Source organism: Rhipicephalus microplus, unplaced genomic scaffold (genome assembly GCF_043290135.1).
Source record: "Rhipicephalus microplus isolate Deutch F79 unplaced genomic scaffold, USDA_Rmic scaffold_15, whole genome shotgun sequence".
Taxonomy (NCBI): domain Eukaryota; kingdom Metazoa; phylum Arthropoda; class Arachnida; order Ixodida; family Ixodidae; genus Rhipicephalus; species Rhipicephalus microplus.
In genome coordinates, this window is record NW_027464588.1 from 13,922,856 (window position 1) to 14,067,034 (window position 144,179).

The 144,179-nt window shown below is 46.5% G+C and overlaps 1 protein-coding gene across 7 annotated transcripts; it reads left to right on the plus strand.

The window, feature by feature from the left end:
- The first annotated feature begins 11,306 nt into the window (after positions 1–11,306).
- Positions 11,307–107,929, plus strand: LOC119185596 (uncharacterized). Of its 7 annotated transcripts, XM_075883168.1 has the most exons (16): positions 11,307–11,596; positions 12,185–12,269; positions 15,032–15,211; positions 25,526–25,696; positions 29,174–29,242; positions 30,605–30,665; positions 35,227–35,391; positions 41,270–41,455; positions 55,994–56,063; positions 68,342–68,410; positions 71,303–71,493; positions 75,871–75,966; positions 77,405–77,537; positions 85,273–85,526; positions 91,534–91,751; positions 106,868–107,929. In XM_075883168.1, exons 2-16 carry the CDS (start codon positions 12,252–12,254, stop codon positions 106,976–106,978), a joined length of 1,992 nt encoding a protein of 663 aa, XP_075739283.1. In that variant the 5' UTR covers positions 11,307–11,596; positions 12,185–12,251; the 3' UTR covers positions 106,979–107,929. The 7 variants fall into 7 exon arrangements, with proteins under 7 accessions (XP_075739283.1, XP_075739284.1, XP_075739286.1 ...); XM_075883169.1 differs by lacking the exon at positions 68,342–68,410; XM_075883171.1 differs by lacking the exon at positions 41,270–41,455.
- The last annotated feature ends 36,250 nt before the right edge of the window (positions 107,930–144,179 follow it).

Below are 144,179 nucleotides of genomic sequence, written 5' to 3' on the forward strand. Positions count from 1 at the left end.
GACGAAACGGCCTTATTGATGTTTTTTTTTTTTTTGCTATCAAAATGGTAAGTATGCAGACGTTTCGGGACACGACTATGATAGGAAGTGTGCAAGCTTAGACGAAGCATAAGCAGCTTTATTTCTTGCAGTAATGCACCCAAATGCATTGTGGCATTTACTTTCTGAAGATAGTTTTTGTTTAAAACGTCTTATGTGTCTATTTTACTGAAAACCTAGTTTCGCACTACACATTTGAATTTCGCGCGTAACCTGCCCTCTTTGTGGAGAGCGAGAATGGCGGGCTATCATTTTGACAAAGATGCGCGACCCGCCCGAGCATATTTTCGCGAGAACATTGACTGGTTTCTTTCTGTTCTTAAAGCTGCACCCAAGCCACCTGACTGGCTCCCACGGATAGAACACCTCGTGACTATGCCCAAATTTTAACTTGACGACACCAGCACTAAGCTGGTGGACTAGAGATACTTCCTGTGTGTATTGTACATTGCATGGTTTTTTTTTTCTGTGTGTCTTTTGAGTTATATGTGAGAACAGAAACCAGGTAATAAGGGAAAAAATCGCATGAAAGACCGCGGTTTTCCCTTTGGCTTGCGACAAAGTAGACTCACTGCTTTATTTTAGGCACTGTATTACTTTATTGATGCGCATCTTTGAGTACGGCGTAGCGGGTGGAACTGGTGCTTAGAGGACAGTCGATTGAAAGACAGGGCCTTTGAGATTTGTATTTTTATACAGGACACTGGAGAGAACACAGAGTTTCATACAATAATACCTAGAGGGGAATCTGGCGATAGTGTCTACGCGGGCCCCTTCAGCGGCGCTTGTACCCCCATGGGAGTAGTGTACCAGAATATTCTAGTACACTATAATGGGAGTTATGGAAAGTACAGGCTTCGGATCTGCTTCCAGTGGATCACGTTCTCAGAATTCGCGACACTTGTTTGCTGTATGTAAAACCAAGTGATATGAAGGTATGTCTAACTGAAACCTACTTAATTTCCTTCTACGCAAACTTTATTGTAAAAGGTTTTTTTGTGACTAGGTGGTCAAAAGTAAAACCTGGACAATTTAACCACTAGGGTGCGCATTGCTCTACCATAGCTAGAGGTGTGCGCCAAGGCGATTTTGACCGGCGGCGGCGTGGGGGTCGTACAGAGTCGGCGGCGGCGGCGTTGTCGGCGCACGCCGGTTTTTTCATCGGCGGCGGCGTGCGGCCAATTTTCGTCGGCGGCGTCGGCGGCGCAGAAACCGAAACTGAAAATTCAAAAGGCTCTTCCGCCACAGAATTAGTTGAAATTCGGGAACTTTAATCCAAATAGCATAAATGACAGTACACAGATGTGTCGACATCCCGATGAATGCAAAGCGTTTTGTAAAATAGTTTTTATTTCGCTTTCATGAAAAAATAACGCGTATTTCAATCTATGTCCATGTTCTACGGTAAATGTGCAGCACTTTGCTTTTTTTACTTTAAGATGTTGTTTTAAGTTGTTGTTGTTGTTGGCAACGTCATACTTCATGAAACCTTTTTTCATTGAACAATGAGCAAGCAGTGACGCACGTCACTCATTTCGCTTTTTCCGGATCTGATCTTACTTTTACATTGTACGCTGCGCAAAAGAAGAAGCACCTCTGCTTCGAGTTTTCTTATTACGATTGCATGAAACCGCTTTTTTGAGTATCTGTCATGCTTTGAATGTAACTTTCCTTCAAACGAATCAAAATACCTACTTTTCGCAATGTGAGAATCTTTTATGCAGCGGTATAGGATGCGGAAGGAAACAAATCTGCACATTTATTCAACTAGTTCTCAGCGCGGTGTTCAATGAATGAAGTGTAGACATGGGCGAGGCGGGTGGTGCAAAAAGGACACTTGAACCCTTCAAGCTCCACCAGCACTTGCTACCCACTCTAGCGACACCAACACGACCTACTCCCTCAGTCATGATGCAAGTTGAAAGAAGGGTTTGCAACCCCCCAAGTCAAAAACCTGTCGATGGTCATATGTGCAGATGAGAGCAAATGCAATATTTGCTCAGATAGACAGCCCATACTGGTCACGAGCTGGGCGTCCGTTGACCATGCACGCCTGCAGAGAACGTTGACTCCCCGAACCCTTGGTGTTTGGTCAGGGGAGGGGAACACCCCTTGCAAGTGGGCCCCATTAAAATTTCTCTTAAAAACGTCACAAATAAAAATGCTTGATAAGTATGTATAAAACATTCAACTTTTCAATGCTTTTTTGTAGCGTGTTCACGTGCTCAATACCCATCAGATGTGTGAGAAATCGAAATAGCAACTGCCACTCTCGACTTGTTCCGGAAAAGACACAGTAGAACAATGCAATGACGAGTGCTGGGAACCTTTGTTCTTTTGTATATTTGATTTCTAGGCATGATTTGAATTCTTATATAAACAAAAATAAAACCTGCAACATATTAAAAAAAGGCTGCTATTGCAAGATGTGTGTTGCAAGACGTGATTTTTCTAGACTTAAGTCTCTGCAAGGCACATCTGGTGTCACAAACTTGTAAGTGTCCCCCCCTTTTCCCCACGACATCTCCCGATCCCCCCCCCCTCTAATAAAAAGGCACCAATGTAGGCTTCCGTGATTGCCTACTGGCGCGCGGCGGGCCAATCCGGTGGCTAGATCCAACAGTGGCGATTTCGACTTGCTTTATTGGAGGTGCTGAAGGATCAAGAAAAGGCCGATATTTGTAAATTTCTTGAGAGTTCAGTGATAGTTTCTTCATGAATACCGTGGGTTATTGGACCTCACTTTGTGTATAATGCTCCAATGAAAAAAAATGGTTTCATCCTGTGTCACTGCAGAGTCAGAAGCCATCACATGTGCAGGCATCAATAAGCTTCTATATGACATTGCTAAGGTTTAGTACATTTGTACAAATAATTCTCGTTAATTGAACATTTTGAGTATAATCCCTGCTTGGGTTAGTATGTGTGAAACATAAATTTAAGATTTAAAATTATCATTGTGTGTTTCTGCAGCAAAGACACATTGATTAAAACTGATGACTCCGGAGCTACGGCAGAGGTAACTATCGTTCTGTTTTTTTCGGTTACGGTAACGGTAATGCGTTACCTTTTTATGTATCAATATAACGTGGAGCCGTGAAACGTTCCTCTTTTTCTTATTTGAGTAACTAGTGAGGTATTTAGTTACTTTTTATTGTAACGGATACATCACTAAATAGACTTACAGGAGTGATGTCGGCCCACACCTTTAGTTGTTGCGGTCTACAGGCTGGCTGTAAACATAAATGAATATATTCCTTTCATCCAGAATGGTTGCTCGATCATTGATGATCTCGACCTTTGAGAAATACACAACAGCTTCTTAATGATATGATTATCATCCCACCGAAGCGTGCACTTCGTTTCGTTAATATTTACAGTCAACGTGAGTGCTGTCGTCACGCCGTATGTTTTAGATAGAAATTTAGCCTACTCAAAATACCCAAAGACGTCGATCCACCGTGCAACGCGTGGCCACGCGATGACGGTTCTGTATGAAAATGGCATCCACAGTGAAACATGTTGCATCTGCTGAAATTTTATCGCAACATTATTATACTGCCACGCTCGCTTGTATTTTTATGTCACAGTCTTGCGCAAAGGCACTGCCGTAGTGGTTCAGTAGCTAAGGTACTCGGCTGCTGACCCGCAGGTCGCGGGATCAAGTCCCACCTGCGGCTGCTTTATTTTCGATAGAGGCGAAAATGCTGCAGGCCTATGTGCTGCGATTTGGGTGCCTGTTAAAGAAACCCAGGTTGTCAAAATTTCTGGAGTCCTCCACTACGGCATCTCTCATAATCATGTGGTGGTTTTGAAACGTTAAACACCACATATTAATCAGTTGCCTTGCGCAAAGGACGCTTGGCTGTCTGCGAACACTCTAGATTATTTTAGAATTTTCTGATAAGCTTGAGACACCTACGATATGGATGCTACGTGTATAAATGGCGACGTACCTTCGCGCAGATCATATTACCAACGACCAATGCTCTGATTACCGCTATCTGTGTAAAGCGCGAATTTCGAGCACTTTGCACTTTCCTATGCACATGTTCACTCAATAAAAAGTGTCGTCTTGAGCAACCCACGTACCATCTTCTTTGACGTCGCAACCACGCGGCAATACCGTAAGTGAAATGAGAACGGTGAAATGATGGATACAAAACAGTGAGATGGGGCGTAAGTGCACGGCCAAGTTTTGTTTAAGATGCGTATACCACAAGCTATTTTCTTCTATAGAACCAATATGATGCGGATTTGTTAAAATACTGTGAAGTTGAATGTCAAGAAAGGAAGAACATGAACTTAGAAAGAGACAGTGGAGACGAAAAGTGATAGGTATCCACGTAAAGTTTGATCGGTCGTTCCCCGCCAAACGTCCTAAACGTTTTGTCGACTATCTCAGGTGTATTCGAAAAAAAAAAGTCGGGCTGATTTACTCCAGTGAAATCAGTCTATCGCGAAAACTCTTTCGAGAGAAAAATATTTTTAGTGGCCTATATGTCACTGAAATTTCAGCTATAGGCTGGGCCCTATATTGAGTCCTAAGATAAAAGCCTATTTACTGAGAGTCTATGTATAGGCTCTATTTATTTTGCCGACCTATGGTTTCGAATATTTAAAACCTCTCACTATGGCGTGCCTTGGTGTCGTATTGACGTTCTGGCTTGTAAAGCCGAAAATTTTATTTTTCAAATTATAAACTGTTCATATCTCCCCCCCCCCCTCTCCTCCCCGGCACTCGTTCTAGGGTTGGTCCTTTGATAAACACTATTCACATAGCTTTAAAAAAATGCTTGGATAACAACTATTCATAACTCTCCTTTAAATATGTGGAAATGAAATGACGTCACTAAATTACCGATGAGGTGAAATATTAACTCTAAAAGCACAGTAAACGTGCCTAAAAAGCTAATTCAACGCTAAAACAATGTAACCTTAACTAATAATGTCACCACACTTCTAAAACCTCATGCAATGTATATTGCATACCTGCAAGGTGCAGTTATTCAAGCGCTTTTTGCAGTGAAATTTGGCCATGGAGTTAATCTCGTTCATGGCAGTGCTATTTCTAAATTTGACGTTTGAATATCTAATGAGGTTTATGAGTTTCTTTCGGTGAAATCCGCGTTTTTTTGTGCAATGTAATTGAGCATTTTATGCATTGTGCTGGCACGAAGTTTATTGTAGATGATGCGTTTATAGAGTACACCGTTCAACAACTGTGGTGAAATAGAAACAGCAATTTATGTTCATTCATGCTACACAACTCTCTTGATATGCTCCCAGAGAACAGAAAAACGCATAACGAAGTACATTACTAACGAACGGAAGAATTAAATATTTCTCGGCCTTTTCATGTTGTTTCTGTAGTCCAATCTACAAACGTTCGTATTTAACGAGCATGACGGTACGAAGGCATGGAATTGGGTTTTGCAGCCTGTTGTGACACATGTGCCACTCCAGGTCACCTTTAATACATGACATCGGAATCCACACTGAGCTTGATCTATGATTATGTACCTAATCAACGGAGAATAAGAACTAAGCTCCGGATTCATTATTAATGTGGCTTCAAAGACGAGAAAGCAGCACGATTCGCGAGCAATCGAGCACCCGTTCTCTCTCTCTATTTTGTTGAACTGCTTGTGCCCTGAGATGCCACTTCAACTTCTTTTTGAATTAATGTGGCGATCTGGAAAGTTGTGAGCGCCAAACAAGGCGCTAACAAGAATGAGAGAGACAGGATGGGTGCTTGTGAACGTCGCATGGAGGCATTAGTTAGCGCTCGAAATTTCCCGATAGCAATGCGCCATCTGGCAGGATTTCAAGTTTTGTTAAAATGTAGCGATGACACAGATCATGGGTTTTGTCATGTCATTTGCTACCAATTAAACAGTGGCTGCGTAATTTAGGTTACCATGAAAATTGTCGCGGCCATATTTCAAGAAGGAAGGAGGCAGAAACGCACCGTTCATGCCATACGTGATCCTTCATCACTCGTGGAAATCAATTTATTCAAGCTGTAACGTGATTGAAGAATTCAGTTACTTCTCGGCAATCAGAGAGGCTTTTAAGTCTCCCGTCTCTTTATGAGATATTGCTGCCATTTTTTTCCAACAGGCTTGCAGTTCTGTTGCACGGACATAGCAACACCAATGTTTTTGATGATTTTTTTTCATTCCCATTCAAAAACTTTTTCATTCATAGTCATTTCTGAAGCGCATAAGAACTGAATTCCTGTCGTTCGTCACCCGTCGCTACGTTCGTCCAGTACACACTGCAAAAGGCTTGATGGCAAAGTCGTTTTCTATGTTCATGTTCCTTGTACCCAACCTTTCGCGCTCTTTGTGCACTTCAAGGAATTCAGAAAGACTACAATACAACCCAACCAGCTGTACACCGTGCCGTCGGGACTGGTATGCATGACGCAAATATGTTGCGAGTGGTCTCGCAGTGTTCTGCCATTGTGCTTCGTTCCCTGTTCCGTGAGCTCAAGTTTGGTCGACACGTGGCGTCGTTGCCGCGCCATTGGTGTCGTGTTTCCCGTGTCTTTTCTTATACACAGTGTTCTACGAAGAAATGCCTCTGTGTAGCCGCTGGTGCCGAGGTCGCGGATTACGTTTTTGCTTCTTTCCTTCCGCAGCTGTGGTGACAATTGGTGGTTAGATTATCGGTTATTTCTTTACTTATTTTAGTTTTCTCGTTTAGCTAGCTTTCTGTATTCTAGCCCAAGAAAGGTGATCCAGATTTTTTTTCTCTCGTGGGATGGACCATAGGTATCTGCGTACATGGTTGCAACTCCACATTTCCAAGTTGTAAGACTAGGAGTGCCCTGCCGACGGCCTCTATTCTCTTTCTGCTCTAGCAGCCATGACCGTCACGTTCTTCCAAACCTTCTCCTCCTACCTACTTCTAAACTATTTTCTCCACTCTCCTTTTTCCCTTCAATGGACTGAGCCGTGGTCTAGCAAGGAAAGATAGTGTCTTTTTCTTTTTCTTCAACCACACATTCATCCATTCAGGGGAAGCTTGCATGCAGTAACTGGTTTGGAAAGCAGGTAAGGTTCGCGGAAAGTCACCTCACCTACCCTGATTTGTTCCGGGTCTACGCTCTCGAGGTGCGCCAAAAGAGGCGACAACACGAAAGTCATACTTCGAATTCTTTAGGGCTGTTGGCTCCCCTCGTCAAAAACTCTTTGGACACGCCTGGCTGACTGACGGCCTAGGAAGAGCTGTCGGAAATCGAGGCAGCTTGATTTGTTCGACGTGCCACGAGACGCGCTTAATAATTAGCCGAGAGGTTGGGATTCATCGTCAGGTATGTTTACCACACTCTGTGGTGCTCTCAAGTCTTCCACTTCCCCAGGCCCTAGCCTGCCTAGCGCTGCAGGCCCTATTCTGCACGTGCGATGCAACGTTATTGCACTGTGCTGTGTTGTGCGTATTATTGCATTATGACCTACGTTGTGTTTCTCTCTCGCCGTGTGACGAACTGAACGTGCATACTTTCTATTTCCTGGGTAGAAAAGAAGGCAGTGTTTGACTTTCTCTCTCTTTCTCCTTCTCGTTTTTTTATCTTTATTCGCTGCGCCGTGCTCCCTGCTGGGCTGCAGAAATTAGGCGCCTTCTTCTAACCACTACCCCCACCATTTGGGGGACGGAGATGAAGACGGCAATTTCTTTGGACTGCCCTTGACTAAATGGACATGCAGTCTGTCCGTTTACAGTGATATGCAAGGCGGCTTTCCTAAAGGTTTATTTTTTAACTAAAAACTCTTGTTCACAGATTGCTTTTCTCCCTCATTGTGCCTTTACCTTTTCGAATTCCAGCGAGTGCACGCGAGCACGCGAGTACAACAAAATGTCACCTCTCCGAATTCCAGCAAAGGCACGCGAGCACAAGATCTCAAAAAGGTGAATGGCAAAAACAAAATGAGCGAGAAAAGCCGTCTGTGAACGAGAGTTTATGGTTGGAAAACTAACCTTACAGAAAAGCTGCCTTGCAGTTTATTGCAAACTGTCTATTGTTTTCTCCTGCAGAGAATTTTAGGAAGACCACGGCTTAAAATTCGAGCACCGAGACGCTCTGAACCAGCTCTCAGAAGCTCTCATCAAGCTTCCATGATGCTACCTTTAGTGCGTAAATAGTGAACATAAACGTTGCTCTTATCAGCCCCGGCTACTCTGCTTGACTTCTACCTAAGACTTGGCTAGCTCCTTCGAACACATCACGAGCAAGCAAAAGGGCACGGAGTTGTAAAGATGAAAATGTGCAACATCACATCGCTTTTATTACGTGACATATTCGTTCTCCGCCGCATTCGCCCGATCGTGTCCACATATAACTTTCCCGTTTTATAGCGACGACACACCGTTGATTGCGGTCACGTCAATGAATGTCATTTAAACAGCGGTTGCATTATTTATTTGCAAATTACTTCTTCATAAAGTATGGTGAAGTAATTTATTATTTGGCCACCTGGGGAGCTTTCTAACTTGACTTATTTTTTTATCAAGACTTGAATATAATGTTAAGTTTTATTTGGTTGACTCTGAGCATTACCTTCGCAACAGAAGTACATCTGTCAGCGGCAATCATTCTTAACCTTTCCCAGTGCCAGTAGGTCCGTTCAAGTTACGTGATGAAAACCAGTTTGCTGAACTATGTCATATATGACATGTCGCTCAAATGTCGGTCTCTGCATTTTTGATGAATCCAGCCGTCTTTTGTAAATTGTCTACTGGCAAGTTTTTTAAAATTTTGTTTTGTTCTTTTTAAAACTGGTGGTCTCAGACAAGCTTATTACGCCTCTTCTCACCACTGGATAGCCGTTGTTACGCACGGCGCCTGGGCCGACGGGGGAGGGCCGCGTTCTTTGTTCATCAAACAAGTCACCGAAGGGCTGCCAGCCTGCTGTCCGCCGTGTACTGTCCATCTTAGCCTGGAAGTGAGGTGGCATTCCGACACCATAAGACGTTCCACGAGACGACCACAATGGTTTCTTGGTGTCACAGGTGCAGTGTGGTGGCCACGCCCCAATCAAAGACCTTGACTTGAGCGAGTGTGAGCGGCACCGTCAGAAATGGTGTGTGTGTCTCGTGATTCAACAGCGCATTCTAGACCCATTCCCTGATTAAGTCAAAACGTACACTTTATAGTGAGCCACCCAGCTCATTCGCAAGAGACCTCTCGCCCTGTCTGTACAGAATGTAATAAATACTCTGTTAAGTTTGCCATCTTACTCCTGAGTGCACATGCGTTTTATTTTCTGTCTCTCTACACGCCCTTTCTTGCCCCTATTTCTCAACCCTCGGTGCTAGGCAGCAAACCGGATGTCAAGATATGGTTAATCCCCCAGCCTTCCTTTCTCTCTCTTGCCATCTAACTGCCTTGACATCTTCATCCCGGGTATCCAATGTCTTAAAAGGCCGGTACAAACAGACAAGTTAAAAAATAAAGCAGATGGTGAATATTTTCTGCAGCATGTTCAGACGCTGCGTATAAGTAGTCATCCTCTAAAATTATCAACTTTAACACCGCGGACAGGTGCTGATATACCCTGAGTAGGTTCGAGCATGTATTATGCCTCGACGCTTTTAATCTTCATTAAACTTCTCCCTTTTGATTTCATCCTTCGGGGTTTTGTGTAGTTCTTCATCTAACGCCTAACCTCCATGTCCTTCCTCATTTATTCCTCCTCCTCCCTTCATCTAACGCGCTGCATTCGTGCTGCACTGCTACCACTTCATTTCTTCTTTATGTACGCCCTGTTTCGGGCACAATTATAGGCTGCCATCTTGGACTGATAATGATGCCGTTTTCCATCCGTATGAATATTCGAATTGTGCTATGGCGAACTCGCACGCATCAAAACGCTGGGCCATTACATTCAACGTCGTATCACCATAATCATAGTTAATTACGACACAAAAAACAGGTAAATTGCTTCTAAGCCTAAAATGGCAGTGTCTATGCTTTACTGTAACTGTTACATTTATTTTTTGTCAATTTGTTCAATATGTCATTTTATGCAGCGGCCGCCGAACTCGTTCCGCTGTTCATAGTGGTACTCTCTGTCTCTGAAGGTGGATGAAGATAACTAAGAAGCCTGGTTTTTACTGGCTACATAAAATGTGAAACGAAGCTATAAATCACGATGAAAAAGAAGACAAATCTGTGAAAAGTCAGTACTGGCGCATAAATGGCGCGTCGATTGCGCCGATGAAAAACGTCGGCGGCGGCGGCGCGCCGATCAGTTCGCGTCGGCGGCGGCGGCGCGGCGAAAACTATTGGCGGCGGCGCGCCGACCAGTCGGCGCACACCTCTAACCATAGCGTTCGAGATTTGGCATCAACAGGTGTAATGAATTATTCTTTAAAACATTTCAAAACGAACAATTTTGTTTTGCCCTTGAAAGTACGCAATATTTATTTATGTAAATAACAGCGCAGTATTAAGTGAGAAACATTTAACGTTTTGTCTGCTGCGATGTCAAGTGGTCTGCCCCCAACGCACCTCTCGTTTTGTTGTGAAGTTGAATCGGAAGAGAGTGGTGGTGCGTCCACTTCATGTCGCCATTGTTTTGCAGTTTATTTCAACGAGTTTTGACCAGACGCACTAACAACAAACGTGAACGCGATGTAATAGCCTGCACTAGCATGGGACGCTACATCTATGCACAGTAGTGAGTAGACGACGCTTCACTCAAACTGTCAATCCAGCGTTGCAGTAAATTGAGAGGCCTAGCAGTTTTCAGCTTCTTTTAACAACAAAAGAGCAGATTCAGTCAATCGCACCCATACCACTACCAACTCCACACAAAGACCGAAACTGAAACTGTTGAAAAAGATTCGTAGACAGTTTGCTGCACGGAGGAAGTCCTCCGTGTTTTGCTGGCTAATATGATCCTATCCGAAGCCTGTACATAATTCCTCTGATGCACGGAGGTTTCCTTCCTCCGTTTTTTTTCCTTCCTCTGTGCTCAGAGGGTACACGATTGCAGCGCCAGATTCCTCTCTAGGTATTATTGTATGAAACTCTATAGCAGAGAACGCTGTCTCAATAAAAAAAAATTAGAAGAAAAAGTACAGCTTTTAAAATGTACACCTTCTAATATAAAATATTGGTATTGTAGGCACATACACAAGGTTACTTTTTTTTAAACTAAGAGAAGTTTTGGTTTTAAAGATGACAGCTAGCGCCAACATAACGTCACTGTAAACAATAATAGAGGGCGACACCTGCACCTTGTGGGCCACCGCGCGCGCGCTGCAAAAACGGAAACTGGTAGGTGTTCTGTGGTGTGGTCGCCTGAAGTATCGCTGTTCAAACGAAATATAAATCAGCCGCTGGCTTCCGCAGGCATTACCTCGGTGCCTCAGAAGTGACTAGGTAGCCCACAAACTCCTCATTCTCGTTTAGGTTCTTCAGCATTCGATTCCGTTGTTGTGTTGCTCCTTGGGCCAATGAAACCAAAAAGCGAGCACAAGTGGTAGTGTATAGGTGTTCTGTGGCGAGCAGTGAGCGACCACTTTGCAGCGGCTACGGTGCAAGGTTTGTCAGCTTTCTGTTTTCTCTTAGTTCATTATTTTTTCACCAATCGATTGATTGATATGTGGGGTTTGCTCTCCCAAAACCACCATATGATTATAAGAGACGCCGTAGTGGAGAGCTCCGGAGTTTGACCACCTGGGCATTAACGTGCGCCCAAATCTGAGCACACGGGCCTAGAGCATATCCGCCTCCATCGGCAATGCAGCCGCCGCAGCCGGCATTCGATCCCGTGACCTGCGGTGCTTTTTCACCGATTGGCAGGCGTTTTTCTGCGCGCGAAACCGCTATCATTAGACATTGTTCGGAGTATGATGCCCTACAAAATTATCTTCGCCGGCCAAAGCCGAGTACGTATGGCAAAGCCCGTCTTTGCTGTACGTTCTCGGCTCTCCAGAGTGGAGAGAGGGACTAGTTGGGCTAGATCACATCGTACTTTGCAGAGAGTGCTCTAAAAAGTGCTCTCTGGCACTGAGTCCCTGTCGAGCTCGAAGGAGCGACCTCGACAGTCTTGTGGCTCACTCGGCCGCTGTACTTAGTAACCTTGCCTGTGCTCACTGGTGCTTGTTTTCTTGGCGTCTGTTGGCGCAGTGACCCGACTGTACTCGGACCATTTCGGGCTTGCAGCTTGCCTTGGTCGCGACTTGATCTGCCAGTGATGCCGAGGACACACCGGGTGAGCTGCTTGAAAATTCCAACTTTTCTTGCTCGGTTGTGGTAAGCATCGCCGGTTTGACCTCATGGCGAAATGTTTGCATAATAGTGGTTCGCTTTGTTTTCATTTTTCTAACACAACGTGAGAAATTAAATCAGTATACGATTTCAACTGTGTTACTCATTCGACAGTAGTATGCAAAGCATGCAGCACATTAGGGCACCGAATGTGAGAGTGGAACAAAATTTGCTTTAGGAAATATGGTATGATACTAAGAATTGGGACGCTACATCTATGCGACCATTACGTAAACATGAAATAGATATGTTCCCTTTCAACGTGAACTTGGTTTACAGCACGACACCAGAAACACAGACACAAGGAAGCAGGCAGGCAAAAGAGAAAGACTCCAGAGTCCTCCACTATGCGGTCTCATAATCACATGGTGGTTTTCGGATGTTAAACCCGACATATCAATTAATCTATCGCAAAAGAAAAGACAGCATTTTGCACTAACGAGCTCATACCAGTGCCGTCCTGTCTTCTCTTTTTCTTTTTCTGATGTTTCACTATAAACCAAGTTCACGATAATTCCCAACCAACTGGCCCAACTTTCGGTCTTACCAAGATATGTCCCTAAATGGACTGATTTTCTGTGGCTGGTCTATCGTTGCTTATATGTTGCTTTGTTGCTTATTGTTCTGTGTATACTTTCTGTGTACTTTCTTCTTAACTATTAGCATTCTTAAATGCATCTTGAGATGCGCAACATTACTGCCTCCACAGTAAACCGGTTCTGCGGAAGCTCACAAGGCCAGAAGAGGCTCATTTTAGGCTAAAATGAATTTTCTTAACACCAAAGCTGCTTAAGCCTGCCATAAAAGCTTTGGACGGCACAAAAAGCTATCGTCCTCGTTAACCATTGACTCACCCAAAGATAAATACCGTGGATGCACGTTTCAACTTTGCTGAAGCATCTGTGCGGAGCGCTTCAGCGGTGCATACGAGAGAATAACTAGGGAACTGGAAAGGCAGCGGCCACTGTGTGGAAACATCTTCCACTCCCCCCCGAAGTGATGGAAGCCCTGAGTGAACGACGACATGCCCATAGATTTATGGGAGGTGCGAACACTGTATTTCAGTGAGAGTTTCTGTCCCTGGAGCTAGGGCATTCGTTTTGTGTCTGTGACTCACTGTGATTTAACTCGCTCAAGCCTCTCTTCGTGGAGAAGCAGCCAACAACACCTAGCTTTGCAACTACCTACAAGGAAGCAGATCAAACTTAAAAATCGGCCAGATTCACTGTTTCAGGCCTTGCATGACTTAGCGGTAGCTTTGCCACTTTTTTACACTCCCAACTTTTATTTTTCTGGTGGGATGGTGGTCATCGTAGCTTCATGCTGCGACTGGTAGGTCACAATCTTATTCTTTCTGGTTAAAATATTTTCACGAACTTTCAACAGAGGAACTTTTGTACTCTGCCGCCCGACCCTTGGTTTAATTGAAAAGTCCTGCTTGAGATGGTTTAAATACTCGCGGTGGCTGGTGATCTTCATATAGTCTGCTAGAACATGTTTGTCATGTGACAAACCTTTATTCTTAATGGCAATGCGAGATGGATTTGTTTAGTATGTGTAGCTTGTACACTTAAAATGTTGACAAATAATGATTTCTTGTAAATACTTACTTCATTCTCTCTGTGGTATTTTTCTTTGTGATGCAATGTTGCACATAAATTTTTTCATTTTGACAGTGGAAAAAATCGTTGTACTCGGCTGTGATTGGGGACAAGATTCTTGAAGTCAAGTTTAATAAATTTTCAGCCTGAGGATTTCTCGTAGCACCGACATTAGCATGTTCATCCATTAGGCTTGCCTCTCATGACGCCAAATATATGTGATGTATTAATGTAGTTTACTAGCAGCATTGCAAGTTGAGAGCCCCGCAATACCGAAATTCATTCAATTAGGTCCGCTAAACATAGTTGCACATCTTTTATTTTCCACCGTGCATTCTGAGGTAATGTCCCTGCAGCTGGTTTGTTATTTGTCGATAAATCAACCGCTCCACATTGACGAGCCACCGAGACAACCTTGTGACTTGCGCGGACTTTCACTGCAGTCTGAGAAGCTTAATACATTAAATTTGTTTAAGTCGTTATTGGTGCTAAATTCATAATTGGCCATCGTAAATACTCTGTAGAGTGTGGAAAAAAGGCTTCAAGGACGGTAGAGCTTCCTATTCACAAGTAGAACAAGAGAGATAGCATGATGAGTCTCTCTTTGCATATTCTCCTCATTTGCCTTGGCTTTGCTTCTCATTTTACGCCACAGTTGTTGCTACTAGAAAAGGAACATATGTGTGGCTGTAAATCATAAAATCACAAACAAATTTAAGAAATTTCTGTGGGCTTTTGTAGGTACAAGCTTGACTGCTGACCCGAACGTGGCGGGATCGTAGCCTGGCCGCGGCCGCTGCATTTCTGATGGAGGCAAAATTGTTTGAGGCTTGCGTACTTCGATTTAGGTGCAGTTTAAAGAAACACAGGTGCTCGAAATTTGTGGAGCTTTCCGCTACGACACCCCTCATAATCGTATAGATTAATACTTTATGCACAGATGCACTTCTAGCTGATTTAAGCGCATTGTAATCAAGGACTGCTATAACGAGTGTCTAGCCACTCCGGGTTAGACCAGACACCCTCAGTTCTGAACTGATTCACCGCCTTCTGAGGGCACGTTCCTGAACATTATGGACATGCCATGCCCTCTCAATCGCTGCAGGCTCCCCAAGGTGCTGCTGCCTCCAGCTCTGCTTCAAACACGGCCAACTACCAGCACAGCCCCGCACATCGTCGTCGCCTGGCAAACGAGCCAGTTAACTTGTACGTCGCTTCAGCGTGGCCACTGCCGAATGGCTCACCTCATGGCCTGGAAGACTCCGAAAAAGACAGGTTAGGTCACGTAAGTAAACGCAGTTTGCACTAACAGCTTCTGTTCAGGTACTACCAGTTGGCTTTGCTTTATGAGGTTTCTCATGTCTGCATCTGCTAGTTGGCAGTGTCGACATGAGGACTCAGTTCGTTTCTCTATTCATGAAGTCAAAGTTTTTCCTAAGGGAAACTCTTTAGTTTGTTTTAACTTCCAATGCGTGTGTAAAAAAACTCTCTCGGGCAGTAGAATTACAGTGGCATTCCAGAATTCTTGTTTAGATTGGTTGAGAGAAGTTGCTACTGGGGGAGTGTTGCAGTATGTGAATGTGCACAAGCTGCTAACCTACAGAGTAATGCCCGAGACCCAGGTTATTGAGGGGTTCTTTTTATGGCAAGTTAGTTAATGTGTGATGTCGGTGATCCTACAAAGCAAATGGGTGTCCAATATGATGATCGTTTGAGAGTGCTTTTTTTATCCCGCACAATACGTTTGAATGAACTAGCGGGGGTTTTCCTTTATGCTGTTCAATACTCTGATATTTGTGGTGCATTAAATTTTCTCTGCTTGGAACTGTAGTATATTCGTTTTATTTGTAGCATTTTTTTATTTTCCACTCTGCTGCCTTGTAATAAAATCTGTATCTTGAGTTTTGTATTTATCATTAACCTTTCTTTGTTCAGTGGGCTTTAATACTCGGACTGTGTGCTACTATATTATGGGAACAATGCACATAAATCTATCATTTCCTTGCAAAGCAGTTCTCCTTCGGGTAAATAAAACATTATTTTTAGGCTTGTGCGAATTTTCAAATGCTTCGAATATTCGAATGAATAGTAGAGTATTTGAATTCACTTCGATTGGAATTTAAATATAGAATGTTTCGAAATATTCGCCTTGCCGTTGACCTGCCTTACCAGAGAAGACGTCCATTCGTATGGAATGAAGAACAGCAAAAATCGTTCGACGAGCTGCGGCAACACCTTCAGAAGCCACCAGTCCTCGCACACTCCGATGATGACGCCCCGACAACAGTGCACACCGACGCTAGCAATGTCGGCTTGGGAGCTGTACTCGTGCAGTGGCAGGGTGGCGCTGAACGAATAATTGCTTACGCGAGCAGAACTCTTTCACTTGCGGAAGAAAACTATTCCACCACAGAAAAAAGTGACTTGCGGTAGTGTGGGCCGTTATGAAATTCCGCCCATATCTGTATGGCCGTCCTTTTAATGTTGTCAGCGGCCATCACTCCCTCTGCTGGCTGACAAATTTAAAGGAACCTTTAGGACGGTTTGCGCGCTTGAGCCTGAAGCTTCAAGAAGTTGACATGACGGTGGTCTACAGATCGGGGAAGCGACACTCAGATGCCGATTGCTTTTCTCGTGCGCCATACGAACCTGCAACGGCAGATGATGACGATACAGTCTTTGTCGGGTTGTAAACACTGCTACTATCGCACAGCTGCAACGAGACGACCCGAAATAGGACCCGTATTTCGTTTTTTGGAAGGTCACACTTCAGCTGTACCTAGACTGTTTGCGAGAGGGCTTTCATCGTTTTGCTTGCGCAGCGACGTCCTGTATAAAATGAACTTCACGTCACACGAAAACGGCTACTTACTCGTCGTGCCAACATCTCTAAGGAGTGAAGTATTACAGGCATGCCACGATGAACCAACATCCGGCCACTTGGGTTACATGCGTGCGCTGTGCAGAGTGTGGCAGAAATACTATTGGCCAAGACTGACGGTGACCGTTCAACACTATGTTCGGACGTGCCTTGATTGCCAGCGCAGAAAAGTCCTACCCGTCAAACCAGCAGGCCTCCTCCATCCTATTGACGTGCCTGTTACTTCATTCGCTCAAGTCGGAATGGATCTTTTGGGCCCATTTCCCGCCTCATCGGCAGGTCGCAGATGGATTATAGTAGCCACCGACTACCTCACTCGTTATGCCGAAACCAAGCCTCTGGAAAGGGGCACGGCAAGTAAAGCAGCCCGATTTTTCGTGGAGAATGTGGTGCTGAGGCATGGCGCTCCTTCAGTGGTAATAACTGACAAGGAAACTGCATTCGCAGCCGAACCATTACGGACAGTTTTAAGACTTAGTGGCACATACCACCGGCGAACAACGGCGTATCATTCGCAAGCGAATGATCTTGCGGAGCGTCTTAACAAGACACTTGCGGATATGCTCTGCATGTACGTTGATGTGGAGCATAAAAATTGGGACGAGATCTGGCCGTATGTCACGTTCGCCTATAACACGGCTTATCAAGAAACAAGAACGCCATTCCGCATTCTTCATGGTCGTGAAGTCACCACTATGCTGGATGCTATGCTGCCGCACGAGTGCAAAAAGGTTGAGACGGATGCTGATTATATCACCCAGCTTGCCAAAGAAGCCCGACAACTTGCACGCCTACGTATTAGTCGCCAGCAGGACTACAATTCAAGATGCTACAACCTTCGTCACCGTCTAGTCTCATACAAGCCAAGAGAGAAAGTTTGGATATGGACTCTTATTCGGCACCGTGGCCAGTCGGAAAAAAATGTTAAGACGGTACTTTGGGCCCTATAAAGTTCTACGACGTCTCAGTGACATTAATTATGAGGTTCTTTCTGATACTGCGCAGTAATCCTTAAGGCGTCGAAGATGTGCTCCAGAAGTTGTGCACGTTGTTCGGATTAAACCTTATTTCTCTGAATGAACTCATCCGTTTCCAATGAGTACAAACCACTTTGATCATAAAGCATTGGGACGATGCTTTCTTGAATGGGAGGCTAATGTCACGGCTAAAGGCCAGGCAAGAAGACGGAGGACTACGAAGTGGTGAGCGAAGACAGCACCCACGGTTGCTCCAAGGAAGACGACGTCGAAGCGGCTGCTTTTTTGATCTGTTAATACAGACCTCGTTTCTCGTGGTCGCACCGTCCTGTATCCTGTTATTTTCACGTCGCGACAATATGAACAAATAGATCTATATTTGTCCCCTTGTAACCGCCTGTAATGATAGTTTCACTGCAATGTAGTGGTGTTAAGCCGTGAAATCGCCTTGCTAGGGGAATTTAGCTTTGCCGCGTAGTCCTACTTTAAATTTACAGGGGCCCTGCAACACTGGTTAAGCATGGCCAGCTGACGCTGCTAATCGGTAGTCGAGGCAACCGAGAACATGTGAGCTCAATATTATTGCGCAGCACGCGACCTGGAATTCACAAATTCTCAATCGGATAAAAATTGCTCTCTTCTTTCAGCAAATGATGCCACTATGTCAAAAATCACTCGTCACAGCCATTGTACGAGCCATTGGCTGATTTGATCATGGTTGTTATTGGGGCTGCCGTGGGTAGCCACGTATTCAAAGAAAAGAAGAAGAATGCACAAGGTCACGACACACACCCGACATATTTTCTTTCCCTATGCCATCTCTCGCGACTTTGCTTCAAGCGCTTTCGTCAAGACAAGAAGGGAGAATGAAGTTGTAGCATGTGGGAAATCGCTAAACTCCGTTCGTACTGGACAGGCTCTGGAAGTTTTTGCAGCGGTTAATTCGCGAGGCAATAAGCTTCTTTAGTGAATCCATTCCATGGCTACTTGAAAAGTTGTTGAAAAACCCTTTAAATGAACACATGATCCTTAAATCGATTGAGCATTTTTTTTAAGCTTAAAAGCTTGCTTTGTTGACTTATACATTCTAACTGTAATGAATAATGTTACGTATTTTACAGGTTATCACTTGCATCCTACTGAAAGTCAAATCCTGCTACTTCTCTAAGTTGTCTCGACTTCATTTGAACAGGAAAGAAAACAAAACACTTTTGCATAGAGGCCTTATTGATATTTTTAAAAAAATTGTGCAGGACAGTTAGGTCATGATAAATATGCCCATTTTTCTTTATACATCGTATAGTCTATTTGATTCGAAATAATTAGACCAAAATCGCTATTCGCTTCAAACCTACAATTCACTATTCGCACAAGCCTAGTTATTTTTGTTGTAACACCTTTTACGGAGGTACTCTTGGGCAAATTGTAGGCTACAAATGAATGCATGACTCATGCGCTAATGAGTGCAAAAAAAATTAGATGCCTTGTCTCTAGGTCTTAATTGCTGCCACCCCAATAATCCTCTGTTAAACAAGGCAACAAGAATCTCTTAGTGGCAGCTAACACTTCAAATTAGGAGGTGTGCATATGATTCTTATTAAAATTATGTACTTTATCCAACTTGTAGCAACACCCCTCATCTTGGCACTTCAGACCGAAGTTTTTCTAGACTCCGTTTGTAGTACGGCACGTGGAAATGAGAAATTTATCTGTGAACCCTCGTTTACTTGTGCTAATTGAGTGTACCGATTTGTGTCGTGATATTAGAGAAAAAAAACTGCATTCCATTATTGTAACAGTTTCTGGGGACCGTCATGCAGTCAGACCTGGCCTGTTGAGTCAGACGCGTGTGGCCATCGGAATATTGGCATTTTTTTGCTGCCACTGTTAAGCATGGTGGCTTACAGCTTGCACAATGGAACAACCAGATTGTCTGAGTGCATGTCGAGACTGATTTCTTTAGTGCTTTTAGCCGCTTAATGGAATTCACCACCTGCCCCGATGACCTGGCCAATAACGAGGGCTTACCGTAACTGCGTAGCTGAGCCAAACCCAGTTTAAAATTTGCACGTTCGCAAGAATTGTTGGTCCAAATTGCAGTTTCTGAATTTAAAATTGAGGTTGTCACGTGCTTGCGTCGGTGATGAAGGAAATACTCAAACTGGTGCAGATGGAACTGCATATTTTAAAACCTGTGTCCAGAAAATGAGGCAACCTGTGCAATGAAACGATAGTTAAGCATAGTTGTCAGTTTTTGTCCGTTATCTTATTATCGATGGAACATTTCTTCTGTGCATGCATGGTCAACTATTTGCAGTGTTATCGCTGGAATGTTCGATAATGTATATATAATTGCTGAACTCTTGTTGCTTGCATACATTGGAACAGTATAAGCAATGAAAGGTTCCAGAATATTTTGGTGTGACCTGTCGCCATAAGCGGTTAGAAATGTATGCTTTAATAATACAAGAATAGCTGCACTCTAACGTCCCAAAACGACGATATGATTATGAAGAACAGTGTAGTGGGGGCAAGTTGGGCCAGTTGGATTACGTTCATAATTGAAAATTTTGTTGAAGTGCACTGAAGTACGGACGCACAGAACGCTGTACTTGTCAGCCTCTTCTGTCCGTCCGTTTCTAGTGCGCTTCAACAAAATTTTCAAATATCAACGTAGTGGGGGCTTTGAAAATTTTGACCAGGTTCTTTGATGTGCTCCTAAAGCCAAATACATGAGCCTCACACATGTTTGCATTAATTGAAAGTGTGGCCAATACCGCTGGTATTCGGTCCCGCGACCTCAGAGTTAACATTCGAGCGTAATCGTCACTACACCATCATAGTGTGCATGTGTTGATTTTGTGAAGGAATTTGACTAGAGCAGGAAAATACAGATGCACCTGTGACAATATTAGGAACTGTACATTAGTCAAAAATGCAGTTAAATGTACATACAGTTAAGGGCAGTTAAATGTATGTACAGTGAAATGTATGTGCATGACACTCCAGTGAGGTTACTACAGTAATCTCTTAACTCGAAGCCGTGAAATCCAGGGAAAATTTCGAGATAAGCAATATTTCTACTTAAGGGGGGACGCGGCTCTTGAAAACCGAAAAATCGCGAAAAAGTCGGTTTTTGAAAAACCACATTTTTGGGTTGTATGTCTCAAACTACCTATTCTGTAATTATCAGCACCTAATTCAACCGCAAAGTGCAAAAAAAATACTATTTTCGAGGCCGCCGCGGCGTCCAAAACAGGCGCAAATCCCGAAATCAAACCAAACTTCGCCCGCGCGCCATTCCCGGACCATGCGGTCGTCCCGTGCCATCTTGGTGTTGTTTTGACCGTGAATTCTTTCTCTCTCGTTCGCCGCCTTGCAAAATGGCGTCGGCAGCACAGTTGAGATGCTATTGGCGTTTTCCCGCAATGCGATGCGGAGCGCTGATTGGCTAGAGCAGCGCATTCATATCTCGCAAGAGAAAGCGTGCCCGCCATTGGCTGCTGTGCAGCAGCGGGGGTGGTCGCTCCTCTCGATGGCGCGTCCAGCGCGCTCGCTTCGTTGTTGCTCTCTGCTCCGTCCGCCTCGAAAGACGTCTGCTTACGAGCCGCTCTTCACCTTGTGCTATCTTTTCGATCATTTTCTCTCGTTTTTTTTTTCTTTTTGCACTAGTTCTGTGCCTTTCGTCTTTGTTGTTGCGGGCGATGCCGGCATCGAAGCCGAAGTCAGTGCGGAAGTCCGGTGCGCAGAGGCGCGCTATGCGGCTTGTATGATCATCGAAATTCCGCTATTCTGCTGCGGGTGCCGACTGCGTAGACGCTTGCAGCGACGGAACTGTGTTGTCGGCTGTCGCCAGTCGAGAATCCGACACATCGAGTGTGGCTGGAGCCGCAAATGCACCGAGTGTTTCCGAGATCGCCGGGCTCGACACGTGCTCCGAATCGATGCCATCCAGTGTGACACCGAGTGCTTCTGATATCGTCGGACCCAGCACTTCGTCTGAATTGGTGCCATCGAGTGTGACACCGAGTGCTTCTGATACCGCCGGACCCAGCACTTCGTCTGAATCGGTGCCGCCATCGAGCGTGAGTGGACCGTCGCTTCATCTGCGGACGCGTTTCCTAACGAAGGAAGAAATCGATGCGAATGCGAAACGTCGTGACGCCGTTCGCGCTGAACTCGAGTCTACGCCGGCGACGCAGAAGAAATTTCAACTGATGCAGCCGGCGCTTGCACCTGCAGTGACAAGTGAGGGCGAACATTTTTCGCTCGTTCAAATGAACATCTTTAACGTCGTGCTCAGCCGCACAGTGTGCAAAGAATGTTTGAAAGGTGCTATGACTGTCCGAGAGAGCACCAAGCTTGGACTTGCAACAAAACTTGAAGTCGTGTGCGCCTCTTGTGGCACCGTCGATAAATTATGGACATCACCCCGCAAAAAGGACACCCAGGCCTTCGATGTAAATGTCCGCGCCATAATGGCTATAAAGCAAATAGGCAAGGGGCAAACAGCTCTTAATGACTTTTGGGCTGCCATGAACGTCTCTTACAGAGGTCTTCACCACAAGACGTTTCAAAAGCACTTGAAAGAGACGTTCAGGAAGCCAGAGGCCACCGCTTTGGAGAAGTTTTATGCTGATTCTGCCACAGCAGTGATCAAAACATATAAAGAAATGGACCCCAGCTTCTGCAAGGACATCACCGTAGTGTACTATGGCACATGGCGTAAGCGGGGTCACACATCGGAGTGGGATCGGCAATTGACTTCTTTACAGGTCTCATCTTGGATGCTGTAGTTCTTTCAAACTGCTGCCTTGGATGCCAAACAGGGCCCAAACCTGGAGATGCAGCATACGAAAACTGGCAGAAGCACCACATTTGCTAGAAAAACACAGACGCAAAATCGGGAAGCCTGGAAGTAAAGGCAGGCTTGACTCTCTTTGGGCGGTCTGTATCCAAGCATGGCCTGCGGTACACCACTCTTGTGTCCGACGGAGACAGCCGTACCTTCGCTGCCCTCACAGAAGAGAATGTGTACGGGCTAGTGCCAATTGTAAAAGAAGAATGTCTGAACCATGTTCAGAAAAGGATTGGAAGTGCTCTTCGAAACATTGTGCAGAAAAGTGATAAGCCACTGAGTGGGAAGGGGAAGCTGACTAAAGCCCTCATTGAAAAGCTGACAGGATATTATGGTTGGGCCCTGAGAAACAATTCAACTGACCTAACAGCCATGCAGCGTGCAGTGATGGCAACATATCACCACGTCACATCGACTGACCAGGACCCTCACCATGAACTTTGCCCAAAGGGGGCTCAATCGTGGTGCCGCCATAGAGCTGCAGAGGCAAAGCGTGAGCCACAGCCAAAACATAAACACAGCCTACCGGACTATGTCGCTGCAGCTATGCTGCCCATTAACGAAAGACTGTCGCAAAAGTCGCTTCTTCAGCGCTGCCTGGGAGCGAAGACGCAAAATGCATCAGAATCATTCCACTCCATTCTGTGGTCTCTGATGCCGAAGGAACAACACTCATCCTTGATCGCGGTAGAAACAGCACTGCATGAAGCAGTGCTGCGCTACAATGCCGGCTGCTGCAAAGCAACCTAAGTGATATCGGACTCCATTGGACTTCAACCAGGTCATCTGGCCATCCAGCGAGCTCGTGAAAAAGACGCTTTACGCCTAAAAAAGAATTCTAAAAGACACTAAGAGAAGATGGAGGCCAGGCAAAAGAAGAAAAGAGTGCGCCAGGACACTTCTAGCTACTGTGCTGGAGCTTTTTGAAGAAAACACGTGTTTTGAACTTTCTCGCCCTGTTTTCTCAGAACGGATTTTTTTCGCTAGTTGTGGTGCTGAGGAAAGCAAGAACTCGAAAACCGTTCATCAGATTTGTGTGCCGTTTTTTTATTCTGTTCTTGAATGACCTTGCAAGGGCGTCACAAGCTCCTTTTTTTGAAAATTGGTGCCGTTAATTTATAATAAACAATTAAATTTTGATGAATCTGGTCATTACTGGTTACATCAAATTCAAAGTTGCGTGAAAATTTTTGGGGGGGGGGGGGAATTAAAAGAAACGGCTTTGTAGCGCCATGGGATAGCTATCAAGGAATGACCACAATGAATTTCAGCTTTCTACTATGTCCTGGGATTTCTCACGACTCTTCCTCAGGCACCTATGTGAAGCACCCAGTTAAACCTCAATAACTCTGGAACTAAGAAACACAGCTTCGTGAAACTTAGCAGTTGTGCTAGTTTGATTGTAGTGAACAACCCCTGAAAGTTTCATCCAGATATCTTAAAAAATAAAAAAGTTCGGTCTCCAGGGTAGCCTCCCCCCTTAAGCAAAACGTCGAAAATATTTGCCCAGGTCACTGCAAAAGAAAAGCCAGTGGTGTTGGGAAAAGCCCCACTGCACGAGAGAGCTACTGTAATAAAGGCACAAGAATTCGTAGGGAAAAAGAATTCATCACCGAGGACCAAAAAACTGTGTAATTCTCGTCTGTTTGGCGTTCTTACTCAGTCCGAGAAAGGCAATTTACAGTTGCTCAACTCATCGTATGAGCCGTTGCTCGCCACCACTGCATTCGGCCTTGTTGCGGAGCAAGTGTAGTATGTCACGCGTTTCTGTCGTCGTAGGCACTTCTCGGGGCTCTTCCTCTTCTGCGTGGTCATCTGCATTGTTCAAGGCCATCTCAACGATATCTGCATCCGACAGCATACTGGTAACGGGGACGTCCGCCTCGTTAGAAGCTTTGCTCGAAGCCTTCCAAAACCGTTCGCTTGTTCTTAAGCACTGTCGAGAGGATTGACAAGGGGGTGCCGAATTCTTTGGCGATGCACGACTTGCTTCGACATGCTCTTTCCACTTCGTTGATTAAAGCGGCTTTTCTCTCCAACGTTAGCGATTTGTACTGCTTTGGGGGGCAGATCTTGGTTGATATTTGGAAGCATTCATTGCACAGACCACGCATTGAAGATTCGTCTCGCGCAGATCGCTGGGAACACAGACAACTACCTCGAACATGCAAGGGCTAGCTTACGTTCTGACGGTGCTGACGGCACGCTGCACACCGTGCAGAAGGCGTGCACAGGTGCACACACTTGACCATTCCCATAGTTGCTTGAGAAGGCGAATAGCAAACGGCTGCGACAGCGGGAATTTCAAATTCACCCTTCACAACCGCGTTTAGCACGTATAGTAAGAGCTAAGCGTTTGCACAATGCCCTCGTTTCCTGTTGGGAGTGGACTTTGCCTTCTTCCCTCCGGGTTAAGATTTGGAGATATACGCTGTCCCCTGCAAAAACCTTTCAAGAGGGGGCAAATACATGCCGCCTATGGTGGGCATGGCGAAAAAAAGTTTCGACTTGACCGAGATTTCGAGATATGCGAGTTCGAGTTAACGAGTGTTTACTGTACACCCAGATATAACAAAATATCTCTTATGACGAAGTAAATAAAAATTGTCTTGCCGTAGACATACTGTTAGAAATGAATTTCTTAACAAACTTTCGGATATAGCAAACTTAGTTTTCGTGTAAGATGCAATTTCGTTATGATGAGATTTGAGTGGTTTTGTTCGCATGCAATTTAGGTAATGTATACTGCACACAGGCAGCACCTTTTACCCAAGTTAAAATGGCACTGTTGTCCTATGGCTTGCTTCAGATGTTAAACGCCTTTTCAGCTCTGATCAGGTTAAAAGTAGCGCATGCGCCTCATTGACCTGCCTGTTGCTGCAGGCACATGCGAGCGGTACAGTCAGCCCTGTATCCAAGACCACCAGTACCCAATTAAGCGAAGTCCATGCTGTGGGCCAGCCCAGGAGCTTTTTTGGGACCCCCGCACGGCCCCTGCCAACAGCTTCGCCTACTTCTCATAAAAAGGGGTCCGGTAAACAGAGGCTTCGCCAGGTGAGTGGCTCATAAATGTACCTTAATGAAACGAAAATAAATTGCTATGCACTCGATCTGTAGCACTCACCTGCAAAAACGAATGCGCACTTTCTCAAACCAGGGTGTCCCAGAACTAGAGCCTTTACTTAGGGGAGGCCCCCTTTTTTGGGAATGTAAATAAAGGGACACTATAGAGAAAAGCGATTCTTTGCATATTAAAGAAGTAAAAATTTCACTATCTCAAAAACGCCACTCTTGCTGTGACACGACGCTTGGTAAGTGAGACAACTCGCGAAAAGAAAATATGGGTAGAGACGCGGCAATGAAATTCATGCACCAGACCGGGGCGTTGTAAATCTCGAAGGCTTCTACTGGGTCCTACGTAGGTTCTAATAGGTAAAAATGAAGCACATTGTCATCTGCGAGTGCTATAGACCTAGCGTACGAAGTTTCAGAATACTTATCTAGCCCATGTCTTGAAATTACGAAAAATACACTTTAAAATTTCTGACATCACCTGCCAAATTAAAAAATAATACAATCTTGATTTTCTCCTCTAATAATGAACTTAGGTTAGTGAAACATATGGCATTAGAGTTCTTTGAGTGCAGTTTGTCAATACAAACCAACCCGTCGCTTCTCTTTAGTGTCTCTTTAAAATGAAATGTTTAGAGTTGCTTTTAACTTACGCATAGCATTTGTCAACGCGAACTTCAAGTATTTAATCTTTCTAGTGCAACATGTAGGTTTCGCAACATTAATCAGTTTATTATGTTAGGAGCAACATCTTTTTTTCAGAACTGGAAGTTGCAGCAAATTGACAGGCAGTGTTTTGACAATGTGTAATTGGTACTGACTGAAAAAAAAAAGAATGTTCAAAGTGCTCTTGAACAGAAGTTATATTGCGAACTCATCTTGATGTCGAACAGAGATCGGGTTTTTGAAAGTCGAGCAGATTCAGCACCGCCTCCGTGCACCCAAACATCTGTGAAGCAGTCTACTCTTAGCTGAAAAAGCTAAAAGGTTGCAATTTCTGAAGTAATCATTCAGATTTCACAGGTTTGTGCTACAAATAGGCTGATGCAATTCTTTCTTCCTTCTGTGAATCTTTTGCCACAATGCATGCTTCTTTAAAGTTTTACATTTCCCGATTATTTTAAAATACTGGTCAAGCCAGCTTAGGCTTTGCAACAGTTTCGCAAGCTGGCTGTCTGGGCTTGCAGCTGTCTCAAACCTTTCCCGTGCCGGATGAGGTTTGCTACACTTGCAGTAAAGCTTGACATGGTGTTAAAATCACAGTTATGCAATGAAAAGTGTGGCTCTAGCAAAGGCCACGCTTAGTGGGTGTACTGTATTTCTGCTGCTAGATTCGTTTACAAGTTCAATCTCGACCGTGGCATTCCCATTTCGACAGGGGGATGCCACGGCCGAGATGGAACTTGTCACTGGATGTAGTTCCAGAAATGCAGCATACATGAAAATACAGTATAACATAGAAGCACTGAGGCAGCTTTACATTTTTTTTTTCTTGAAGGCAGATGAACATAGACTTGCACCCTACACCGACATGTCAATCGCTGTGCTATCTAGCTCATGAGTGGGACTAAATCTACATTCTACTTTAATCGTGGAGGCGATCTCCAGTTGCTTCTATCATCTGTTTGGGGCCTCTCCGGCCTACCAAAGTTATTTCAGACTGTAATGTAGATTGTTTATGTGCCTGTTTCAATTAAAGTCCTTCCACTGCAAGCTTTGAAACTGGTTTGCATGTTTTGCTCGTAAAATTCCAGAACTTGAGGTAGCAGGGACTTTACTTGGGCTCGTCTCTTGGTAGCTCTGTTTAGCACATAGCTTGTGTGCTAGGCTTTGTTGGATTGTTCACTTGTTGTTATTTCAGTTTAGTTGACAGGGCTTATCTTTGCGAACCGTGAAAATGCTCTAGGCATGTGATTCAAAGTGCCATACCTATAAGACCAGGGCACGCCATTATGTAAACATACCCCGAGTACTTCTTGTTATGCTAGTTGGTAAAAACATGGCTGAAAAATAAGGAATGCAAGGCAGAATACGGCTTAGGTTTTACTTGTATAGAGTTGAACCTGCATATATTGAGATCTCAAAGATATTGCAACTATACTCTGTTTCGGAAGTTCCCTTCAGCACTGTGAAGGCTGCAGGGTCCCCAGCCAATAAGAAAGGCGATCAGCCCCTCTACATGTATGCATTCGCGCTGTGTCTGCTCATTGAATTGTCCTTCCACGCTCATTGCATGTAACGTGGGTGGTTTATGAACTTTAAAAAGTAATACTGTCAAACTGGCCATTACTCTTCAACTTCAAGAAGTTTGGCAACTTAACTATATGATTTGTGGCTCTACGGAAGATCGGTAGACGCTCGTGCCAGCAGATATCTTCTCTTTGTGGCTCTCTGACGCTGCTCGTGGCTCTGGTATGACTGCTTCTCTTTCGACGCGTTCCTTCTAGTCTCTCGCTGCAATGTTTCTTTTCTGTCTTTTTCTGTTTCACCGAAAGAGCATCTGACACGCGCGGAACGCTGTGCGAGGTCGCATGTCTGATATTTGGCGATGCAGTGTTTTTCGCCTGGCGGCACAGCCCTGGCATCGGCGCGTTAGGCTTATCAGATATGGCTACACAAGCAGCACATCTCACTAATAACAACAAAATGTACCTGATGCTTCATCCTCAGAGTAATATCAAACAAATCGATGGCTCATTTGACCATTTATCTGTTGCTGTCAGTGCGGTGGGCGTTTAGCAAGTGCAAGTTGAAATCAAAGCGGGTGGTCGCTCTGCATGGGCGCTGCCATGTTGATTTGTAACCATAGTTACTGCCGGTAACTGATACAAAAAATTAGATGCTTAGGAAATGAATGCAATGAAGCAACATATTGCACACACCAAACAAATGTCAATTTTAGACAACCATGCCAATTTGAAGGCACCTGTATGAGGGGCTACGTTTCGCTACGCAAGCATGTGGCTTTCTTACACCCCGTAGCCTTGGTAGTGCTGAACCAAAGTGGTGTAACAGAGTATAGTTCAATATATTATATGATTCAATGGGGAACTTTAAAAAGGATTAGCCATATTTTCAGTGCGCAAGCTCATTCTACCGCACTGCTTTATGTTAATGCAAGAAAGGTAGCTTTACAGCAGTGTGTGAGGACTTTTTAAGCTCTTATTTTTCAGCGTTCAGTAGTTACATGTGCAGATTATATATGAAAGCAAGGATCATGTACAAAAGTAATACAGCATCTATGTAAACAGCACCACTACCCACATGTGCAGCTATGTGAGCTCTTTCGGCGCCAAAAAGCCATTAGTCTGCCTCGGCCTGAATTTTGGCCTGGTTCTGTTGGTATCACTGAATGTCACTCTTCGACTTGCTACAATTTCGCATTTGGCATGTCTTGTCACATAGTATAACATGTGTTTAGTAACTCAGCCCTGCGTTCTTTTTCGTGTGCACTTTCAGTTCTGGGCACAGGTCTTGGAGAAACCTGACACAGCACTTCTCTTGTCACCAAGCTGGCAACGACCTCAGGTGGGTTCCTGCTCCTTGTGCTGTTGCTCTAAGGTTTTGGAATCATGTTGCGGCTCGGTATCGTTGGGAGGGTACAACGCTGTTTGCATTATGCTTCCGTATTTGTGGCTTACGTACCAGTGCCTTGAAGCACTGTTTATTATTCACAGGAACGAGTTCTAGGTACAATAGAATGAAGCTTATTGGAACACATTTGAGAGCACTCAATGTTGTTGGCCAGGCAATCAAGAGCACGCTGTTTGAAGTCATTGTACTTACTCAATCTCAGAGTCGACTCTAATGTAGGTTGACCTTTTATAATTGCTCAGCATAACACACCTACAAAAGAAAATCGTGAGTGCATTTAATAAAGACATTTATGTACCATGTCGCTGAAGAAAAACTGGGATTCCAGTTTAGAATAGTGGCTTCATGGCAGCACCTCAGACCTGTACAGACAAGCTAGCTACACGGCAATTGGCAGGGATTATCTGTAGAAAAGATTCAGCGAATCATTGCTTAAAGTACTGCTTGCATGCAAGGAAATGTAGTATATGTCACAGGCACGGCCGGAAGATAAACTTAATGTTGTAACCATGCCATAGCGTGCCCGATGTCTTGTTAATTTAGGTTTCGGTTGCAAGTCTACCATGGAAACTAAACAGTATTTGGTTTCGATTGAAGTCAATTGCCCACAATGGATTTCAGATTTAGATAAAATGAGTATATCTACAATGGTGTAAATACGGTACTAGATAGGGGAAGGGGAAGAGATGCAGGTAAGGTGGGCATCGGGGTTTTTCGTGCCAGTGCAAAGGACGCAATCGAAAGCGAGCAGCTAAGCTAGAACTAAGCTCTCCACATGGCCGATAACAGAGGCAGCTGGCGCTCCCCCTATTTTGCAGATAACATGAAATGATTGCCAAAGCTGGGCAAAATGACTGGCTACTAAATGTGTGTTGTCTTCACACACATGCTCAATATTGGAGGTGACATGACCGAAAGGTAGAGACATTGTGTATAGGCACTTGAGCTGCCTGTGCAGTCTATAAGCACTACGAAATTCTTTCAACAGCAAGTGTTTCACTTTTTGTTTCTGTATACGTTGCTCGGAACGGTGGCTTGACTGTAAAAGGAAAGTTTGGGGTGCCTACACCATAGGTCGGTAAAACAAAAGTGGAACTCTCTCACTCACTCGAAATATACATTTTGTGTTTTGCACTCGCTCGGACCCAGGCTCGCCAAAATATTACGCCCCGATTCGTAGCTTTATCTGTGTCTGAGTGAGTCCAAGTGACTCGACTTATGAGTGAGTTTGCCGACCTATGGTCTACACCACTATGCGCTTCTTCACATCTGTGCCTACAATTTTTCTTTCCTCAGGTGGCTGATGGTGGTAGAGCTGATAAGAAGACAAGCAAGTGCTCGTCAACAAATATTAAAGGTAAGCTGCACACCTCTGTCAAGATATGCCGCTGTGAAGTGCAGGTTGAAAGGGAGTATAGTTTCGCTTAAATACTGTACGACATTGTAGAAAATAAAGGTGTTAGATAAGGGAAACAGCATGGAAGGCAACCCCGTGTGAGGCTGGCAAAAAGGCAGAGCAACGGGAGAACGTGCAGAGGGCGAACACATAAACCGAGCTTCGGCGAGACTGCTCTCCTGTGTTTATTGCAGGTAGTTTTATGGAGGGGAAAGAAGGGCGATTGGCGAGCGAGGCATGAGCAACATGACTGGCATGCCTTCACTGGGTTGGTAGCAGGAAAAGGGCATAGTGGAGGCCTCTCTCTACCCAGTGTCATGGACAGTGTACTTGCATGACACCAGGGGTCTCACGACACAACAAAAGGGATTTTTACAAACTAAAAGTTTTATATCAATTACGATGCCACATGGTTGGGATGAACAAAAAGAAATGCAGTCGGTAAAGATGGCACACTTTGTTGGCCAAAATTGTGCCCAATGAGAGAAACCAATGCTCAAAGTGCAATGAAAACAGCAGGGATAGACGCCAGTCACCTGAAATCTGAAAATCCGTCATTTCTTGCTCATCAGTGTAAAACTTTCTGCGTTTTTGCAGAGGAGTGGAAAGATTCAGAGACATTCGCAACCTGAGCAGGCCAGTACCTACATGTGTAACAGGTCGTTGCATAAAAATGAAGGGCATGTGGCTTTACACTCTCAGAAAACATAGTCTTGATGTTTGAAACTGAAAATAGAAGCGAACCTTTCTTGGTGGTCTAGTGGCTAAGGCACTCTGCTGTTGACCTGCAGGTCACAAAATCGAATCCCGGCCGCGGCCGCCGTATTTTCGATGAAAGCGAAAATGTTTCCAGTCTGTGTGCTTAGATTCAGGTGCACACTGAGAACCTCAGGTGGTCAAAATTTCTGGAGCCCTTCACTAGGGCTTCTATCATAATCATGCGGTGGTTTGTTTTGGGACATTAAACTCCTACAAGAAGTGGGCAATAAAAAAAATCGCCACCATATCCACAAAGTGAGTCACCTTAAAGGAGCTTACTCGGTGGTGCACGGGGCGTTTCTTGGCGAGACCATTTCTGTAGGAACGCTTGTTAACGATCCAGCGCATGATGGGTACGCTGAAGGCAGCATTGTCGGGCACGTTAACCACCTGTCCCTTTATGCTATACTGGCCGCTGGCTACAGTCGAATTCGTAACGCTCGTAAATAGCAGATGTGGAGCTATCTAGCATTCTTCAATGGGGTTGAGAGCAGGCAAGTGTTTTTCTTTCCTCCCAGTTCGGAGGCGGCGCGAGTTTGCACGCGACCAGACCAAGCACCACTGACACCCTCCTTTTTTCCTCTCTTTAACATTCCTTTCTCTAGTAACCTCCTGAGAGAGAGACAGTTATGACGCCACGCTTTTCTCTTCGCTCTTCTTTCTTACAAAGCCACTTTGTGGAGAAGAGTGGGCAGGTTATTGAAAACCGAAGCCTTGGGTGGCAGCTTGCCATCTAGTGAGCATTTTGGAATCACCGGAGAGGCAACCTTAAGCGGCGACCGCAGAAGTGCACACACTGGCAACACTAGTGTACACGCCGGCAGCCACCGTACATCAAGCCGTGGGCAAAAGGAGCAAGCTCCTAATAAAGCAAATTGTGTCCTTCAATACTCCGCCTACAACACTGCTCAAGGGGGGAGGCTACCACAGAAGGGCAACTTTTTTGTTTGTTGAAATCTCCCAATGAAATTTCAGGGTAGTCTAATTATAAAGCCATTTGAACAACCACAAAATTTCATGCATTTAGGTTCACTGGTTCCGAAATTACAGCCATTTATTAGGGTAGTGCACATAGGTTTTTCAGTCAGGCGCTTGTAAATTTAATCAATGGGCTAGTGCCGTGAAATTCACTGTGATGATTTTTGGATGGATGCATTACACTACGACAGAGACCTTTTTTTCAAATTCCTTGCATAAAAGTTTTAGCAGAGCAACAAATTTGGTGTTTGCCATTGAGATTTTATCAATGAAATTTTGATTATCACAAGTTACAGATGCAACAAATTTAAAAAGCAGTTCTGTCACTGTTTGGGCTATTTATCAGGGTACATAATAAAAGAAATCTGATAGAAATGAGATGAACGGTTGAAGAGGTATCGCCAGACAAAACAGCCTCACTGGCCAAAACAAGTCATTTTGAGAAAATGGGCTTTGAAAGTTTCGAACTCGTATTTTGGTCTAAAATTACCCTACAAAGTAGCTAGAAATGTTTTTTAGGACTCTTTTCCTTTTCCGCTTTTTCTGCTTGTGTTGCAGCCATTTCCGAGTCTTTTTCACACGTAAAGCCTCTTTCTCCGCTGCCCATTGGTTGCCGGCATAGCGCCGAGGTTTGGTTGCAAAACAATCGCTATCTTCCGCGGCTAACTCCTCGAACGTCCAAGATCCTGTTGGCAAATGCAGTCGGCGACACCGTTGCACTGTTCGAGGCCGTAATCACTGCAGTTAGCGAGCGCAACTCGTCAGGCGCACTTGAGCAGGAAACCCCAACACCAGCCTCACTTGTGACGACGGAGCGTTGCGCTGATGGTGTAGCAACCTCGACGTTATGATAAGCATCAATGCAGTCATCGTCTTGAAAAGACTAAGAAGAAGCTGCTCAGCATCTATGTGACTGTCGCCCAGCATTGGCGCATGAACAAGCCTCACCATGCGTACGAGCCTTATCGGACGCTTTCTTGAACAGAACGCGTGCAGACTCTCAAACTTTGCCCTGCCCACTCTTAGCGACAGAACAACAATCAGCGTCCCGTGAACAAGGTGAAAGATCATCTCATAAAGGTGGTTAAAGATTGAAGAGCACGTGTGAGAACCGAGCGAAACGATGGCAAACGGGACACACCAAGCACACCCAGAGAACAGTGGTGCTTGCAAGACCGCGCCGAGCAAGCACCACTGTTCTCTGGGTGTGCTTTGTTTTGCAATTTTTCGGTTTTCAAAGAGCGCGTCCCTCTTAAGGCATTTCTTGTGGACAACTTCAGGTCCTGCATGGTTTCACTGAGAGCTTGCACTGCCATCCGACATGCACAGCCGCGTAGTCTGAAGTGCCGAGGCGCTCTAGTGCTTTGTGTGGAACTAGCGCTGTAGAAGTTTCACGAGCCCACATCTGCATCCACATCCAAACACTTGTTGAGCTTCTATTTCTCGTGAAGTCATTGAAGGTGGTAACGACGGCAGTCAGTCGTTTGCTGGTTCTTGATGTCCAGATGGGCAAGTTGTCTGGCTTCTCAGGCGCGCTGAAGGTACATGGTGATGTCAAGGTTTTCTTCGTCGGTGATGTTGGGTGTTATGACATCGAGCATGATTGTGAGACTATTATCATGAGACATTTTGAAAGGCTCCATCTGGGTGGTTTCTTATAGTGCCGTGTTGCAACCAAAAGTTGCACGGGTTGAGAGTGTCCCAATTTATATATTCGACGTTGACTTACATTACTACTGTCTTGACAGCTGTCTATAGCAATGCAAAAATTTGTGAGAGTTGGTAGAGCTTTGCCGTCGTTGAGGTTTTCTTTTTAGTCTGTGTGTCTGCATTGTTTTAAGACTTCAACTTTTTCTGTGAACCTGCGGCACGTTCTGTACAGGTCTGGCTTTTTTGGTGCAATTAACGCGAATTAACGGAATTTTTGGTGCACTCAATTAGGGTTTCCTCTAGTATTACGTAGATGGCACGAAAGAAAAAAGTAGCCTTTCATTCTTTTGTAGCACAAAGGTACAAGAAAAGCTGTCCGCATTTCTCGAATATGCCTATATATTGAACTAGTTATTTGAGAGTGTCGTGCTCTAGCTAGGAGTGGTCGGATGTGCCTTGGACATTGTAGAACAACATAGTTCTCCTCACATAGTTACTGAGGCATCCTTTTTGACAAGTCAGCTGGGGCTTGCATGGGGTGGGGAGTCCCATTTGTTTGCAGCTCAAGACGTGGTGACAGCTCTGCTCTTGCAGCTCTTGATTTCTCTGTCTAGGGACAGCATATGTGTCTCTGGCACGTGTTTTGCGGCGGGGATTGTGAGCAGGTTCTGTACGGTTTAAAGTCGCTGTTATTGAAAGTTCTGCAGCAGAGGAAAAATGCATACTTGTCCCAGATTTGAACCCGGGACTACCTTTCGAGGACTATCGCTCTTATTATCTGAGCCCGCAAGGAATCTAGTAGATATCGGCCTTAGGGTAAATTAAAAGCCGTAAGCACGGGATGCAGACATTCTAATTTGGCATCCCAGAGTTATGAGTTGACTGTTGATTTTTGCTGATGCAATCAGTACCACTGGTCAGCATAGATAACAGCATTTTCACTTTCGCTCGGTAGTGAAGTGTAAATTAGTAGAACAGAACTGTTTCATATTTGCTTCATATGTCCACTGTGTGTACGGAGGGCCAGAATTTTAGCAGCTAATGGGTGCAATATGAGAATTCTCTTGTAAGCACATTGCCTGTAAGCATCTTGTGCTTCCTGTCAGCTGAGCCTGTTCATGATGGCCATCTGCAGGCCGTGCAGCTGCACTGACAAAAGACCAGTGTCGATCGCCGTTTACACTGGTCCAGCCTAAGGAAATCACCGGCTGCCAGGTTTCACGGTTACCACGTCTCATCAAATCGTCTGTGCGGACAGGTGCCAGCAACGAGTCTGAGCAAGCGCGAGTGCTTCCACAGAGTAAGCAGTTATTGTCGTTGTCCCTAACACGTTGTGGTGGCTTAGTGGTGTAAGCACGACGGTGGCACTTAAACTCTTGAAAGGGACACTTGAATGAAACGGTAAATTGGTTTGGATTAATAAAATTCAAGGACTCTGTATTGCCACGAGTATTGCGTTCGTAAGTTCATCATTAGCAAAAGAAATCGAAGTAGAAGTGTCGTTTTAAAATTTCTCGCTGAAGCCTCCGCCCGTAACTTCACCGATTTCAAAACGATTAACAGCTATGCAGGACCGAGTGATGGTGTTTGGTGTGGAAATGGCAAGGTGGTTCCTACACCTTCACTTTCGTTTCATGCTTTTTCTCACTTGCGATGTGTCGCCTTATGATCAAGTGGTGTCTTCAGGAATGTGAAATTGTACTTTACTGATACAGTAGACTCCTTTTAATTGAAACCTGAAGGGACCAGGAAAATGTGTTTCCTTTAAGAGGAGTTTTGTTTATTCAGAGATAAACAGGGTTATAATATTGAAGTACGAAACCAAACATATTACCGACAGTTGTTCCATTTAAGCAGCAATTTCATTTAAAAGAGTTTCGTGTGAAAAATATTCTTTCTTTAGTGTCCCTCTAAGCTGGGGTGAAACCTTAAAAATGAGTTAGAAAATTTGGCTGTAATGTAGTAATATAAGATATGGCTATGAAATTTGCAAGGAATCATAAAGACAGATGCAGCTTGGCACAGGGGCTCAAAATCATTTCATCTTGTATTTTTTTATTTTTATTTTTTTCTACATAGCAAATTTAAAAAAGAATAAGCTATCTGCAGAGCGTTGCAAATTTGCAACAGTGTAACTTAAATTGTGACTGCACAACAAAAGCTTGATTTATGTTTTTGCATTTCTTAATGCATGAAAACTGCCACTTAGGAATGTCATTTTTTTATATACTGAAATTCAAATGCACGTATGCTACAGGTTCTAGTTGCATCTATCTAAATGACTCAACACACATTAGAATTTTGTTTGCCTATGCTCTCTATAGTTCCTGAAAAAAGGTACATAAGCCTCTGAAATCTTTTTGAGAGAAATGCAGAGACCACACGAAAATACATGCTCATTTCTCATCAACATTTCCAAGCCCAAAACCAAAAGTTATTTTTGAAAAAGTGAGTACATAAGTGGGATAAATTTTTTGAAAGCTAAAGAAATTTTCAATCGGGTGATGGCAAAATCAAATTTTTCTTCTGAACAAAGTCTCTCTGCACCATCGAGTGGAAGACTGTTTTAGACACAAGTTGCTTTAGTTAGTATGGTATACTTCCGTGAATATGAATTTTCGTGGGCTTATATCGAGCCCAATTGTTATGTATAAGTAGGGTTGTTCGTTCTCGGGTAAAACCTGATTTTACCCGATTCTTGCACCCCGAACAAGTTTCAGGAGAATCGGGTTAAACCCGATTTCTCCCCGGATAAACCCTGTAGCGATCTGCACAATCGTGAGTTGCTGCTAACTCGTGTTGATGCTCTTCCCCTTCTCTTCTCACCACTACCTGTCTCCTTTGTCACCCCTTTCTCCTCTCTAATCTTTACATCCCCTCTCTCCTCTGCACGCACATGCGTGAGAGCGTACATGCACCCCCCCCCCCCCTAAAAAAATGCTTGCAGAAGAAAGTGGGAAACACGTTTGAGGCCGGCCACGCTTCGAGTACATTGTGAACAAATTTAGGGTGAAAGAAAAGCAAAGAAATCTGCCCCTTTGCCCACTGCAGATTAGTCTTGTGTATGTGCTCCTGCTTCCAAGAATTTCACGCGGAAGGGACGGGTGACCAGTCGGTGGGGGAGAGATTGAGCGACGAAGAAGCCAGCCATACCCTCCCCCAGCGTCCAACCCCGCGCGAACGTCCCTCACTCTCTCGCGCGACACGAGACGAGACGCATATCGCCATCCTCACTTAGCATTACCAGGCGCGTCTTGTGAGCGCAAAGCCACCGTCGCGGACATAAGGCGGCACCGGAAACTTCAGCGTGGAGATGGGAAGAAAATGAAAGACACTGGATGACTGGTGTAAAGAACATGAAGATCTCCAGATCGCAACGAAAGACAGTGAAGGCACCCGCACTTTAGTGTGCAAATATTGCAACACCGAGATGGTCACCGATCCAGCGAAGAAGCCCTACGACCGAATTCGTGAGCATCTAATGTCATCTCGTCATAAGAAGTTCAAGTTGGCTTCCAAGGAAGCTGAGACTGCGGGAACGTCTCAGCAGACGCTTTTTGATATGTCCTGTAGACAGCGTGCGAAAGAAACTGAAGCGGATGGCGTTATCCATGACTTTGTTCGTGCCCTAGCGTACAGCGGAATAAGCATGCACCAGGCGGACGGACTGCTGGGAGACTTCGCGCGCAAATACTGCAAGGCCGCGAAGACCATGCCAACAGGACAAAGACTTCGGCTGAAATACCTGAAAGAAGCTTTTGACAAGGACATGGAGAAAATCCGCGATGATATGCGAGATGTGAAAGTGAGCGTCATCGTCGATGAATCCCCAGACATCACTGGTGTGCCTACCATCAACACTCTCCTGTGCTACTATAGCCAGAAAAACGTGAAGAAGCACGTTGTTCTGGTCGACGTCGACAGGGTAAATGCATCGAACAGTTACACGGTGGCCAGCGCAGTTAGCAAGGCACTCCTGACGGTTGGCAAGACGTGGAAAGACGTTGTGGCAGTAGCCACAGACTCAGCGGAGTACATGCGAAAGATGGTTCGAGAAATATGTCAGGCTGAAGGGATCCAAATCTTGCATGTGAAAGATATAGCACACTTTATTCATGTGAGTGTTGACCATGCCATTTCTTTACCATGCATGTCTGATGTTCGATCCGTAGTGATCAAGTTTCGAGCGTTATCACGCTAACAAGCTTTACCAAAAGTACACTGAAATTTGTTCTTCTAATGGCCTCTTTGGACCTGACAATAAGAAGCCACCTTCTGTTGTCCTGAATCGATGGCAAAGCTTCTACAAGGCACTTGTGGTAGCCGTAGAAATGTGGAGCTCGTTAACAGAACTTGCTGAAAGCTCGCATGATAGCAGCAAAGCGGAAGCTATTCGAGGGATACTTTCTGAAAAAGAAGTTGTTTATGCGAAGGCAATCTTGATGAGAGATGCACTCGGCCCACTTTTGGAAGCCCAGAAAACGCTTGAAAGTGGGAAGCTTTTGATGCCCAGCTTTAATCACCTGGTAAACGTGAAGCTGCAGCAGATTGTCGGGGAGCTTTCGGCAATGATCGGTAAAAGTGATCAGGCCAAAGCTGTTTTGTCTATGTTACCCAAGCGCAGCGCTAATTTAGTAAAAACGTGTTCTGAAGAGTTCTGCACAAAGCTCGCCACAAAATGGCGCTGCACTCTTGGACGGAACGTCTCAGAAAAAGAGGAAAACCAGCTAACTTTGTGGAAGTTGGGAGCCGTCCTTGATCCGTTTCAGAAGCGTCTGCTGGGGCAGTCATTTGAGGACTACCGACCTCTGTTCATGTCCGTAACCGACAATGTAGATTCCCTTAATGACGAGTTCAACCAGTATTTGCTGGAAGCGAGCCCCACAAACCCAGCTGTCGAACTAATCGAGTATTGGCATGACTCTACTTCTCGCTACCCAAGGCTTGCAAAAGCTGCACTGACATTGTTGTGCCTAGCTAATGGTAGCTGTGATGTGGAGAGAACTTTCTCCCAGCTGAGATATGTTCAACGACCGGACAGATCTCGAATGGAGACTGACATGTTGCGCATGCAGATGATAATGTATGTCAACAAGGACGTGTAAAAAATTGATGACCAGATTTTCGAGAATAAAATGTATAATTTCTAAGAGTCAATGTTTACTGATTCATTCATTTTCAAACACCACTGATTCATTTTCAAACAAACACAAAATTTCGGGTAGTATACTGTATACTGTATTTGCTATAATACTCTGGTGTCTGTCCCAATTACCAGCTTGAAACACCAAATTTAACGTGTTATACTTAAAAAGCCCTTGATACGTTTTGATAAGCTCAGTGTAAGTTCTGATAAGTACAACCGTATATTTAACCCTAAAAAACCCGAAGTAAGGAATGGTTTCGCAAAAAAACGGATTTTTCCCCGAATATCAGTTTGAAAAATACCGCCCGATTTTTACCCCCCGAATTTGAAAAAATATAAAACCCGAAAACAAACAACCCTATGTATAAGGTGGAACTTCGACTGTATGTAACTCGGTTTGGCGACGACCCGCATTTTACACCGAATCTGTTTGGTCCCAGCAAAATCCTCATAGAAGCAATGTAAATAACCCTTGGTTATATAACACAGTTTTATGCGGACCCCGCAGCCTTCGACGAATTTCAGATTCCATCCGAAAAAATACTAGAACCAAACGTCGTCCAAACGTTCAAGAGTGCAAAACATAAGCTTGTGTTCCCTCTGGCTGGAGTAGTTACCTACAAGCTATAGCCACAAAGAGTAGCTTCAGCTGGCCGAAGAGCTGATATTTTTCTCGTTTTCAATCCGTAGAAACTTGCTCTGATCGACATAGAGCTGATGTCTTTGCTTTGTCGCAGTCACAGGCTCGCGCATGCATAAGGTGGCGACACAGCTGTTTTCACAGTGCAAAATTACTTTCACTTGATGTCCGTCTTCGTGATAATAGCGAGAGATCACTAGTTGCACTTCACAAGCCAACAAATTGCAATGCGCACAGTTCAGTCGTGCACGAAGGCATTATACGCGAACTCATGGTCTGTCGCCATTATGTGATAGCGATGACACTGCGACTCTTCTGATGGGAGGCTGTTGACAACACTGTTTCAGTTTCGTTTTCTCGCACTGGCTTATACAAGTTTGATAATACGACGCCTGGATTATACAAGTATTGCATTTTCGCATGGTCCCCCGAAAGTTGTATAATGGTGGTTCCACTGCACCAGACTATTATTTTTAAATGATTCACTAGAACTTCATGGGATCATGTTTTTGATAAACTGGCTACTGGTAGGTGGTATAGTTAAGCATGTAACACAAGAACATCTCTTATCTGACAACCACTTGTGATCATGATATAAACTGATATCGCTAAAAGGGCTAGTATCTTCCAAGTGGTCTCGATCGTCGAAGTGGTCTCAGTGGTCTCTGTTTCTGCTTGTCGAGGTGTATCAATCGGCCGATTCCGCCTTGCCGATGCTAAGTTTAAAAAAACATTGCTGAAGAAAAAGGATATGTGCCCAGTCAAAGCACTCGTAACTGTAACACACAGATTTTACTGCAAATATTTTGCTGAGTACGTTGCTACAACAAGCTTCATGTATCTGACCAAGTTTTTGGAGCAGCTTCGGTCGCCCATCGCACGGCTACTAATGCCTAAACATTCACAAGTTAATCATATTCCATGACAAAATTAACAAGTTAAGCAGTGACAAAAGGGAGATTCTTCCAAGGAGGGCGTGGAGCGATTAGGATGGAAAGGTAGGCTAGTTGGCAATTCATAATTGTTCAGCCAACTGGGAGTGTGGGAGGAACACACACACACAAAGCAAAGAAGAGGCACGCAGCACGAACACTCGTGCTGTGTGCCTCCTCTTTGCTTCGTCTGTGTCTTCCTCCCACGCTCACAGTTCGCTGAACAATTATGAGCAGTGATTAGTTTGAATTTGACATCTTTCAGCTGCGCAAAGTGATGCATATCTTGGCAGTCGTAATCATCAGCGCCCAGTGTATGCATTGCCATTGTCAGCTTGAAAAACTCGAACGTGGTAAGGTTCTTACAATGTTCTGGCATCAGGGGTGTAAATTGTAAATATCACACCCTTAGAGTATCCAGATTTATCTGCGATATCTAAATATTCGTCACTCTCTACAGGTATTCCTGTCAGTCCTTTGTCTTATTACTGCCGGCAGCGAATTGCCGACATTCAGGCTGAAGGAATCTCGAGCAAAAAGGGGTCAGAGGTGCCACAACACATAAAGCCATCTGTACCACTGGCAGAGCATAACGACTCAGAGCGGAAGCCAGCACGCCCATTGCCTGTAGTTGCACTTCCAACAGGTACGCAGACGTTTTGTTCATGCTTCTTGACATCAATAATGCATGGTAGGTACCCTGTTTATAAGAGACACCTCATATAAAAGGCGAAAATCGCTGTCTGGAGCATGCCTTATAAAGGGGTTCATCTGTATATTCAAGTCATTGCAGCCACATAATGTCTCATTGAAGCATGCCCCACCAGATACGTTTGACAGGAAACAGTTTAAACTTTGTAGTTATGCAAAAATGAAAATTAAGTGAAGATGTATTTCTCACAGCAGCCTTTTTTTCGTCCCCAACTTTCCGGGAGCAAAAATGGTACTTAACTGTTCTTTCAATGCAAGACCACTGTTTCTCTGCTGCCGTTACCAAATAATGCACGGGCCTAATCCTGTGCTTTAAACAATGGTGGGACAAGCATACCTCTTGGAGCATATGGGGCAGACATGGCAGCCCCCCTTCCCCCTCTGACTCTTTCGTGCGTAGGCGGTTGTACTCTTTCCGAATTTTGTGGTAAAATTTTGTTTTTATGTTTTCTTAATAAATATTATTGCATTTGAGTCCCAAGCTCACAGTAAATGATTTAATGATCAAGTCCACGCATTCTACTTAACCTTACCCCTTCTGCCCACCATTTCACCAAACACTCAATCCCGCACTCACGTGCTTGGCACTTTTGCAAATGACCGAGAAGACAAACAGGCTGTGCTGTAGGTTTTTCGCCCTTCTTGTCCACAGGCAGTGCTATAAAGTTCCTCATCCCTGTCTGCAAACACTTTGAAAGATGATAGTCTTTCTTGGGGACCTTCGACCGAAGAATTTTGGTCTGTCTGTCTGTACATTTGTCTGTTTTGCCCACCTATATTGGTCTGTCTGTCTGTACATTTGTCTGTTTTGCCCACCAATATTGCTTAAGATTCAGCATTCATAGTTATGCGATTGTCAATTAAAAAGCAATTATTACGCATATCTGAGGCACCATAACTCGTCGATGTTTTGTATGTGTGCCTTCATACTAGAAGAGGCACACACACGTAACTAACTATAAGGACTGTAGCGTTTATTGCGCTGCACTGACAGTGCAATGCGATGCTCAAAAAGTTAACTGTTTCCAACACTTTGCTAAGACCACGCGGTGGTGGCACCTGCCCGTCACTTTGCGTTCTACACCTTATCACCTCCGAGACAGGCGCGCATCTTTCTCCGCAAGCGCGCACACCTTCGTTTTCGAAAATAACTGCTAGATGGTGCTCTGGTCTAATATGCCTCTATGCGCTCGTTCGCCTCAGCTACACGCTCGAGGCACTCTAACGCAGCGCCTCCAGAATACAATTCACCGATTTTCTTGCGCAGAACATCAAATAAACGTTTTGTTCACTCTCTCCAGACACAAGACTATCATCTTTCGACGACATTTACAGTTAACATCCAGATTAGGGACCAATTTTTTTAGTCGTAAGCACCATCTTTGACATTTGACAGGGAAGTAGGTTCTCTCTACACTGCTCGCTCCCCTTCAGTAGAGAGGGTGAGATACCGCAAACGTCTCTGCTTCTCGTGGTTATGAATGTCTGCTCAGTTCAGAATAGGAGTAGCCTTTGCCACGGCAAGACGCACGCTCGTGATTCACACACACGAAACTACTGCTGAATCCTCCTCGGTGGTGGCTTCCTCCGCATTGTTCTTGTGCTCTCTTATGACCCATTGCTTCTTGTTAGTGTTGCATATTTAGTTGCCTCATTCGTGTCTCGGACTCCCTGGCGCTTTCCTCGCACCCCTTGTCTTCGACAAGCAGCCCGGGCACCTTCGGAAGCTGCCCCGTCGCAGTGATCTAGCGGATAAGGTTTTCGGCTGCTGACCCGCAGGTCACGGGATCGAATCCTGGCTGCGGCAGCTGCATTTTCGAAAATGCTGTATGCCCGTGTGCTGATTTCGGTGCACGTTAAAGAACCCCAGGTGGTTGAAATTTTCAGTCCTCCACTGTTGCCGCTCTCAAAATCGTTTGGTGGTTTTTGGACTATAATCCCCCATATCAACCAAATTACCCTTTGGAAGATGCCAGATGTGACACCTAGCTGAAGGCACGTGTCGCGTCTGCCACCTTCCAGATAAGTCACCCTGGCTTGTCCTAGATAAGTCACCCTGGCTTGCTTTTTTTCAGTCCCACCACTTTGTTTTTCTTCCTCCTGCGCTCTCTCACAAAGGTGCCATGTTCATTTTGTTCTTCGGCCGGGCCACTTTCGTCGACGCTGCCAGCCTCTTTCTCACTGCTCGTTCCATTCTCTTCCTTCTCCTCCTCTTTCTTACCTCTATCCTTCCCGTTGTCTTCCTTCAAATCCGGATCCAAATGTGCAGCTTTCTAGCCGCTGATGTCTGCATTCTGCGTGGTCTCACTTTCCTTTTGCCCGACGTTGTTTTCAGCTGTACCTTCCCAGTTTTAAGTGCTGCTGTCGCCTCCTGTATTCTCATCTCCATTCTCTTCAACAACCACCAATTTTAGTAGTACCGAGACAACTCGAGCTCTTCACCTACTTGAAGTCATCCCGTTCACTCATTTCCATGCATTTCATGCCACTCATGTTCGCTACACTCTCATCATCCCCTGACCCTGCCTCATAGCTGATATTCTTTATGTCAGTGGCCTCATGCAGGTTCGAAAACCAAGTTTTGGTAGGCATGGAATCCCTCTTCGCAGTGCTGCTGTATCTGACGTCATATGACGATGCCTCATCGGTTGTGGCCCGCTAGTTAAGACCCCTCTAGCCTCGAGCGATGTGTTGGTCCCTGTGTTGAGCCGTGAATGCCTCTAGCAGTCGTGCACACTCGAGATGTGTCTGTCACAAAAAGATCACACTGTGCGCCGGTGTGGGAACTCCAAGCCCTGCCTGCCCACTGTTTCACAGGCTTCGAGTTCCATCGCGCCTCTCCCACAGGGACGCAACTTTACCGTGCCGTCTGCGGTTAGAAGTAGCTTTCACGAAAGCGTACATACCCCTGTGGCACATACCCGCTCTAGAGCGGGTATGTGCCACAGGGGATGCAAGATGGGAGATGGCGGTACTTAAAGTGTTCACTAAATAGACAGACGGACAAACAGACTAGCAGACGGACGTACGGACAGGTGGACGCATGAACAGACAAACAGACAGATGGATGGACAGACTCGCAGACGGATGCATGGATGGATGCACGGATGGTCGCGCAGACGAATGGAAGCAAGAACGGACAGACTGAAGCACGGATGGGCTGACGGACGCTTCACCCCACTCATCATCATTCACTCCGTGGATATGCTGAAATTTTTTTTTTGCATAGGAATGGCAGATGCGTCCAGGTGTGACTCGTGCGATAGTGGTGAGTCAACAGAACATCAACTGTGTTCCTGTGATTGTTTTGTGTGTGAACGCAATGTGCTGCATAAAACGCTGAACAACTTGATGATAGACCTTTTTCCAAACGGCAGATCCTCGGATCATAGCTCTACACGTCGCAGGCCAGCAAAGCGAAGCGGGCGTTGCTAGGTTTTTTAATGTCAACTGAAGTAAATGAGTGCTTGTGAGCGTGCAATGGACAGGCGCACATGTACTCACATGGAAGGCATGGTTCAACAACATGGAAGAGCTCACCAGCTGGGACGTCTGTGAGATGAAGTTGCGCGAGTTATTCGGTCAATCTGTCGGGTGCAAGCAGGCCGCTAAGAAAGAACTTGGTAACTGTGTCCAGACATCCACGGAGTCTTACCTGGCCTATATTCAAGATGTCTTGACCCTCTGCCGTAAGGCTGATACCACCATGACCGAAGCCGACAAGGTTGCGCACCTACTCAAGGGCATCGCTGATGAGGCCTTTAGCCTCCTTGTATTTAAAGGCTGTTCGACAGTTCAAGACGTCATTAAAGAGTGCCGACGCTTTCAAGAGGCTAAAAGCCGTCGCATTGCCCACCACTTCACCCGTCTTCCTAACACCACTGCAACGTCAACTTGTGAGGACCTCAGTTTTGAGTCCCAGCCCAATCTACCCTCTGCTGACATTACGGGGGTCGCTCGACGTGAAATCGAAGCGATGTCACCAGCACCCTTCAGGGTCCCGACGCCGAACGATCCTCAGCCCACCATATCCCTCATACAGAGCGTTGTGCGCCAAGAATCAGCAAACACGGGCCTTCAAACGATTTGTTCTGTGCACCGACCTGATGTCCATTCACCTACCTTGAACACCCGTCAGCACTACCGGCATCCCGCTCCACGTATCCAAGATCCAAACGCATAAGGACGCCTGACGACAGGCCAATTTGCTTCTGGTGCGAACGAGTGGGACACATTTCGCGTCTTTGCCGAAGCACGTGGACCTTGTCCTCGTGCACTAGCCCAAACTTCACGAACTTCGATGCATTAGCCCGCCCTTCTAGCCAAGAACCACCCTGCCGTGATGACTCAGCCCATTACGACATGACTGCCACGACCAATGCCCAATACAGCCGCTTGCCTTCACTGCGATGTAGATTCTCGCGGTCTCCTCCGCTGCCACCCCGCTCCCCATCCCCGTCCTTCGCCTGAGGGTTTCCTTCGTAACACTAACTGGTGCAGCTCCTGGAGGTGACGCTGCTGCTACGACTTGCCCTACAATTCCTCTGTTGACCCTCTCGACCAACTAGAACTTGATTGATGTAAAAGTGGATGGTTTATCTGTTAAAGTTTTAGTCGACACTGGCACCCAAATTTCTCTTATGAGCTCGCACTTCGTGACCGCTTAAAGAAAGTCTTGACTCCAGCCCCTTCACGCTGTGTTCGTGTTGCTGACGGCAGTGCAGCTGCCGTCGTTGGTGTCTGCACAGCACACATTACTATAGCCGGCCATCAAACCTCCGTCCTCTTCACTGTTCTCACCAACTGCACCAATGGTGTTATCTTTGGTCTAGACTTTTTGCCCGCCCATTCGGCCCTCATTGACTGTTCAGCTAGCTCGTTGCAACTTGACCTGCCCTGTACGACTGATACGCCCAGTCCGCCCCGAATTCGTCTCTGCTCTGCTGAACATGTCCATTTGTCACCGCAAACAGTTACGTGCATTGCTGTAACAGCGACGCCACCTGTACCTGATGGAGGCTACGTGCTCACGCCCATTGCATCCGTCCTTCTGACTCGCAGTGTTACTTTTTCGCACACTATTATTCCGTTACTGAAAAACCGTGCTTGCATTCCTTCGCTGAACTTTGCTCTGTGTCCGCAAGTGCTTCCGTGTCTAATAGCTCTCGCCACGCTGACACCCTCTGAGGATTTCACCATCTCAGCTTTGTACCCCAATAATGTGCATCGCCCCAACTGCACGCAAGTCTGTTCTTCGACAGAGTCCATCTTCTAATGTGAAAAAAATGATCGCGGTGGACCTTTTGCGGCATCAAACTGACGCGTTCCATCATGTCCTGGAATCGTACTTTGATGCATTAGACTTCTGTGACCGTCCGCTAGGTCAAACCAGCATTGTGAAGCACCGCATGAACACCGATGAATCTCGGATGCAAGCACCGATGCATCTCCGGTACATCGACGGCCGTACCGCATTTCTCCTGTGGAGCATCAGGTCATTCAAATGGAAGTCGACAAGATGCTCGCGAAAGACATAGTTGAGCCATCTTCTAGTCAACGGGCTTCCCCTGTTGTTCTTGTAAAGAAAAAGGAAAACAGTTGGCGATTCTGTGTCGACTACCGACATCTGAACCGGACCGCTAAAAAAGATGCCTACCCGCTACCGCGCATTGACGACGCCCTGGATTGCCTTCATGGCGCTAAGTATTTTTTTCCATCGACCTTCGCTCGGGGTACTGGCAAATTGCTGTCGACGACATGGACCGCGAGAAGACTGCTTTTGTGACCCCTGGTGGTCTTTACCAGTTTAAGGTCATGCCGTTCAGATTATGCAATGCTCCAGCTACCTTCGAACAAATCATGGACACTGAATGATGGAAACAGTGGTCAATTTGCTTATGTTACCTCGATGACATCATTGTATTTTTCCCGACCTTCGAAACACACCTCGACCGCCTTTTGTCCATTCTTTCTGTTTTTCGTAACACAGGACTGCAACTGAACTCATCGTAGTGCCACTTCAGATGCCAGCAAATAACCATCTTGGGCCATCTTGTCGACTCTGGCGTATGCCCTGATCCTGATAAAGTTCGAGCTGTGCAAAACTTCTTTGTACCAACCAGCACTAAGGAAGTCCGCAGTACAATTTTGCGCGCATGCCAGGACCTCTTACGGACTTGTTGAAAAAAGATGTTCCACTCTCTTGGGGCGCTGCGCAGGCTTCGGCGTTCTCTAATCTCATCGCGTTGCTCACAACACCATCTATTCCAACCCATTTTGACATGTCTGCCCCAACTGAAGTCTGCATTGATGCCAGCGGCCACGGAATCGGTGCCGTTTTGGTCCAGCATCGAAGTGGCTGCACCAGCGTTATCGCATATACCAGCCGTCTGCTCTCTGCGGCCGAGCGGAACTACTTGATTACTGAAAGGGAATGCCTTTCTCTAGTTTGGGCGGTTGGCAATATTCGGCCCTACTTACATAGTCGCCGTTTCACCTTCGCAACTGATCATTACGGTCTCTGCTGGCTCTCGTCATTAAAGGATCCCACAGGGAGTCTTGGTTGCTGGGCACTACGGCTCCAAGAATACGACTACTCAGTGTCTTACAAATCTGGTCGTTTACACCTTGACGCTGACTGCTTGTCCCGCCATTCAGTGGGCCCCCCTGAGACTTGAAATGATAGATGAAGGGCCGCCATGTGTGCTTTCTCTCTCTCTCTGCTTTCATCAACATGCGTGATGAACAGCGCCGAGATACCGTCTTGCGTGACATTATTGAGAAGCGCAGCTCTCCGACGCCCCATCCGTCTACTGGACTGTTTGTGCTTAAAGGCACCTTGTACAGCTACAATGTCAACACAAATGAGTGCGAACTGCTCCTCGTAGTGCCTTCCCACCTACGTTCGAGTGTTATTGCCCAGCTCCATGACACCTCCACCGCCGGTCACCTTGTTGTCTCCGAGACTTACGACCACGTTCATCGCCGATCTTACTGGCCGAGGCTTTATCGCTCTGTCCGCCGCTATTTTGTCGCATGCGACCAGTGCCAACGTCAAAAAAAAAATCCCTTACGAGTCCTGCCGGACTTCTTCTTCCTGTTGACCCCTTCTTTCCTGTTGACCTTGACCTTGTGGGGATCTGAGGCACGCCCGCGACCATTTCGCGGGCATTCCGCCGCACGACCACACCCTCTTGCTCTGGTAACGGGGCGTGGCGATAGATGGCACCACGTCCGGGCGCGGCACGTAGTACGTGTGCGCTGAGGGAGCTCTCTCTCCTCCGTGGTCGGCGCTGGGTAAGCACGTGTTTTCTTCGTCCGCGTCCCCTTTGGGAATCGCCGGACTATAGCCTGCCTGGGGTGGCCTTTGGCACCTCGGCAGGCGTGTTTACTTGAGTGCTAGCTTCGGTACCGTACGCTAAGCCCACCACAGCGGTGCCTAGTGCTTTAAGTGGTCGTACCACACCGAGCCACACTTGCTGCAGGCCTACGCGTACGAGGTTTGCCCTAACACTCGCGACCAGGCCCAGTGGCCATCGTGAGAGTGCGCAGCATAGCCGCGAGGGACCTTTTCCCGGCCGGCGTGTTTAAGCTCGCCATTGCTAGCTGCGACGTGCTCGCGGTTTCCTCTTTTTGTGAACGTCCGTGTTTGGGTGTTTGCTCCCCGCGTCCCGGGAGCGGACGTTGTACTCTTGTTTGGGGTGCCGCCAATGGCAATGAAGTGTCGTGTATTTATGTATTGGAACACTGTCTGTTTTGCCGCGCCGCGCTAAACGCCTTATTAGTTGAGCGCTAATAAGGCGTAGTGCAGCTGGCACGCGTCGTCCCAGTTGCACTGACTGACACGGCGGCCAGGTGGCATCGGCTTTCCGGCCACCGAGCAGCAACCCTCGATGAGTTCCGCGCGGCCTTCCTGCACGAATTCTTACTCGCTGACTACAAGAGTAGGATGCGGCGCGAGCTCGAGCTCTGCACGCAAGGGCCTACTGAGTCGCTTCAGGAGTATGTACGCGCGATGGAAGACCTTTTTTTCTATCGCTGAGCCCAGAGCCTCGAACGAGGAGCCCGTCGAACGGGTGATCAGGTAGGCGCACCCGACTTTTTTGGCATACCTGCGCAGCAGTCGCTTTCGTGATTTGGAGGAATTGGCCGTCGAGGCAAAGCGCATTCAAGGCGACGTTCTCGCCGCGCATGCCTATCGCCCGACACCGCCAGCCAGCGAGGCCATTGAACCGCGCTGCACGTGGGGAGGAGCCATGACCCTTCCTCAGAGGCAACAGCCCACCGGAGCTGCCTTTGCGGCTACCGTTACAGGTGGGCGCACGTGGGAAATAAGCGATCTAGCTTTAGATCCCCACACGTACGAGAGGCGTGCAGCCGGTGCTGCATCGCAACTCGACGTGCGCGAGCAGGGACGAAATCTGACCCAGCGCATCACCGGTGGTGACGGTCGTCAGAGCGGTTCCTTTGATCACGCGGCGAACCGATCCCTGCAGCTCGAAGCTGCTCCGTCTAGGGAAAGGGGCCGCGATGGAGTGCGCTGGTTCTGCTGCCGTCAACGAGGGCACATAGTGAGGGAGTGCTCCGCGTTTGTGTCTCCTGTGAGGCAGGGAAATGGGAGCGCGGGCCGTTCTTGAAGGCACGAGTGGCCGAACCCTTGCTTCTCCCCTCTGCGTACCTGGCAAGCAGTCTTGCTGGTGCACACGCGCCGTTTATTTCGGTCACCATTGTTGGTCGCGAATTCTCGGCAATGCTGGACACGGGCCTTTGGCGCACAGGTGTTGTCCCACTTGCACAAGCGCTCGGTGCGCTTGCGGGAGAGCCGAACGACATTCACCCTCGCGAGAGGCGTGGCCCAGTCGGCGGGAGCCGCGAGGTTGACTGTCAGATGGGGAGGCCGAATGAGACGCGGGCATTTCGTTCATCTTCCAGGGCTCAGTGTTCCTGTGATTCTCGGTCGGGACTTTCTCCTAAAAGCCGGTATCGTAGTGGACATTGCGAATGGAGGCTATCGCGACGTACCTTTTTCCGAGCTAAAGCCGTTCATCAGCCCACCGGCGCTTTCTGTTGCCTTTGCAGTTTAAGCGTCGAAACCGTGTCACGTGCAAACTTCGGGGGCAGGCCCCTGCGCTATGCATTCGTCGGCTCAAAGTCCCCTATCGGGATCGAGCGGTGTACACGAAGAGGCTCCGCATCCTTTGATCGCCTGTGCAACTCAATTGGATGATACACAGAAGCCTCGTCTGGCGGCATTTGTTACGCGAATACGATGAGCTCTTCACCGATCAACCAGACTGTACCGATTTGGTGAGCCATTCGATCGAAACTGGCGATGCACTTCGTTTGAAGTGTAATCCCAGGCCCGTCAGCCAGGCCAAAAGGCAGGTAATTGATGGCTTGCTGGACGAGATGCTCTCAGCTGGCATTGTTCGCCGTTCGTCCAGCGCCTGGGCGTCTCCAATTGTGTTAGGGCCTAAGAAAGATGGCACTCATCGCCTGTGCGTAGACTACCGCCGTCTGAACGGAGTGACTCGTAAGGATGCCTATCCGCTCCCCACGATTAGCTCCATCGTAGGAAACCTCGGCACTGCGCGGTATTTTACATTAGATGCCTCCAAAGGTTACCTACCGGTTCGGATGGATGAGCGTGACCGGTGCAAGACCGCATTCACGTCCCACAGAGGGTTATTTGAGTTCACTCGTATGCTCTTTGGTCTTTGAAATGCTCCTGTGACTTTTCAGAGACTCATGGACCACGTCCTCGGGGAAGCAAAGTGGTCTTACTGCATGTGCTATCTCGACGACATCGTGATTTATTCACGAACATTCGAAGAGCACTTGGCCCGCATTGCCAATGTGCTCGAAAGGGTGAGAGCTGCCGGGATGACGTTAAATTCCGCAAAGGCCCAGCTAGCGCAAACCCGAGTTCAGTTACTTGGCTTCACGCTGAGCGAAGGCTCCGTTGAGCCAGGTCGGGAGAAACTTCGAGCAATCCCCGATTTCCTTGCGCCCAAGGACGTACGCGGCCTGCGCCGCTTTCTCGGAATGGCCAATTTTTACCGGTCGTTCATTCCGTCCTGTGCCCGAGTGCAGGCGCCCTTGACCAAGCTCTTGGGTAAGTCAGCTGAGTGGCGATGGGGACCTGAGCAACAAGAGGCGTTTTGCCGTCTGTCTAGCGCCATTGCGGAGACGGCGCAGCTCAAGCTTCCTGACCTGACCAGACCATTTGTGTCCAGATTGACGCAAGCGATCTGGGATTAGAAGCAGTTCTCCTACAGGAATATAATGGTGTGTTGCAGCCGTTGGCCTCTGCCAGCCGCTCGTTGATACCCGCGGAAAGGAATTATTCCGTGACCAAGAGGGAGTGTCTCGCCATCGTGTTTGCACTGCGGAAGTTTGATGTCTACCTTGATGGGACAAAATTTGTGGTGCAAACAGATCACAGCGCGCTTAGCTGGCTGATGTGGCTCCGTGAGCCTGCAGGCAGGCTAGCGCGCCGGGCTCTCCTAATACAGCATTATGATTTTTCAGTGCAGTATCGGAAGAAAAGCACTAACGTGGTAGCTGACGTGCTATCTCGTGCCCCAGTGTCTACCAGGAGGATGGATCCCGGTGCGACAACCGGTAGCGGTGCCTTTGTGCAAGCGAGCGGCGCGGGCGAAACTGCAGCGGAGGCATTGAGTGGAGAAAAGTTTGAGTGAGCCGACGAGCAAACCCTTTCCACGGGCCAGACAAGCAGCGCGCTGCGAAACGGGCGAGAGGGGGAGCGAAAGGGAAGTGAACCCATGACGCCAATGCGAGCAAAGGCGATGGCTGAAGTCCTTAGTGGGAACGATACCAGGCTTCCCTTTGGGAGAATGGAAATCGCTTTCAGCAGACGAGAACTACTGAAGGCCCAGCAAGATGATCCGTTTTATCGAGAGTTGAGCAACGGTCTCACGGAGACGGAGCGCCGAGACGCTGCTGGTAGTGCGGTGGGCGCAGAGGGACGGGAACCGACGTGTGTCGCTGGGTCCCCTGCGGATACATACTCGCTGGACCATGATGGACTCCTGCTGAAATACATAGCCACCGATGAGGAGTCAGTGGACCCGTTTAAGGTGGTTGTGCCCAAAAGTCGGAGAGGCGCACTGTTGCGAGGGTCTCTCATTGAGCCCATGGCCGGTCACCTGAGTGGCTCTAAAGTTTTTGCGAAACTGAGCAAGGTTGTGACTTGGCTTGGCATGAAGCGTGACATTTTTTGCTATTGCCGTTCCTGCCACGTCTGTCAAGCGGTGAAATCAAGGGTTGGCAAGCCGCCCGGCTTAATAAAACAGATTGTCAGTGAGCGTCCGTGGCAAGTAGCCACCTGCGATCTAATGGGGTCGTTCCCCAGGAGTAAGCAGGGGTTCATACATCTGATGGTAGTCGTTGATCATTTTTCCAAATGGGTGGAGTTATTTCCGCTGCGGAAAGTGACAGCGCGAGCGGTGCTAGAGAGGCTGCAGGAAGTGTTTTGTCGGTTCGGCTTTCCGAAAAGATTGATCATGGACAATGCGTTGTATTTCACCGCTCGGGTGTTTGGTGATACGTGCCGTTCCCTAGGAATAGATCACTGCACCACTTCGCCCTACCATTCCCAGTCCAATTTGACGGAGCGAACCAATCGTACGCTCAAACCGATGTTGGCGGCCTTTGCCGAAAGTCAAAAGGACTGGGCAGACCATTTGAGTGAACTCGCGTTTGCAATCCGAACCTTTGAGAGTCGCTCTACTGGTTTCTCTCCCGCCTTCCTTAATTTCGGAACGATGTTGGCAAACTCGGTGACCAGTGTCATGCATTGCCAGCTCAGGGACGAGGAAGAACCGGCAGACTGTTCTGCTTACGTTTCAACACTTCGGGACAGGCTTTATCGAGCTCTCAGTAGAGCGAGGCAGAATTTGGTGTGGGCCAGGGCTGAGCAAAAGACCCAGTACGACCGAAAACGTCGCCACCTTTCATTTAAGGTAGGTGACCTCGTCCTGAAGGGCAACCACGGTCTTAGCGACGCAAGCAAGGGTTTCTCAGCTTCGCTCGCTCCAAAGTGGCTTGGTTCATACCGAGTGGAGAAGGCTTGGACTCCACTCGCGTACTTGCTGAAAGACCCGCTTTCGGGAAAACTCAGCCGTGCCCACATCGCAGACCTGAAAGCCTTTGCGCTGAGGTCTGAAGAGCCTGTGCCAGCGCCCAGTGGCTCTTCGCGCAAGCAACGGTGCACACCCGGTGCGGCGGACCGCATTCAAACCACGCACCGGTATAATCTGAGGAAGTGGTCACCTGAGTGATTTCGCGCCGGACGGCGGGCTTATTTCCACAACCCAAAGCCCCGATTTTTACTGTCTAGTCTCAGTTAGCGAACTTCTTTACGGCCAGTGCTTGCAAGGAAGTCGTCTCCGCCCAGTTGCTGCTGCTGATTTTCATTTGAGTGTTCTTGTTTACTTGATGTTTTTTTCCGTGTTTTTTTATTCTCCTCGCTGGAGGAGGGGATCGTGAATTGGTGCTTTAGCATGGGGAGAGGGACAAAGGGCACTCTGCGCCTTCCTTTGCGGGGCGCATTTGGACAGACCTGACTATCGGTGGTGTGTGTGGGTGTGTACGTGTGTGTGGCGACAACAACTTAAGAAGTCACCGACCCCTACACCACCTTGGACTCTGGAGGTGTTCGGAGACCTGCGGTCGTTAGGCAGCCCAGTTGCGCCCTGCTCCCGACCGTCGCTGATAAGCTCTGCTAGCCTTTTTTATCACGGCTCCTGCAAGAGGCCAGCTGTCGCAGACGCTGTGCACGACTCCACCGACGCCACAGGATGCCTCGCAGCCAGTGGATTTGGCGACCATGATTCTAGCCGAAGGGCCGGCTGTCGCAGCGAGGTTCATTCAAACCTCGACCGAGGCGGCGTTTGTCGGACTCGCAGGGCTGTCGTCAACATCGACGAGATGAAGGTGAGCCCGTTCCTCGCATGAGGGCCTCAACCAGAACTCTCGCCTTGCGCTCTCGCATTCACGCTGTCACCCAGTCAAACATTACGTGACGCTTCCCCTCCGAGCCGTGGACGCGCTCTTGCGTGAGCATCATGAACTCCCGTTACCCCTCTTCCGTGGCGCCATTGTATTTCTCAAGTGTATTCTTGTGTTCTTTTTTTTTCTTCAGCAGCGGTCGCAGAGCGAGGCTGAGACTAGCTGTTGCCCATTGCATGACTTCTTTGCATGCAGGGGCGATGACCGGCTGCCTTTGCAGACTGGTATATCGGGTGAATTAAGGAGAGGAGGATGTGGGGATCTGAGGCGCGCCCGCGACAATTTCATGGGCATTCCGCCACATGGCCTTTTTGCTTTTCTGCTCTGGTAACAGCGCGTGCCGATAGATGGCACCACTTGCGGGCGCGGCACGTGTTACGTGCGCGTCGAAGTAGCTGTCTCTCCTCCGTGGTCGGCACCGGATAAACACGTGTTTCCTTCGTCCGCGTTCCCTTTGGGAATCGCCGTACTGTAGCCTGCCTGGGGTGGCCTTTGGCACGTCGGCAGGTGTGTTTACTTGGGTACTAGCTTCGATACCGTACGCTAAGCCCACAGCGGTGCCTAGTGCTTGAAGTGGTCGTACCACACCGAGCCCCACTTGCCATAGGCCCACGCGTATGAGGTTTGCCCTAACACTCGCGACCAGGCCCAGTGGCCATCGTGAGAGTGCGCAGCATAGTTACGAGGGACCTTTTCCCGACCGGCGTGTGGAAGCTCGCCATTGCCAGCTGCGATGTGCTCGCGGTTTCCCCTTATAGTGAACGTCCGCACGCGGGTGCCTTTGCTCTCCGTGTCCCGGGAGCGGACGTTGTACTGTTGCTCGGGGTGCCGCCAAGGGCAATAAAATGTCAGTGTGTTTCTGTACCCTGTCTGTTTGCCGCGGTGTGCTACACGCGAGTTGGTGACGGAGTCGCAGCCCTGTGGCTCGCTAAGCGTGAACCCGCGGTGATCATCCGCTACGGTGAGTAGCGGGGTCACCATAAGTTTCTAAGGATAAAGCAGACAGAATTATATTGGACTAGCTCAAGAGCAGAGGTTGGTACAACGGTGGACTGGTACCAAAAGTAATGCAGCATATTTGTGTTTACTTTCTACTAAAGTTTTGTGAAAAAGTTTTAAAGGGACAGGGGTTAGCATTACTAATGATTTCGTTAATGTTAACAGACTAAGTAAAAGTGCTAGTTACACCCAGGTAGTGATGGGATGGTATGAGCTCGAGAGCGGAGTTGTCAAGCAGATAAGCAGTGGAGAAAGGTGTTCGGGAAATGTTCAAGACTTTCCATTCAGTAGTGTTTAGGGTGTGGCTGTACTAATAGAGTAGCATTATAAAGCACTGCATCATGTAGAATACTTCTGGAGGTGAAAAGGACACGTGCGATAGACGGGGTGGATCTTGAAATCGAGCGAACTTGGTATGCTCTGTTTCTGATGCCATGTGCAGGGGACCACATGCGTGAAACCTCAGAAGCTTCGACGGCTGGTATAGAGGCAAAAATGCACACGCCTATGAGGTGAGTTTTCAAAGCCATTTTTTTACAGTTCGACGGAATACTTTAGTCTTTACAGTGATGTAGAATAAAATATACTTGGTTCTGTGCTGAGAGTGATGAAAACTGGCATAGTATACTGCTGAATGCTTTAATCAGTAGTTCTGAACTCCGAAGTAGTAAACTGCATTAGACCTCTTAGAGGTGTCTGTAATATAATTTGTGTTCGCATGGTTAGTGTGTGTGTACATGCACTAACCAGTCATGTAAAATCAATGTAAAAAGTCTGTTAGGAGATGACTGTGAGCTGTGTCGTTTGATTAAGCTATTCTTGTGTGAACGTTTTCTTTGTAAGAATAAAAATGAAATTATTGTGAGTCATTTCACTTTGCGAAGCTGGCTTGTCATGCAGCAAGGTGGTCACATGGTGGAGGCCAGACTGGTATGAAAGGCTAGGTTGCGAACGTGCCCAATAAAGTTAAAACCACTGTGACAAGTCTACTATGACACATCAACGATGACTTTGCCGTGGTTATGAATACACTCAAACCTCGATATAATGAACCCAGATATAATGAAATATCATTTATAACGAAGCAAATGAAAAATTGTCTTACAGTAAAGTGTTTACAATATATACCTTTATAACGAACTTTCGAATATAGTGAGCTTTTTTATGCAAGATTCAACTTCATTATAATGCTGTTTGAATGTAGGCTTCATTGCAACGCGTAACATACGAAAGCCAGCTTACAAAAATAAAGGCTATGCCCATCCTTTTAAAGTAGCCTTCGCCTGTTAACACAAACGCTTACTGGGAAGAAATGGCTTCCGGACAATATTGCCACGTTCCATTTCCCACGTTTTGTTGTCATTCCAAAACACTGCACAATTCTCAGCGCAAACCGCGCCTGCAGTTTTCCGAAAGCTTTCAGACTGTAGTAGATCATTTCGATAAGATCATGCCCACCCTGCGAACTGTACAGATTATTCTGGAACCTACGCCACCGCCAGCGATAACGCTAGAACATTCGACGGCAAGAGTATAAATGCCGACGCGCTTCGCCGCTTGTCAGTAGTTGATCGACGGCCGACGATCTGTTCGCTGCTGTCAGTCCAAGACTGCTACTGTAATTGGGCTTTCCGTTTACCGGGCACAGGTTCGCCCAAATCAACAGTTAAATTCCAACACAGTCTCCTGTCTTCGGCCACGTCACGACCCCGTGACAATATAACCCCTTCAGCAATGGTGTGTGCAGCTGTACACGTCAACTACGCGAGCACATTGCGCACCGCGTGTTTCCCCCGCAGGGGCGCCTGCGCAGGTATGCGTTTGGTGTGTAGCGACACCACGGACCCGAGCTAACGGGGGAGTTTTGACTCCCTCCCACGCCTAGCCGTGCGTGGCTTTGCCGTGTCCGGGGAAAAGGGGATCCTGGGGGTTGAGCTGACGCTGGGTGATTGGACCTTTAAGGCCCCCCGGCAGAGGCAACACACCTCTTTGGCCCCGGCTTCACGTAGACGGCACCCCTGGGCTGACCCACCCAGGGGAAATCGGTAGTCGCCTTTTCCTGTCTCTCTCTCTCCCCTGATCTTTGTCTTTTTATCTCTTTCAATCTTTCCTGTCATCTGCTCACTTCTGTTCACTTCCATCCTTCAGGCGGCAAGGGTTAATCATGTGTAGTTACCCAACCTTGGGTAGTTATGATGTTACGGGGAATAAAGTATACACTGGTGAACAAATGTGTACTGGCGAATATATTGGCGAGCTAATGCATACGACGTTGCTGCACTCCGAGCACGTTCCCGTTCAGCACTTCGTCGTCGTCATCCTCAGGCATCTACTTCGCCCGTGACATTACCCGCCGGCGGCAGAAGCACCGTCCCGGTGCGATCAATTCTCGAGGCGTGAGAAGTATGGCTTAAGCCGTGACACGTGCACTATATCGGTGGGGACTGAAGCTGGTACTGACGTGTTATGGAGTGGAGATATCTCATAGGTCACGCTGGTGACCTTGCGTATGACGCGGTAGGGGCCAACGTAACGGGACATTAGTTTTTCGCTGAGACCAACACGACGTGATGGTAACCACAGCAAGACGAGTGACCCCGGAGAGTACTGCACGTCGCGGTGCCGGCGATCGTAAGCACTCTTTTGGTTAAGCTGCGAGGCACATAAACGATCCCGGGCGACTTGGCGGGCGATGTCAGCTCGGGCCAGGGCATCACGAGCATAAGCAGTCGATGAGGGGGCGTCATATTGGAGCATGGTGTCCATGGGCAAAGGCGGGTCATAACCGAACAGTAGGTAAAAAGGGGAAAATCCAGCTGTATCATGACGTGAACTGTTGTATGCGAAAGTAATGAAGGGTAAGTGAATGTCCCAATCTTTGTGAGCCTTGGAGACGTACATCGCTAACATATTCGTCAAGGTACGGTTGATGCGTTCCGTGAGGCCGTTGGTTTGCGGATGGTACGCTGTAGTGAAGTTGTGGTGGGTAGAGCAGGATCGCAGGAGCTCGTCGACTACTTTAGATAGAAAACAGCTGCCGCGGTCGGTGATCAACTGACGAGGAGCACCATGACGCAGAATGATGTCATGAAGAAGGAAATCTGCTACATCAGTAGCGCAGCTGGTGGGGAGGGCGCGTGTAACGGCATACCGCGTTGCGTAGTCGGTAGCAATAGCAATCCACTTATTACCGGTGGCCGACACGGGAAAGGGTCCTAGAAGATCGAGGCCGACTCGGAAAAATGGTTCATCTGGTACTTCAATGGGCTGGAGGGTACCAGCAGGTCTTAGAGCAGGTGTCTTGCGGCGCTGGCAGAGGTCGCATGCCGCAACGTACTGTCGCACAGAACGGTAGAGGCCAGGCCAAAAGAATCGGCGGCGAACGCGGTCATACGTGCGTGACACCCCTAGGTGTCCAGCGGAGGGGGCATCATGGAGCTGGGCCAATACGTCTGGGCGAAGATGCGCAGGAACAACGAGTAAAAGCTCAGCACCATCAGGGCGGGTGTTGTAGCGGTGCAAGATGTCGTTGTGAAGAACGAACAGTTGTAAGGAGTGGTCAGGGTGGGGAGAGTGCAGACCATTGATAATAGCACGCAAAGAGGGGTCGCGGTGTTGTTCAGCAGCTATGTCGGTGAAGTCGGTAATTGAAAGAACGAGGGCCTCTTGCTCATCTTCCCTCGTGTCAGGGGGATCGACTGGGTAACGGGACAAGCAGTCGGCATCCTTGTGAAGTTGTCCGGATTTATAGGATACGGAAAAAGTGTACTCTTGTAAGCGCAGCGCCCAGCGACCAAGGCGTCCCGTAGGGTCCTTGAGTGAGGAGAGCCAGCAAAGCGCATGGTGGTCCGTAATAACTGAGAATGGTCGGCCATACAGGTACGGTCGGAATTTCGCAATGGCCCAGACGAGAGCTAAGCACTCGCGTTCTGTGATGGAATAATTTTGTTCCGAGCGCGACAACAGTCGGCTTGCATACGCGACGACGCGGTGCATGCCTTGTTGCCGCTGCGCGAGCACTGCGCCTATGCCGTGGCCACTGGCGTCAGTACGAAGCTCCGTGGCGGCAGATGGGTCGAAGTGTGCTAGGACTGGTGGATTGGTGAGAATGTCAACCAGCGACGAGAAGGCGTTTGCTTGCTCTTGGCCCCAGGTGAATGCGACATCCTTTTTGAGGAGGCAGGTTAGAGGACGGGCTACTTCAGCAAACTTCTCGACAAAACGACGGAAATAGGAGCACAGTCCCAGAAAACTTCGGGCGTCCTTGGCTGAGCGGGGTGTGGGGAAGTCGCGAACTGCTCGGACTTTCGCAGGGTCTGGTTGAACGCCCGCAGCGTTAACAAGATGGCCGAGTACGCAGATTTGGCGTTGCCCAAAGCGGCATTTGGACGAGTTAAGTTGCAAGTTGGCACGTCGAAAAACATCAAGCACTGCGGACAGACGGGTAAGATGGTCGTCGAAAGTAGTCGAAAAAACAATAACGTCGTCAAGATAGCAGAGGCAGATGGTCCACTTCATGCCTCGAAGGAGAGAGTCCATCATGCGCTCAAATGTCGCGGGGGCATTGCATAATCCAAAAGGCATCATCTTGAACTGATAAAGTCCATCAGGAGTAACGAAGGCCGTCTTCTCTCTGTCTTTGTCGTCCACAGCTATCTGCCAGTAGCCTGAGCGAAGGTCTATTGAAGAGAAATATTTGGCACCGTGCAAGCAATCGAGTGCATCATCTATGCGCGGTAGGGGATAGACATCTTTCTTGGTAATATGGTTGAGATGGCGGTAATCAACACAGAATCTCCAGCTATTGTCCTTCTTTTTAACAAGTACAACGGGTGAGGACCAGGGACTAGATGAGGGTTCGATTATGCCCTTATCAAGCATTTTATCGACTTCTCGCTGTATAATAGCACGCTCCGGGGCTGACACACGGTAGGGTCGTCGGCGAATGGGTAGAGCGTCACCGGTGTCGATGCGATGGGTTACCACAGATGTCTGGCCCAAATTACGGTCGCCGAAGTCAAAGATGTCCTGATAAGAAGCAAGCACACGGCAGAAAGCAGAGACTTGTTCAGAGGTGAGCTTGTCAGATAGCATTGGCTTGAAAAGGTCAGAACAGGAACGTGACGAGAACGACGTTGATGAAAAATCGGGTGGCGAATCGGTGGTTAGAGCGGAAACTGTGTGGTCGGCCAGTGGTGTAAGATGCGCAAGTGACATGCCGCGAGGAATAACTTGCGCTGAGAGGCCGAAATTGAGGACGGGAAACGAAGTTCGGTTGTCCTTAACGGTAACCACCGTGTTGGGGAGTGCAACATTGCGTGCCATGGCGACGTCAGAAATTGGGGCAGCAACATAATCACCATCGGGTACTGCAGGATATGGCGAGAGTTGGACTTGGACTGCGGCTTGCGGCGGAAGTCTAAGGAAATCGACAGAGCGTAGACGAGGTGGGCTGGTAGAGACGGTCTCCGAAAAGGATGGTAGTTCGAGCCGAAGAAGACCTTTGGAACAGTCAATGAGCGCAGCGTGTGAAGTCAGAAAGTCGAGTCCAAGAATGAGGTCATGAGGGCAATTTTCCAGTACAGCGAACAGAACTGAAGTTTGATGCTCAGAAATTGTTAATCGCGCAGTGCACATTCCAAGCACAGCAGGAGTACTCCCATCCGCTGTACGAACGGTAGGTGCAATCGCAGGCGTCAGAACTTTTTGGAGGCGGCGGCGGAGGTCTGAGCTCATCACAGATATTTGTGCACCGGTATCAATAAGAGCAGTTATAGGTAAACCATCAACGAGAATTGTAAGGAGGTTGCACCGCTGGTCGGGAGTAATCAGAGGATTTGCAGTCCAAGTCGTGTATGCAGCGTCACCTCCGGGGGCTGCACCGGCTAGTTTTCCGAGCGACGGTCGTAGGGAGACCGAGAACGGCGGGGTTGGGGCGAGCGGGACTGACGACGCACGGGCGATGGCGAGCGGCTGGTCCGACGTTCTGGATTATGCTCTGCACCTGTCTCAGCACGGTAGGACGGGGCATAAGGTGCACGTTCAGAGCGAGGCCGCCAATCATAGAAGCTCGGTCGAGGTGATGAGGTCCACCGGCTGCGGCAATGGCGAGCGATGTGTCCTATCCGATGGCACGTGAAACATATAGGCCGATCATCATGAGTGCGCCATTCAGCTGGGTTTCGTCGTGGCGCGAACGTGCGGTTCGGAGTGGCAGCCGCAACGACTGGAGCCGAGCTGGAAGTAGCAGGGGCATTTTGATGAGGTGGCGAAATGCCCATATTCGCGATCTCTTGGCGAACCACGGCCTGAATCATTGAAACAGCACCGAGGTTGTGTCCTGGCGCGCTGACGCTAGACATAGCGGGAGCCATAGCCTCGAGTTCCCGACGGACTATTCTGGTGACGTTTTCTGGCGCTGGTGGTTGATGTAGTGTGGGCAACTCTTCGCAAGAGGACGTAGCCGCCGTGTTGGGAAGGCGGTCAAATCGGTGAACTATGCGCCTACTTTTTGCCTGTTCGAAGCGACGACATGCTTCGATGACCGACTCCACCGTCGAGCAGTCCTTGCACAGGAGAAAATTGAAGGCGTCATCCGCAATTCCTTTCAGGATGTGTCCGACTTTGTCCTCGTCGAGCATGTCCTTGTCGACCTTGCGGCACAAAGCCAACACGTCCTGGATGTACGCGATGTACGGCTCTGTGGATGTCTGGGCACGAGTGGCAAGCTCTTTCTTTGCGGCCACTTGACGTCCGATGGGTTTCCCAAATAAATAGCGCAATTTCTGCTTACAGACGTCCCAGCTAGTCAACTCTTCTTGATGTGTCTCGTACCAGAGTTTCGCCGTGCCATGCAAGTAGAAGATGATGTTCGCCAACATAAGCGTCGGACCCCAATGGTTGCTGCTGCTGACGCGCTCATATTGAACCAGCCAGTCATCGACGTCTATGCCACTTGTGCCGTTGAATGGACCTGGGTCACGAGGTTGGACCACAACGATCGGCTGCGGGGCTGACGAATCTTGTTGACATTCAGTAGCCTGGTCAGTCATCGTGGTAGCTTCAATGCGCCGTCCGCTGCGAAGATCCAGCTCGTTGGGCTGTATAGCGAGTGGTACCCAGCACCTCCACCAATGATGTTACGGGGAATAAAGTATACACTGGTGAACAAATGTGTACTGGCGAATATATTGGCGAGCTAATGCATACGACGTTGCTGCACTCCGAGCACGTTCCCGTTCAGCACTTCGTCGTCGTCATCCTCAGGCATCTACTTCGCCCGTGACAATATTTGGTTATAGCGGCGATGCATGGCTGGCGTCTCCAAGTGTTTACTATTCAACCTTGTAGCGTCCCCTTGTTGGGGTTGGTGGTGGGTGGCCACCATCGCCGCCGAACTTTAAACAATCTGTATGGCTAACGTTTTCCTCCCTCTCCCTGATCGCCGCCCGAAAAGGTGGCGCACCGAAGACCCGTTCCTCCTTTCAAAACCAAAGCAGTCTTTCCCCAAGTTTCATGTCATACATAGCCAGAAAGAAAACAAAACAGTCCGAGAAATCTCACCCTTTCTTCTCTTAAAAACACTCACAGAAGCAATCGGGCCAGAATATCGTGTAACCAAGTTCGGAAGCGGCAACCTCCTTTTGGAGGTTCGCGACAAGCTGCAATATGACAATTTACTTAAACTTGTAGCATTTGGGGATGTCCCAGTTTCCGTAGGCCCCCATATGTTCTTGAACACAGTCCGCGGTGTCATCTCTGATGACGACCTTCTTGGATTATCAGAGAGTGAATTATTGGAAGGCTGGCAAGACCAGAAGTTAGTGAAGGTTCAAAGAATAGTAATAGGACGAGACAAAAAAGAAACAGCAACGAAACATATAATTATCACCTTTGGTACTAGTGATTTACCCGATTCAATCGAAACTGGCTACTGCAAGCTTCGAGTCGGGCCCTACATACCGAATACTCGTAGGTGTTTCAAATGTCAGCGCTTTGGACACGGTTCACAAAGCTGCAGAGGGCGCATGACTTGCGCAAACTGTAGCTCCAACGAACGCCCATCGCACAATTGTACTGCTGCAGCCCGCTGTGCGAATGGCAAAGGAAAGCATCCCGCCTACTCGCAAACGTGCCCATCCTGGAAAGAGGAAAAACAAATTCTTCAACTCAAAGTTAAATTCAATCTGTCTTTTCAAGAGGCGCGCCAGCGCTTCTACCTCCATAACAAGCACTCTCCTTCTTTTGCAGATGTGACGCGCCAGGGCGCCGTGCAACATCTTTCCGCGTCTGCGAATGTCACACGAGAAGTGTGACTACGGTCCCGGCATCTGCGCCCAAGGCTTGAGTAGCCTGTGCTGCTCCGCCTCCTGCCAAGCAGGTTCAGCAGACTTCAGAGTCTGCCGGACCCCGGACCACTGCACCTGCAGTTGCGTCCGAAACTTCTGTGAATGTGCCTGCTCATCAGGCACCATCCGCCACCTCGTAGGAGGTGATGGATACAAGTCCCATTCCTCCGGCGCCTCATACGCCGAAGGATAGGCGCAACTCTTTGGAGCGCGCCCAGAAAGAAAAACGTCGAATTACGGGGCCCCAAAAGGCCTTGTAACCTGAAGTGACACTTCTTGTACACACAGCACCACACATCTTTAAAATAACACATATAATACAGTGGAACGTGAGAGGCATACTGAGGAACATCTACGATATCCAAGAACTTCTACACAAACATACACCAAAAGTGCTGTGTGTGGAAAAAACACACTTAAAATCAAGACACACTAACTTTCTTCGAAATTACGTTATCTTTCGAAAAAACCGAGATGATACTGTCGTCTCATCCGGTGGTGTTGCCATAATTGTTAGTCAAGGAACAGCCTGTACACGTTTACCCCTTCAGACATCCCTGGAAGCAGTAGCTGTCCGAGCTGTCATCTTCAACAATTTGCAGTATATACATACCGCCACACCATCAACTGACTAAACACGAGTTTTAGGCGCTGATAGCAGAACTTCCAGAACCGTATCTCGTCCTAGGGGACTTTAATGCTCACAGTAGCTTATGGGGCGACTCACGCTGCGATGCGCGAGGTCGCCTCATTAAACAGTTTTTTTTCTTCCGGTGCGTGCCTTCTGAATCGGAAAGAGCCAACATATTACAACATCGCTAACAATGCGTACTCAGCCATAGACCTCAGCATAACATCTCCATCACTCTTGCCTCTACTTAAATGGAAGGTCATTAATAATCCATACGGCAGTGACCATTTTCCTATCGTTATCAGCAAATCAATAACAAATATATGTCCTGCACAGGTTCCCAAATGGCTCACCGACAAAGCAGATTGGGAACAGTATCAAAAAATGACTCTCCTAACTTGGACTGACATGGAGGAGTTAAGCGTAGAAGCCGCTGTGAGCTACCTGACAGCATTTTTGATCGATGCTGCAACGAAATGTATACCACAAACATGTGGACAGTCAGGCAAACGACGAGTCCCATGGTGGAATAATGAGTGTCGTAATGCGCGAAAGGAGCAGAACAAGGCATGGAGGTTGTTTCAGAATTCACCGACAGCCAAAAATCTTGACAGCTTTAAGAAAATAAAATCTCAAGGCAGGAGAACGCGCAGGCAGGCCAGATGAGAAAGCTGGCACAAGTTCTTATCGGGGATCAATTCATATACACAAGAGGCTAAAGTCTGGAACATGGTTCGTAGGGTAGCAGGAAGACAAGTACATACACTCCCACTCGTTAACACACAGGGTGACAGCCTGGAAGATCACTTCCTCGGCGCCCACTACGAGCAGGTGTCTAGCTCATCACACTATACTCAAGCTTTTCAAAGATATAAAGCAAGGATAGAAAAGCAGAAACTAGAACACAAGTGTACAAACTACGAGGCATACAACCAGCCTTTCAACTTAGCTGAGCTACAAACGTCACTAAACTCCTGCAGTAATTCTGCCCCAAGCTACGATCGTGTAGTGTATGAATTGTTGAAAAACCTGCCGCTCGAAACGCGAAAAACATTACTCTCCCTATACAATGCTACCTGGTTTTCTGGTATCATCCCTGCTTCCTGGAAAGAAGCTACAATTATTTCCATTTCAAAAGACGTCAAGGACCCTTCCTCAGTTTCAAGTTATAGGCCTATTGCACTTACAAGCTGCCTTTGTAAACTTTTTGAAAAGATCATAAACCGCCGACTTTTACATCTCCTTGAAACACAGTCTGCTCGACAGATTCCAGTGTGGATTTCGAAAGGGTAGATCCACCACCGACCATCTGGTGCGTATCGAGGCACAGATCCGAGACGCTTTCGCCCACAAACAATACTTCCTCTCTGTGTTCCTCGATATCGAGAAGGCTTACGAAACAACATGGCGTTTTGGCATATTATGAGACTTGTCTCACCTGGGTGTGCGCGGTAGAATGTTTTCCATAATCGAGAGTTACTTGTCCAATCGAACATTCAGTGTCCGTGTAGGCAGTGTTCTTTCCCAAACATTTGTCCAGGAGACGGGAGCACCGCAAGGTGGTGTACTTACACTTTTTATTACACTTTTTATTATCAAAATGAATTCCTTGCACCTGTCCATCCCCCGCAATATGTTCTATGTACATATGTCGACGATGTTCAGCTTGGCTTCAAGTCATGCAACTTGGCAATATGTGAGCGGCAAGTTCAGCTGCGTTTAAACAAGGTCTCCAAATGGGCAGATGAAAACGGATTTCGACTTAACCCACAAAAAAGCACGTGTGACTTGTTCTCTCGAAAGAGGGGCATGCACTCGGAACCTGACATTCGACTGAACGGGCAACGTCTGTCTGTCAAAGCCGAGCATAAATTCTTAGGCTTAATCTTGGACAAATTTATCTTCGTACCACACATGAAGTATTTAAAAACAAAATGTTTAAAAGCCATGAATGTTATAAAAGTGTTGTCACGTACTACTTGGGGTAGTGATAGGCAATGTCTCGTGAACATGTATAGAAGCCTCATTCGCACCCGCTTAGATTATGGGGCCGTTGTTTATCAGTCTGCGACTCAAAGTGCTTTGAAGATGCTGGATCCCGTGCACCATTTGGCCATCTGCCTTTCTACGGATGCTTTTTGCACCAGCCCCGTAGAAAGCCTTTATGTTGAGTCAAGTGAGTATTCGCTTCATCTGCAGAGAACTTACATGTCTTTTGTATATTTCCTTAAGGTGAAAGCAGACAAGAAGCACCCCTCATACTCTACTATTAATGATTTGTCAAGCTCCATTCTATTTCAAAACAGGCCTTCAATGAGGCAGCCCTTCTCAGTTCGCCTGAAGGGTCTAGCTGAAGAAACTGAAGTGTCACTTGAACACAGTTTAATGGCTTCTGTAGCATACCCGCCACCGTGGCAGTGGAAGCCTATAGACTGCGATGTGTCTTTCCTAGAAGTTACTAAACATGCGCCTATTGCCCATATCCGAACATACTTCCTGGAACTTCAACACATATACACACGTCCTGAGTTCTTCACAGATGCTTCTAAGTTTAGCTCCTCTGTGTCCTACGCTGCTGTCGGGACATCCTTTTCGGATGCTGGCCCTCTGCATCCAGGTACAAGTATCTTCACAGCGTAAGCTTATCCGATTTGTGGCTGCTAAACACATCAAACAACTACAAATACAAAAAGCAGTAATTTATACGGACTCCCTCAGTGTGGTAACAGCTCTGCACAATCTTAAAAAACAAAAAACCCTGTCCTCGTCTCGCTTTACTCCACTTTATGCACACTCTACACACTCAAACAACATGTAGCGTGCTGGGTGCCAGGGCACCATGAGATCCAAGGCAACATGATGGCGGATCAGCTTGCTGCATCCGTCCACGAAAGCGCTGCCACTACACCCATATCGATCCCAGCCCTTGATCTTAAGCCGTTTCTCAAACGAAAGCTCAAGAACTACTGGCAAAGCAAGTGGGATCGATACACACAAAACAAACTGCATGTTATTAAGCCACACCTTGGCCATTGGCCGCCAGTATCAAGATCTCCTCGCACAGAGGTAATACTAACGAGGCTCAGGATAGGACACACATACACGACACACTCGCATCTTTTGTCCGGTGGCGATCCATCATTGTGTGACAGATGTAATGAAGCACTAACAGTTCTTCACATTTTAATCCAGTGCAAACAACTAGACACTCTAAGAAAACAACACTTTTCATTACCCTACCGACAACATATACCTTTACTCCCTGCAATGTTCGTTGGTAGGGAAGCACTGTTCGCTCATAAATCGCGGCTAGCTTTTTTAAAAGATGTTCACTTTTATCATGTCATATGCCCAGGCAATGCGTAGCGCGACCTCTTAAGAGAGGTTTTCGCTGCAATGGCTACACAACAAAGCACTTGCCTTGCAGCCCTTGGACACAAGGGCGCTGATGAGGCACTTGTGCTAGTGCCAAATATTTTTACTCGTTTTTATTATCAAAATCTTTGTCACTTTTTTTTACTATGCATATTACGCCACTGTCATGATTTTAATACTTATGTTTTTACCCGCATTATCGCGAGGAATTTCAAGACCTCTATACAGCCACGCAACTTATCATTGTCCACATCTCTACTCATTGAAATGGCGCTCTTTGGCCATCAATTGGCCCTTGCACCATAAAGCGCCACACATCAATCAATCAATCAAACCGCGTGTTTCTTCAAACTGCCTGAAACTTAGTGTGTGCATTTGCACAGGCTTTGTTATGGACAGCTAGTTAAAAGTCATTTTTCTGCGTGTTGTCGAACAGGATCGCTGTGCCGACGTTTGACATGCCTCATTCCGGGACCAATGTACACAGCTGCAAAGCAAACTGGGCGTACATATATTTTGAGCCTAAAGTTTAGTTCTTCTTGTGCAGCAATGAAACTATAGCTAATTGCAATTGCTATAGCTATAGCAATGAAATGATAGCTAATTGTTTTATAATTAGATATACAATGAGACGCTAACGATGATTAATTACACAAATGCACACATAACAGCAGGTTATCTCGTTTCCTCTACTAAAATGCGATATAGTGCATTGAAGTTGAGTGTATCTAGTTGAGACACATTTTCAGTCTATCATAATTGTCGTCTGAAGGGGATCAAGTCTCATGGAAATGGGACGGCACTAGAGTGTTTTTGTTTTATTGTTTGACGTTTTCTTGGGGCACTGTTTGACAAAACAACACTTGGAATACCAATGACGCCATTGCTCTGCAGGAGGGCGAGCCATGGCGGTGGAAGACGCAGGACATTTGTATAGTTATGCTATATTCACATTTTGTAAGCGTGGGTGTGCATTCTAGTTGATGGCAGTTGCCAGTGGTTCCTTGTCTACTTCAAAATGCTTTAATTAGTTTTTCCTTCTGAGCACAAACTTGCTCTCAATGCATATAAGGCTTTACTGTAAAGCAAAATGTGCCCATTAGTGGTGGCAGTGGCTTGATTTCCAACATATGGCTGCGCCAGTGCTTCGAAGTACCTTTCTTGGAAGCCTATATAAAAGCCTTTCACTTCAAACTTTTTTCACTGAAGCTGTGGCAAAATCCTTTCTTCAATGAGCTACACAGTGTGCCTTGATGAGTACGTAAGTTTATGGATTTATGCACATTGTGCCTTGATGAGTACTCAAGTTGATAAAATTATCTGGTCTTCAAATGTGTGAATATTTTGCTCATTTGTGTGGTACAGATCAACGCTATATCAAGCGTAGAGCCAAAGACTCTTCAGGCAGTCATACACACAATGCTTCATCCTCTGTCAGATCCGAAACCCCTGCGGCATTGCAGTAATTGCCAACAAGCCCAGCACGTAGCATAGTCATGCCATCATGTCATTTCTTGCCATGGCAGCTTTTAACGCTAAGCATGAATGCATGGGTCCGATTTCGGGCCACGGAATCTGCACTGCAGTCGAAGTTAAATGCGAAAACAGCCATGCGTTTAAATTTAGGTGTGTATTGAAGAACCAAGAATAGCGAACAGTGATCCGAGATGTCCTGCTATGCCATGCTTCGGAATAGTTTTTTTTCAAATGGCATCACAGGTTACCACGTGCTTGTGATGGCACAGTAATGCTAGTGACCACTCTCAAGTGATCCTTATTCGCGTGAGCTAGGATTGGGCTACACGTTTAGTGAGGCGAACTTCAGCTGTTCAAGCTGGGGATTTCTCCTTGGTGTAGCAACTGTGTAGATGCACAGTTCAGTTTTAGTGTGCATTAGCTGTGCCTGGGTGTCATACACTAAAACATTGGCGATACGAATGTTACGGTGTCACCAAAAATATTCGAATCATGTGAACTTCGTATCACCAGACAATATAGAATATGAGCATCAAAAAAAAAAATGGCATACATTTCTATTACTGCGTCTTGGGGCCACAACGCCGCGAACTGCTTTGAATACTTTCCAGTGAAGTTTTTAGGCAGGGAAATGCATGGTACCCTGCGTGTAAAGGCACCTCGTGTAAAAGACAAGAATTGCTGTCCATTGCACGTCCCTCATAAAGGGGCTGAACAGTATTTTCTTACCGCGGTGGTGTTGATGTTTTTTTTGGGAGATTTAGGGCAATGTGAGCACCATGGGAGAGTTTTCAGGTCTGCGTGTCCCCAACAGTCGTGCATGTTGACGTTCCGAGGCCTAGCTCTTTTGCAGAGACAGTCTTCTTCATCTTTCAGTCCTCGTCCACCATTCATAGCATGTCTCAATGCTCGAGGACACGGCCCCCATTGTTATCCGCATGTGGCTGCCACATCGACAGCACAGCATTTCTTGATGTGTAAAAAAAAAAGATCGCGTCGTCAATGTTATCTGTAATCTATATATGAAGGCATACGAAAGTGCATTAAGGCTTTCAAAATTTGTGCATGCAATCTTGGAGGCTACGACATGTCATTGAAGGCATAGTTTACTGAAATGGACGAGAGAGAACTCTGGCACTGCGATTGTTCAACCCCCATGGTAATGATGGGTACTACACGGATTCCCTAGGCTTCTTGCTTGCGGGATTCGAACCCACTTGTGGATTTGTTTATTGGGGTTTTGGTTTTGTTTTGAATGAAAAAAAAGAAATGAAGGGACCCTTGTGGGCTTCTTGAACAGATTTGAATTGGTGAGCCTGAAAAGTCGGAAAGGTGTAGCGCAACAGCTTGACCTTTGCTAAATTTTTTGCGGCAAAGTGGATTGAGGCCACATGGAGCCAAATTGTGCCGAGAGAAATTAGATTAGACAAATTCGTGGAGTACTCATCATTTAAACTCTGGCTAAAGCGCCGTGTGTTACATCTCCCATGCACGCTAGTGCCAGAGTCACCTATAGTATAATAGGACACTCCGTGACTGAAGGTATATTCTGACGAACTGGCGGTGTGGCACTCTAGCCCGCACTTGGGTTTCCGCATTCGTGCATGCTAGTTGCGCATTCTGTGACAGCAGGAGTAGCTCCATGTCATACGTATTTCGTAGCGGAGGTTCATATCAAACGCCCCTGGGCGACAATCGGTACACAACCATCCTAGAATACATTGTGGGCTAGTAAACCTCTGCCGGACCAAAGAGCAATTCCCATCACCCCAAAATTTGTACAAGCACTGTTCCTACCACCACAGTTTTACCGTACAATGGGTTTTCTGTAGGAGGCCTCAGAATTTAGTTTTGCTTCTTAATGATATGAACTTACTCACCCCTCACCTCTTTGCTTGTCACTGCTACTGTGAACCTTCAGGTCAAAGAGCAGCCTGCCTCCAACCGACCGTAAAGGGAGTGACACGAGCCTTTCAAGTGGCTGCTCCTACAGCCCGTTGCCCCCATCTGTAGTGCCGGACTTCAAGACTCCCGACTTTGAGCAGTTCCGCAGCCCTTTCAAGGACTGCACCATACACAGGAATCCCAGCAAAGGTCTTGCCATGCGATATGGTAAGTACATGCTTCATACTTCGATGTCAATGCCTAAGAAGCACAAAAACTGCCAAAAATTACTCAGAAAAATGTGTTTGCAAAGCTTTAAGCATATTTCTGATGACCATTGAAGCTCTGAGTGGTCTGGTGAGGGCCAATCTTGGGGTGACGAAAAATTCAAGTTCGAGTGCTACATATCGAGTTTTAGACAGTGTCAAATTAACGGAAAAATCAAGGTAGCAATAGCCTTCTGTAACTTGAGTGTGCTTTAAGGGAGGATGGGGGATAAAAATTTAGAGACTTTCTGAAAAAAAAAATCGCTTTTAGATTTGAGTTGTTTTGGATTGGTGGTGCATTAACGATGCTGAGCATGCTTGGTTGTTTGTGCGGCAGAAGACAATAAAAAAATAATTTTTCCTCGAGATGTTGGCGTGGAGGTCTCTTACAAAGTCATGGCTGCAAAGTGGGCAAGATGCCGATTGTTAAAAGAACATGAAAGAACAAACTGTTTTTTCACGTATTAGTAAAGCACAGTTTTGCTGTCCTGAAAACACTACTCTTGCCGCGACATGAGGCCTGTTATGCGAGAAAATCTGCGAAAAGAAAATGCAGGTGAAGACGCCACAATGTGTGTGAAATTTTAAAAATGGCACTACAAGCTTAATTTTCACTGCTAATAATAATAATGAACTTATGACAGTAAAACTTAAGGCAACACAGTTCTTAGAGTGCAGTTTGTCAATTTAAATGAAGTCATTGTTTGTTTTTAGTTTAAGCACCCACATCAAATTTACTCATGTCAAGATTTTTGCGTCAACGAGTAGCTATCGACCCCCTAGTAGCGATTCGCGACCTAAAACGCATCTGAGTGATGAATGAGTATCTGTAATAATAATATATTCACTATCGAACGTGGTTCAAAATCGGTGGAAAACCCGCCAAGTCGTAGTGCTGGCAGCGCTACCTTGCAGCCACGTCGAGGCCGCTGCACAGCTGATGCCGCTTTCACAAAAAATGGGGACGTCACACTGGCGTTTCGTCTGCTAGGAGCGCACGTACAGTCGGTCCAGCAGTGTCACTGAATGCTTAGACATGCCTCTGTCGCCAACATCGTCATCCTCGCGGTCAACGTCGCAAGTGATGATGACAGCGACCTGAAATTGGGTATCGCCGTGATTTGCGACGATTCTTGCTTGACAAGCTCCGCGTTAAATGCTATGTATTTATCAGTCTCGGCCGTTCTGTCGGAGCTCAGGAACACCAACTACACACCTCATATCGTGGATGTTTGGAGAGTGAATGGCATCTTTCAGCTACAGCAGGGCACACGGTAAAAATAGCCTCGGTTGGAGAAAAGGCCTCTTACTGCCAGTGAAACCGAACTGGTTCACTAGCACAGGATTTACCCTGTAGCAACTAGCCACAAAGTGAAGGGAGCAAACGCGGCTGTTCTTCACAGGCGTCCAGCCCCTCTGTTTAACGGCGCATATGAAGTCAACCCACTAATTGCGTTGGAGTTCGTGTCTTGGAAAGGCATGGAACGCCACGCACTTTCCACTTTTTCTGCGCCTCGACTCAGGTTCTTACTACGCAGTGGTTCCCTGACATTCTGGCACGTATTGTCGCTCTGAATGATCGTACTCACACGCAGTGGAGCACAACGCAAATCAGTCGATGTGACACGATGAAACGCACGCATGCTTCAACACAGCAAAGATAGTGACTAGGGAGAATATGGCTGGGAGTCTGCTCCAAACACACTCGGAGATCGTCGACGTCATCATTACTAGCGTATTGTTACTCAGGGTGGTATTTGTGGAACGTATCGCACCGAACACGTAGCAGTAGTGTCTATGTCACAGGGCAGTCTATTTTTCGTTTTTTCTCCTTAGCTTTTCTACGCTGTTTGACGTCGAAGCAAAATAACTTCTACGTGACTGACGCCATTCAAAATTGGCCAAGAAGACCTGTGCATACCAAGTGATCGAATGATGGGCACATTTGAATCTTGAAAATTGATGTCAGTGCTCCTTTAAGTGAATGTGTCTGTGTTGGAAAACTTGTTTCCAGTGATTTTAATTTATGGGACACTTTCTGTTGGTGTTGAGCCAGAGGACAATCAAATTAAAAGGACAGAAATTTAGCCTCGCTAACGGAAGAGTCACTTGCTCATTGGTAACGAACCTCGAGTGGTTGGGAACGTATCAAGTGATTACCCACCGCTGCTTTAATGCCAATTCTGAGTAGTTCATGGTGCTTTTGTGTGCTACTTGGCTGATATACCGCATTTACTCGAATCTACCGCGCCCTCGATTGTAACGCGCACCCGATTTTTACCACGAAAAAAAAAAAAAAAACGTAAGACATCGATTGCAACGCGCACCCAATTTTCTCGCTGGCCCGCACGATCACACCACTCGAAAAAACGACTCCTTTCGGGAGCGTCTTCCATTTAAATATGAGGTACGGGCGAAGCTTGTGCACATCTGACGTGTAACAGAGCATTGCCGTCACTGTAGTTTTACCGTGGACCGATGTCAGCACGCGAACTTGCTTCGCCCCCTTCTTCTCGACGGTTGTGATGCCAGGCATGTCGAAGTAAAGAGGCGTCTGATCGGCATTCCCGATTTGCCCTAGAAGGTAGCCGTTGTTGCGCCGCAAGTTTAGGACGAACCTCTGAAAACTGTGAAGCTTTTCATCGTACTCCTCCGTAAAACTTTTCGCATATGCATGTTCCCCTTCGGAGGGAAAAGCCTTTCCCCTTCATAAAGTTAGTTAGCCAGCACCTGCTTGCTTTAAACTGGCTCCACATTAGACCTTTTTCTAAGGCTAATTGCATAGCCCGCACTTGGAGCAGTTCTGTCGTCACGGGCCGCTGTGCCGCTCGCTGCTCAAGCACATACTCGCCGAGCAGCTCTTCAATTTGCGGAAACCGACCCTGCTGTGGTCCACTGAAGCCTTTGCGTGAAGCTTTGCTGTTGACAATCTGCTTTTGTTTCCGCCGGTCCCGCATGCACGTTTCGGGAACTCCGAATGATCGCGATGCGGCCCGATTTCCGTCCGTTTCTGCACATGCGATGACTTTTCTTTTAAAAGCGGCATCGTGGTGCACTCGAGTTTTTGTAGTTGGCCCTTCCACGCCGTCGATGCTAATGCACTACTAGACGATGAACCCCTCAGCACACGTATGAAGTGCCGCACCTGGGGAACACATAAGCAGAAATGGCCGACGCGCCATGCCAACGCACGTAGGGGGCGGCCATTTTGGATTTGCCGATGGCAATAGATTGATCGCAATTTTTTTGTTGGTACTCGATTCTAACGCGCATGCGATTTATGAACTCGCTTAACCGGAAAAAAGATGCGCGTTACATTCGAGTAATTACGGTAATTGCAATGAACTCCATAGAGTTCATTGCAATTAGCGGGGAATCTCTTTTGTGACCAACACTTCTAGTGAGTAACATTCGCACCTCGAAAGCTTCGAAAAATTGAAGATGATTGGATGTGATTGTCACAGAGCAGCAGCCCTAACTACGCAGCAGGTCACTTCGATGATTTTACAACATTCTTTGTCGATTATCAAAAAAATAAAAAATCAAACTCTTTCTTCTCAGTTCAAAGTATGTTAGAAAAACTATGATTTCCTAATTGTTTTGCCAATAGCTGCATACATACAAGGTTCGGTTCTAGACAATTTTTACAGGATCAAGGTAGGGTACTTTTCTGATCACAAAGTATTTTCAAACACATTAAGTAACTTAGATGTCTGACATCCAGTAACAAGGAACAAAAATCTTCACTCTTTGGATTACACCTTTACAAATATGTCATAAGAGGCGTGTGACTCTCCTTAGCCTGTACTACAAATTGCTTGAAATGGACATAGTTATAAAAAAAGTTGGATATTTTATTATTTTTCAAATGACAGTTCTCCTAAGCTGATATACCTGACCAATCACTATAACAGCTGTTTTTTTTTTCTAATAATGCTAGGTTGTTAAAATTCAGAGGTAATCTATCTCTTCAATTTTCATCAATGTTTGTTAAGCAATTCAATTATTGACTTCAGCTCTGCAGAGCCCGTTAATTATGTACTCAAACCTTACTACAACAAAGTGTCATGCTGCACAAAAAATAGGTTTGTGATATATAAAAATTCGTTATAAAGGTGCATTCCTTACACTCTTTATATACCAAGTTTACTCTTAATTTATTTCATCATAACTGATACTTCATAATGCCATTGTTCGAGTTTTGAGTGTAGTTGACCTCTATCGACTTTCAATTGGTGACAGAGCCATATTGCTAAGCCTTTAAGGCAGTCTTTATGAAAGACTATCCATAACTGGGTATGAAACGAGACTCCTGTGTGGTTTTCATCCCTCCATTCAGATGACAGCTCTTCAGAGCTCGATTCTCCGGTAAGCGCTACGATCGACGTCAAGAAAACGGTGGCCTTCCCGATCCCCGACACGCCAGCACATTACAGTGAGTACTCCGTAAAGACCTCGTAGTGTGTTTTTCATGTGCTGTTGTTTCTGGCTGTTCCAAATTAAGGCGTGAGCACGGCCAGGCGATTAAATTTGTTTTTGGGACACAAAGTTCTTGATAATAAAAAAAAAAGCCACAAGAAATAAGGGCGAGGTGCAAGTGTTAGTCTCGATAATGCCAGTACTTGAGAGCGATAAAACCGTCCTGTGCGATCAAGACGTCCTTCAAAACAGTACTGCTTTGATGTCTCCTGTGTAACTCCGCCAAAAAATAGTTTTGGACTGGGAACATGAAGCTGACTGACTCCTGGTTTGACTTGTGTGGTTTTACTCTGGCACAACCATGAGAGCAATTGGTCCGAAATGGGAACCTTGCGAGGAGTGTATAATTTTTCATATTATGGCGTTTCACAGGCAGTCATAAAAATTAAGGGCATCTTAGTGCTTTTATTCATGTCGCTATAGTTATCTCTCATGGAAATAAATGTATAGGCATGCATCATGTTCAGGTCTGTTGTTAGTTTTCTGCCATGACTGCGGATAATCTCGGTAATGTTCAGCACTATTGCAAAAGTGTAAAAAACTGTAATTGGCTCTGAACCTTTCGAACGAGGTTTTTAATTTGGGTACAAGAGTATTAACAAAGGAGAGAGCCACTGTGAAGGGAACTCAGATGACCTACACAGCATTTTCTTCAGCCACATCATGTTCAACACCATAAAGTCAGTACCCCCCTCCCCCCTAATTGAGCTGTTTTCACGTCGGGTTTTTCCTCCACATCCTCAAACTCTTGGTATAGCCTACGAATTTTGAATAAATTTAATGCACATTATTTCGAATTACAAAAAATGCGGGTACAATGAGCACTATAGGTGGTGCTAGCAGGCGGCACGGTGGGGCTGGAGCTTTTCCAGTGGTGCAGCTGTTACCCAGTCTCGGTGTCTTGTGGCGAAAGCTATTGACCCGAGGGCATTATGACTAGACTGCTTCAGTAGTTTCATTCCTAGCAGGCAGTGTTGCTTTGCTTCAGCAGCAGTTAGCAACTTTGATTGTAAGAGCGCAGTTAAAAGCGCTGTTGTGCACACACCTTTTCGGCGGGCGTAGCAAGAGGCTAGTATACCCTTTTACATGCTGTACTCTGCCATTTATGTACTCTATGTTGAGATGACGCACCACAAAAACTTCTTTGTGCTCTGGTGCAGCCGTGTTCCCTTAAACGATTGCTTTGTGGAAATAAAACAATCGATTCAAAATAATATCACTACCAAGTCTTAATTCTTATAACGTCATGATTTGTTGCGACCGCATTTATTGCTTCACCCTTGCGGTGAAACTTTTTTTTATTGCCGGGTTTTCATTAGCGGTGTTGTTTATATGCAAGAAAAATATAGCAGTTACTTAGCTAGGTTATTTTATTATACTATATTCACTTGCAGCTGGCACACCTGAACTGAGTGGCAGCCCTGAGGTGTTCACACTTCCCGTCAATGTGAACATGAGGCGGAAGCGTGCAACAAGGAATGTGTCTCCTCTTGTTCTAACGGAATCGTTGCCGGAACACCTTACGGAGTATGTCTAAAATCTTTTGCTTTGGTATCCAATGATTATATATATATATATATATATATATATATATATAGGAAAGAAGTGTATACTTAAGGGCTCGTTTTTCAGTGTTTTACACAATATTAATGGCATATATAACAGACAATAATGCCAAGGAAAGTATAGGGGAAGATATTAGACCGAATTTCAATGTAAATGTAAAAAAAAGTGGGTGAAAAGATATTATATATATATATATATATATATATATATATATATATATATATATATATATATATATATATATATATATATAAGACGCTGGCAGCGCGTCTTACCTATACCCAGTAACAATGCCAGAATTACCCGCTCGTTTTCGGCGGCTCTCCATCGCTCCTTTCTAGTTACTCTCCTTCTTCTGCTTCTTGTTGTCTGTTGCTTTTCGCCCGTTTGTCTCGTATTTTTTTTTGGAGGGTATTCAAACTGTGAGGGTGACCCTCTGCTACGGGAACTTGTACCATTTCACTCAGATCCTCCGAAGAAGGCTGGTCCACCAGCAGAAACTGTTAAGATTAAATAAATATTTTATTGTTTTGTTTCCTATACTGCACTATTCTCGAAGTTTATAACTTTTATTACGGTAGCAGGAAGAAACTCTGATCATCTATTTCATCTATTTTATACTCTTATATACTGCAAGTGCTGCAAGAAAACAGTTAACATGGAAGTTCCCCCACCATCCCTCAACGACAGCCATCATCGGTGACTCTCAAGCAAAGTATCTCTACAACCATTTTGACCCTTGTCGAACAAACACGCCCGTCTTCGTGACTCAATCTGGACTGCTTATGCAGGAAGCACTCTCACTGCTGGACTTCATTCCACGCACAGTGACCACTCAGGTGTTTCACGTGGGTACGAATGACATAGCCTCCTTCCAGCCACTGTAGTGTTTCAAAAATACAAGGACGTGGTGAGCCGAATTGTGGAGCAGCAGCCGGAGATTAAAAAAAGATCTTCACCACATTGGTGCTACCGAGGGCCCCAGACCGCAGGCGCGCGTGCCTCAACCGGCCCTTCGTACGATTCAACAGAGAAGCGGGCCACTTCAATCACCTCCTTCGATTGCACTGTCGTCGAAGCGGGACTCTCTTCTACATCGATCACGCCTTGGAATGGCTTCCGCCTGGCCGGGTTCTGGCGGCCGATGGTATACACCCAAGTTTTGAGGGTGTTGCCCTCATCGCCAGCCACCTGAGATCGCTGCTTCTGCGAAATATGGTGAGGTCGCCGTCAACCTGGCTTGACTATGCACCATTAGGTCTGCCGGGCCCACCGAAAGAACATTGTCATTCCCGGATTGAGAACCCCAGCATCCGCGAAGCAAGCGGGATCCCGTGCCGACGATCATTACCACGAGCGCCGAGGGGTACTCCTCATAGATCAAGAAGCAAAAGCCCCTACAACACGACTCGGGGCCACCCAGAGGCTTCCGGTGACAGTGCTTCTCCCCCACGCAAAGACTGACTCAACAACCCGTCGGGTACGGCCCGCTCCAGCACATGTTGATCTCGTGATTTCATGGCCTTAAGAAAGAATGTTGATAAGCGCAAGAGGTTTGAAATGCATGCTTCAAACCCTAAAACATATATTTCATCGGGATTCGCACCAAAGGGTCTTGCTGTTCAACTGAAACCCGCATTGAATAACTTCAACAAAAATGAGCAGCGGCAGTGGAGCAATGTCTTAAAAGATGCATCTATTAGGCTTACACAGGTCGTAATACAACACAGTACACGTAAGGCCGCGGAACTTAAAGAGGAAGAAAAGGCGCGACTAAAACAGTCAAGCTTGACGCAGTCAGAAACAGAAGAGTGGGCCAAATACGAACGAAAAAAGATATTGACAATTCAGGGCAAGAAGGACAAGAAATTGAGGCGAGACAGTGCGTGGCCGACTTTAGAATACTCTGCCAGCAATCCTCCCACAATGTGTACAGATCAACCTGTTACCTCTCGTCAATCTCCACAAAAGAGCACCGATGTCACCAATGTGGTTAACCTTTCCAGCAAATTTTTGACACCTGCGCAAACAAAGCTGCTATCAAAAGGTCTAACCTTCTGCCCCGCCTCTGGCAAAATTGATGAGTTTAAACTTTATCAAGATTTGGACAACTTTGCCAGAACCATGCGTTTAAAAGAATATCTTCATGATCGAAGCAGCACGCAACAAAATCAATTTTCAGATAAATCCTGGACTCCAAGTGAACAACAAGACAAATATCTAGACATGTACATTTCAGCCGTCCAAGGTGATATAATCGGGGAATATGAAAAGCACCGACCCATTCGCAACAATCTGTCCAAAGAGGAGCGGGAGGCTTTGCGCAGTTTAAGTGACAGCCAGAGCATCGTTATTAAACCATCTCATGAGGGTGGTGCTGTGGTTGTACTCGACAGGACGGACTACATCAAAGAAGGGCTGCGCCATCTGGCAGATGAAAATTTCTATAAAGAACTCCTTTGTGATCCGACAAAGGAGTATGAAAGTACTATTAAGGCCTCACTAATATCATTACTTAAAAGTGGTAAGATAACCTACCCTATGCTTAAAATGATGTCACCTGGCAAATCGTCTTCCGGGCGTTTCTATTTACTACCCAAAATTCACAAGATTAACAATCCCGGCCGACCCATAGTTTCCAGCAACGGTACTGCTACTGAAAAAATCTCTAGTTTCATTGACTCTCTGATTAGGCACATCCCACAATCATTCCCATCATACATCAAAGATACCAGCCACTTCCTTTGAGAAGTCTCAAAACTTGTGGTACCTCTAGAGTGCTATTTGGTCACCATGGATGTCTTATCACCGTACGCAAACATTCCCCACACCGAATTACGCAAATATTTTCATGGCCTCTTTGGAGATTCCTTTCCTCGAAAATTCTCCATTCAAACCTATATTTTACCGACGCTTCCTCGATGATATATTCTTCGTGTGGGCCGATAGTGAACATAATCTTTCCAAATTAATTTCCGGTTTCAACTCCCTGCATCCTTCGATAACATTCACGCACACGTATTCGCAGAAGAGTGTTCACTTTCTGGATGTCACTGTATCACTCAGTGGCACCACCATATCTACTTCCCTGTATAAAAAACCAACTGACCGCCAACAGTATCTGCATTTCCATAGCAGTCACCCCCATCACTGCAAAACAGGTGTTCCTTACTCTCAAGCCCACAGATACAGAAGAATTTGCTCTGAAATCACGCAATTTGACACCCACGCACAGGAATTAAGAGCAGCCTGCTTGCGTCAAAAGTACCCCGAAAAAATAATTGACAATGCAATTGAGCGCGCTCGCTCTTTGGACCGAGAATCAACAATGGGAGAAAAAGGCAGGAATAAAGATGATATAACTTCAGGGGCAAATTTAATCCTCACATACTGCGCCGCCGCCCCTCAGGTGAATTCTATACTAATCCGCCACTTCAACATACCTAAACAGAGTAGTCGCCTCTCTGCCGTTTTTCAGACTCCGCCCAAGGTGGTTTACCGAAGAAATAAAAACCTGAGACTTATTGGTCAGGGCGAAAACACACAAATTGGACCACCATCAGGGCTGTAGACCGTGCGGGAAACCTCGCTGCAGGGTGTACACACACATGGTGACCACAGATACGGCCGAAGCCTCCTGTTCAGACTATGTGTACAAAATTAAAGACGACCTTAACTGTGACTGAGCCAATGTGGTATACAAAATTCGCTGTGAGGTGTGCAAACAGGAATATATTGGACACACAGAAACTGCGTTCTGTTTGCGTTTCAACAACCACAGGGCACACGTAAAGGGCCTCCCCAATTTGCCGTTCTCCAAACATATCAATCTTCCTGGTCACTCTTTCGAACGCGTAAGTGTCGTACTCCTACAATCCGGCTTCCAGAACACACGGGAGCGCGAACAGCGGGAGTCATACTTCATAAAAAAATTCAGATCACTTACCCACGGAATCAACGAGAGCCCTGGGCGACTGACGTGCCTCCGCGACGTTTCGTGAAACACGAAAATTGAATTACTCAGTTAATTTATTTATACATACGTGAAGTCGCACACGTAAGTTGGTCAATATAGAGCGTGAAACTAAACGAATTCGATGCTACGTGAACCAAACGGCGTATATTAGTATTATTAGACTTCATTTTCATTTCTTAGTACTTTCTTGGTATTATTTAATTTTTATTTTTTTGTTTACGTTTTTGTTCGTTCATCCTTTACAAGGATATCTATTCATTTATTTTCAGTATGACTGGTTGTACAGTTTTCTGTAAGAGAGGGCAAGTGGAGGGAGGGGGAGAGGGCACATTACCTTTCCAACGTGGCCATTATTTTCCGAAAGCTGGAGCGGGTTGTATGCTTCTTGTGTGTGTGTGTGTGGCCCGATGCCGCGGGCCAGCCACCATACCACGTGAACTTAAACTCGATCCATGTGTGGAATGCGAGTAAGCGGCAACATGCTCCACATTTTTTCGTTTTTCTTGGTCGCCTCCGCTGGTGGCGCTTCTTACCTATACCCAGTAACAATGCCAGAATTACCCGCTCGTTTCCGGCAGCTCTCCGTCGCTCCTTTCTAGTTCCTCTCCTTCTTCTGCTTCTTGTTGTCTGTTGCTACCTCGTTCGCCCGTTTGTCTCATTTTTTTTTGGAGGGTCTTCAAACTGTGAGGGTGACCCTCTGCTACGGGAACTTGTACCATTTCACTCAGATCCTCCGAAGAAGGCTGGTCCACCAGCCGAAACTGTTAGGATTAAATAAATATTTTATTGTCTTGTTTCCTATACTGCACTATTCTCGAAGTTTATAACTTTTATTACGGTAGCCGGAAGAAACTCTGATCATCTATTTCATCTATATATATGTATATATATATAATGTGTGTGTGTGTGTTGTATGAATATTGCGTGCGTTAGTAAGTTTTAGTTGGTTAGGGAAGTTTTTTTTGTGACAGCCGAGAAAATGACTAGTTGCAAAATGAGTGTGCAATGCCTTTGCATGCTATGAAGTATTTCTAGAGCTTGCGGGGATTTGAGAGTGCAGTTGCAAACATTCTAAAATCCAAATGGTTAGCACGCGTACACACACACACACACACACACACACACTTTGTTCAACATTTGAGAGAAGAGATGTAGTCAAGACATCATTCTGTAAAGATAAACTGCTTTATTGTGGCTGGGACAAGACGTCAGAGCGTAAGTGGACAGGATGAACACAGAACGATTTGGAAAGCAAGAGAAGACAATTACCAGTTTGTAGCAGGAAGCCACAAGGAAATCCTTGTGTCCATATGCTTCGAGTTGTCGATGAATTAGCTCTCACGGTGCCAATTGCTAGCTTCCTTGAAGAGTGACCGCCCCGTAGAGGCGTTGGTCCCGAGTGCGAATCTCGCGCCAGGACGAATTTTTTAGGAACTAAGAAACTTTTCTTTCTGACAAATCTTTACGGATTTTCTTATAGCTTCATGCTGCAAATGGGTGATTGTCTTTTTCCCCTTTTTTAATCCCTCCGCCACCTTGCGGGTTTCCGCAGAACTCATCTGTAACAGACTGATTTATTGAAATCGCACCTACTTGCCTCCTGTAACAGTGCACGTGCTCATTAAGTCATGACCTCGTGCTGACAGAATGCTCCGTGAAGGCCCCCTGTGTACTTTTAAAACCAGTAGGTGTTCAGTGTACAAATAGCTTCTCAGAAATAGGACTCAAACGACTATGTGCCTGCCGCTCTCTCTGCTGGCTTTCTAGAAAATGGTAAGGTGGCGAGCGGTGATGCGGCGGGGACATTCGACGGTGTACATGAAAGGGATCGCATGTGCACGAGAGAGATCCAGTGCGAGATCAGCTTTTCCTCGATGAGATTCAGCCTCGGCAATTATTGCAGTTTTGGCGAGTAGCAGAATCCGTTTGTTACTCCAAAAGCAGGCACGTTGCCGAGCATGTATCTCTTGCACGTCCCGCGCAACTCAAACTCGGCGTGGTCGTCGGCACTGGGAAATGCTTTTTTGAACACTCGGACTGCGTTCTGTTTGTGTTTTGTCTCATTGCAAGGAACGATCGATGCGAGACAGATTGTTCTTGAACCGAAGTCTATCGTGTACGCGGCCACTGTGTCCAGAAGTGCACTCGATAAAGTCTCGTTCGTAACTGCAGTCAGCACCGATGTTGAGGTGCTGTGGCCGGCCCACTTTGTTATTTTACAGTATGTTGACGTGCTCGGTGTGCCTGCATTCTTGGATAATGGCCTGCATCTCTTTTGTCTGAAACAAGCGTGTCACAATCTGCGCACGTTTGCACAAGTCTTCGTTATACAGACGATGAGCCCGATGACAAAGGCTTTCTTTGTGCGATTTCGGGGAAGTGCCCTGCAGACTTGCGCTTTTTTCGCATACAATTGGATTAGAGCACTGAAGTTCACGTTAAGAGAGTGTCTGCTGCGCATGGTGGTGGGAACCATTGAATAAGTGAGTGCACGTGCCATCCGACGCCGCGCCCGCGCAGCAGCTGTTTTGCTTGGCACGCTTGCCTGGTCTTAAGAGCTTCGCTTGGTGGTGACGTTGAAGTGCCGGGTTAAGGAGCTTCGTGCCTAAAAATGATCAAGCTCTTTCTTTGCATAAAACACTCCACTCTTCCCTGCAGAATGGGAGTGGTGTGTGTGGGCGAACGACCTATGTGTGGCAGACCGGGTTATCTATTAAGCATTTAATAGAGCATTTCAGCTCACTAGGAGGTGAGTGGGAAGCACCTGCTGTTTAATTGTAGGACATGTGTCAAGAAGTGGAGGCCAGTTTTAATGTGATCACTTTGGAGAGCTCATTTTGCAGAAATCGGGACATCGGAGTCATTTGTTGAGAGTGAAAAATCACTTTATCCGTGACCGAAATAATAAGATGCAAATAAAATAACTATTTCAGGGTCCAAGTGGCGAGCAATGCTGTCTGCATGACAAGCAAGTGTCACACTACCACAGAGTTGCGATATTTGTCAGAATAGCCTCAGAAAAAAAAAGCACTATATCGGTGTCATGTAGTGGAAAGAGCTTACGCTTCATATATTGCGTGGCAGAAGTATACAGTCTCGCCAGGCATGAAAATATGTGAATTCAGCAAAAAGTGGGTGCTCTAAAAGGCCACCCATTATAAGGTCCTCGCACATATTTAACCATAATCAGCAGCAGAACCATCAACAAAGTGAACAGCTGGGTAGGTTCGCGTGTTGCCCTACGGACACGTAGTGGGCCCTCCGCTGATTCACAAAGTAAATATGGCCTAGGGGCACTTAACAGTGAGGCTTGTAACAGGCATTCATCGATGCTTTGAAATGACCAATGTTACGCACACAGCCATTTGGGAAAGGGAAAGAGGTCTCGAATTTCTCGTTACAATTCGCCGTCGCTCCACCTAAACCATTCTGACACTCTGGGTTGGACATATTCTGTGTTCAGAAGACTACTTAAAAGGAGTGGCCTGTCTGCTGTGCTTGCTGTTCTCCTTCTGGATCGATCTGTGTAAATACACTAGCAAATAGTTATGTTTCATCTCGCTTTACATCACAGTATCGTGGTTCGTTGGCGTAAAACCACAAGTAATAACTGAATGGTGGCAGAAATCCATCCTTATTTGTGGTGTGGTGTACATTGGTGTGCAAGAGTCTTCTTTAAGTTTCAGTTTGCAGTCCACACTTTCGTTTTTCTCGTTGCAGGAGATTAGAACAGGAGCCTGAAAGTGACAAAGGTGATGAATCGAACGACAAAGATGATGAATCAGACGAGTCTGACTATGGCGAGGACACGGGGGGCGCCACAGAAATCCCCAGTGCTCGAGCACCGGCAGTGCCTCTTTTCCCGAGCCCGGACTTGGCAGCCTACAGGCGCATCATCCACGAGGAGATAGCCAGGTGTTACGGTGCACACATAGTGTCACCAGTCTCAACAGCCGATTCTCCGGCAAGCACAGGTGAGCATACTAGTAATTATAGACTGTGATGGACACTGTGGAACAATTTAACCTCCACTATAACGGAATTGTCTGTATAACAAACTACAGAAGGCTTTCAGTATACGGGAAATCTGTTGAATGGAACTGCTGCTTATTAAATGAAAGCCTCTGGTATTATTGGTCTCGTACTTGAATTCTACATGCTTGTTTGTCGCTCGGTGAATGGAACTCTTGTTAAATGGAATATCCTGGTACCTTTAGGTCTGTTTGATAAGCTTCCTGTAACATGCTGCCCATATGAAAGACTGTGTTTTCGAGTAGTGGAGTTTACAGGCCTTGCTGCCAGAGGAATACATAGAACAGTGTTTTTTTTTTCAGCTGCACTATAGCAAGCATACGCACAACTGAAAAGGAAAGCAACTGCGCATTTTGCAATAGAAGTTTAACTCTGTGAGGGTCAAATTTTTTGTGACATAACCTCCAAAGATGTTTATTTTTTTTATTCCTGAGCTAAATTTTTGGGCTATTCTATCTTTTAAAATAATTCTCGTTGTTTTGAGGGACCATAAAGCATCAAGCAAAATCCTAAAAAAGAAACTCTTATGATTTTTTTAGAACTACCGTAATTACTCGAATCTAAGACGCACCTTTTTTTTCAATTAAGTGAGTTCATAAATCGCATGCACGTAAGAATCGAGTACGAAAACAAAAAATGAATATGGTCATGCTATTGCCATTGACATTTCTAAAATGGCCGCCCCCTTCGTGCGTTGGCATGGCGCGTCGGCCATTTCTGCCTATGTGTTTTTCATGTGCAGCACTTCGTACTTGTGCTGAGGAGTTCGTCATCTTGTAGTGCATTAGCATCGAGGGCATGGAAGGGCCGACTCCAAAAACTCGAGTGCACTACGATGCCGCTTTTAAAAGAAACGTCATCGCGTGTGCAGAAACGGACGGAAATCGGGCCGCATCGCGGTCGTTCGAAGTTCCCGAAACGTGCGTGCGGGACTGGCGAAAACAAAAGCAGAAGATTGTTGACAGCAAAGCTTCACGCAAAGGCTCCAGTGGACCACTGCAGGGTCAGTTTCCGCAAATTGAAAAACTGCTCCGCGAGTATGTGCTTGAGCAGCGAGCGGCACAGTGGCCCGTGACGACAGAACTGCCCCAAGTGCGGGCTATGCAATTAGCCTTAGAAAAAGGTCTAACGCGGAGCCAGTTTAAAGCGAGCGGATGCTGGCTAACTAACTTTATGAAGAGGAAAGGCTTTTCCCTCCGAAGGTGAACGGGCATATGCGAAAAGTTTTGCGGAGGAATACGATGAAAAGCTTCACAGTTTTCAGAGGTTCGTCCTAAACTTGCAGCACAACAACGGCTACCTGCTTGGGCGAATCGGGAATGTCGATCAGACGTCTCTTTACTTCGACATGCCTGGCACCACAGCCGTCGAGAAAGGGGCGAAGGAAGTTCGCGTGCTGACATCGGTCCACGGTAAAACTACAGTGACGGCAATGCTCTGTACACGTCAGATGGGCACAAGCTTGCCCCGTACCTCATATTTAAATGGAAGACGCTCCCGAAAGAAGTTGTTTTTTCGAGGGGTGTGATCGTTCGGGCCAGCGAGAAAAATGGGTGCGCGTTGCAATGGATGTCTTACTTTTTTTTTTTTTCGTTGTGAAAATCAGGTGCGCGTTACAATCGAGGGCGCGGTAGAATCGAGTAAGTACGGTAAGTTACTTTTGATAAACATAGCTTGCAAACATACAAAAATAGGCACACCAGAGTACTTTTTCGCTGGACTCGCAAGCAGCAAATGAACTGGCGCACACTTTAATAGCGTAAGTGAAGTGAGTAAAAGTGCGGGAAAAATCCTTATGGTAGTGCACCTATAAAAAAAAACAAGTGCAAAAAGTAAAATAATTATTCGTCTTAATGGCAACAAGAGAGAGTTAGCGTTTCAGAGTCGCCAAAACAGGAAATGCAACCAGGGCGGCATTGTTTGTGTAATGTAGCGCCTCATAAAAACAGATGCAATTGCGCTCTGGGGAGCAATAAAGGAGGAAGTAACAAGCGGTCACTCTTTAAGAGATTATACACCACACAGCCATCAGTTTTGCGGGTGCAAGAAGCTAAAAGCACCCGAACGATGAAACCAAACCAGCTCGACTGCTAGAGGCACGCTCGGATGCGCAAGCAAAAGCCGATGCAATGCCATAGACTTACGGCGTAAACCCTGAAAGAATAAATGTATTAGTTGCAGAACTTGCTACTTTCCTCATTAGCCGTCAAGACAGCTCTTAGTCATGAAACGTTAGTTCGGAGGCCCTAGTGGGAAAAAAATAGAAGCCAGTGTGCTGTGTGATGTCGGTGCGTGTTAAGAAACATCATATGGTCAAAATTTTTGGACCCCTTTACAGCGACATGTCTCGTAACCATGTCGTGGTTTTGGGACGTAAAACCACAGGTATACTTTATTGCTGGCCCTAGTGACATTGAAACATCTTTGGTGTTCCTGCTCCCAAGCACGTGTGATCTGCTCACAAGTTCTTGTGATATTTTGTATGTTACTGTCACTGATCCTGTTTATAAGGAGGCAGTCGCCAGACAGGTACCAAGGGCCAACAAACCGGCTCCTTCTACATGCACTACAAAAGCACAGACAATTTAGGGTAGGCTCTTTTTGGGCAGCAAAGAATAATGGTTGTTGTCCAAAGACATTCAGAGCAGGGAGTTCCTAATGCAAAGTATAATCTGGGTTAAGGCTGCAAGCATCACACGAACCTACACACTCGGTTATCAAAAACAGTTACTCATAACTCGCAGTGTAACTTGGATGGTGTTTAAAACAACGGAAACAAACTGATCGCGCTACATATGCGATCTCCTGCATTGAAGAACACCGTTTTGACCATTTGTATAATGTATCCAGCCTGTATCTCGAATGTTTTCCTTTCACGAAACATTCTCACAAACTCCAGGGTAGATAGTCGTTGTTCCCTTCCGCTATCGGCCTGTTGGCGACGCTTCTCAATTTTTCACTGTTTTCTCAGAGTCGTCATTCTATTCTTTCAGATTGATTGACCACCCTACCAGAATCGCTTGATCAACATAACTTCTTCATTGGTGTCGCTATCCTGCTCACCTACTCCCTCCGCCACCGCTTGCTTTTATCCTCTCGCTTCTGGATTTGCAAATAAACTCAAACCTGGATACAATGAAATATCGGTTATAGCGAAGTAAATGAAGGATATTCTTGCAATAGAAATAGTGCTAAGAATGTACCTTTATAACAAATTTTTGGTTATAACTAATCTTTTTTCATGTAAGATGCCTCTTTGTTATGAGGTTGGAGTGTATTTTCCGTGATTTGTCTGTACGTAGCACAGCCAAAGCGAAAAAAAAGGCAAGATTTTACAACGAAAGGTGTTACAAGATCACAACAAGGGTAGCGTGCGCCGCCACCGCTTGTGTCCATAACCACTAATGTGCTGAAGAAGGAAAAACACTCTTTAAATTAAAGGACAAGGACATAATAGAATTCGAACCAGGGTACCCTGTGTGCCAGCCCAGTATTCTACCACAGAGCCACGCTGCTGCTTGGAACTTTGTTGCAAACTAGCTTTAGGCAGGCTTGATGTCGGGAAAGGAATGGCGTTAATATGAATAATAAAGTGCTTCAGAACCAGGCGTCGCACAATGTGAATTGCGTAACAAGTGAGATGTCGGTTGCTCCAACCCATTACTCAAGCTTCAGGCATAATTCTTTATCATCGTCAGTCACAGCATCAGAATATTGAACAAAATTTTTTGCCAGTACGTAGTGGGTACCACTCTTCTCCGATGAAGCATAGGATTCTTTGTTTTCTTTTTTTTAATATACTGTCTTCATTTTACAACTTTTTTTCCCCTTTTTTTGTTGTAAGCAATAGTGCAGTTACAGCCCATATAAGACAGAGTAGGTATGAGCCATGGATTCTAGGCTACAAATTCCTGACCGCTTTTCCACAGTGAGTATGAGCTGCAAGAGAAAGTGAACAAAAATGCCGGCCTACTACACAAACTTTATAGGGTGGTGGGTATTCTGTAAGTGGGTTTGCAGCAGCTACTCAAGGATTGTTTATAAAAGGCTCTTAATGGCCACTTCTCCAGCTTTCGGTGTGACTGTGCTGCGCATTTCGCACAGGCCTGGTGTTTTTTTTTCTCGCTGGTTTCATTTATTATCGCATAGCTCGGCTTTGTATCGGGCTTCCTTTCACAGTGCTTCGAGACTTTGCCCGCGGTTTGATCAGAGACTGCTTTTGGTCACCTGCCGTTACGAGGGGCAGAGAAGGCGTACTCATGGCATCCTTTGATGGTTATTTTTTTAATGTGTCACGATGAACCGATGAACCGTCAGCGCCTGGACTTCACTCGGCCATCTGAAGTCGGCAATGCGTGCCTAATTGAGCACCCATTTGTAAGTTTCCAGTTGACAGATCGCATAGTTTGGTCATGTATGGTGGAAGGTCTCGGTTGCAAAAAGCATCCAGACTCCTGGACATGAAAGCCTCATCCTTTGGCATGACTTGCGATGATTTGCCGCTCCAGCCATTACTGAACAGTGCTGCACCAGCCATTACAAAACTCCAAACTTGCGTCGTGCCGTGCAGTACTTGCTTCTTCGGCGCAGAGAATGGCAGCCTTCTTGAGCACTGTTGTGAACGAGTGCAGTTTTTTGAGGCGAGGATGGCACTCATGATGGTCAAGCTCGACTGTTGGGAACATCGGTAGCACACAACAGCTGAATGAAAACATGCGAGAGCCAGTGGCGCTTCCGACAATTATTACCAGTACCCCTCAAACAAATCCACTGCCTATTAGTACAGTGGCTCTTCAATCAATGGTTGCATTAATTACGACATCTGTGATCGTCATTTATCAATCTCATGGTGTCTGTATGAACTCAGTGGCATGTAATAAAACTTATTGAGACATTTTAAAAGAGCTGCAGAACAGAATCCAATGAGTAAGCCAGAAAGCAAATTTTATGTTGAAAGCACACTGCAGTATCCAATGGCGCGTTTCACTGGTAGATCCAGAGCAGGTTTTCTTGCTCCGTTGCAACTAATCTGGATTTCGCTGATAGATTTGGAGTGGGTTCGCTCTATTTAATGGCAATTTCAGAGCTACTCGCCCGGAGGCGGTCTTGCTCTCGCTGCTCCCCCACCAAGTCACAGATTTGGGCGGAAGTTCGAGGAGCAGCATACGTCACTTTCATTGTGCATGGGCTGAGCATTGCAAAATGGCTGTGTTCACTGCTGTGAAGGAACTGCGGTCTAGCGATAAGCACGCCCAGCAGCAGCAAGCGCACAGCCACAGAAATCGTGTGCTTTTTTACATTTTTCAGTGCAACACAAAAAAACAATACCCCTGCTTTCCGTGAACAGTGTGGTCGAAATGCATGCTCTGCAGAGGCAATAAGTTTGCCATGGAAACATAGAAAGCTGAAAAGGGAATCATTACCGGAACTGGTTTAGTGACCTGTACGTAAACAACTTGCGAAACGACCTCCACGGTGCATTCACGTGTTTCACTGGCAGATTCGGCAATCCAAGGGCTCGCTCCAGGATTTCTGTGGCTATTCCAGGTCTCCTAGTGAAAAACGCTTTTAGGTTTGTGATTAGTCTTGCTGGTGTTCGATGTTTCGAGTTCCAAAAATTGACTCTGCATCTTCATATGTAAAGTTTAAATCTCGTAAGTCAACAACATGCAGTCGCATAAACATGGTAAATACAGTTTATTTGAGACTTCACTTCAAGTTTCAACTGTATGGGCCCACTTTCATATTTTAATGCTTGCCAGCAGGATTGGGCTCAAATGGCCAAATGTCGTAAAGTTACAGTTCAACATACTTGCTATGCAGACGCTGCATGTGCAGTAAGAAGATCTTTTGTTTTTTTTTGTCTGCCATTTTTTCTAAATACATTTTCACAGTGCCTCTGGCAAATAACAGCTGCACTGTTTTCCCCTTTTTTACTACTCTTTTCAGTGTCAGGAGTGTCGACTGGAGGCCACATTGCCTCATCTCCAGCTGTGGAGACTAGCCCTGCGTCCTCGCCGTCGACACTGGCCACTGCCTTTGCGGGATTGTCGGCACAGCCAAGGCTGAGCCCGATTCTGAAGTTGTCGTCGCAACAAAAGGGCCGTCTGAGTACTGTCTTGGAGTGCACGGAGACAAGCGACAAAGGAAGTGGGACAACTGCACTCGTGAGTTGTGTTTTTTGTGTGCCACAGTTGTATTCTTTTTGATGATCTCTTTTGAAATAGTCTGCATTTTTCAAGTGCTTATCAAAAGTAGTTGCTCAGAGGAGCCCAACAGCCTGCCAAACACGCAGTACCAGTGCGTCTTTAAAGCTTTTATACACATCCTAGCATGATGGCGAACCCGAGCACTTTCTTTGCAGCCTGTTCATTGGTAGGCATCTAGCAATGTCCACAATACACTAGTATTGCAATGTCCACAATAGTCGTAGTATTTGACTTGCGGTAGAATGCAAGTGATGACCTTATATATATGTTATGTTTTATTAAAACTTCCTGTACTTTGAGTGCGTCAGTTGGTATAAGAAGCTCTTACGCTCGAAAAATGATGAATCGACGCCAAAGCAATATGTTCATTTATCGTTAAGTGGGGCTTTGCGGCAGTGTGGATTTTTTCTGGATAGGTATTTCATGGCTTAGCCTTCTTTTTTTATTGCAGAAGAACCATCTTTTCAGGGAGTTACATGCAGTTAATACTAAGGCTGGGCAGAGATGCCCGAAAAAGTGTTCCGGAATACAGATATTGAAATACACAGTGTGGAAGCCTAAAATACAGATATTCAGATACATTTGTAATTGACGTAATGGGATATTTCAGGGATAGTTTTGCAAAAACTGAAATACTTTTCTCTATGTCGGGGATAGTCATACTTCGTACAGAGATTAGTCATGTGCAGCAGAGTATTTTAAATGCGCAGTGCATTGAAACTTGCTATTATTTTTACTCAATATTTTATCACCGTAGTCAGAGTTCCATTAACGCATTACAAAAAGGCCTACACTGCACATAATTGTTAAGAATGACATATTTACAGATATCAGTTGCAATAAAGAACTACGTATGCTGTATGAAAGAAAGTCAAATGCATTGTACACCGAAATCCGGATGCTTGGCGGCAACACTATTAGCTATGCTAGAAGTAGCATAGTTCAAGCGAAGGGCTGGAACCATTAACAAACGAATCGAGAAAAAGCTATGCACAAGTCTGTTTTTAACACAAGTCTGTTTAGTTTAAACATTTGGCAAGGGTATTCATTTGCAGTGCCACCGCATGGAATTCGGTAAAAACTTCATATTTCACGTAACTTTTCGTAGCAATGCATAGCAACTGAAGCTAGATTTAGAAAGAAAAAAAAGCAAGCCAATACAGCTGTACAAGTTACACTAACAATAAAAATCGACCGTCTACTGCTACGATTCGAACTTGCATCTTCCGAGTGGAAAGTGTGGGCAATCTACCCCTTGACCATTTTTGCTTAAAACCACAAAAGATAATTTTCAAAAGCGAAACCTCAAAGTATGTCGCTATATCGCACTACTCATGTAAAGTATGTACTATGTAGATAGACTCTCCCGGTACAGTGGTCTAGCAGTGAGCACCTCATCCAAACTTTATTGTTAGGAGCAATTTCGTAATCCTTTTCTAACTTTTGCTCACAAATCTTGTGTAAAAATTGAATATTTAATATAAAGACAATATCCGAGCTTCAGAGAGTCAAGCGGGCTTCACGGTAATCACCGAATGTATTCTAGGGAACTTGGCCACACACTAAAACGCTGGATAACTGGGAGGCATTAAAGCAACTATTTCGCAATGAGCTGTGCCGATTTTACTGCTTGAGCAGGATATAAACGCATGCATTCATCGTTTAAGAGTGTGCAACTTTTCAGAACAGTCTGAAAAATCGCACGTAGGCTGTTGATTTACGTTGCAGAAATTCTTATGGTAAAATTCCTGTGCAAATCTAAATGTTTGAATGTTCGAATGTTCACATATTTCTAGTTTCACGTTAGTGACAACATTCAAATGTTCTAACCGGTTTTGTGCGACAAGTCCTAACTCTTTCCTTACTGCACGAAAATGGTTGCTTTTTATTAGTCTCGGGGAGTTGTTTTTGCCAGTTAGAAAAGTGCTCCAGCATGCATTGCAGCATACCAAACTTCACACAGTGAAATGCTGTTTTCAAAAAATATATGTTGTAGAACAACAAAATACTTTCGAATGAATAAAAATGTGAGAAGTGTGTAATTTTTGGTCATTACATGGTAAACAGTGCAAAAAAAACACTATATATGCAAAAATATTCAAAACAAAGGAAATTCTGAATATTGGTTTTGTAGATAAAATGGCCCAGGAAAAATAGTCAATGTTGTACAATACGTTTCTCTTCACATAAACAAAGAAAACCAGAACCAAGGTGTTGCTCCATCGCTCACTCGTGCAATGCAGTGAAATATTGCATGGTTTTTTTTTTTAGACACAAGTGCACTCGTACACTTTTCTCTGTAAATTTTTGTTGTCCTGTGATAAGAGTCTCCAGGTGTTCCAATATATAGATGGATACCCGTGATGTGAATAATCCCTCTTTAAATGAGGTGTCCAATGAACTTCATCATTTCATATAGCGTCGCCTCTCTCCATGAGCCATCTTACTTTGCATACGTTGGCGTTTCAATATATGCATCCAAGCATATTTTTTTTACATTTTCGCGCATATTGTGCTAAAAGAAAGACAATATCGCACGCAGTTTCAAAACTTTTCACACTGCTTCATAGTCGGGGCCAAGATGTGCTCCGGGGGCCTCCTTGTCATTAGGAAAAGCTCCGCGGCCAGAGCCAGCACGCTGCCCTCCAGCAAAAGGTGGACCACACACGTAACCAGAGTAGCTATAAGATTGCGCACAAAGCTCAGAAGCTCTACGCAGTTGCCGCAGAGGAGACAACTTGAGGATGTAAACAAAAGAAATCCATGAACGGCTGCGAATGTCTCAGGCTGATGCAATATATCGTGATCATAAAACTTGAAGCTGAGGTGCTGTTATCCTTGAACTCTAAGGTCGTCCTGACTCAATTCAGGTGGGGTTGCTGGACAGTTTCAAACAGCGCATGTGTTTTGTAGCGCTGGTGCGCACCCATGCGCGTGTAGTCATGACAACATTATAGGAACTCCTAGCGACACTAGATGCAACCCTGTGTCGGATATAACGATCCAAGCAAAGCTGAAGCTGCTGGAAACTGTCAGAGAAGGCCACCAGGACACTTTAAACATGCGGCAGACCTTCGTAACAATTTTTTGTAGAACAAATTTTCTCTGACTTCCAAGAACAGCTCTCTATTGAATATCTGACATATATTTCTGGCAATATTACTGCTTAACATAGTCAAATTGAGAAGCTGACACTTTAATTCAAAATTTGGCTCGCAAAGGTTCTTTTCATTACAGAACTTCTGTGTTACTGTAGCCAACATTTTTAGAACTAGGTAAGTTGCAAAACTAAGCCATGTTGCATGGCGCCGCCACTGCCAGAGACAAACATGACGCTGCTGTCGCATCCAGATTCACTCGCAGCATGCTCGCTCGTGTCACTCCCGTACTAACCTCCGTCGGCTGTGCATGTTGCAGTGCGTCGCTACCGTGGAGGCTTCTTTCTGCATGAACAGTCTTGTGCTTCAGCGTGCCCTGTTCTGCTTTGTATGTGTTGCGTGTTTTCATCATGCCCACACGTTGCATTCCCGGTTGTACAAGTGGCTACAGGAAATGAGAGACATGTACCATGACATTTTTTTTGTGCCCCGTGTGTTCCTGAGCAGCGAAAGGCATGGAACTACGCTGTTTCTCGTGTGGATAAGAAACTGCCCAGCACATCACGTGTGTGTGATATGCGCCTTCATGAGGAGGACATCCTGGAGACTTTCACTCACGTCATCAATGGTAAAAAGGTACAAATCGCCAGAGGAAAGTGGGTCCTTGTCAAAGGATGCGTTCCACAGCTATTCCCGAATTTGCCCGCTTACCTTTCAAATACCCCCAACAAAGAAGCGAAAGCTGCCCGAAAGAAGTGGGGTACTTTCCAGAATATCATCGGCAAAAAAGAATGGACTATCTCCGATCACTGAACTTGAAGACAGTGAAATCCAAGTCCCGACATCCCTTCAACGACTGGCGTCAGTTCGCTTCAAGACATTGAAAACGTCTGTTTGTCCGCTTTCTGCTGGTGGAACGTTGTTGAAAATAGTAAGACAAGACGTTTTGTGGTGTTTATAGTGTTCAAAGAAGAAAAACGAGTGCTATTTGAGGAGAAATGCGTAGTCCTCGCAGAAGACATGACAGCCACCATTATCAGTCGTCGCCATTGCTTAGCCAAGTCGGCCGGCTATGCAGATACCATCAACCAATTGGCCGAACTTCTGGAGGACATAAAAAAGCTGAAAGTGTGTTTATGTTGTCCTAGTGCGTCAGCAAGCAGCCTCGTGAGTAATGACTATGAAGTGCTCACGAGGCTGCCAATGTGCGTTCCCTGCTTGACGCTTTGACTTCAACTGTGTTAACAAGTTTCATTAGAGGAAATAAAGAAGTTGCAGGGGTAGACATGCTCAAGAAAAGGGTTGTACGCTCACATTTTTAACAGTCTAAGTTGCTAAAGAATGTGACTGACATAAAGAAAGAAAAAAATTGGCAGATCCCACGTACAGTGGAAATCGATGATAAGCGAAGCATGAATGAGAAATGTTGATGTGTCACTTTAAAATCAGCACAATGGTATGAGGTGGAGGTAAATGATGCCGTACATGACTTCAGTGTCATGATTATCGTGTTTGGATTTGTCGTTTACCTTTGTCATATATTCATGTCACGTGATACTACATTTAATAAATGTGGAGCTAGCAAAACGGCCGCGAGCACATCATGAAGGGCCCAATATACTCCAATGTAGCGTTGATGCAGGTGCACGCTGCACACAGCGACGCTACGTTAGCAAAACGCGAGCACTCTATAGTCCGACGCCTAGCGCGATTAGCGTCCGTCAGCGTGGCCCGATGGCAACCTGCGCGAAATGCGATATGCTGCATTTCGCGCCAAAGGCATAGAGTAACATTACTCTATGCCGATGTGTTACCCAGACAACACTGCATCTCCCTGAGGCACGCACCTGCGAGTATATGGCAAGACCAGGGCCTGGCGTAGGAACGCTGGGGTGACGTGACGAAATGAACGCCAGCGAAATAATTGGGGCCTTGACTGTGGCATATAGTCATGTTCTCACATGGCAGGCATCTCATGATTAGTATGTTTGCACCAGTCGCATATTTTCCTCATTCATTGGCGTCACGTAATACCAAATTCGGCATATGTGAAGCTAGCGAAACGTCCGTGAGCGCATCATGAGTCTGGCATGTAGTACGCGACACGCATGTCGTGATCATCATGTTTGGATGTTTCATTTACCTATGTCATCCACTCGCGTCGCGTATTACTGAGCTTGGTACATGTGAAGCTAGCGAAACGGCCGCCAGCGTATCATAAGCAAGGCATGTAGTCATGCTACATGACACGCATCTCATGACTGTCATGTTTGCACTAGTCGCATACCTTCATCATCCATTCACGTATTGTAATACCAAATTTAGTATATGTGATGCTAGCGATATGGCCGTAAGCACATCATGAGCCTGGCATGTAGTCATATCGTTACATGACATACATCATCATCAGCCAGACTACGTCCACTGCAGGACAAAGGTCCATGTTCCGTTAGTAAACCGGTCCTGTGCTTGCTGCTGCCAATTTATACCCGCAAACTTCTCAATCTCATCTGCCCACCTAACCTTCTGTCTCCCCCTAACTCGCTTGCCTTCTCTGGGAATCCAGTTGGTTACCCTTAATGACCAGCGGTTATCCAGTCTACGCGCTACGTGCCCGGCCCTTGTCCATTTCTTCTTGATTTCAAGTATGATATCCTTAACCTCCGTTCTTTCCCTAATCCACTCTGCTCTCTTCTTGTCTCTTAAGGTTACATCTACCATTTTCTTTTCCATTGCTAGCTGCGTTGTCCTCAAATTAAGCTGAACCCTCTTTGTAAGTCTCCAGGTTTCTGCTCCGTAGCTAAGTACTGGTAAGGTACAGCTGTTATATACCTTCCTCTTGAGGGATAATGGCAATCTACCTTTCATAATTTGAGAGTGCTTGCCAAATGTGCTCAACCCCAATCTTATTCTTCTAGTTACTTCAATCTCGTGGTTCGGCTCCGCGTTTATTACCTGCCCTAAGTAGACATAGTCTTTTACAACTTGAAGTGCAGTATTACCTATCTCCAAGCGCTGCTCTCTTCCGAGGTTGTTGTACATTACTTTCGTTTTCTGCGGAATAATTTTAAGACCCACCTTTCTGCTCTCCTTGTCCAGCTCCGTAATCATGAGTTGCAATTCGTTCCCTTAGTTACTCAGCAAGGCAGTGTCATCGGCGAAGCACAGGTTACTAAGGTACTCTCCATTAACTCTTATCCCTAACTGTTCCCATTCTAGGCTTCTGAAAACCTCCGTTAAGCATGCGGTAAATAGCAATGGGGAAATTGTGTCCCCCTGCTTTACACCGTTCTTGGTCGGTATTCCATTGCTTTCTTTATGAAGCACTATGGTAGCAGTTTATCCCCTGTAGATTTCTTCCAGGATAATTATGTATACTTTATCGACGCCCTGATTCCGCAGTGTCTGCATGACGGCTGATATTTCTACTGAATCGAACGCCTTCTCGTAATCTATGAAGGCTATGTATAGTGGTTGGTTATATTCTGACCATTTCTCTATTACCTGATTGATAGTATGAATGCGGTCGATTGGTGAGTAGCCTGTTCGAAATCCTGCTTGTTCTTTTGGTTGATTGAATTCTAATGTTTTCTTTACTCTGTTAACAATTACCTTTGTAAATAGCTTGTATACTACAGAGAGCAAGCTGATCGGCCTGTAATTCTTCAAGTCCTTGTCATCGCCTTTATTATTAAGATGATGTTAGCGTTCTTCCAAGACTCTGGTACTCTTTCCGTCAGGAGACATCTCGTAAACAGGGCGGCTAGTTTTTCTAGCACAATCTGTCCTCCATCTTTCAGCAGATCTGATGTTACCTGATCCTCACCAGCAGCTTTTCCTCTTTGCATGCTTTCCAAAGCTTTTCTAACTTCTTCTATCATTACTGGTGGGGTGTTATGTGGGTTACTGCTAGTTCTTACAGTATTAAAGTCGTGGTTGTCCCGGCTACTGTACAGGTCTCTGTAGAACTCCTCCGCTAATTTAACTATCCTATCCATATTGGTAGTTATTTTGCCTTCTTTGTCCCTTAGTGCATACATCCGACTTTTGCCTATCCCAAGTTTCTTCTTCACTGCTTTGACGCTTCCTCCGTTTTTCAGAGCGTGTTCGATTCTCTCCATGTTATACCTTCTTACATCGCATACTTTATGCCTATTAATCAACTTTGAAAGCTCTGCCAGTTCTATTTTGTCTGTTGTATTTGAAACTTTCATGATTTGACGCTTCTTAATGAGATTATTCGTTTCCTGGGAAAGCTTGCCAGTGTCCTGTGTAGCTTGCCAGTGTCCTGGATTTCGCGAAGGCCACCAGTCAGCCATTTTCTCTGAAGTACAACAAAGTTGTAATCGACAAAAAGAGCTATGTGTATTGCAGCATTACCGATTGTGTTGTTGAAATTGGACTAAATGATGGGCGCTTTCAAAACTGCCGAATTAATCATAATAGTCTGGGCCAAGCCGGATCGTGTTCCCCAAACGACAGTGAACGTCAGTCTTCAACATAGCTAGATGTGCGCACACAAGCTGATGCTATTGAGCGGGAAATTTCCTTTCTTCCTTGTAATGTAAGGAGCGTAATGAACAAGCGTGACGAATTATTATTCCTTGTTCATGCGTGCCTGGCAGATGTAATCATACTGACGGAAACTTGGTTGTCAGCGAAAATTGATAGCAGGGAAGTTTTGCATGGTGCAAAAAACTACGCTCTTTATCGGTACGACCGAGGTAGCCGTTCTGGCGGAGGCGTCTTAATTGCGGTATCAAATGAATTTGTGTCTTTCAAAGTTAATGTCGCTTCTGAACTAGAATTAATTTGTGTGTGCATTCGCCTGCACCACAAAGACTACATTCTTTGTGCCTGCTATCGGCCTCCAAATTCTTTTTCAGGCTTTTCCGAGATATTTCATGATGTTTTAAATAAGATACATATTAGATTTCCTGCTTCAGTGTTCTTTGTTCTGGGAGACTTCAATCTGCCCGATATTTCTTGGTGTTTACCCCAAGCAAGTGCTAGCTCCAGCTCGTCTGAAAGCGCATCTTTTATCAGTGTGTGCTCAGATTTCAATCTAATACAACTTGTCAAGTACCCGACCCGTGTTACTACTACCAGCTCAACTATTCTAGACTTAGTCCTCACAACTCACCCAGATCATGTTACATCCCTTTCTGTCATAGCTGGTCTCAGTGACCATTCAGCAATTCACTTTACTATTCCCAACAGGAATCCCAGACGACAGAAAACCTCCAAAACATTCAGAGACTATAAACGTGCAGACTATGCTGCAATAAATAGGGAGCTTGAAATATTCACCGAAGAACTGTTTCAAAATTTTGATCAGCGTTCTGTAGACGAAAACTGGCATCGGTTCAAATCCAAGGTGTCTGAGTTAATAGACCACTATGTACCACTGCGTAGAATAACGAATACTGTTCAATCCCCGTGGTTCACACCGACCCGAAAGCGACTACGCAATAAAAAGCAGCGCCTTTTTCGGAAAGCCAAATGCTCGAGGTCAACTGACCGATGGGCTGCGTACAATGAATCAGCCGATGAATATGCGCACGCGCTTGCCGTGGCTGAGCGTCCTTTCTTTGAAGTTACCCTCCCCTCTATGCTTAGAACTAATCCCCGTAGATTTTGGCTAACCATCAACGGAAAAAGTGAAAAGAAAATTGAACTGCTGTCTGAAGAGGACTGTATGATCCCAAGTGAAATGTGCTGCGAAGCCTTGAATACGGTATTTTCGTCGGTATTTGTGACCTGTACGCCATACTGTTTGTCCCCTTTCCCTGCCTGCAATTATTTACCCATGAATCCATTAATCATAGACTGGGTGGGTGTTGCCAAATTGATAAGGAATCTGAAACCTTCCTCCCCCGGAGATGATGGTATTAACCCCAAATTCTTAAAAAATACTGAAATGTTATCCGCTATAATTCTATCTAAGATTTTTTCACAGTCTCTGGAAACTTCTGCAATACCACAGGATTGGAAGGTCGGGAAGGTGGTTCTTTTGCCCAAAACAGGTAACACTCACCATCCCATCAATTACAGACCCATATCGCTCATCAGTGCACCATGTAAAATTGTTGAGCACATTATCTACAGCCATTTAGTCCGCTTTCTCGAAAACAATTCCTTTTTTAGCAAATTCCAACATGGTTTCAGAAAAAATTACTCCTGTGAAACTCAGTTACTTAGCCTCACTAACGACCTATTTTGCGCCGCTGACCGTTCTTCAGTTATCGACTGCGTATTTATCGACTTCACGAAGGCATTCGATACCGTTTGTCATAAACTACTGCTTTCTAAATTAAACTCAATCAATCTAGATGTAAATATTCTCAAATGGTTGGAGTGTTTTCTAAGTAACCGCACACAATACGTTGTTGCTAATGGCTTTATTTCCACGCACTGCTCTGTTACGTCTGGTGTGCCGCAAGGTTCTGTCTTAGGTCCCCTGTTATTCTTAATTTATATTAATGACTTGCCGAATACACTATCATCAACTATTAGACTCTTCGCGGACGACTGCGTAATATACAGAGAAATTTTGGATTCCGCCGACCAAAGTGCGCTACAATCTGATCTTAATAAGATTTCTACCTGGTGCGATACATGGTTAATGAAACTGAACACAAATAAGTGCAAAGTAATGCAAGTAACACGTCAAAAACATAATACTACAGCGTGCACTTACATACTCAACCACGACCCCCTAAGCAAAGTGTCATGTTACAAATTTCTTGGCAAACACACATCGATCATATCACAAGCGACGCTAACCCTATGCTCGGTTTTTTACGACGAAATTTTGCTCTAGCTTCAGCAGATATAAAACTCGTTTTATACAAAATTTTAGTTCGGCCAAAGCTGGAGTATGCGTCGTCGATCTGGGACCCGCATATCAACTCGTTACTTCATGATATCGAAGCTATCCAGAATCGTTCCGCACGCTTCATATTATCAAACTATTTTCGTACGACTAGCGTCTCGTCATTGAAATCTTCCCTTAACCTACTTGATCAGTCTGTTCGCAGGAAAATATCACGACTTTGTCTTTTTCATAAAATTTATCACGCCAATTCAACGCTGAAAGATTCGATGCTTTTTCCTCCCACTTATCATTCAACAAGAAACTACCATCAGTTCAAGGTTGGCGTACCCAGCAGCCGGACAAACTATTATTTCAACTCATTTATTCCTAAAACCAGCTCGGACTGGAACCACCTCCCACCTGCATAGCTTCAATAATTAATCCAGCCAATTTCAAGGTGGCTATTAGTAGCCATATTACCTGATTTTTTTTCGCGAATTCCGCGGTTTTGTGTAAATCCTGTTCGGTTGTTTCCGTGTACGGCAAATGTTTTTCGCGCCTTTTGATTTTTTCTTTCTGTTATTGTTTGTTTATTTTTCCAGTTTATGCGGATATTTCAAATAGGTTTCATATGTGTAATCACACTCCTGCTGCATTGTATACCTGTAGAGTGTTTTACCCCCCCTCCTCTCTGTAATGCCCTTGGCCCTGAGAGTAAATAAATAAATAAATAAATAAATAAATAAACTACCCTGCCTCCAACTTCCACTGCACATTCAGTAGTGATACTCGTCAGATTATCATTCATTGTAACTACGCTAAGGTTGGTTTCCTCACTAGGAGCCGAGTAGCTGTTCTGAAGCGAGACTCTGAATTCCTGTACTTTTCCTCTCACTGCTAGCTCATTGATTGGTTCATGCGTAACATTTTCTGCCGTTCCTTCCTCAAGTCTAGGCGAATTCGAGACCGTAGCATTCTATGGTCACTGCATCGTACCTTGCCAACCACTTTCACATATTGCATGATGCCTGGGTGTGCACTCATTATAAAGTCTATTTCGTTCCTATTTTCGCCATTAGGGCTCCTCCATGTCCACTTGCGGTTTTCTCTTTTTCGGTAGAAGGTATTCAAAATCCGTAAATTATTGCGTTCTGTGAATTCTACTAGTAGCTCTCCTCTGGTGTTTCTAGTACCGATACCATAATCTCCTACTGCCTGGTCTCCAGCCTGCTTCTTTCCTACCTTTGCATTAAAGTCTCCCATCAGTATAGTATACTGTGTTTTTACCATACTCATTGCCGATTCCACGTCTTCATAGAAGCTTTCAACTGAAGCGTCATCATGACTGGATGTAGGCGGGTAAGCCTGTACCACCTTCATCTTGTATCCTTTATTCAGTTTAATTACGATACCTACCACCCTTTCATTAATGCTATAGTATTCCTCTATGTTGCCAGCTATGTTTCTGTGAATTAGGAACCCCACTCCCAGTTCTCTTCTGTCAGCCAAGCCCCTATAGCAAAGGACGTGCCCATTCCGTAGCACCGTATAGGCCTCATCTGTCCTCCTAACCTCACTAAGCCCTATTATGTCCCATTTAATGCCCTGTAGCTCCTCAAATAGTACAGCTAGACTTCCCTCACTAGATAAGATTCTAGCGTTAATCGTTGCCAAATTCAGGTTGCAATGGCGGCCTGTCCGTATCCAGAGATTCTTGGCACCCTCTGCTGCGTTGCAGATCTGACCGCCGCCGTGGTCAGTTGCTTCACAGCTGCTGGGGACTGAGGGCCGTGGTTTATTTCACGTATGCATGTAGGAGGTAGTGGCCTGATACTGCACCAGGGTGGCCAATCTTTCTCTGGTGAGGGGATGCGTTCCCGGTGATGTTTTGCCGGTGAGGCCGCACCCCAGGCCTCTTAATGCAGTTCCATTACCACGCGGATTTTTTTTATCTGGCTGGGAACTGCGCGGCACCGGGATTTGAACCACGGACCATTTGCATGCGAGGCGGATGCTCTAACCACTATGCCATCGCCATGACTTACATGTCATGATTTTCATGGTAGGGTCTGTCGCTTGTATTCGCCATGCAATTATGTCATACCATACCAGTTTTGCAACATGCCATGTCAACAAAACCACCGCAAGGGCTGCAGGACCATGAAATGTAAATCATGACATCGATAACGTACATGTCATGATTTTCATGTTATGACTAGTCAATTATGTTCTTCATACAGTCATATTATGCCATACCAAGTTTGGTATCGATATCATTATTGAAAAGGCCAGGAGAGCTAAAAAGTCATAGGTGGCTACATAGATGTGTGGATGGGTGCGTGGGTGGCACACAGAGACGATGCACACAGAAGTATAAGTATCACGCTATAAGAAGTATCGCGCTATAAGAAGTATCACACTGGCTCTGATAGTGTAAAAAGAAGCGTAATTCATACAACGAACGTTTCAGCACACATTAGACGAACGTTTTGGTTGTTGGACCGGCCATCCCCAGACGAAGGCCGGTCCCACGGCCGAAACGTTCGTCTAATGTGTGCTGAAATGTTCTTTGTGTGAATTACGCTTCTTTTTATATATATTTATATATACACACACATATATCGTAACGGGGATTGAAAGAGCGAGAGAGAAAAAAAGGTAGGACGCTCTTGAGCGATGGTGATTCGGCAGTGACGGTTGAGCACTGGCATTTTCAGTCTTAATAAACCCACCGCATACGTAACAGCTTTGGTGGAGGTGCTGGGTCCTGCGCCCCGCAGCAGAAGTTCTTCGAAGGAGCAGACAGTTAGCTGTCCTACTCCCGGACAACATCGGCATGAATTACGACACAGCAATCCCGTTGACGTACAACGCTGCTGCATCCACCAGTGCCACCAACATGGCCCAAGGTGGCCGTAGACCTTGACAACCAGACTACTGGGCACTTGAACCACAGATATTCTCAGGTAAAACTGACGAAGACTTGGATGCTCGGCAAAAACACTATGACAGAGTGAGCTGCTACTACGGATGGGGCGCGCCGGCGAAGCTTGCGAACGTAGTATTCTTCCTTGCTGGGACTGCTTTGCTTTTGTTTGAGAACCATGAACATGTCCTCACCACTTGGAATATATTTGTTGAGGAACTGAAGGCCTGCTTTGGGGACACGAGTTTTATGAAAAATAAAGCTGAGCAAACGCTGTAATGTAGGGCTCAGTCACCCGGTGAAACGTGCACAACCTACATTGCAGAGGTATGGAAGCTTTGCGGGATGGTCAAGGCAAATATGTCCGACGAAGACAAAGTTGGTCATTTGTTAAAAGGCATCACCGAGGACATGTACAATTTTCTCATAACGAAAGAAAACTTGAACACTCCTTCTATTTTCAGGCAGCAGTGTCGCGCTTTCGAGGCATTGAAGAGCCGGAGTATTTTACCCAAGTTCAGGCACTTGGACAATGTTCTTACTGTTGCAAGTATGCGAAGACACTCCTGCGAAGACACTCCCTTCCTCGTACGTCGGGTAGTTCACGAAGAGCTTGTACGGCTTCGAACAGGTGACGCTCACCACCAATGCTCGTTCGCCACGTGCCCCGAGCCACCTCCCTACTAGATGCGAGAGCGCCACGTCGAAAACCAACCGCGCACAGAAACTGCAGATCTCGCCCTGCGGCTTCCATTTTTCCCGACAGGTCACGGCCACCACTGGATGTCATCACCTCGACGTGCCGTCGCAGACCTCCGAACGTCGTCAACCAGGCCTCTACCAGAAGACTACTATGAGTCATCACGAAATGTTCTTACAGAGCATGTTGAAATATATATGAAGCATCGTTTATCGTGGGCAGTTCAGAAAGCCATAATTATAATGTATTTGCCTTATGCTGCTAAATATAGCGCAGTATTAAGTTTCTGCGGCAGCACAACAGCAAATCCCAATATTATACTGTTAGCAAAGCTCTCTAAGGATGGCCGCCACGGCGTCTTGCCACGACGACTACGCGTTTTCGTATGCTAGCGGGAGCTTGTTGCGCCGCCAGCGCCACCAAACTGTAAGCTGTCCTTGCGCCTTGTGACGGGTAGTCTGACTTGGGTAGTTTGACTCTTAGAACTTGCCTGGTTGTAGAAACGTTGACTGTAGCATAATCACGAGTGGCACGCACTTCCATCAAGTTCCCCAGCCTAGTGCACTTTTTTAACAAAACACGCGCATTGGTTCGTGCAAAGTTCTGTCAAAAATCACTACGTTGCCAAAACAGGAACTTTAATTGATTCTGAAAGTTAAGGGGCTGGACTAACTACTAGAAAGCGCTGGGTGCACGAGAAACAAATTTTACATGCCAAAATTGATGACCCAAAAGTGTCGATCGCTAGTGATAGATTTGAATAGATTGATTGATTGATTGATTGATATGTGGAGTTTAACGTCCCAAAACCACTATATGATTATGAGAGACGCCGTAGTGGAGGGCTCCAGAAATTCAGACCACCTGGGGTTCTTTAACGTGCACCCAAATCTGAGCACACGGGCCTACAACATTTCCGCCTCCATCGGAAATGCAGCCGCCGCAGCCGGGATTCGAACCCGCGCCCTGCGGGTCAGCAGCCGAGTACCTTAGCCACTAGACCACCGCGGCGGGGCTAGATTTGAATAGGCGTGGTAACGAAACAGTTGAGTAATATTCATACAAACCTAGCTAGGCCACACTTTTTGTGTGTTAAAACTTTAAAAAGCATTCTTTATATTACCTCGGAATACAGAAGACTTCTGATTGTTAAATACAGTCGAACGAACCCCTTTATAGGAGACACTGATACAAGAGATGAATGGGTATAAGAGACACCAGTGTGCCTACAGTTGAAACCTGCCTTCGACGTCAATGGGCATGTTTTTTTATTGTCGTCTGCAAGGGTTTTGAAGTTTGAAGGTGAATAACTTCTGTCGCCTTGCTCCAACTTCTGTATTTCTTGTTGTGTTCATCTCTTTATTCGGCACAACACACAGCCCAGTGCTTCAGAATGCAGGCAGAACAAGGAACATTGCAGAGCCCCTTTAAATCCAGAGTGATGTTGATAATAGAGGTGTTCAAGTACTATACTCTTTGTACGATATCTAGATGTTCAGCAGTACTCTTATCTCTTTGGCTTTTCTCTCGCAGGATCGACAGTCCGAACAGCCGCTTTCAGACTCTCTGCTTTCGTTCATGAAACACGAGCGAAGCATTCTGCAGGCTTCCTTCGACGAGGGTACCGTCCTTCCCAATAGCTGAGCAAGACAACTGTAGAGTCTGAAGGCAGTCTCTGTGTCTTCACTTTTGACAAGCGACACTGTTTTTGACAACTGTTTTAAATAGTGCGAACCATTTTACTTTGACCAGCCAACAAAAGACAGCAGGAGAGGGCCTGCACCAACTCTGGCAATGTGAAAACCTATTAACCTGCTCTTTCAGTTGGCAGAGGTTGTCAGTTTTAGTGCTCTGCTTTTTTTTTCCTTTTTACAAGAGCTGCTGCATGCATGTAAGCTCGTACTTATGACCGTGCAGTAAATTATTGCACCAAAATTTTTTATTGTGGACAAATGGGCTGGCACAATGTATATACTACTCTTTATCAACTCTGTTTGCATTGTATAGAGTTTCACGCTGTATAGATCTAGTTTTGTCATCCTGGTACCTCGGGAGGCTGCAAACATGACCAGCTTGATGGATTTTTAAAATTTTGGTACATTAGCGAGGTTGTCAGACCTCTTATCAATCCTTTAGATGTTGCATGTAAAAACAAACTGTATATAGTCAAATGTGTGCATAATTTCGAGGCATTCAACATTTCACTGCTTCGAAAACATTATCTATATGTCTTGTAACAATAAATATAAATATACTATATTTATTGTCCGGTCCTGCTGTTTTAGATAAATATAAGAAATTGTATGCTAGGAATACAATGCCTATTCTTTTTCAGCTTCTGTGTTCATTTTGAGAATGAGAAATTTTACTTCAGACGCTGCTTGTCAGAAATGGTAGGGCCTTCAGCAAAGCCTTTACATTGTAACTGGAACACTGCAAAATGGTGTTTAATGATGCATATATGTGTTCTCTTAGCCATTTGTCAACATACCTAGCAAGAACAAGTGTATATAATTTTGTATGAAGTGTCTCAAAGGGCTAAGCCACCACAACTGAACTGTTTAACTATAAATGAATAAATGATAAAGTTGTCTACATTATTGCTATACAAAAAAGGGGGGAAAGGACCACAGGCCACAAGCTACAAAACTAGCTTGATTGTGCCTGAGGCCCAACTGAATACACTGATATGGTATACATGGCTAAAAACCGCACCTAACAAGCAAAATTAATTACTTAATGCTTCACAATAAAAAAAATTTATTACTTCACAATAAAAAAACTAAATTATTAAGTTGGAACTCGAATGAAATACTCAACCGGTACAATATACATTTAAAAAGCATACGAACTGCACATTACACGATATGTGTTATTTAGTTGTTGGTGTGTGTATATAACAGTCATGTTCAGTGTGTCACCGTCCATAAAGTAATGGCATCCAGAAGGATGCACACAGACGCACTTCACTTTAAGTATTTACTTTCAATAAAACATGAAAATGAAATACACATGAAAAGGTACTGACAATAATGTTATAACTGTAGTGGCTGCTTCGAATTCAACATTGCTAATTAGGACTCTAAATAGTAACCTAACTTCGCTGCATGTTAAAAAACATAGTCTGAATATAGTACTTTTCTTGGTGGAAGTTTGGGTCCGCAGTAGCAATTGACACCAGGCCCTGGAGCGTAGCCGATGTGGGTTCTGTCCAGGAGGTCGTGCACATCTTGCCTTCGCCCGAACCAAGTCTCGACTGCCTCGAGCTCTAGGTCAGCTTCGTCGAAATATTGCGGCTTCTCTCGAGATTTTTTTGGGGTCAATTGCAAGAGAGGAGCCTTTGTTCCTGCTGCGCCGGGGTGTGTGGTGTTTACACTGAACTTTGCCTGGCGCCGGGACTGCAGGGCCCACGTAGGTGGTGACTTCATGTTTTCTGGTGTGCGATGTGGGATGCCCACTCAAAGTTTGCACTGTCTGGTCATGTATTTACTGGGCATAGATACACTTAAGTTCGATTATTCAACGAAATCTTTTTGTATATGCACACCAGTGACAATGTGTAGACTGCAACCTGGATATAACAAAGCCAGATATAAAGAAATATTGGTTATAACGAAGTAAACGAAAGTCTTGCAACAGTCGAGAATATACCTTTATAACGAATTTTTTGATATAACGAACCTATTCTCGTGTAAGATCGAACTTTGCTGTTATGAGGTTTGAGTTCTGTTCTCAGTACATTGATGTTAATTTTACGTTGTTAAACCAGCTAATAATTAACTGACTTCTCCGCATGCCATGATGCCAGGTGGGCTGTGGCAGCGCAGGTTGATTGATATGTGAGGTTTAGCATCCCGAAACCAGCATATGTATATCGCCACCTACTTCTAGTAGTGGCTCGTATGCCAAGGCAAAGGCTCACGCCACAAAAGAGAAAGAAGTGCGCGTGAGGCCCCGCTATGGCAAACAAGCCCAACCAACAACTCCACCTCGCAAATGAGGCACCGTCCGTTTCATGGCCGATCCCCCGTGGTGGATTGCGCCAGGACTTTGAGGAACAACCAACCAAGCCCAACCGACGCGCTTGGTTAGAGCCTTGTTGCTCGGACGTCGGTAAACCTTGTCGACACCCCTGGAGCGACGTGACAATTGGTGGATGTGCGGGGTAGCCCCTCACGGATGTTTCAGACCCCTCCTGGAAGCGGCACAACGAGCCCAGTGCGAGTCAACACTCCCGTTCATCGAGCAAGCCGCAGGATCAGGGGATTACCACCCGAAGCTGACCCTACAGTTCACACCAGTATGATGAGCACGTCCGTTCAAACCACTTTAACAGGTACGGAAAACCCCACGGTGACTCGGTACACCCTCGAAAGTCCACAGGTTCCGACACCGTTTCATGGCACCGAGGTCGAAGACGTGGAGGACTGGTTGGTCGACTTCGAGCGCGTGGCTGCTTTGAACGAATGGAACGACGCGGCCAAACTATGGCGTGTGTACTTCTATTTGGAGGATGGAGCACGTACCTGGTACATGAATCATGAGGAACAGATGACATCGTGGCCCGAATTCCGCCGCCGGCTATTGGATACTTACAGAAGTGCTGATCGCCACGAACGAGCGGAGCGAGCGCTCCAGGCCCGCATCCAGATGCCCAATGAAACTGTCATGACCTATGTGGAAGATATGACGCGCCTGCTCCGACGGGCTGATCCGAGTATATGACAGAGGAAAAAAAGTTGCGTCACCTGATGCGGGAGTTAAGGAGCAGCTTTTCGCTGGCCTTGTACGGAGCCCCCCTAACACGGTCGCCGAGTTTTTGTCCAAAGCCGTCACGATAAAAACGATGCTTCAGCATCGATCCACCCTGTATGAGCGGCAAGTGAACACATCCACTGCTCAAGTTCTCACGATTATTGGGAGCAACACCGAGTGTCTGCGCGACCTCCGCTCTATAGTACGCTAGGAGCTGCAAAAGGCTGCCGCACCACCACTACCTACGGCGAGTTCCATTGTTAGCATCGTCAAGAACGAGCTGCATCATGCCCTTCGGGACCCTGTGAGTCTGGATAACGCCACACCCGCCCCGGTTGACTACCACCGTGCGACTTATGCGGAAGCCTTGAAGCGCACAGCTTCCTCTTCCCCGCTGTTTGTTCAGGCACCTCCTACGGTTTCACTTCAGTCGGCGCAGCCTCTACGGTACTACGAGAACACACGCACGCCCCCACCCGAGTTTTTGATAGTTTAGACCCCGTAATGTTCCTAATCGGCAGTGTAGCCGGTAACACGAACAATAGTATCAAACTGCACTCTAATATGAAAATGGAGGTTAGATTGTGCTCTCATAGGCACCCATTTAAAAGAGACATTTATAGGCACCTATAAGCGTTTTGGCACGAACGCCATAAGTAGGCATATATAGGCACCTAACAACACTATAAAAGCTTTCCTTGACCTCTCAATTCTGCTCATAAAAGCTTAGAATTCTGCTCATTCGCTTAGAATTTGATCGCTTGTCGTGACAAGTGGGATAATTTTTATATTTGGTATCTCCTCTTCGAATTTGATTTAAAATCAATTGAATCGAATCGCTATTCATTTTGAACTTAAAATTCATTTTTCGCAGAAGCCTAGATACAGGAGGTGGTTAAAAATCTAAAGGAGTACAATAGCGGATGTCCAAAAGAGTGGTAACGCAGGTAGTATACTTAACAATGAACTATCTACTGTGTTTGTTCTGTCATTTGACAAATGAAAAACTAGTGACCGAAAGGAAGTCTCATATGTCTGTCTTTATTATATGCTGTTTTAAAAATTGCCACCATATGCACTAAGTGAAGGATGTTAGAGGAGCTTGCTCGGCGATGATCGGGTAATCCTCAAATATTTTGTACACACTCCTCTACAATCATAAAAACACCAACAAATAAAGACGTGACAAGTTTGCTGGTGCCCGGTCCCTTGCACTGCGTCCTGTCCCTTGCGCAGTGCAAGGGACAGGACGCAGGGTATCGAGTAAATTAGTGCTTGGCGGTGCTCTGTCCCCTGTTTTTACAGCGGAAGCTGTTATAAGATCACAACTTGGACCTGTTGGCAAACTTGCCTTAGGCAGGCTTGATGTCAGGAAGTCAATTGCGGTAATACGAGTTGTAAAACGTTTTAAAACAGCGAAAGAACAAGCCTGCAGTCGTCGCACATTGCGAACAACGTAACGAGTGGGTCGTTTAATGCTCCAACCCAATACAAAAGCTTGTTTTTGTTCATCTATTAGCTGTTGCACATACTCACTTCAGGCATAATTCATCATTGTTGTCAGCCACTGCATAAGCTATTAGTACGAAATTCTTCGCAATAGTTTAGTGGACACCACGCTTCTCAGAAGAATGACAGAAAATAGTTTAGCGAATGTCGGCCAACTACCCTAAAATATCTATTATTGAGGCCGTAGTGGGCATCAAGCAAGTTTGCTTTCAGCACTCACTCAATGAGTGTTTAGAAAAGGCTCTGAAAGGCCGCTCTGCTTTCACTGTGACTGTGCGGTACCTTCCGCGCAGGTCCAGCAGCTTTTCTTGTGAAAGTGTTGTTTGGCATGCTAAAAAGTTATGAACGAACACCAATTAGCATACTCAGTCTTACTCCTGAGCTTGTGTACTGTTGGACTCGATGATCATGCCCTGGTGATGCCCTGGTACACGCGTTTGTTATGTGCCATTTTACCTACGTTGCCGCTATACACAAGTGGCTACGTGCTGAGCGCGATCAACTCAATGCGCTTATTCCCAAGGTGGTCAAACGAGCCCTTGGCCTCCCTATCACCACTCCAACGTACAAACTCCTCGAGCTTGGTGTACGTAACACGCTAGAAGAGATCGCCGAAGCTTAGGAACGTGTGCAATTGACCCGACTCATTACCACCAAAGCGGGCCGCCATATTCTGCGCGAGCTCGGCTTCTTCTTCTCGAGGGCCAGGGACCCCCCAGAGTTGACTCTAATTCCCCGTGAAATCCGCGACCTTATCACGATCGCTCCCATACCACGAAATGTACACCCCGAATACAACAGAGGCAGGTGCCTCGCGCGGGCGACCGCCATTCTCAAGCGCATAGACATGGAAGCGGACAACGTCTCGTTCGTGGACGCCGCTGCCTATCGCAACAACCAAGTCTTCTCCGTGGTCGCGGTATCATCCACGCAGCAGACTGTTAACTCAGCAACAATCCTCACCCGAAACCCCGAAGTAGCGGAGCAAGTAGCTATAGCTATAGCTATGCTCGACAGCAAACGGGAATTCATCTACAGCGACTCCAGGCCGGCCATCAAAGCCTTCGAACGCGGAGTCATCTCCGACCAGGCGTTACGTATCCTGCGCAATGCGGACCCGAGTGCCCTGAAGCACCACACTGTCGTCTGGTTCCCCGCCCATCTCGGCCAGGTGCCGGGTGCCCTACCCAACCTCAACGAGATCGCCCATGATGCAGCGCGCGCACTTACCGACCGCACTGCCACAGGGCAACCTCATCTTGCTGGGTTGGATACCAATCGGGATGCAGCAATTACGTACAATGAAATTACAAAGCACTTTTACTTGGAACGCCGCATTTTTCCACCCCCACATCCGAAACTTAACCGACCGCAGGCATTAACCCTACGCCTATTACAGACACACACGTACCCAAACCTTGCCACGCTTCACATTTATTATCCTGATGCATACCCCAGCGACACATGCCCATCATGTGGACACACAGCGACACTCGAACACATGCTCTGGGAGTGTAGAACAACTCCTCCCGACTCTACCTCAAGCAAGTGGGAGACGTCCCTCAGGAGCTCACTTCTCGCCGACCAGCAATGAGCTGTCCAGCAGGCCCACGAAGCGGCCGCCAGGTACTCCCTGTCGGTCCCTACGTGGGAGACGCCCGCTACGCGCTAAGCGCGTCTTGCAGGACCGAAATAAAGTTTTTTCATTCCATTCCAACACCAATTAGCACAACAACAACAACAATAACAAAAAGGCCATCTCGCCGAAGGTAACCCTGATGGGATGCGAAGCAGCAGCGTTGCGCACGGGTTGTACGGCGCTAACGCAATTGCTGTGGTGAGCGCTGCGAGTTTTGTTTGAAGCGATGGCTGGCATAGGTCTTGTAGGTGACACGTACAGACATATTTCAACGCGTACGTTATGCGCGCGTCAGGTTTATTTCTCCTGAACCGACAATTTGGGGTGTAGTGAGCATTCGTCGCTGCATGTGTTGTGGGCGAACGGACGCGGCAAGCAAGAGAGTGACGTCAGCGAGGGGAGCGTGACGGCAACGCGTAGCAGTGGTCTGACCTACTTGGCACCGCACCAACACCGGCGGTGCGTTGTACGGAGCGACAGCGTTACACAGGCTAGTCAAAGAGTTGCTTCACAGTGAATGCTGTCGCAACAGCGAAGTTCTCACCTTGAAACTACCACTGGTGCTCGCGACGAGTGACCTAATTCTTCCTCGGACGTACGAGACGTCTCGCCCATCCTTGGAAAAGGAGTGGTGGACATCAACCCCCGCAGCTGCCTAGGGTTTCCACCGTGCCTCTCGCGCTAAGTGTGGCCTCGCATTAGTTCGGGCCGTTCCAGCCGATGCCACTTAGAAATACCGCTTCGTCCGTCACTGAAACAGTTGCGCCATCTACATGTGTCTAGAAAAGTTTGTCCTTCGTGCTTATGGACAATGCGGTGCCTCGTTCTTACCATTTAAGACGATGAATATCCACTACACCCAACGCGATGCAACAGGTTTGCACATGCACCCCTCCACCCCCACCTCGGAAAGACTTAATCCTGCCGACGTCCTGTTATCATTACACGTAACTGTAATTCATCCTTCGTCGAAAGCCTACTCAAGTTTGTGATTTTCAGTTCCAGTCCATTTTGTTTATTATTTTAGTCTTCTTTGGTCGCCTATTTGAATGATAATAAAATGAGCCATCTATCAATAAACACATTGTGCTTACATTGAAGTTACCTATGTCTAATTTTCATTATCAGTGGATACCTTGGTACGTTCCAAGCGTTTGCCGACTTGAGCCCACATGAACGGCTACAGAGGTCCCCATTCTTTGCGTGTCAGAAACTATGCAGAAATCGCACAACAGCGAAAACCACTCAAATTTTCTTTTCTTGCGATTAACAAAAACTTGGCACGTTGTGAAGTTATATTTGTTACAAATTTATTGTAATGGCAAATGAACTCTTGAATTCATTGTGTGATAACATAACATTTCTTGCGGCGTATTTTAATTCACAACACAAGAAATACGGGTGGGACGGTTACGGGGATATACACCATAGGGGGATGTAAAAGCGCGTAATCATGAGCTGTGCATGCACATTTCGGCGCAGTCGTCCTTCGTTCGGAATCGGTTATCGCCAGTAGGGCAGCGGTGGTGTGCGAGGACGGCTCCCGATGCCTTGACGCAGCGGAAGGTGCCGCTTCCCGCAGTGGGAACTCCGATAGCGAAGTACGGAAACCTAGCATTTGAAACAAGGAAAAAAGAGACATCATATGCACCCCGGAACTTTCGTCGTGATTCACGACACTAATGCGTTAGTTATAATAGTTATTATAATTGTTACTTACATTACATTACCATCAAACGTAAGCCAAGACTTGGTCATTGTTATCTATTCCCGGGCTAGTGTTGAATTTACTGTGGGCTTTGCGCAAACTGCAAACGTCTTGACACAGGGCAACTCTTCAATGCGAACGCGTAAGCAACACTATAGCCTCACGTTGGCTAGCGCCAGATATGCGAAAATTTGATTTCACGAGTTCTAGTTCACCACAGCTGCCAAAAAATACGCCGGCATTATAACAGTGGTTGAGTGATTTATCTCTTAGAAGAAGCAAAAGAATTGTACTTCGTGTGGGGCTGCGAGGAACTTTAGCATGGGGTCTCTTATGAATTCTTTTGACTCTCGCCCCAAAGTCATCGTTTGTTTTCCCAGTGGATGAATTGATACTGTGATATGCTGCCTTAAGAAAGCCTTCTGAAGCTCGCTCGCTTTTGCGCAGCCTCCGTGTTTGGCTCACCTTCGGCCAAGCGATGACGTCATGCTGGACGTCATAGTGACGTCATCACGTTATTACTTATGCATCACTCGTGTTGCAGCCGATGGTCAATTATTGTATTTGACGAGGTATACCTAAGGCTTTCACCTTCAAGGACTTCACGTTATTTCCAAATATTGCAACTTTCCTCCAGAGCAATTCGCCTTTGTACGGGCTTTCAAACGCGAAAACATGAAGTTGGCCTCGTAGTAAACAGCTTCCTCTTCGTTTTGAGCAGGTCCCCTTTAAGTCGCTGGCCTCTGAGGACAACCACAGGTTAGAATGGTAACAACGTGCGTTGAAATTGAAATGTAATTATACCCTTGCTGCATATATGCGGTAACTTAATTGAATACACTTTGAGCGAGTGTACTTCGCCACGAGTGTCATTAGCACGCTGTCACACGAAAAACTTTAGTGTCACTGCAAAGTACACAATGCCTGCAAAGGTGTTTGCCAACGCCCCTTCGCTGTGACGGACTGCTTAGCTTTGGTAGCAGTGGCTTGCACATAAATACGCTATGGTATAAAGAGGTGCTCATGGTATTTAAACATCTGTTGCCGTTATTATGAATACTGCTGTGTGATGAAAGAAGTCATATTAGAACTAAAACCTCGTTACCCTTGTGATAGAGAAGCTTCCTGTCACGTCTGCTTGGAGAATATGCACATACTTTGTATATGCAATGGCTGCGTCCGCGGCGTTGTTTGCTTCCGTGCACATGCTTAGTCAGTCGTTCTCTAGTAGTTTGCGATGGCGTGTGCCATTGGGGTCACTTCTACGAAGACAACGTGGTCCGGCGCTGAGGGACGGCAGCAAAAATAATTTTGTGTTGCGCAACTCCCCGCTGATTGCTACTGCTATCGTTTCCAAAGTACAGTTCACTTTCTTGTGTAGCTGCACACCTCCAAAGTGGTGCTCTGAGCGTAAGGGGACTTGCACAAAGTGCACTTGAGTTGACACGTGTGACAGTGGTATTACATTCAGAGTAATCATCCACTCAATGTTAACGGCTTATGTCTACATTTAAACAAATAAGCAGTGTATAGGTTACTTGAAGAACCGTGACAAGATGATTACTCTTTTTGCGTGCTCACAAAGCAGTCCACTGCCAGCGTTGAAGGTACTGTCGGCTGTGTAACAGTGCGCCGTCTGATATGGCTCGATAATTGACTGGAGGTCCTGTTGGCGAGCTCGGCGGCGTGAAGTAGCTTTTGCAGACTTGGAGGCTCTGAAGGTGTGAAACGCCCAACGAGCAGATGCTTGACTGTTATGTACGTATTCTCTGCAAGTGGACCGAGTAGTGGATTGCGTACTTTGTTGACTATTTTCGGTAATAGGCTAGCAACCGCTTGGTCATATTTTGTTAAGACAGCATTAATTTGACAAGCACCGAATCGCGACTTCACCTTCAGGAACGAAAGATGCGGCTCTACTGTCCAAAACGGCGGGAGCTTGGTGTCGATGGCGGAAATGGCTGGTGCGTCAGTTGATCTCTGCATGACGTCGATATTGTCGCGAGAGCAAGGTTTCGCGGAGAATCTTGTTCTTTTACGTCTTACAAACGGAGCAGTCAAGGTCGCCCCCGTTCGGGATTAGAAGGGGAAAGCTTACTCGGAAAAGCGTCTAGCAAGAGGCAGGTCCGGCGCCACCGTCTGAGTCTAAGCCATTGTTAACAGGCACGCGTGTCATTGAGAATGACATGGGGACGCGACCACTTAGCCTGACCGAGACATAGTGGCGGCCGGTAAACGACCATATTCCCCCGCGCTCCTGTTAGGATGTCGGGGCGCCTCGCTGTCGCATGTACACCTGGTAAGCAATAATGTACCCATCGCTCTTAAGGACGCTTCTAGGAAGCAACAATTAACGAAAGAACTGACGGGGCCCGAGCGTGGGAACGGCCGCCGACGGTAGTCGGCCGAAGGAGGCAGCACGAGTAACGTTGGGCAGCTCGGCCTGGCATGGGAGAGAGTGTCACGTGCGGAGGAGCTTTCCCTTTGCGTGTTTCATTTTGGTAAGGAGGTTTTTACAAATGTAGTGCCTTTTATGAAAGTGTTTCTGTGATTGGTTGTGATGCTGCGAGTCCCAACATGTGATTGGTTTTTGTGAAGACTCTTTGTTCGACCGAGGGTTAAAAAGAGGATGTTTGAACTTGAAAAGTGAGCGGAGTCGGGGGTAAACGGCGGATCTCACCACCGGAGACCAGGCCATGCCGGCCGAGGCGTATGCCACCATTTTCTATGTTTTGTCTTTGTGACCTAGTGCATTTTGTAAATTGAAGTTGTGTTAGCTAAATAAACCCCCAATGTGTTCTCCCCGAAATCATCGTGTTGACTTCTCATCGATTGCCTGCGCGGAGTTGCACCCACATTTATTCGTCTCCCTGGTCGTCCGATGCGCCTAACTTTGAACAACCCCGACGTTTCGCTACAAAGTGGTGGAGGTGCGGGGTAGCGATAGTCCCGCTCTGAAATTATGCCCCGAGTCAACAACAAATATCAGGAACCTACCTCTGACCGCTCTACTATGACGGAACCCCCTACCTTCTTCTCTGCTATGTCTACCCCCCAAGTTAAACCATTCGTCGGACCACCAGTCTTTAGAGGCGCGCCGGAGGAATCTATTTCCGAGTGGCTACTTTGCTACGAACATGTAGCGTCGCTTAATAATTGGGACCAAGCCACGAAGGTGAAATTTCTATATCTGGCTTTAGACGGAGATGCGAAAAAGTGGCACACCACTCAAATTCTAACCGGTGCCCCTAATACATGGGAAGAATGGGCGTCGCTACTAAAAACGTCCTTTACGAGTCGCCACTCAGTCGAGATCGCCTATTTGCGGCTACAAAACCGCACTCAATCGCCGTCCGAAACCCCCGAGCAGTACTACTATGATGTCGTACAGCTGTGTGCAAGAGTGAACCCGTCTATGACGGAAGATGATCGGTTGCGGCACCTTATACGCGGTTTACGTCCGGATGTCCTGGAGAAAATGATAATCGCAAACCCGGAGAGCTGCACTGCATTCCTCCAAATTTTGCAACGCATAAATCTGGCAGCTTTGATGAGCCGTGTGTCGGGGCTACAACCGATTGGCATCCAGTATTCCACCGGATCGCAGTCGTGGATGCAAAACATCGCGCATCCCGTAGGGTTCGCACCCGCCGCAGCGACAGGGCACCCTCCTCCTACGTGTGTCGCCACTTGCGCCGCGGCCGAATCGCGTTGCCCGCAGGAGGCTGCCGACCGCGAGAGAGATTTGAAAACGATTGCGGACTCGGTTGCCTTGCTGTCTGACCGGCTAAAAGGCATCGAAGACGAGGTGCGTCGCCCCCCAAGGCCTTGGCCTCAGAGAACTTCCCGTGCCAACGACGGGCGACCCCGATGCCAGATTTGCCGCCGCATAGGTCACATAGCACAACAGTGCTGGCAGCGGTTCCGAGATGACAGGAACGATGAGGCTGATCTCCAAAGCAATCAGAATGTGCAGCCTAATCCTTCGGGAAACGAGAACGGCCGGGCCTAGGGGGCCAGCCCGGCCGCCCCATCGGCACATTGTCGGAAGGTCAGCTTCTCACAGTCCCCACACGAGCCAACGGTACAGAAACGTTACGACACCGCCCTGGCCCCAAGAATGGAAATGCCGACACGCTTTCCCGCCTTCCTCATGATTCGCGCCTGTAAGCGAAGAAAACCCCTTACCGTTGCTGGTTCTGGATCAGGTGGATGTTAGAAAAAAGCAGAGGGCAGACCCATGGATGAAAGAAATTATGCAGCACCTCGAGCACCCGGATGCGCCCGTTGTCAGGAAAACTAAAAGAACGGCACGGAGCTTTCGGTTGATCGACGGTGTACTGTATCGAAGGGCGAAAGGGTTTCAGGAGGATCGTGCTGCGCTCGTTGTCCCCAAGTGCTTGAGATCTGAGATTTTAAGGTACTGCCATGACGCCACCACGGCAGGCCACTTAGGTGTCAAGCGCACATGGGAGAAAGTTCGTTGCCGATATTTCTGGCCGAAGATGTTCTCGTACGTAAGCAAGTACGTTCTCTCCTGCCCCGACTGCCAGACACGAAAGCAACCACCGGGGAGGCCGGTCGGGTTCCTCCAACCGATCCCACCTGCAGGTCGACCTTTTCAGCAGGTGGGCATGGACTTCATTGGGTCTTTCACTAAATCCAAAGCAGGGAACCGCTACATCGTCGTGATTACCGACTACCATACGAAATGGGTCGAGGCTGTCGCGTGTCCAGCGGCCACTGCCGCAGAAGCAGCCAGAGCTTTCGTCGAACAAATCGTCCTACGTCATGGTGCCCCGGAGAAAGTAATAAGCGATCGTGGGCAGCACTTAGTCGCCAACTTGACCGAAGAAGTATTCCGGCTCGTGGGTAGCGAGCATGCCACCACAACAGCATACCACCCACAGGCCAACGGCTTGTGCGAGCGTTTTAACCGCACGTTGGCTGACATGCTCAGCATGTACGTTTCCTCACACCACCGCGACTGGGATGAATTCCTACCGTACGTTCTTTTTGCATACAATTCTTCCACCCACGATACGACTGGATTCACTCCCTTCTTTCTTCTTCACGGACATGAACCGACACTACCGGTGGATGTAGGGTCGGGCGCGCAACGCGGATTCGACTACACCCTGGATGCAATGAAAGTGGCCCGCAGGCTGCGGCAGGCCCGAAAAATAGTAAATGAACGGGAGAAGCGTCAGCAGGAGAAGAACAAGCGCAGCTATGATGCTAGGCGACGAAGTGTTGTTTATCATCAGGGCGACTTGGTGTACTTGTGGACTCCCTCCCGGGCGAAAGGGAAAACGACAAAGCTTCTTCACAAATATCACGGACCTTTCCGTCTTGTGCGCCAGGTAGCCGAGAACAACTGGGAGGTGGTAGACCAAACTGGGAAAAAAACGTGACGTTGTGAATGTGGCGCGTTTAAAGCCCTGCCACGTTCGATTGGGCTCCGATGCCGACGACGCGGACGATGAGTCTGATGATAATCATGAGGTGCGCGATCTCGGTGGTGATGTGCGCGAGGGAAGTGCCAGGAGAGATGACCACGGATTGCATCGAAGTGTTGTGCGCGAGTGCACTGCAAGGGGAGATGACCACGGATTGCATCAAAGTGTTGTGCGCGAGTGCGGCTCCAATGGTGATGTGCGCGAGTGCGGTTCGCGAGTGGGTCAGGAACTCCGTTTGCAACATTGTGTGCGCGGGACACAGACCAGTGTTCCAGTACAGCAGTGCGAAAGCTACGACACGGACACTGAACTTTACTCGGACTGGAAGACATTTTCAAGTAATAACAACGCACAACAGAATGTCAGCGCTTACGAAACGGACACTGAATTGTATTGCAGTACCGACGAGTGAACCCATATATTTCTGTGTCCAATGATTTTGTTTTGTTTTTCATCTGTTGTTTTTATGTAATTTTTTTAAAGCCTCTCACCTGTTATACACATCCATAAGTGTCTTTAAATAAGCATCTCACCCACTTGTTGAATGCAAAACCTTTTTGTATATTTAGTCTATTTATTGTCTTGTTTTGCAGATAAAACGAGTGGGGCACTCTTTTTCGTAGGGGGGAGGTGTCGCGAGAGCAAGGTTTCGCGGAGAATCTTGTTCTTTTACGGCTTACAAACGGAGCAGTCAAGGTCGCCCCCGTTCGGGATTAGAAGGGGAAAGCTTACTCGGAAAAGTGTCTAGCAAGAGGCAGGTCCAGCGCCACTGTCTGAGTCTAAGCCATTGTTAACAGGCACGCGTGTCATTGAGAATGACATGGGGACGCGACCACTTAGCCTGACCGAGACATAGTGGCGGCCGGTAAACGACCATATTCCCCCGCGCTCCTGTTAGGATGTCGGGGCGCCTCGCTGTCGCATGTACACCTGGTAAGCAATAATGTACCCATCGCTCTTAAGGACGCTTCTAGGAAGCAACAATTAACGAAAGAACTGACGGGGCCTGAGCGTGGGGACGGTCGCCGACGGTAGTCGGCCGAAGGAGGCAGCACGAGTAACGTTGGGCAGCTCGGCCTGGCATGGGAGAGAGTGTCACGTGCGGAGGAGCTTTCTCTTTGCGTGTTTCATTTTGGTAAGGAGGTTTTTACAAATGTAGTGCCTTTTATGAAAGTGTTTCTGTGATTGGTTGTGATGCTGCGAGTCCCAACATGTGATTGGTTTTTGTGAAGACCGAGGGTTAAAAAGAGGATGTTTGAACTTGAAAAGTGAGCGGAGTCGGGGGTAAACGGCGGATCTCACCACCGGAGACCAGGCCATGCCGGCCGAGGCGTATGCCACCATTTTCTATGTTTTGTCTTTGTGACCCAGTGCATTTTGTAAATTGAAGTTGTGTTAGCTAAATAAACCCCCAATGAGTTCTCCCCGAAATCATCGTGTTGATTTCTCATCGATTGCCTGCGCGGAGTTTCACCCACATTTATTCGTCTCCCTGGTCGTCCGATGCGCCTAACTTTGAACAACCCCGACGTTTCGCTACAATATGTTGAAATGGCGGTAAGCCTCGTCCGGTACCCTATGGGTGGGACACGAGTACGCGCGGCAAAGAAATACAACTGCACGGTGAGGATCCCCACTTTCCACTGACTTCTTTATTTTTTTTTCTGTTCACTCTCGCAGTTCTTTTCTTGCCCTCGAGGTGAGGGAGCCGAGTAGGAGAGGGGAGAATCGGTTATGAGAGAACTGCCGCTTTTTTTTTTTTTGCCTCGGACTGTTGGCAGCCACCACAATCCCTTTGACAATCATCTTTTAACACCCTGAGCATAAAATCAACGTTCAACTTCAGAAAAAGAAGATATAAAAACAAATGCGAAACACGATACTGTCTGTGAACTGCTTACGATTGCGGCAATTGAAGCAAGCACCACCACTGGTGACACCTACCGAAGTTGGTGAGCAGTGCATGGCTCCCTGACCGGTGGTATGCAGCGGCGGTTCAAGTGGGGTTGTCGCTGGTCGCCAGCTTCCTCGCAGTATTGGGCGCATTCATGTCTACTGGTGAACGCCTCTCCACCATCAGCGTCCGTCAGCGAAGGGCAAGCACCCAGCGGGAAATTCCACGACTGGCATCGGGAGCCGTCGTAGTACCACCACTTGTGGCGCACGTCACGCCTGCGACGAGAGGACACGTACATATAATCCGTGGTTCGCGGGCGTCAATGCAAGAAATTAACTGAGCTCCAGGAAGATATAGGCTTTGTTAATAGAGAGGTGTGCTTGCACGCGTATACAATAACGCCCCGCTACAGTGGTCTAGTGACGAAGGCACTCAGCAGCTGACCCTAAGGTCGTGGGATCGAATCCTGGCCGCGGCGGCCGCACTTTCGATGAAGGCAAAATTGCTTAGATTTATCTGCACGTTAAGAACCCCAGGTGGTTGAAATTTTCAAAGCCCTCCACAACGGCGTTTATTGTAACCGTATGGTTGTTTTGAGACGTTAGAGCCCAACAATTATTATTACTATTTGTTTTTGTTTATTGGAAATACGTCAAGGACGAGTGCGATGAGGGCACGCTATTACGGTCTTCTTATTGAAGCGACTAGTCTGAGGCTCCTCTTGAGAAATTAAGACGACCTTACTTTCCTGCGACTGCGAATGTCCATCAAATTATTGATAACCATATGTTAGAATAAGAATGTGAATCATAGGTTGGAAATTGTTAAATGTGGTTTCGCTGTAGGACGAAAGGGGTCGCGCTGAGCCCAGCTTCGTATGCTGATAATTTCCAAGATGACGCAATGATAATGAAGCGTGGCGGTTAGCGCTAGTTGGTAAGTCATCACGACTGTTACAGCACGAGCTAAGAACGATCACGAACGGATAGGAAGTTGAGCGCTGAAAAATCATTGAATATCCACGGAGTGAATGATGATGAGTGGGGCGAGGCGTCCATCCATCCATCCGCTCGTGTGCCCGTTCGTCCATGATGCGTCCTATCGCGTTCGAGAATGCAGACGGCGCGCGGGTAACACCAACGATACTCGTGCCAAGAAAGGCGAGCGCGGGCTTCTTTAACGCGCCCGCCACTCTGCTTCGTCAATGCCCCACCAACGATCCGCTACGTACGGCGACGATTCAGAGACTGAGAGAGGCACTCGTTCCCCGCGCACACAGGCAAAGCGCGCGCAGCATCGTTTCGGAGAGTAGCACTACAGTGCCATTTAGAATATTCTCACTCAACTTCAGTATGTACTTCTGTGGGAAATCGCCGTCTATTATACTGTTCGGGAGATACTGCCTTCTTTTCTTTCTCGTCTATTCTCGCGGTTACGCGTGACAAGGTTAGACTAAGAGGAGCTTCGCCCCTCAAAAAAGTTACGGTGCACCATACAGTTTCGCTTGGCTGTGCTAGAGGGAAACTGTATTGTCTTCTTGTCATTATGCCGTCGTTCTGAGCTCATGCTATAACAAACGTCATGACCTACCAACTAACCTAAACCGTCCCGCTTCTATGCAATAATCATTCTGCATTGATCTCAGATAGTTCATGAAAATTTCAAACTGTTCCGGTTGTGAAATAACACTAAATCATGCGAAGCTTATCAAAGTACGGGTTCACCTTCTGGTTTTATTGCGGTACTCTAGTGTATAGTGTACCCCAGAAAAAGTGTGCTCTAATAGATTTCTGCGCCATTTTACGGAAAGCATGAAGACACTTAACAACAACCACCAAAGGGCAGATACGTGCGATATACCGTTTGTGGAGAAGTATCAACTTGAAAAAGGCTTTTTCATGCAGTTATAGACAGTGACGATAAAAGACAAAAATACAGGACGTCTGTCGTCTCACAACTGAGGCATCAACACCATCGTGTTGAATATTATGTGACCCGATCAGCATTTTTGTTTGTTTTAACCCACTCTACTTTTTTAAAGCTATTGTTTTTTATACTTACAAATACACAAACAACGCCAGATCAATTGCATGACGTCTGTGTTGAAGTCGCCTTTTTTTTCTCTTTTTTTCGCTGATCTATACTTTCTTCAACTTCAAGTGCACTATTACCTATCTCGAAGCGCTGCTCCTTGCCGAGGTTGTTGTACATTACTTTCGTTTTCTGCAGATTAATTTTAAGACCCACCTTTCTGCTCTCCTTGTCTAACTCCGTAATCATGAGATTGCAATTCGTCCCCCGAGTTACTCAGCAATGCAATGTCATCGGCGAAGCGCAGGTTACTAAGGTATTCTCCATTGACTCTTATCCCTAACTGTTCCCATTCTAGGCTTCTGAAAACCTCCTGTAAGCACGCGGTAAATAGCATTGGGGAAATTGTGTCCCCCTGCCTTACACCCTTCTTAATTGGTATTCTGTTGCTTTCTTTATGAAGCACTATGGTAGCAGTTGATCCCCTGTAGATTTCTTCCAGAATGTTTATATATACTTCATCTACGCCCTGATTCCGCAGTGTTTGCATGACGGATGATATTTCTACTGAATCAAACGCCTTCTCGTAATCTATGAAGGCTATGTATAGTGGTTGGTTATACTCTGAGCATTTCTCTATTACCTGATTGATAGTATGAATGTGGTCAATTGTTGAGTAGCCTGTTCGAAATCCTGCTTGTTTCTTTGATTGATTGAATTCTAATGTTTTCTTTACTCTGTTAGCAATTACCTTTGTAAATAGCTTGTATACTACAGAGAGCAAGCTGATCGGCCTGTAATTCTTCAAGTCCTTGTCATCTCTTTTCTTATGTATGAATGGAAAGATGGAGGATTGGCCTCCAGGGTGGCCAATCCTCCATCTTTCAGCAGATCTGATGTTACCTGATCCTCACCAGCAGCTTTGCCCCTTTGCATGCTCTCCAAAGCTTTTCTGACTTCTTCTATCATTACTGGTGGGGTGTAATCTGGGTTACTGCTAGTTCTTATAGTATTAAGGTCGTGGTTGTCTCGGCTACTGTACAGATCTCTGTAAAGCTCCTCCGCTATTTTAACTATCCTATCCATATTGGTAGTTATTTTGCCTTCTTTGTCCCTTAGTGCATACATCCGACTTTTACCTATCCCAAGTTTCCTCTTCAATGCTTTGACACTTCCTCCGTTTTTCAGAGCGTGTTCAATTCTCTCCATGTTATACCTTCTTACATCGCATACCTTACGTCTATTAATCAACTTTGAAAGCTCTGCCAGTTCTATTTTGTCTGTTGTACTTGACACTTTCATGATTTGACGCTTCTTAATTAGGTTCTTCGTTTCGTGGGAAAGCTTGCCAGTGTCCTGTCTAACTACCCTGCCTCCAACTTCCACTGCACACTCCGTAATGATACTCGTCAGATTATCATTCATTGTATCTACGCTAAGGTTGGTTTCCTCACTGAGAGCCGAGCACCTGTTCTGCAGCGACACTGAATTTCTGTACTTTACCTCTCAGTGCTAGCTGATTGATTGGCTTCTTGCGTATCAGTTTCTGTCGTTCCTTCTTCAAGTCTAGGCGAATTCGAGACCGTACCATTCTATGGTCACTGCATCGTACCTTGCCAACCACTTCCACATCCTGCACGATTCCAGGGTGTGCACTCATTATAAAGTCTATTTCGTTCTTATTTTAGGCATTAGGGCTCCTCCATGTTCACTTGCGGTTTTCTCGTTTTCGGTAGAAGGTATTCAAAATCCGTAAACTATTGCGTTCTGCGAATTCTACTATTAGCTATCCTCTGGCGTTTCTAGTGCCGATGCCTTAATCTCCTACTGCCTGGTCTCCAGCCTGCTTCTTCCCTACCTTTGCATTGAAGTCGCCCATCACTATGGTATACTGTGTTTTTACCTTACTCATTGCCGATTCCACGTCTTCATAGAAGCTTTCAACTGAAGCGTCATCATGGCTGGATGTAGGCGCGTAAGCCTGTACTACCTTCATTTTGTATCTTTTATTCAGTTTAATTACGATACCTACCACCCTTTCATTAATGCTATAGTATTCCTCTATGTTGCGAGCTATGTTTCTGTGAATTAGGCACCCCACTCCCAGTTCTCTTCTGTCTGCCAAGCCCCTGTAGCAAAGGACGTGCCCATTCTGTAGCACCGTATAGGCCTCATCTGTCCTCCTAACCTCACTGAGCCCTATTATATCCCATTTAACACCCTCTAGCTCCTCGAATAGTACAGCTAGACTTCCCTCACTAGATAAGGTTCTAGCGTTAAACGTTGCCAAGTTCAGGTTCCAATGGCGGCCTGTCCGGATCCAGAGATTCTTAGCACCCTCTGCTGCGTTGCAGATCTGACCGCCGCCGTGGTCAGTTGCTTCGCAGCTGCTGGGGACTGAGGGCCGTGAGTTATTTGACGTAAGCATGTGGGAGGTAGTGGCCAAATACTGCACCAGGGTGGCCAATCCTTCTCTGGTCAGGGAGTGCGTTCTCGGCGGTGTTTGCAAGTGAGGCCGCACCCCAGGCCTCTTAATGCAGTTCCATCAACACGCGGATTTTTTTTTAATCCGGTTGGGAACTGCGCGGTACCGGGATTTGAACCACGGACCTCTTAACCGCGAGGCGGATGCTCTAACCACTACGCCATCGCCGCACCCATCTTGTCTACTATGTCTACTTAGGGCAGGTAATAACCGCAGAGCCGAACCACGAGATTGAAGTAACTAGAAGAATAAGAATGGGGTGGAGCACATTCGGCAAGCACTCTCAAATTATGACAGGTAGATTGCCACTATCCCTCAAGAATAAGGTATATAACAGCTGTATCTTGCCGGTACTTAGCTACGGAGTAGAAACCTGGAGACTTACAAAGAGGGTTTAGCTTAAATTGAGGACGACGCAGCGAGCAATGGAAAGAAAAATGGTAGGTGTAACCTTAAGAGACAAGAAGAGAGCAGAGTGGATTAGGGAACAAACGGGGGTTAAGGATATCATAGCTGAAATCAAGAAGAAGAAATGGACATGGGCAGGGCACTCATCTGATAGAGCAGATGAGTGGTGACCTGGCGGCTGTCAGCGACGCTGCAGAACGCTTGATGTCACAGCAGGACGTCTTGCGATCTCGCCTGGACGACCTAGAGGACAGGTCATGGAGAAGTAACCTGCTCGTTCATGGCCGGACTCGCGAGAATCGTGGAAAGACACAGAAGAGAAGACGCTAGCTGCATTATCAAGTGCGACAGGAAAAGCCATTACTGGAAACGATGTCGATCGCGTTCACCGCATAGGCACCTTTTCCAGCTCCAAAACTCGTCCGGTCATCATTAAATTTCGCAGCTTCAAGATGAAGGAAGCGATTCTTTCCGACCGCGCTGTTTTAAAAACTAAAGACATTGCGGTATCGGAAGATTACTCAGTCGCAACTAGGCAGGCTAGAAAGAAACTTGTAGAATTCGGCAAAGGCCAACCCCACTCTCCCCAATTACAATTGCGCTATAACAAACTAATAATAGATGACCGGTGCTTCATGTACGATACCGTGTCTGACAGCGTAAAAGAAATAAAACGGGCGCCACCTACTGCGCCACTTCCCAATGCCACGTCCGCCGCACCGCTTTTGGCGAGTGCGTCTGCGTTGTCCGGCAGGCCTACCAGCTAGGAACACGCGAGGGGAGCTAGAGCACCGATGCCATGTGTCTCCGTAATTCTAGCAAATACTCGCAGTGTAACAAGCAAACGGGAATCCCTTAACTCTGTCATTAACACCGTTAGCGCAGACATCGTAGCACTCACTGAAACATGGTTGCACACACACATTCATGATAGTGAAATCTTCGACGTGTCCTGTTTTAACATTTATCGCTGCGATCGCACCTTGCGTCAAGGCGGTGGCGTATTACTGGCTGTCAAAAAGTCTTATCTATCTCACTTAATTCACGTTCACACTGATTTAGAATCTGTATGGTCTTGCGTTGACATTGGGCACTGGAAATTCGTTATGGGCGTTTGTTACCGTCCACCTTCATATCCCCCAACGTTTGTGTCTGAACTACACGATGCGCTGAATATTGTTTCTACACCACACCCCACTGCTCCTATATTCCTTATGGGTGATTTTAACTTCCCACATATTTCTTGGTCCTCGGAAACCCCCGCATCCAAACCACCTTCATCTCAAACAACAGAATTTCTCAATATTTGTTCATTATTTTCCTTTTCCCAGCTCGTTTCTGAACCGACTAGAACTACGCAACAGACCGCGAACATACTAGATTTGATATTAACTACGCACGCTAATTTTGCTTCCCCGATTTCATACTTACCCGGTCTGAGCGACCACTCGCTCCTTTCATTTAATAGAAACGTTCCACTAAGCAAGGCTACGACCTCAACTAAGCAAATTCGCGACTACTCAAGAGCAGACTTTGAAACTATTAACAACGAACTAGCTTGCTTTCTGGACATTTTCTTGTTGCATTTTGATACGCGTACCGTTCAAGAAAACTGGAACCTATTTAAAAATAAAGTTCACGAACTAACTGATAAATACATCCCTCTGCGCACAATAAATTCTAACCCGGAGGCGCCTTGGTACAACAAGCAGTTAAACAGGCTGTCTAATCGAAAAAAGCGCTGCTATCGTCTGGCTAAAAAATCCCCGAGTGATTACCGATGGAACGCATACACAACCGCCAACAAAGCATACAATGCAGCAGTAAAACTTGCCAAATCACACTTTCTTCAGCGCACCCTTCCTTCTATGCTTATTAACGACCCTAAAAAATTTTGGCGTGTGATCACTCCTTCTAAAACGAATAGTATTACATTGACTGGGCCAGATGGTTCCATTATACCCAGTAGCGAATGTTCTTCCCTACTCAATGCAGTTTTTTGCCAGAACTTTGTTGTTTCTTCTAACCCCTCAATACCTGAACTTCAGAACTGTAATTATCTCTCCATGGACCCCATTGTTACTGACCCAGGTGGTGTAAGTAAAATAATCCAGTCACTGAAACCCTCATCGAGCCCCGGTGTTGACCTTATTAATACGAAGATCTTAAAAAGTACTGTTGTGTATTCCTCTATTATTTTGTGCAAAATATTCCAACAGACCCTCGACACGAGCATCCTGCCGGCAGATTGGGAAGTCGGGAAGGTGGTGCCACTCCATAAGTCCGGTAACAAACACACGCCTAACAATTTCCGACCCATATCACTAACAAGCATTCCATGCAAAATTCTCGAACATGTGATTTTTTCCCATCTGGTCAAATTTCTTGAATTTAACTCTTTCTTCTCACCCACGCAACATGGTTTTCAAAAGAAGTTCTCGTGCGAGACCCAATTGCTTTCATTAACCCACAAGCTACACTTAATTTTAGATCGCCGTTCATCGGCTGATTGTATTTTCCTCGACTTCTCCAAGGCTTTTGACAAAGTGTCTCACAAACTACTCCTTTACAAACTAAGCAAGTTAAATCTAGATCCTAAGTTGTTTGCATGGATTGAGTATTTCCTTTCTAATCGTTTCCAGTTCGTCACAGCCAATAACCATGACTCTTCACCCAGTTCTGTTCATTCCGGCGTTCCCCAGGGCTCTGTCTTGGGACCACTTTGGTTTTGATATACGTTAATGACCTACCTAGCTGTGTTCTCTCTAATATTCACTTGTTTGCAGATGACTGTGTTATTTTTCGAGAAATTAACAACGATAACGACGTTACGGCACTGCAATCGGACATTAATGCAATTTCTAACTGGTGTGAGCAATGGTTAATGGAACTTAATACACCTAAATGCAAAGTCTTACGCATTTCAAGAACAGCCCTTTCGACGGGTTCCTATTACCTTAACAACACACTTCTTGAACCTGTGACGTCGTACCGATACCTGGGAATTCACATAACAACTGATCTTACCTGGTCGCTTCATATTAATATCGTTATTAATAATGCTAATCGCCTGCTTGGATACCTTCGCCGCAACTTCTTTTCTGCACCTACCTCTTTAAAAACACTTTTGTATAAATCATTGGTTCGTTCTAAACTCGAATATGCATCATCCATTTGGGACCCGAGCCATGACTATCTGGTGACATCACTTGAGCTCGTGCAGAACAACGCAGCACGTTTCATTCTCGGTAATTTCACCCGTGCGGCAAGGGTCACGTCCATGAAAAACTTGCTTCAATTACCCACTCTAACTTCGCGCCGCAAACACTCTCGCCTCTGTCTCTTTCACAAACTTTACTACCATAATTTGCCCCTATTCAGTGAGTTAATTACTCCTCCTTCATATATTTCTTCTCGTATGAATCGCCGACACAAAGTAGGAACAATATCATGCAACACCAATGCCTTCTTTCAGTCATTTATTCCTCGGACGTCACAAGATTGGAACCGCCTTCCCGGACTGACCGCCGCAATCGAAGACAACCATCAGTTTTGTGCAGCACTAGCTAACATTGTATGATTAGGGCCCATGTATGTTTGTACTTATCTGCTTACTACTTTTGTTGCTGCTTTTTAGTTTTTTCTATAACCTTGTAACCCACTCCCCTCTGAAATGCCTGTAGGCCTTGAGGGTACAAATAAATAAATAAATAAATAAATAAATAAATAAATAAATAAATAAATGTAGCGCGTAGACAGGATAACCGCTGGTCATTAAGGGTAACTGACTGGATTCCCAGAGAAGGGAAGCGGGTTAGGGGGAGACAGAAGGTTAGGTGGGCAGATGAGATTAAGAAGTTTGCGGGTATAAATTGGCAGCAGCAAGCACAGGACCGGGTTAACTGGCGGAACATGGGAGATGCCTTTGTCCTGCAGTGGACGTAGTCAGGCTGATGATGATGATGATACTTTCTTCATTTTCACCGTTCTCACTAGTCTTTTCCGTTTATTTACAAAACTCGCGTATTTTTCTAAACTCTCTTTGTACTCAATGTACTACAGCTATCCAAGCAAAAACGTAGAATCCTGGGAGGCCTTATCATGCAGCCACGACGTCGAAGAACAACGTGAAGTCATCGGTCTCGTCCTGACCGCCGCCGAATCCCAAGGCGTTCCGGCCGACAGCAGGGGGAATGGGGCCAAAGTTTCCACCTCCATCATTGTCGATGTGTTCAAATAAATAATATTTCTTTCTCTCTCTCTCTCTCACTCGGTGTACGCGAAGGGGTTGACTTCTGTCAGGTATTGCTTCTCTATTTATCACTTTTGTTTTATTCCGGCTTAACGAATGCCGTAATTATCTGAGGCGTACAGACGTGCCATGCATGCTTGAACTGCATACCTGGTGCACATTGAGAAAGTGGCTGTATGAAAGCACTTTTCAGCCGGCACTGCGCTCTCGACGCAGTTCTTCCGGCAGCTGGCGTGCGAGACGAACTTGTTGCGGCTGTGGTTGCAGACGACGGTGCTGTCGGTGGGTGTCATGACGCACGCGTTCACCGCCGGCTGGTAGTAGTACTCGTCGCGCACTTTCACGCAGTACTTGTGCAAAGCGACGTAACAGGCGTGCCTTAGTGGCTGCTGCGGGAGAAAAGAAAAGATTGGTGGGCGAGTCCAAACCATACGCGCTACAATGCTTCAGCGCGTGGCAGGCCGCCTTGCTATCCGCGCGCTTTTCCTATAGGCAGAGGGTGCGCAAGTGCACGTAATTGCGCGCCCTTTCCATTCAGGTGAAAGCGACGCGACGCCGAGTGTACACGCCACGTGATGGCGCGTTGTGAGGCGTATGCATGGCTTGAAGTTTCGCGTGTACGGGGTCCCGAACCATACGTCTAGTTTTATAGGGTCTTCACCCCTAAAATATAGATGTATGGTTTGTTGTGACTTCGCGTTGTGACTTCGCATTTCCGAACGCGCGAGAAAGTCCCGCCATTTTTGTGCACCTCAAACACTAAGCGGCGTCTGCATCTACATGAAACGCTGATGGTGCGCCCCGTCACTTTCCATAGCGTGACGAGACGCGCGCCAAAACGGACTACTTCGCGTAGTGTTACATGTGCAGAAGCTCCGCCTCCGTAGCTTTCCCTTCAGTGCCAAGAAAAGTTGTCACCGAGTAGTAGTAGTAGTAGTAGTAGTAGTAGTAGTAGTAGTAGTAGTAGTAGTAGTAGTAGTAGTAGTAGTAGTAGTAGTAGTAGTCACGTCTCGTTTAGTCCTAGGAATGCCTGCTGGATGCTATATGATAAAAAAATGGCAGCATATCCACGGAGTGGATGATGGAGAGTGGGGCGAAGCATCCGTCCGTCCATTGGTTCTTGCTTCCGTCCGTCCATCGTCCGTCTGTGTGACCGTCCGTGCGTGCGTCTGTTCGTGCGTCCGCATGTCCATCTGTGCATCCGTCCCGGCGTTCGTCTATGCATCCACCCCTGCGTCCGTCCATGCGTCCATCCGTCGGTGCAGCCATCCGTGAGTCCGTACATTCATCTGTCTGTCTGTCCGTCCGTCCATCTATTCAACACTCCAAGTACCACCATTTCGCATCTCTTCATCATATATTCCGCATATCTACTGCCATCCAGCGGACATTCCAAAGACTAAACGAGAGGTGGCACACGCACACTTTCTTACGGCTTGCGCTTCGTGTCTACTTCCCAACTTTAACCACCTCGAGTTCATGGCATATACTAGTTAACTGTATCCATGGCACTGTGGCCCGATGCTCGCTAAAATTTTCTGAGACCAAGGAGGTTATGCCCAGCGAGTATAACGTAGCAACTCTTTCTTGTCAAATAGTGCTCAATGTACATGTCAATGGCTGCTAAGGGGGAATGAGAGACAGGATTGGATTGGAATGGATAAACTTTCATTTGGTCCTCCAAAACACAAATCACTGTGTTGCGGGCAGCTCCCACGTGGGGACTGAGATGCCAAGCTCCTCAGCCGATTCGCGGGCTTGGTGGACAGCCCAGAGCTGATGTGCCAAGGACGAGCTGCGGATTGCCGCCTCCCATCTGGCAGAGGTGATGTTCGATATATGAGCGTATTTGGTGCACTGCCAGAGCATGTGTTCTAATGAAGCTATTTCCCGACAATGTGGACAAAGATTACTTGGGTATAGGTCAGGGTACATAATGTGTAACATTTTCAAAGTAGGGTACATCCGCGTTTGCGAAAGTCTTAATGTAAGTGCTTGGGGCCGGGTTAGATTTTTGTGAGGTGGAGGGAAAATCCTTCTAGACAGGTAGAAATGTTTAGTGAGCTCGTTATATGTTGTAAGAATTTCTCGGTTATCCCCTTCATCGGTAGAACGCATCTCCGGGGAGGCGTGGTTGGAGAGTTCTCGCGCCGCCTCGTGTGCTGCTTCATTGAGATTGGGAGGGGATTCGTTAATTTGCCCAAGGTGAGCTGGGAACCAACTCAAAAGATGATGCGTTATGTTCTTGCCTTGCAGTATTCTCAGCGTTTGTTCAGAGACCGTCCCCTTGGCGAACGCCCGTAGTGCTGCCATGGAATCACTGTAGACGACTTCAATGTTATCCATCTTGAGTGCTAAGGCGATGGCCACCTGTTCCGCAATGATTGGGTCTTTCGTCTTGACCGTCGCTGAGTTGACGACATGGCCAGTCCCATCGACCACCACAGCCACAAACCCTTTCCCATTGGCGTAAAAAAGCCGCGTCAACAAATACGACCCCTCGTTCCTCGTTTGAGACTTGACGAAGTATAGTCCTGGCCCTCGCTATTCTTCTTCCGACGTTGTGTTCTGGATGCATGTTTCTTGGTATAGGACACACCGTGATATTCTCCCTGATGTTGTCGGGGATATCATTGTAATTGCGTCTGATTGCCATTGGGTGTCGGCCCAGCTCCTGCAGGATCATTCTCCCCGACCTTGTTGTAGATAACCTTGCAAACTGTGCTCTCTCTTGGGCTTCTGCTACTTCTTCGAGCGTGTTGTGAATGCCAAGCTCAAGCAGACGCTCGGTGCTGGTATGTATGGGTAGGCCCAGGACCTTCTTGATAACTTTCCTGAGGAGCACATTCAGTGTCTCGGACTCTGCTCTTGAAAAGTTGTGCATTGCTGCCTCGTACGTGAAGTGGCTTAGAACAAATGCATGCATCAACCTGATGAGGTTGTCTTCCTTGATCCCATTTCTTTTGTTGGCCACTCTGCGTATGAGGTGCACCGCACTGTCTGTTTTCTAAGTTAACTTGGCTATAGATTTGCTGTTGGTGCCGCTAGACTCTATCAGCATGCCCAGGACTTTGATGGAGTCGACCTTCTTGATGGCATCCCCTTGATTTGTACGGAGGTGGATGTCTATCTGGTTTAACGGCTTCCGTCCCCTGGGCTTCGGTCCCCGGCGTGCAGTCCGATACAGTAAAAGTTCTGACTTACTCGAGGAGCACTTGAGCCCAGAAGGACGAAGGTACTCTTCTACGGCATCAATCGCCTCTTGCAGGGTGCTCTCAATCTGCCCCCCGCTTCCACCTGTGCACCAGAGGGTAATGTCATCTGCGTAGATGCTGTGCTTCAATCCTTCAATGCTCAATAATTTCTTTGACAGTCCAATCATGGCAATGTTGAACAGCATTGGTGAAATCACTGCCCCTTGCGGCGTGCCCCTTGCTTCTAGTTCGATTGCTGCGGTTTCAATATCCGCAATCTTCATGACGGCTTTCCGATCTGTAGGAAAGGACCATACGTAGTCATAGAAGGCTTTCCCCAGACCAAGCTTAGAAATTGCTTCGAGTATGAATGAGTGGTGGATGTTGTCAAATGCTTTTTTTAGATCTAGGCACAGAATGGCTCTCACGTCTCTAGTTTTGTTGTCGATGACGTGGTGTTTGATAAGCTTCAATGCATCTTGTGTGGATAGCCCTGCCCTGAATCCAACCATATTGTGTGTATATATGTCGTTATCTTCCAAGTACTTGTTTATCCTGTGCAGTATGGCATGTTCTGCAACCTTGCCGATACATGATGTCAAGGATATTGGCCTCATGTTGTCCAAGTTAGGGGGCTTTCCTGGCTTAGGAATAAGGATCGTCCTGGCCAGCTTCCACTGCTCTGGCACCCTGCCTTCTTTCTATGCTGCATTGATCATATCTTTCAGGGTTTCAATTGAATCGTCATCAAGGTTACGAAGGGCCTTGTTTGATATACCGTCCGGGCCAGGGGCCGACCTGCGTTGAGATCATGCAAGGCTCTTCTGATCTCCTCGATGTTAAAGTCGCCCTCAAGACCTGGATTGGGCCTGCCCTGGTACTGTCTACTTGGTGGTGCCAGTCCTGTTTTGATTGGGAGGTACTTATGCACGAGCCGCTGCACAACTTGCTGTTCTGTAGTGCGACCTAACTCTTTATGCAAAATTCGAGCGATAACATGCTTTGGATTTGTTTTGGTGGTGTTTTCGTTGAGGAGATGCTTTAACATATTCCGTGTCTTGCCATTGCGCATCTGACCATCGACGGAGTTGCAGATTTCTTCCCATGGCTGCCTGGATAGTGCGCGACAATGTTCCTCGACTAATCTGCCTACCTCAGCTATCTTCTTCCTCAGTCTTCGGTTCAGGCGCTGACCCTTCCAACGGTTCAGTAGTGCTTGCTTTGCCTCAAGAAGATGAGCGAGCCGGCTATCCATTCTTTCAACCGGAAAATCTGTGGTAATGGCGGAGGAGACGGATTTGATGTCATCTTTAATCTGTTTGACCCACTGCTCCAAGCCTTGTCTGCGGCCATCTTGTTCCCTTTCCATCCTCATCTTCCTGAACTTATCCAAGTTTGTGAAGTGGAGTTCTCTCTGCTTTTTACGCTCCACGGAGAAGGTAGTGGCAAGAATGCAGTGGTAACTCCCTAGGTCTACAGCAAGGTTCATCCACTGGGCCTTCTTGATGTTCCTTACAAATGTAAGGTCCGGGGTGGAATCCCTGCAGCAAGATGTACCAAGCCTTGTTGGTAGGCTGGGGTCTGTGATTAGGGTGAGATCAAGTTCACTGGCACTTTGCCAAAAGTCGATTTCCTTTCCCAGTGTTGTACTTGTAACCCCATGTATGATGAGGGGCGTTGAAATCACCTGCTATGACGAGTGGGCATTCCCCGGCGATATTAACAGCTTTCTTCAGAACCGTCTTGAACGCTTGCTTTTGTTCCTTTGGACTGCTGTATATATTAAGAATGAAAATGCTCTGACGGTTGCTGGTACCTGGCACGATTTCTACCATGACGTGTTCCAACCGGCCTGCTTCTATCTTGAGGTCGTGGGTTACATGCGTTAGTTTGTTGCATACGAAGATGCAGACTCCCCTCCCTTCAGTACCCTTATTACAGGCCGGAATCCACGCAACGTTGCTCGCGGTGAAAGGGTCTCTTGTAATAATATAATATGAGGCTTTTCTTGGCTGCTCCTGATATACTGCTGTAGGGCTGCCTTCTTTTTAAGGTAACCTCTACAGTTGTATTGCCAGATACGAAATGCTTCACGTAGCGCTGCCATCATGGTTATTACATGGATGGCCAGAGCCTGATGCTGCACCTGTCGACAGGTTTGGTACCACTAGTATTGGTGGCCGAAGGGGTGAGTTTGGTGCATGAGGAGGCCTTGCTGTATTGTGCAGATATGCTTCGACCTTTGTAATGCGCAAGAGAGACAGGATAATTCGGCTTTTAATTAATGCGCACGCTGCGAATTTTTTATTGTTCAACAACGCACAGAAAAAAATCTATCACCGGCACCACCTTGCAGGTCAAAATGTAAGACTGATTACACACACACTATGACTACTACTACGACTACGAAGACGAACAGGTGCCACTATAAGGAGCTTCGCCCCTAAAAGATGCGAAATGGCGGTACCTTGAATGTTCACTAGATGGACGGACAGACATACAGATGTACGGACGCCCAGACGGGCGGTTGCAGGAATTAGTAGTAGGAATTAATGTTAGCATTAATAGTAGCAGGAATTAATGTTAGCCCTAGTATGATGCGTGAAAACTTGCTTAGTCCAGGAACGATATAACAGGTGGGACAGAGATGTCTTCAAGACATCTCTGTCCCACCTGTTATATCATTCCGGCTGTTTTGTACGCCAAGGAAATTAATAATGTGCATGTGCAATGAGGAAAGCTTATCAATCTCTGTTTTGCATATTCCTCTCATAATTATGTCACATTGGTGCTGGCCAAGAAGCGAAAAATTGAGTTTGCTGTTAGCACAATGTTGCGTTATCCTTTTTTTGTGTGAGGTTAATTTTACTCGCAAGAGGTTTATTCGCACTTACCTCAGTATCCGTTTTCGTAGCAGCTTCCTCCGTTCTTTCAGCAGATCCAAGAGTCGTTGCTGCCGGCGGTTCTGCCACCCTGTCGGTGGTTTCGGAAACCCCGTCATCAGCGTACCTGGGTCCGTGGTGGTGCTGGTCTGATCTCGGCGTCGATGACCCGAGTGTGGCTTTCGATGCGGTCACCGTACCGCGACGCGTCGAAGCCGTTTCACGGCGGCCGGCAATGGTCTTTTCGAGTACTCTTTCATCCGGGAGAGGACTCCTCAATGAGGCAGGATCGAAGCCATCATACTCACTTACCCTGTAGTCGTTGTGGGCCAGAATATTCGCACTAATGTCCTTGTTCATTATGAAGAGGCCGATGGCGCCAATCAAGAACGTCGCGACGAGCGCCGTGACCACGAGGGCAATCTGAGTAGTTGTGGATTTACACGTTGCCTGCTAAGTATGCGCTAACGACGTTAAAAAAGAAATAAAAACGCCTGTGAGGTCTATACGAATAACTAAACTTTAATTGTCAAGTACAATGAAAACTGTTTGTTAGCACATTAATTATCAGAAGGGTAAGGAAAAGGTCGTAGAAATGGGGTAACAAGCCCCAATTCGCCTCTCCCTCTCAAGAAAAGGTAATAGCTAATGGTCCTTCCTCTATTGCATTGTGAATTTGTGCTGTTTGTTATGAACGTCTCATTATAAGCAAAAATTTGTAACTCTAACGTCAGAGCCATCACCTCACCGTCATCTTGCCTATCATATAATCTGCAGTGTAACGTGAAGCACAGCACAGTACTAAGTACTAAAATTAAGGTTAACCAACTAAGGAGACGTGTATTTTCTATATGTCTTGCTCATAATTTCCTCCAAACTAAACCTTACAACTTTGCGAGTATCGGAATGTGGTATTTTCGTCCTTTGTTTCATCAATTACTCAAAAAAAACACGCCACCTGTGTATAAGAATTTACTCCGAGGGCACCTCGAGTACGTATACTTCTTAAAAGCTTACTTATGCACCTTATAGTCAAACTAGCCTATGTTGAACACTGGTAAGCCGAATTATACTTTCTATTGAAATATTTGCAATCACCACATTGATTTCGCGTCCTTACACTAATATGGCTGCATCAAACAAAAATGGCTGAGACGCTTCATACATCAAATATTGGCTAGAATGAAACGCCACGAGAAGTGTATAGGTTGTCCACCAAAAAAGCTTTATGCCAGTGATCGATTAGTTTAATGAGTAAACAGTAGTTTTTTTCTTTAACAGTGCCATTTGTATGAAGACCATAGTTTCTCGCTTATAACGCACCCCTGGCTTTAAGTCGTACCCCTAAAAACTAACACCACAGGAAAGAAAAAACAAATAACCCAAGTGCTGCCGTGAAGCCGCCTTTCTTGTAATATTATGAGTCGTTGCCGTGTAGTAAACATGCTTGCCCATATTCGCATGCGATAAGATTTTAAATAGGTTTATACTGAATTATACAATACATCACACTGCTTGCCTGTTTCTCTTTTTTGTGATTTCTGTATTGGCAGGTTCAAGTGTAAAATTCCTTATGTACGCCGAGTTTATAGGATGGTGGAGCTTAGTAACTCTATACGTTATACCAAGCTCGCATCAGTGAATCCTTGCGTGTATTGTGCCGTAATATAGATGACATGGCACATTGTATGCTTCAGCCGACCACGTATTTATCCGGCGTAAGCTTTGCACCATGCTTCACGGCAAAACGTGGCGACACTTTTTTTTCCCTGCGTAGAAAAGCCAATTCAACTGAAAACGCGTCATATCGCTATGTCTGCTCACCTTTGGCGCCCACGACACCCCCTCGTGCTGGGTGGCTACAGCGAAGTCTGTGGTGTGGTAAGCTTGTGACAGTAAGTGCGCGTCAGTTCCTTGAAGAGCCGACGCACTGTACCCGCCAGCAGCAGCAGCGTCGCCGCGCATGACGCCGATCCTCTGCGGGAGCCGGCCTGGGATGATCCGACAGTTGCCGCTCCTTGGGGTGAATCGATGGCGCCACAAGGATGCGAACTGGGACTGTGAGCTACGCGATGAAAAGGCTCGCGCTCGATGTTTGTCTACCGCCCATTGGCAAGACTCATGTTGTGAAGCTGTAGCCTTCCTGACGTGGCCATGCCATGGAACGGAAGCCCGTGTGTGAACCCTTTGGAGAGACAGTTGCGTTCTTCTTGTTTTCTTTGTTTTGTCTTCTAAGAGAAATGGGCTGATGCCCAGTAGGGGGATTGGCCACACTGTCTATTATAAAGAGAAATTAAATGCTGTAAATTAGCAACAAAAAATAAGAGAATGAAATCGCTGTAAATAAAAAAATCAAAAAGGTGAAAGACAAAAACGGTAGGAAACATGGTGGAAAGATTCCACAATACATAAATGCAAAATAACCTTTCTGATACGGCCTTTACGACATGTGCCTAAGTGCTATTCTGATGCTGATACTTGTAGTTCTAAAGGCAATTGCACCTTGTCTCGAGCCTCTTATATATTACATATATAGGTTCTAACTTCTATAGACTTTCTTTTTCGAAACGATTGCACAGACAGCTATTATACGGACAGAGTAATGAAAATTCAAGAAGTAAAGCTGATTCCTCGAGCATTTATAGATCATAGATTACTAATTAATTGTTTACCAATCTTATAAGGATGTGCCACCGCAGTGGTATAATGGCTAAGGCATCCGGCTGCTGAGCCGCAGGTCGCGGGATCGATACCCGGCTGCAGTGGCTGTATTTTTGGTGGAGACGAAAATGCTGTAGGCTCGTGTGCTCAGATTTGGTTGCACGTTCAAATACCCCAGGGAGTCGAAATTTCCAGAGCCCTCCACTACAGCGTCTCTTACAATCATATGGTGGTTTTAAGACGTTAAATTCCACATGATATTAATAATATTTTAAGGATGGCTGCATAAATGACACTCATGTGTTTCATACGATATTCCATTTATGTTGGAAGAGTGGCTCGTACGTCACTATTGTGGTCTCTTTTCTGGATGACCTTGCGTAAACTGGTTTGCTAAATCATACATAGCTCACATTGGCCACCATGCTTTTTTTCATGAGTGCCTTTTGTTCCAATTCTAATCGGGAAATTCTCAGTAATCCAAAAAGATAATCAAAAGGTCCCGGTCAGAGTGAGCAAAAATTGCATGTATATTTTGGCGGACGATTTTTTTCCTCTTCTGGAGTGAGATGATGTCAAAATTGCGCTGGTGGTTTTACTTAATTAAGAATCTTCTCTCAATTCTTTGGTAGATCTAATAACCGAGCTTATAGCGCAAGAAAAGAACACGAAAGGAGGACAAGTGGAACATGCGCTTGTCCTTCTTTCGTGTTTTTTTTCCGCGCCATAAGCTAGTTAAGAATGAACCCACTTGCCCAACAAGTCACTCTGGTGGATCTAATATTCTCTTGTGCTTTCTCGTAGTTCTATATCACATATCGTAATTGCATATTTTGTAGGAAATGTCTCCTCTTAATTTTTCTTCTAACTGCGGATTCCACCTAGCTCATGAACTTCACTGTTTCAGCGCGGGTTTGGCCGGAGGCCCCAAAGAAGTTGAAGTTAGGGGCACACGCTCGCGCATACGCATCACCCGCTTTGCGTTCACAGTTCGGGGACTCTTTTGAGAAATGGCGTCAGGCCCTCGTCAAAGCCCAAAGACCACAGACGAGTGCTCCGCAGAAGGTACTCCACTGCGAAGACCAGAAAGCGCTGCACCATGCAGATCGCACCAGCGGTTTTCTGGGGGCCCTTTTCAGCAGGGACTTTGCTTTTCCGCCGGAGGAAGTAGCGAGACGGCCTCGCAGGTGGCTTCATCGTCTTCAACGCAAGGCCTTCCAAAGCACGATACAGCGGCGGCGCATGTAGAATTCGGAAGCGTATCGCACCCAAGCAGCCGGCAATCGAGTGTCATCAGCAGCTTCCCTGACGTGCGCAGATTGTCGCCGGTGTATTCGAGCGCAGAAGACCACTGCAGCCCGCACAGCATGAGCCGCCTATTGTCGCAGTCCACGTTTGGTTACGAGTTCGACCAGGCGTCGCTGTCACACCGTGTCAGCTCCATAGCGGAAGACCGACAGAGGTGCGCTGATGTGGGTCCTTGCCAACGGTACGCGCTGATGATATTCTTGGTTGCGGTGCTGGTTGCCTGCATCACCGCGGTCGTGGTGGACATGCGATGCACCGCGTGCTGTGTTGTGGGCTGGCTGGTCCCGACGAAGCAGAAGAAGAAGAAGACGGCCGACGGAGACGTACGCGGCCGGCGGGGACATCGACCAGCCCGAACACGCGGGTTGGCGCGTAGCGCCGAAAGAAAAGCACACAACCGCACTCCACGGCTACCTCGGTTGTGTGCTTTTAAGAAAAGCACACAACCGCACTCCACACACTCTGGTTTTATTTTACAGTCACCTTGAAATCCCGGATGCCAGAGCGGCGCCCCCTGGCATCCTCACATGTCAATTCGAAACCGAAACCCCAGAACACAACAACCATCTCCTCCTCGAAAATGAAAAAAGCACACCTATACACTGTTTATATTTATACATGCTCGATACCAACATTTTTACAAGGTATGTACATTAGAACATATGAAAATTCAGAGCACAGCACACGCACACTACAAGTCCTGAAAATGCACTGACAAACAAGAAAAATGTACACAACTGTTCGGAACAAGAGTTCTACATCACGTAATCTTCGAACCGACGCGGCTTCTGCCGCTTCCGCTTAGGGCGGGCCCTTTTGGGTGTAGAATCAGGTGTCTCTGCACCTTGAGTGGAAGATTGTGAAGGCTCTGAACGAGCGTTAAAATTTGGGGTCTCATCAGAGCTCGCAGCATGAGCTTTGGAAGAATTTTGCGGACCGGAGTCTGGTTTAATGGTATCAGCCGTATTTGAAGGTTCGAAGTGAACCGTGTGACTTGGTGTACTTGAACCAGCGACACCGACTGGTGACTCCTCCCCCCTTGAAGAAGAAATGCCTGTACATGGAGGCCACATGTAACAGTCTGATGCGTAGTTGAAAGGCGTGGACGGAACGTGATGAGGAAGACTTTTAGGGGTTGAAGGCGAATCCGTATGGAAAATAACAAGGCGCGAAGCATTCCAGATGTTACCATCACTTAAGCGAAAAGAAGTGGGGCTAACCTGCCCCAAGACTTTGTAAGGACCGCGATACTTGGGCCGCTTGCCTGGCACACGAACCTTGACCAAATCGCCAGTGCGAACTTTGGACTGCTTTGCACCTCGACGGGTGTCGACATACTTTTTCCTTGCTTGTTGCTGAGAAAAAACCCTGGTACGGATTTGATCAGGAGAAGACACTGCTATGTTGCGAGGCAAAGAGACTATGTCGAGAGCAACTCGCGGTTGCCTACCATGGAGAAGTTGAGCAGGAGACACTCCAGTGGTGCCTTGTGGTGTGAACCTGTACGAAGCTAAACATTCCGTCAAGACTTGCTTGAGGGGACGGTGCTCTAATTGGGCGATCTGGATATGTTCCTTCAGAACGCGATTAAAGCGCTCGATTTGCCCATTTGATTGGGGATAGAAAACTGATGACCTCAAGTGCTGAATTCCTCGTTGTGAAAGAAAAGCCTCGAAATGTTGGGACTGAAACTGTGGACCATTGTCCGTAACTATGGCATCAGGAAAACCTTCCCGGCTGAAGATTGAAGACAGGAACTCAATGATGACCTCAGAAGTAACCGTATGTGTGAAACAAATTTCTGGCCATTTGGAATGGTAGTCGATGAGAGAAACAATGAACCGGGCATATTTCGGAACATTATGCAAAGGACCGATGATGTCCATGCCGAGTTTCTGCCAAGGCCGATCAGGCCACTGGACTGGCTGCAACGGAGAAAATGCAGGTTTGGCAGACTTGTCAGCTGCCTGACATATATGGCAGTTGTAAACTGCATGCTCGACCTGCTTATCTAAGGCTGGCCACCAGTACCTTTCTCTGAGATTCTGTTTGGTGCGGACAATGCCAGGATGGGCCTCATGGGCAAGCTGTATTAGCTTGTTACGGAAAGAAGCAGGGGGAATCACGCGTTCATCGCGGAAAAGCAAGTCCTCGACACAAGACAGTTCCTGTCGGACTGCGAAGTAAGGCAAGAATTCAGAAGCAAGAGCACCTTTGGAAGGCCATCCTTCACGTAAATATTTGAGAACTTGAGACAAAGTGGAATCTGCAGCTGTAGCTGCCTGAAGCTCAGCTTTATAAATGCAGGAAGTAACTAATGAAACAACTTCCTCATCCCGCTCTTCAGTAACCGGTATCTGAAGAGGAAGGCGTGACAGTGCATCAGCAACCACGTTATTAGAACCCTTACAATATTGAACACTGAAATTATAATACATGAGTTTGGCACACCAACGGGAAATGCGAATGGGGCGGCGGCCTTCGGATCCTGCAGAAAGAAGAGCAACTAGTGCTTGGTGATCTGTACGTAATGTGAAGTGCCGGCCCCACAAGTAAACATGCCATTTCTCACAGGCAAAAAGACAAGCGAGAGCTTCACGCTCTCCTACTGAATATCTGCGTTCAGCAGGGGTCAATGTACGAGATGCAAAAGCAAT

What these genes read in the sequence shown, in the direction of transcription:
- LOC119185596 (XM_075883168.1), top strand. An exon ending in AGCGCGAGTGCTTCCACAGA is followed by an intron (nt 35,392 to 41,269) that starts GTAAGCAGTTAT and finishes CACTCTCTACAG; the next exon opens with GTATTCCTGTCAGTCCTTTG. An exon ending in GAAGTGGGACAACTGCACTC is followed by an intron (nt 91,752 to 106,867) that starts GTGAGTTGTGTT and finishes TTTCTCTCGCAG; the next exon opens with GATCGACAGTCCGAACAGCC.